Genomic DNA, 130,188 nt, shown 5'->3' with positions numbered 1-130,188 from the left:
GGGAAAGGAGTGAGGACTTTCGCTCAGAATTTCAGGAATAGCCATCTCCGGGCCCTCCCAACAGAGTTTTGATGGCACCGAATCCGCGCCACACGGCCCCGCTGCTCCCCACTTTACCTTAATTAACATTTGCCCTCCCCCAAATCCTTAAGCCTAACAAGGCATCCCTCCCCCTACTCCTTAAAGCTCTCCTCTGTCATCAGAATAAAATTTATTGAGCGTCTACTCAGTGCCCAGCGTGTGCTAGGCGCAGCGGGGAGCACGCCTGAAAAGGCCAAGACTGTATCCAATAGAATATTGTTTCATTTCAGTAACAATGGTCTGAGGTGGGGAACAATTATCCGGATAATTGAAGCAAATGCTCCACCTCCTCCCTCCCTCTCCAGTTTCTTTGGCGCTTGCTCTTTTTTCCCTACCTTTTTCAGAGATGGTGTTTTTTGTTTGGTCGGGAGGGGGGAGCTGGGAGTGTAAGGAGAGGGGCTGAACTATTCAATACACACATACCAATTCCCCACTTCTCTTGGCCTAAGTTTGCTGAAAGCATTGGGCCGAAATAGCTGCTTAGTAATAGGATTCAAGAAAGTTTTGTATTTTGTTACCAAAAAGAGAGTGAACCTTTATAATTTTTAGCAATCTGGCCTTTCTGGTGTTCAAACTTGGTCATCTACAAAAATCACCTGGAAAGTGTTTTAAAAATACCTATGCCCTAGAGATTTTGATTCAGTGGTGTGGGGCCAAAACATCAGAATTCAAAAACAGAAACAAAAACAAACTCTCCACATGGTTCTGATGCAGGTGAGGGTTGAGAAATAACGGATAATCCTACCTCCCAGTCCCGCTTATCCTGGATGCTGAAGAGACTAACTTAACCTGTCTGATCTTCATTCAGCAATTGATAGTTTGAAAATGCATATTGAGTGCCTACTATGTGCTAGGGACCTGTCCCCTGGGAGTTTCCAGTTTGTTAAACAAATCGACAAATGAACTCAGAGCTGGTGAATTACAAAAGGTTTTGAGAATACCAAAGAAAAGCCCACATGGCTCTGGGAGTGAATAAAACCGAAGCCTGAAGTGACCTGCAGGACGAGCCGGTGTTGGCCTGGGAAAGTGGGATGGGGAATGTGTGTGGGCCACCAAAGGGCCTGCACAAAAGCCGGGAAGAGTTAGTTTCTCTTGGCTTAATTGCAGAACTGAAAGGAGGTCAGGGAGATTGGTGGGAGAATCTCAGTTTCTGCATCTGTGAAACAGGAAAAATGCCGCCACCTTCGAGTCCTTGTGAGGAATTAAGGAATGCTTAGCACCAGTCTGGTGCCTGGTAAGAGCTCGAGGCATCTCTTGTTTTTATTATCTGGGACCTGCAGGTCCATGTGCCCTTGGGCTTGAGAATGAGGTATTAGAGCCCTAGGCGTCGCAGCAAGGAACCAAGAAGCTGGAGCCTGCTGCCCATCATCTCTCCGTCCCCATACATCTTTTCTGGGCTGAGTTTCGCCCTCCAAGGCTCCTCTGCAGCCTGGCGCCCACACCCTGAAGGCGCCCAATGCGAGGTTTCTCTAGTCCTCGGTTTCTGGGTGTATCTGTCTCGGTTCAGCAGGCCCATCAACCTGGGCCTGCCAGGGGAACTTCTGCCACTTCCACCTCCCTACCCCTGTCAAAGACCTCGAGTACTGGCAGTCCCCACTTGGGACTGTGCCCTAAATTTGAAGGCTTCTTTGAACTAGAGGAACCTTCCAGCTTTGCTGACCTGTTTTGCAGAGGAGGAAACAGATGTATGTCAATCATCATAGCCACCATTTCCTGGGCTCTCACTGGGTGCTGGCCCTGAATCAGGAGCGTTGCCTGCATGACCTCATTAATCTGCACAACTACCCTACCAGATAAAATGCCATTATTATGGCTGTTTCTTGGCTGAGGATCTTGAGTCTTATTGAAGTTCAAAGACTTACTCAAGGTCATACAGGTAGAGATGGCAGAGCCAGAATTCAGACCCTGACTGTCTAATGTAGGGGCCTGGAATTTTAGGCACTAGGCAATACTATGTCTTAATAATACTAGCAATTATTGAGCACTTACTATGTGACCAGCTATGAGTTAGGCCTTTAATGCATCATTTATTTCTCACAATGACACTGTGAGGTAGGTACTTTTATTATTTACTTGTTTATTGTCCACTTCTTGGTTAGTGTGGTTTTCCTATATATTGACGATTACAAAGGCCAGTCTAATATGGCCCATATGACAGAAAGGGCACAGATTGGAATTGGGGTGAGGATAGGGAATGTGATTGTTTTTATTCTCCTGCACCCAGAACATAAGTGCTGAAAGATATTTGAGTGGGTGAAAGCAACATCTTATTCTTTTATTTCAAAAGCCTTCATCATAATCAATACATAGCTCTGCTGGTTTATTTCATTGCTGGTTGGGTACCCCCCCCCAGTTGACTGCAAGCTGCACGTGGACAGAAACTGGGTCTGTTTTCTTTATTCAACAGTGTATGTCAAACGTCCAGCTGGAGCTGGCATAAATTAGCAGTGAGAAAAATATTATTGAATGACTGATTCCTCATTTGACAGATAGGCAAACTGAGGCTCGGAGAGGCTATGCAACTTGTCCAAGGCCACACAGCTTGGAAGTGGCAGACGAAGGATTCAAACCGAGGTCTTTCTAACGCTAAGACCCTGCTCCCCTTTTCTCCCTAGCCCACAGCCTCCTGCGCTGTGTCCCCCGGGCCACAGCGACTGAGCGCGGGAACCCGGGGCTGCGCCAGGCCGGTCCGAAGTCCGTCCTCACTCTCCCCCCACCCCACCCCTGGGTGGAGCCGAGGGAGGCAGAAGCTGTAAGAGGCCCGAGAGGCCGCTCCCTAGATGGGGGTAAACGCGCTCTGAGACCGTGCGCGGCGCTCCCGGCGCTCCCGCTCCCCCAGCGCGAGAACCGCAACCTCCTCCTGCCTGGTGTCCGTCGCCCTCCGGGTTTCCGTCTCCCTCTCCCTGGCTAACTTATTTCTCACTGGAAAGCGAAGCGCCTCTAAGTGATCGCGTTAATGCTACAGCCTGAAAACACCTCCACGAGCAACGGCCCCCAAACTCCCCACACACCCGCGGCCACGCTCGACACAGCGCCCTCGCTGCGACAGGTGCGCATGCGCGAGCGTGAGCGCCAGGAGGGAGAATTGAGCGGGATCCTCACACGCGCAAGCGCCTGTGAAGTGTGTGAGAGGGTGAGTGGGGGTGAACGTACGTGAGTGTGATACGGTGTGGGTGTGTGAGGAGGTGAAGTGTCAGTATGAGTAGTAGCGTGTGCGTGTATGTAAGTGTATAAGTGAAGAGCGTAGTTGAGAGCTTGAGTGGGGGGTTGTGAGCATAAGTGTGTGAATATATGAATGTGAGAATAAGACTGATGTGTGAGGATGTATTTGTGAACAAGGGTGTGTGTGAAGAGTGTGAGTGCGCGTGTCAATGTATGTGCGAAGGTGAGTGCCTATGTGTGAGAATGTGTGTGTGCGCGGGCCAGGTGTGTGTGAAGAGTGTAAGTAGGGGTGTGTGTGTATGAGTATGAGTGTGGATTTGGGAGACAGCGTGTGTGCGAAGTTTGAGTGAGAGAAGGCGCGCGCGTGGGGCGCGTCCCCTCGAGCCCCGCCTCTCCGCGGCTCACTCCTGCTGCCCTCGTGGGCGGCCACGGTAGAGCTCTGGCTCTTTCGGGGTGACCAGTTGTTTTCAGTGCAGAGTCAGCCTGGGGCCTTGGAAACAGCGACGTCACTGAAGGAGGGGACAGGAGTGTCTGCTCACGTCGAAACCTGGCGGCGCTGAGGGGAGGGGATCCGGGAGCATCGCCTGGGGTCCCCTCTTTCACCTGCTCCTGGTTTTCTTCACTCACCCTCTGGATCCTCTTTCCGTCCAGTTACTCAGTGAGCATGTATGAAGTGCCTTCAGTATGCCAGGCTCTGCTTTAGGTGTGCGGGAAACCGGGAGAGCAAGATGAGCTTCCACAGGGCTTTCCGTTCATGTGTAACTGCTTTGCAAAATGCTAGTGATATAAACATAAATCTTGGCCTCTGCCCTCAAGCAGAGGGGCATAGAGGGCTTATAAGACAATGATGGCAAAAGGACAATGCATTGAAATAAGTGCATATGCATCCTGTCTCCATCCCAACCTCAATGCTTTCACTGCACTGTTGAGCTTGGGCTAGGGGTTAGGAGGTCCTGGGTGTGAATCCTCCCTCCTTTGACAGTGGAAATAATAATGAACCTTCTCATAGGGTGGCTGTGAGCATTAAATGAGTTAAGTCATGACAACTCTTGGCACCATGCTTGGAACATGGTTAGCACTCAATATGTACAAGCTATGATGATGGTGATGATGATGTTTCCCAGGCCTGATGAAATGTTGTGGAGAAGGGGAGATGCTGCATTTGCGGGCTACAAAGTTTTAGAGTTTATCATGGATTTAAATTAAATTGTGTGTAATTATATTATATTCCTCTCTAGCATCAGGCTGTGTCAGATGGCTTGGTCTTCATTCTTCTTTAGCGACTTCCTTTCCTCCTGGACCAATGGTGTCAATAGTGCTGTTGTCAAGGGTAAATGAAGAAGTATTGAGAGAAGACAGCAAGAACCCACAGGAGCCCAATGTCCTTTCAGGCAACCTTGAAGCGTTTCTAGTCCACCCATGTACCATTAAAGTGAAAGGGAATATTTTCACAGTGACACAAAATGCGTGCTGTAGTTTAACCTTGGGAGCAAAACTTCCGATGAAATATGACATAGGAAATATGTTTCCTGATTAGCCATGTACCTCCCTGGAACAAAGTATTGTATAAACAATTGCAGGACATAACTTCTTTTTTTTTTTTTTTTAAAGAAGGCTGTCTTATTAAGATTCTTTTTTGATGTTCTAACTAGGATCACAAAATACTTTTATTTTAAACCAAAAAGAACATGTTTAAAAATTGAATTTCCTTACTGAGACTTTTTCAAGAAAAAATATATCAAAAAGAAACCTTGAAAAGTGTGAGAATTGGTTGTAGCATATAGGTTCTTCTTTAGCAGCTGAAAAAGAATTTTGCCATTATCCAGCTGACCCATCTCATGTTACAACCAGAGATACTGAGGTCCAGAGAGAAGAAGTGGTGTAAGTGGTCAGTCCCTCTAGCAGTCACCAAGTAGGACCATCTCATTTTGTTCTTCTATCCACAGTTTTACATTTGCAGGAAGATGCCCTGGCAAGTAGGAGGAAAAAAGGGGGAGGAGTTCCAACTCCCTTCCATATGGTCACATCTCCATTGCTGACAACTCTTATCTGCTGGTGGCTCCAGACCCAAACCCTTGGCATCTTCCTTGACTCATCTCTTTCTCTCTGTACATTTAATTCATTAAGAAATCCTTGGGCCGGCTCCGTGGCTTAGCGGTTAAGTGCCCGCGCTCCGCGCTGCTGGTGGCCCGGGTTCGGATCCCAGGCGTGCACCGATGCACCGCTTCTCCGGCCATGCTGAGGCTGTGTCCCACATACAGCAACTAGAAGGATGTGCAGCTATGACATACAACTATCTACTGGGGCTTTGGGGGAAAACTAAATAAATAAATAAAATTATAAAAAAAGAAAAAAGAAAGAAATCCTCATGGCTCTACCTTTAAACATATCCAGAAACTGACCACTGTCAACACTCCCACCACTATCACGGTGGTCCCCATCACAGTCTCGCCTCCTGACTGGGCTCCTTCTTCCTATGCTTGCCTCTTCAGTCTGTTCTCAACCCAGCAGCCAGAAGGACCCTCTAAAATGAGAAGTCAGATCAGGTCACAGCAAGAACCATGCTATGGGACAGAGATTGGATTGGTGGTTACCAGAGGGGAAGGGGGGAGGGAGGAGGGTGAAAGGGATAATTTTGTACATGTGTGTGGTGATGGGTTGTAATTAGTATTTTGGTGGTGAACATGATGTAATCTATGCAGAAATAGAAGTATAATGATGTACACCTGAAATTTTTACAATGTTATAAACCAATGTTACTGCAATAAACAAAAAAAAAAAAAGAACCATGCTATGGCCAAAAAGTCTCTCTGTGGTCTGGCCGTGGCTGTCTCCCTGACTTCTCCTCCTGTTGGCCTACTTGCTCTCTCTGCTTTCCTTGCTTGTCTGGCCCTCTCCTGCACTGGCTTCTCCTCTGCTGAGAACTCTTCCCTACAAGCCCACAAGTCTCACTTCCTCACTTTCAGGTCTTCCCTCCAATGGCGCTTTCTCACTCTTTTTAAAATACCAAAGCCCCTACTGTGCCTTCTACACTCCCAACCCCCTTACCATGCTCTATTTTGTTCTCCTATAGCACTTATCCCTTTCCAACATACTATATAATGTGCAGAGTTTGTGTGTTTATTGCCTGAATCTCCTGCTAGAATGAAAGCTCCTGGAGGATATTTATGTCCGTTGGGAGTCACTGAGAACAGTGCCTGGCACAGTAGGTGTTCAATCAATATCTGATGAAGGATTGAAAGAAGAAGGCCAGTGTTCTAGGCAGACGCCTAATCACAACTCTATCTTCCCTCTACATAGCACTTTGGGGTTTACAAATAGTCTTAAATGTGTTATGTCATTGCGGGCCGGCCCGGTGGTGTAGTGGTTGAGTTCGCACTCCGCTTCTGCAGCTTGGGGTTCATGGGTTTGGATCCTGGGCGCAGCCCTACATACCACTCATCAAGCCATGCTGTGGTGGCATCCTGCATACAGAATAGAGGAAGAGTGGCACAGATGTTAGCTCAGGGCCAATCTTACTCACCTAAAAAAAAAAATGTGTTATGTCATTGGATCTGCACAATTATGTAAGCTAGATAGTACTTTTATTCTCCTTTCCTTATTTTCTTCTAATTTTTTTATTGATGTCATAATAGTTTATAACATTGTGCGATTCTAGTTGTACATTATTATTTGTCATATAAATGCCCCCTTCACCCCTTCTGCCCACGTCCTGACTCCCTTCCCCCTGGTAACCACCAAACTGTTCTCTCTGTCCATGTGTTGGTTTATCTTCCATGTATGAGTGAAGGATAGGACTTTTTTTTAACCGTTATTTCCACAATGAGGTATTCAGAAGTTAAAGGACTTGCCCAAATCAGATGCAGAACTAGGATGTAAATCAGTGTCATTTTTGGTGGGAGACAAATTCTCTATTCTAAACCTCTTGGCTAAATGAGGAAAACTAGTAGGCTACTGGATTCACTGTAGATCCTTCTAAATCCTGGCCCTGAAATAAGGGCTGGGGTCCTCCCTCCTCTATCTGCCTTTGATATTATGTAGCTGCTCAAGCCCCAGCTAAATGAGTGGTGCTTGGGGGAACATAGCACAATGGCCACATCCTCTTGTTTTTATAATTTGCACAGGGTTAGAAACAAGAGATATTGTCTTGTTGTTAGCTCGAGCTCATTTGGAGTCTGGCCTGAATCTCTGGACTTGGCTGGGTGCCCTCCCTCATCTGACTGCTCTGGGCAAACCAACATACTGCCTTAGTCAGTGTATTACAGTTCCTTCCTCATGTTTGGGTTCTCTGTCAGTCCATCAGATTTAGCTGATGAGCTCATTGACTGCAAACTGATTGAGCAAGACAATGTCCCTCATTCTCTAGGCACACACAGCACCATTGTCTCCCACAGACACTGGTAATAATTGGCATCCCCTTCCAAGAGCATTGGTATCTCAACAGTCATTAATCAATAACTGTTAGAGCAAGAATTTATCATATTGAACTACAAAAGTAGTAAAAAAAAAAAAGTAATGTGATTCAGAAAATTGATGTAAATACAAAATTACCGATGCTGAACAAGTTTTTAAAGATAATACTTTTTCCTCAAGGATGTTCACATGTAGTAAAATAAATGACAGTTACTTCTTTGTTATCCCTCAAATGGCACAAATTGTTACTTTTTTATGTGAATGGGGAAAATTTAAACATTTTGAGACAAGAAAAGGAAAAGAACAATTTAATTGTTTATTGATATATTAATTCAATGTTTGGTTATTCACAGATTATCTCCATGCCATCTTCATTTAGAATTTAATACATGTCTCAGTTATACACTATTTTTCTGTTCCAGGTGCTGTAAAGCAACAGAGACGTTAATTATGAATGCAGAAGGCGTAGTTCAGAAAGGAGCAATGGCAGCCAAAGTTAACGGCATCATTGCCATTCCGAAGGGGGCTTTTTACCTGTGCTTTTTTTTTTTTTGAGATCAAGCGAGTTAATGGAGTTCTAAACAATGTACCTAATAATGATCACAATACCATTTATATTGGCCAGAGAATGACCTCTAACCACACAGGACTCTTAGTGTATTTAGATGTCAACAAAAGACAAAGCGTATCAGAATAATGGCTGCTTTTAAATATAAAGTCTGAGTTATATTGTTAGAGAAACTTCTGGAAATAGAGCTTTAGTTGCTATTGAAATTCAATTCAGTTTAATACCCCATTATTTACTGACTGCCTGCATGTGCTCGGTATAGAACCTAACCATAGCCCTCAACGAATTCTAATAGGTATGCGATAATGGAATGCAACAATCTGTGGAACTATGGAGGAGAGAGCCATTCTTTTTTTTTTTTTTTTAAAGATTTTATTTTATTTTTTTATTTATTTTTCCCCCCAAAGCCCCAGTAGATAGTTGTGTGTCATAGCTGCACATCCCTCCAGCTGCCGCATGTGGGACGCGGCCCCAGCATGGCTGGAGAAGCAGCGCGTCGGTGCGAGCCCGGGAGCCGAACCCGGGTCGCCAGCAGTGGAGCGCGCTCACTTAACCACCAAGCCACGGGGCCGGCCCGAGAGAGCCATTCTTTCTTCCCACTGGCATCAGGGACTCTGAGATTGGGCCTTGAACTATTTATAGGATATGCTCAGATTAAAAACAACATGACAACAACAACGACAGAAGAGACTTCTAGGCCAAAGGTTCGTTAGCACAGGCCTAGAATATGGATATGCATTATGTGGAGGTGGATAGCTGCGTGCAGGAGGGGGAAACAGCAAGGGTTGCTTAGCGGCAGAAAGCAGAGTCTGAGTGGCAGGTGAAGGAGTATGAGATCTCTCTCTATTAGGTCGATAGTCTTTGAAGGATGCTAAGCAGAAAATTGAAATGATTATACTATGATCATTGCAAAGGATGGATTGGAAGAGAGAGAAACCAGAAGCAGTTAAAGTCTTAAAGTCCAGTCTCAAGATGATGAGGGTCACATTAATCAATGATGGTGGGAACGGAGAGGAGAGGATAAATTCGAGAGTCAATTGGAAGGCAGCATCAACATTCCTTGGTCCTAATTAGATGGGATGTGGGTAGAGAAAGAGAAATGAGTCAGTGAGGAGCTGGATTTCTCACTCAGGTGTCTGTGTTAATGATGATGGTGTTCACGAATATAGTGGTGACAGATGGGAGGTAAGCAGTTTTTCATTGTTTCAGGTGGGCTGGTAGATAGAGTGAGTGGAAGAGAAAGAAGATAAAGAATTTGGTTTTAAGCGTTTTGAGTTGTAAGTACTGTCAGAACAGCCAAAGGGAAATTTTTGATGTATAGTAGCAGTTAGAAATATGGAACCGAACTTAAGAGAAATTGGGGTTGGAAATAAAAATGGCATCAGCCTGTAGTATTTAAACTATATATAATAGGTGCGGCATTAAGAGAAGATGAAATTACTAAAGGTTGAGGTGATGGTTAGGATGGTGGTCAGGAAAAGCCTTGTTTTCGTATAGGACCTATCAGAATAATTGGCACATCATATTTAATGTATTTGTTGAATGCTGACTCTGTTCCAGGGTCTCACTTCTCTGCTCTCAGGAATTGTAAAATCTCTTGGTCGGTCTATCTAGGGGTAATCAAGTACTTCCCATTTGACAGTGGGACTGGAATGCAGTGGATTTGGAAACCAAATCAAGGTTGTAAAGCAGCTTGGTGTGAATATGGGATTAGAGGTAAAAAAGGCCTCCTCTAGCCAATCAGATCCCTTAGAAAGTTGGCCTGAGCACTCTTTCCTCATCCCATCCCATTTAATAGAAATAAAGTGGTCAGGGAAATCCTGATGTAGTGTTCACATATCCTGTCTTGTTTTCTTTCCCAAAGACTTTCTTTTTTATGTAGAGCTTAGACGTTTTCTGATTGACTCAACTTTATCTCCATAGGGCCTGTTGACAATTTAACATGCCAAGGACCCAGCAAGTAGGGCAGGTAGGTGATTATGGCCCGGTCCTAGTCCTGGCATATTACCACAGCATTGCTCAGATTCCCAGTCTGAGTCAGAATCCTAAGTGACTGTTCCAGGTCACAAGATATTTGTGTGTGTTTCCTGAAGGACTTAAAGTGCTTGCAAAACAGTCTGTCATATATACCTCCCGAAAGAAGATTGCTCATCATTGAGATCCCATGTAGATGGAAAAAGGAGGTAGAAATGGTAAATCAATGCACAAAATCATATACAGTATCACCATTTATCATCAGCTGTAACTTTTTATTGGTCCTGTTAATTTTCCATCATTCACCTCAATACCTATCTAACTGCTCTCATCCTATTACATTCTGGATCATCCTCTCTGCTTCAACCAAACAGGCCTGTTGGTGACCCAGAGCACGCACAGCCCCATATCAGGGGTTTCCTGCTGACACCTTTCCCCACTTAAACTGCTTCTACCCTTTTCTCAATCATCCACCCAACGTTTAACCTTTAAAATGTTCCTCAAAACTGTAGCTTCTTCATAGAACTTTTTCTTCCTAATTGTGAAAACTCAAATCATCCCAAATTCCCCAGTGTTTACATATATGGTAACTATAAGTTTTATCTCTACATAATATATCCTGGAGCATAATTTCTCGGGACTTGTTTATGCATACACTCAATCTTTCCAGAGCAATATCTTCTAGACTAGCCCTCAGCATCACCTAGAGAGATGGTTGAGTTAAATGGACTATTCGACTAAGTCAATTTGAAGTTTCTTAGATGATGAGAATAATAAAGATAATAACTATCATTCAGTGAGTATCTGCTGTGCCAGGCACTGTACTAAGCATTTTGCCATGTTATTACATTTGATTGTCACCGTAGGGCGAGGAGGCTATCACCCTCCTTTTACAGACGAGTAAACTGAAGTTGAAAGAGGTTAAGTAATTTGCCTGAGGTCTCATGATTAGTAAAGAGCAGAACCTGGATTCAAACCCATGTCTTGGAGACTCTGCAGTTCATAATCTTGCCAGTGCACCATGTTTTCAGTGCTCATTTTTTTTTTTTTTTTTTTTTTTTTTTTTGTGAGGAGATCAGCCCTGTGCTAACATCCGCCAATCCTCCTCTTTTTTTGCCGAGGAAGACGGCCCGGGGCTAACATCCGTGCCCATCCTCCTCCACTTTATATGGGACGCCGCCACAGCATGGCCCACCAAAGCAGTGCATCGGTGCGCGCCCGGGATCCGAACCAGCGAACCCCAGGCCGCCGCAGCGGAGCGCGCGCACCCAACCGCTTGCGCCACCGGGCCGGCCCCAGTGCTCATTTTTTTAAAGGACAAAACCAGTTTCTGGTATTTTCTTGATGTCTTTCCATTCCTCCTTGTACAGGGCTGTGCACTGAGCGCTGTAATTTAATGGGCTCTTTTAGGTTGCAGGAACACATGGATGCTCAGTTTCTTTCAGCCGACTGAGTGGATAGACGGGGAAGTAAGGAAAGTGAGATCTGCCTTAGCAACCGGAAAGCCAGACTTCATGGAGAATAGGAAAAATCACTCCTCCTTATGTCCATTTCTCCAGAAGGGGCTTACTTAGAGTTTTATGGATCCTCACTCCCTTTGAGAACAAAGCTTGCTGATGTTCAGATGAAAGGCCCTTCATTAGAAACCAGTTATTTCATTAATTCAGCAAATATTTACTGAGTGCTTACTACATGCCAAGCACTCTTCAAGGTGCTAGGGAAAAGTGGTGAACGTAACAGGTAAAATTTTCGCCTAATGGGGCTCATGTTCTAATAATTCCTTGTACTAAGTTTTAGTGATAATAAATGTCATGGGGGGTGTCTCTTCTTCATGCTTATTCTCCAGATTTGAAGTTTTCCCCATTTTTAAGATTGTGCTTGAATTAAGAAGTAGGTATAACAACGAACCTGAAATCAGCAATCCAAAGAGGCTTATGCACCCCTATGTTCATCACAGCATTATTCACTATAGCCAAGACATGGAAGCAACCCAAGTGTCCCTCGACTGATGATTGGATAAAGAAGATGTGGTATATATACACCATGGAATACTACTCAGCCATAAAAAGAGATGAAATCGTCCCATTTGCAGCAACATGGATGGACCTGGAGGGTATTATGTTAAGCGAAATGAGCCAGAAAGAGAAAGACAAACAGGGCATGATTTCACTAATATGTGGAAGATAAACCAACACACGGACAGATAGAACTGTTTGGTGGTTACCACGGGCTAGGGGGGTGGGGGGCGGGCACAAGGGGTGGAGGGATGCCCTTATATGGTGACTGATAAACAATAATGTACAACAAAAATTTCACAATAAAAAAGAGGAAAAAAAAAAAAACAAGTGGGTATAAACCAGTATTTTCTAGATTTATTTATAGTGGACACTTGTTGGTTGCTTCTACAGCATTCATAGTGTTTGGTTTCAGCCTTTGAATTCTGGGGAAGGTGACACTATCTATTGCTCCAAAGAGGAGCACGTGATCTAGCCTAAGCCAGTTGGTATATATTATCCCTTCCATAATGATTGGCTTGGTAAACAGCATGTGACCTGAGAAGGTCCAATAAGAGCAGATCTCCGAACTTTGGGAGGTATTTCAAGACCACTGATCCTTTGTAATGCTCTGGAGACTGTGATGTGTAAATATGAGGTCTGGATCTGCTGCAGTCATTTTGCAGAGAAGAGGGAAGAATCTAATACACAGATATAAACAGAGTCCAGAGTCCAAACAGAGTCCATTTTTAAACGGAGCTGGATGTCTGATCAAATTGTGCTTTGCCTGCCCCACCTCTAGACTTGGACCATCAGTGAAGCCAATAAATGTCTTTATTTATTAAGACAGTTTGAATTTAATTGCAACTTAAAGGATAGCAATTGATACAAAAAGAGAAAAGAAAAAAACACTCTCTTCCTTTGTTTTTTCTAGAAGCATTTCACAGGACTAGGTTATCTCAGAATAAATTCACATTGGGAAATGCTCATTTTGACAGGTGGTAGCTGTTAGCCAAGGTCCCAGAGAGGATAAAATATGCATCCTTTGGTCAAGATCTTTCCTGTATTTAAAAAATATTTTTATAATTACTGTTATATAGTCTAAGTGCAAAGAAATCTTAAATGTTAATCTTCAAAAGTGGCATGTGCTTTACATTTTTAACATGGTTTTTCAGTGAGTGATTAAAACAACTTTGAGATATTAGTTAAGGAAAAGAAGGGGGAAAAAAAAGAGGTCACTATGATTACGGTCAAGGAAAAGAAAGAAAGTATCTCAGGAGAAAGAAAATATCGAAAATGTAGAAGAAAACAAAAGGGAGGGATAAAAGTCAATTTTCTGGAAAGGGAAGTTTTAACACTAACTTGAAAGAGAAAGTACACAGTAAAATTTCTAAGACTGCAATTTCATGTCATGTAGGAAAACGTAAAGATAATAGTTGATAAATCACAAGAAGATCTCTTAAGGTTGAGTGGGCAGAAAAATGAAAGGTAGGCTCAATACAGACAAACATAATTTGAACTATATTAGGTTGTTTCTATGCTGTTTTAATTACGATCCAGAAACAAAAGGGGGATTAAAAAGGATTGTGGAACTATTCGCTAATGGTATGAGCCTAATCTGACTCAATTACATCTGACCAAACTGCTCTGTTCAACATGACCATCAAAATGTTGTTTTTGATCACGTTAGGAATGAGAACAGAAAGTAATATCTGACCCTTTGGCAATGGCATTTATCAAAATGACGTTTGACGTGTGTGTAATAGTAGGGTCCTGAGCTACCAAAAGTTTGTAAAATTTCAGTAACCTGAAAAAAACCTCTATTAGTGCCTATTAGTAAGCACTAATTATAGAAGCAACATGTGAGGAACATTACATTCATGGGTTGATTGGCATCTCTCCTAGTTGATCTGAGATTATCATCTAAAGAGCTTTTGATTTTTGATTCGTTTGCCGAGTTACATCATCCCTAAAGTATCTTAAATCAGGCAGGACAGGATAGAACCACATGCTGATGCCACAGGGTGTAGATGAGTCCAAATGGACACTGATTTAGTCAACAGTCATGCTCTAATCATGAATGATCAGCTGCACTGTGATACTAACAAGAATGATCACCTGCTCATGTGACATGTCCTTAAACAACGGGTCCTCATGGTTGGCAGTGGGGTAGCAGGAGGGCTGCTGTGAGAATGAAGTTACAGGGACCTAACAGACCAAGTGGGATCTCTGGCCATGGTAGGATGACTTCTAAAGTGAGCAGCAGCCACAACAGCCTTGCAAGGACATTTGGAAGCAGCATGTCTTTGTGGACAAACCTCTCACGGGCTAATCATTATGCTAACCCATGGCAAAATAATCTGTCCATTCCTGAGATGATACATACATTGCTACCTCAACGAACCCCTCGTAGATAATGTGAGCTGTTCATTTTGAATCTCAGTAAACAATAACATCAAGCTGACTGTTCTTTCCAGTTCAGTCATTGAATTCTTAAGTTGTCCGGCAACTGTGTAGATCTGAATGGATGAACATTCATAAACCCTTTCCACTACCCCACAGGATGGCTTTGCTCAGAATGGCAAGGAGAGAGAAAGACTGGAAGAAAGAAATGGTTGCAGCATCTTCTTGTGTTTCTACAGGGCTTTGTAGGGGCTCAGAACATGATCCAGCATGGTGAATTGTTTCTGTGAAAGAGGCAGCTAGAAAGGAATATTGTTTTCATTCTCTAGATAAGAGAATTGAAGGAAGATAATTAAGAGTAGGTTGATTATGATGCAGCATGAAAATGTATATCTACTACTCTTTATTCTAGCATTCCATCTACGCTGAGTGAAATAACATCATCATCAATAATAACTAACATTTATTGAGTACATATCATTCTTTACTTATATAATCTCATTTAATCCTCCCAACAGCTCTATGCAGTGAGTACTATAATTAGCTCCACTGCACAGACGAAGATAACAAGTACTGAGTCAACCCAGTTTCCCATTTCTTCAATATCATCCTGGGATTGTTAAGTGTTTGGGGAGGTAAATGAGCATTTTTATAACCACTCAGCAATTCCTCATTATACTGCATAAAAACGGTTAGCCTCATTTTCTCATTAAGTTTATAATTTTTCCTTCTGATTTATCTTCCCTTCCTTGTAGTGGAAACTTACCCACAGAAACAAGAGGAGTCTTAGATCTTAGTTGTATCTCAGCCTTTTAAGAGCCATTTGAGCTCGAGTAAGTCATTTAACTTCAGTTTCCCCTGAAGTATGTAGAATAGGAGTAATATCTCTCTGTTTATTTCACTGGTGAGTTGTGAGGGTCAGATGAGACATTATAAATGCAATTGTTTTCTAATATGTTAAGCACTATGCAAACACTAATATAAATATTATCTCTACTTACAGATGGTCTTTTTTCTTTGCCTTATTTTTTCCTTATTTTTCTGAATAAAGACATTGCATTCTTTTACATATACATATCCAAATATCTGCCAAATGTTGTAACTAACTACAAGAAAAAGATAATAGAAAGATTTCTAAAGATGTGCACTTAGGACTATTTTGTTCCTCCAGGTCTGTTATTTTCATGGTAAGTAAGGTGCATTTAATTTTCTGAACCTCCAGATTACCTCACTGTGTGTTACATCTTCAAAGGACACATTGATATCTTTAAATATATCAAGTGCAGAGTTATTCAATGATGTCCAAAAGCCTGGAATTAGTCAGGCATTTCCCTAAGTGCTTAGCATCATTAGGAGCGACATAATACCTTGGATACTGGAGCCCTAAAGTTAACTTACTTGAGAGAATTTGTTCTTTAAAATTTTAGTTCTATATAAAAGTAACTCAGGTTTTAAGAAGAGGTTGAAATATACTAGTTAAATGAAAGTGGGGAAAAAAAGAAAGTTCAAAAGTATGAATGTAAAAAGCAGACATTTAGAAAGAAAAAAATATGAGAAAATATTATACGAAAAAATTAGATATGAGTAAAAACACACTGTGGCAAGGCCTGTGTGTATGTTTTGGTGGTGGGGGGAGAGCAGCGAGAGAGGGCACAGGGCAAGTTCTCTTCGAAGTTCCCATGTGAAGCTAGGTACTGCCTAAACTCAATCACGTGAGAAGTCCAGCATGATTATAACTATTAAATCCAACTCTTCCCTGCACCATGTTCAAAGAAATGTAGAAAAATCTTAACATTGGGAGTAAGAAGGCCACTGGCTCCCAGTGAGAGTTCCAAAGGGGTAGAGAATAAATTTTCACACCCATTTAGGAGGTGAAAATTTCACACCCATTTAAGAGCAAAAATTGGTTGTGCCCCTCAAACCTTAAAGATGAAGCCCAGGGACCGGCCCCATGGCTTAGCAGTTAAGTGTGGGGGCTCTGCTACTGGCGGCCTGGGTTCGGATCCCGGGCTCGCGCCAACGCACCACTTGTTGGGCCATGCTGAGGTGGCATCCCACATACAGCAACTAGAAGGATGTGCAACTATAACATACAACTATCTACTGGGGCTTTAGGGAGAAAAAGGTAAAAAAAGGTGGAGGATTGGCAATAGATGTTAGCTCAGGGAGGGTCTTCCTCAGCAAAAAGAGGAGGATTGGCATGGATGTTAGCTCAGGGCTGATCTTCCTCACCAAAAAAAAAAAAAAAAAAAAGATGAAGCCCAATATTTCAGAAGTCACGTATTGAGTGTCTATATAAGCTAAGAATGGCACTATGGCAATGCTACAGAGGCATAAATAAAATGACTTCGCTAAAAAAGATACCAAAGAAATGGGGTGGGGGGTGGGCACAAGGAGTGAAGGGAGACACATATATGGTGATTGACAAACAATAATGTACAACCAAAATTTCACAATATTGTAAACTATTAAGACATCAATTAAAAAAAAAGATACCAAAGAAACTTTTACACACACTCACATACACACAAATTCCTCCGAAACTTGAAAAATTAATAGTTTGATCAATATAGTCAATCTATTTTTCTTTGTCTTTCTACTCTTTCTTATAATATCTAGGGTCAAGAAGGAAGTGCTAGGATCTTTTTCTTTTTCTTCTGACTTGGTTATATTGCTATATAATTGATTATCCCAAAACTTGGTGGCCTAAAACAACAATGAACATTTGTTATTTCTGACAGCTTCTGTGGGTTAGGAATTGGTGAGGGGCTTAGCTGGGTGGTCTGGCACAAGGTCTCTCATAGTGTTGCAGTCAAGATGTTAGTTGGGGCTACAGTCATCTGAAGGCTTGGCTAGGGCTGGAGAAGCATTTTAGGATGGCTCACTCACATGAGTGGCAGGAGGCCTGATTTCCTCTCCGTGTGAGCCTCCCTCTAGGGCTGTTTGAGTGTCCTCATGATATGGGAACCAGCTTCCCCCAGAGCGAGTGATTTAAGAGAACAAGGTGGATACTGCCATGTCTTTTATAACCTAGCCTCAGAAGTCACAAGTGTCACTTTCACAAGTCCTATTGGTCACAAAGGTCAGCTCTATTCATTGTGGGAGGGGACTGCAGAAGGGCGTGAATACCAGCTGATGAAGCTCATTAGGGATCATCTTGAAGGCTGGGTATCACCCTTGTTAAATCACACTGTGTCTGGTTCTGAGCCCCGAATAACAAAAAGGCTATTGACCAAACAAAGCTGATAGCAGTCAGATACAGCCTCTGTAGAGTCAGGAACTTGAAACTACCTTCTTGGAGCAAAAATGACTGAAGTAAATGGGCTTACTTAGCTCAAAGAAAAAAGATTTTGGGTAGGGATATCTTCACCTATTTGAAGGACTGTCACATAGAAGAAAGAGTAAGCTTGTTTTGTGTTTCCCCAGAGAATTAACAGATGAAGATGTATTGAATGATTCTTGGATTATAGGCAATATTCAAGGGCTTGGAATAAAAAAAAATAGCCAAGACACAGTCCTAGACCTTAAAGAATCCAGTCTTTAAGAACTGTGGAAGAACATAATAAAGTATTTTTGTATATGCTCAATATGCTATAATATTTACTATAATTATTGGGGATGTTGAATAGAGAAGGAAGAACCACACGATTTAGACTGAAGCATGGTTTGGAGGCCACCATGGACAAGAAGACTTCCAGGCTCCATTCTGGTTTTGTGAGCCTATGATTTTAGGAGTAGTCTCCAGATATTTGTGAGTTTAAAAGATGGCATGAGGAAAACTCAGTATAACTTGTATGTCATATTTGCAGTGTTGGTTTAAATCAGGTAAGCAGCCATAGATATTCTAGGGTAATCTGAGAGAATCCACATGGATTTTACAGATATATTATAAAAATATTTGTAGACAGACATTGAGCTAAGTATGTATATACAGTGTGAGATGATCAAGGAAAAAATGAAAACAGGATGATTTCATACATGTAGCCATCTGTTGAATATTTATTTATTTTTTTTTTGTGAGGAAGATCAGCCCTGAGCTAACAACTGATGCCAATCCTCCTCTTTTTTTTTTTTTCTGAGGAAGACTGGCCCTGAGCTAACATCCGTGCCCATCTTCTTGTACTTTATGTGGGACTCCGCCATAGCATGGCTTGACAAGCCGTGCGTCGGTGCACGCCTGGGATCCGAACCCGGGTCACCAGCAGCAGAGTGCACGCACCTAACCGCTTGCCACCAGGCCGGCCCCTGTTGAATATTTATAATGCAATAACTATATGCCAGGCACTCTTGTAGGTATTGGGAAGATAAAAGGAAGTAATCTGAATATTTCTCTGCTGGTGTTTAAGACTATAGAACATAGTGGGAAGCAAACGTACTGTTTAGGCTCAACTCCTGGTTCTACCACTTCCTAGTTGTGTGGCCTTGGGCCAAGTTACCTAATTTCCTTTTGCCTCAGTTTGCATATATGTAAAATGGGGATGAAAATGGTGCCTACCATAGGGGTGTTTGCAAAGCTAAATGGTTTGATATGTGCAAAATGCTTAGAAAAGTGTCTGGAATACTATATATGCTGTATAAGCCTTTGTTTCTTTTCCCAAATAAAATAGATTTTGCCCTCAGGAAGCTCCCAGCCTAGTTCAGATCACCTTCTTTCCCTCTCCTTCATCACTACAGTTGTTGAGATGACTATGGAAGCAGGAGAGGATCTCTGTGGCTCCCCAAAGGCCTTTCACGTGGTTGTATTGGACACAACCTTTCCTTAATCCTAGGGCACCGGGGCAGCAGTACTATTTTTCATTACTTATACTCTGAGCACCATAAACTCTAAGATTGGGAGACACATAGTACAAATTTAGGTTCAAAAGAGTTTTTAAATAATCAATGTGGGTTGAGAGGATTACTTTCTTTTTTGGAATTATACCTATGAGTAAAGACTAAGTAAGACATTTTATTTGTTTTCCCAGAGGACCGAGAAGTTTGAGTTTCTCAAGACAATTTAAAACTCTGCTGATGCAATTTAAAATACTTCCTCACACCTAGGATGATAGTACTCATGGCTGGAGATGCTGCTCATGGCTGGAAGATGCTGCTCATGGCTAGAGATGCTTCTCATGGCTGGAAGATGGGGATCATGGCTGACACCAAGTATTTTTTCTCCTGAAGCCATGTTTCCTGATACTACATCTACCCTGTCCAAATAAATTAGGTTCAAAACGTCAAAAATCATATATTATTCTCGTTATTGTCTATATCACTCTTTTTAGATTTAATAAAGATAGAGTAATAAGAAGAAAAATAGCTAACATATTCTGTGTGATTACCAGGTTCCAGGCACTGTATTCTAGATTCCATCCTATTTGCCTTTTTCAGAAATCATGTGCTAGATATGATCCCTCCCTCAACTAATTTCTTAGGTTGGCCATTCCTGTAACACAAGTTTGGTGTAAATTTAGACATGGCAGTCAAGCAGGGCACAGGCCTGGGGCTTTTATTTTTCACTAGAGACTTGTATTTCTCCAACACAGAATTCCAAGAGAAATATTTTCCACATTGCTTCTTTGGGCCAATGGGCAGAGTTTTTCTGGTTTCTTTCTTGCAGCCCTTCCTGGTTGGATGCTGTGGTCCTGCCTTGAACCTACCCATAGCCAAGTCTCCTGTCACAGCATGGGTATTAAAACTCCTGCCTTTTTTAGCATTTGACAAGATCCAGCATCCATTTATGATAAAAACTCTGAATAAAATGGGTATAGAAGGAAAGTACCTCAACATAATAAAGACCATATATGAGAAACCCACAGCTAATATCATCCTCAATGGTGAAAAACTGAAAGCTATCCCTCTAAGAACAGGAACCAGACAAGGATGCCCACTCTCACCACTCCTATTTAACATAGTATTGGAAGTCCTAGCCAGAGCAATCAGGCAAGAGAAAGAAATAAAAGGGATCCAAATTGGAAAGGAAGAAGTGAAACTGTCACTATTTGCAGATGACATGATTTTATATATAGAAAACCCTAAAGAATCCACCAGAAAACTTTTAGAAGTAATAAACGAATATGGTAAAGTTGCAGGATACAAAATCAACATACAAAAATCAGTTGCATTTCTGTACACTAACAACGAAGTAGCAGAAAGAGAAATTAAGAATACCATCCCATTTACAATTGCAACAAAAAGAATAAAATACCTAGGAATAAACTTAACCAAAGAGGTGAAAGATCTGTACACCGAAAACTATAAAACATTTCTGAAAGAAATTGAAGAAGACACAAAGAAATGGAAAGATATTCCATGCTCTTGGATTGGAAGAATTAACATAGTTAAGATGTCCATACTTCCTAAAGCCATCTATAGATTCAATGCAATCCCTATCAAAGTTCCAACAACATTTTTCACAGAAATAGAACAAAGAATCCTAAAATTTATATGGAACAACAAAAGACCCCGAATAGCTAAAGGAATCCTGAGAAAAAAGAACAAAGCTGGAGGTATCACACTCCCTGATTTCAAAATATACTACAAAGCTATAGTAACCAAAACAGCATGGTACTGGCACAAAAACAGACACACAGATCAATGGAATAGAATCGAAAGCCCAGAAATAAACCCACACATCTATGGACAGCTAATCTTTGACAAAGGAGCCAAGAACATACAATGGGGAAAAGAAAGTCACTTCAACAAATGGTGTTGGGAAAACTGGATAGCCACATGCAAAAAAATGAAAGTAGACTCTTACCTTACACCATACACAAAAATTAACTCCAAATGGATTAAAGACTTGAATGTAAGACCTGAAACTGTGAAAGTTCTAGAAGAAAACATAGGCAGTACACTCTTCGACATCAGTCTTAGCAACATCTTTTCAAACACCACATCTGACCGGGCAAGAGAAACAATAGAAAAAATAAACAAATGGGACTACATCAAACTAAAAAGCTTCTGCACAGCAAAGGAAACCAACAACAAAAAGAAAAAGACAACCTAACAATTGGGAGAAGATATTTGCAAACCATACATCTGATAAGGGCTTAATCTCCAAAATATATAAAGAACTCATGCATCTCAACAACAAAAACTACCAACCCAATTAAAAAATGGGCAAAAGACCTGAACAGACATTTCTCCAAAGAAGATATACAGATGGCCAACAGACACATGAAAAGATGTTCAAAATCACTAACTATCAGGGAAATGCAAATCAAAACTACAATGAGATATCACCTCACGCCCGTCAGAATGGCTATAATTAACAAGACAGGAAACAACATGTGTTGGAGAGGTTGTGGAGAGAAGGGAACTCTCATACACTGCTGGTGGGAGTGCAAACTGGTGCAGCCACTATGGAAAACAGTATGGAGATTCCTCAAAAATCAACGATAGAACTACCATATGATCCAGCTATTCCACTGTTGGGTATTTATCCAAAGAACTTGAAAACACCAATTTGCAAAGGTACATGCACCCCTGTGTTCATTGCAGCCTTATTCACAATAGCCAAGACTTGGAAGCAACCTAAGTGCCCATCAAGGGACGAATGGATAAAAAAGCTGTGGTATATATACACAATGGAATACTACTCAGCCATAAGAAACGATGAAATCCAGCCATTTGTGACAACATGGATGGACATGGAGGGCATGATGCAAAGTGAAATAAGTCAGAGGGAGAAGGTCAAATACTGTATGATTTCCTTCAGTAAGTAGTAGATAATAACAACAATAAACAAACACATAGGGACAGAGATTGGATTGGTGGTTACCAGAGGGGAAGGGGGGAGGGAGGAGGGTGAAAGGGATAATTGGGTACATGTGTGTGGTGATGGGTTGTAATTAGTATTTTGGTGGTGAACATGATGTAATCTATGCAGAAATAGAGGTACAATGATGTACACCTGAAATTTTTACAATGTTATAAACCAATGTTACTGCAATAAACAAAAAATTAAAAAAAAAATAAAAATAAAAAATAAAACTCCTGCCTTTTTTATGGCTGAGTAGTATTCCATTATATATATAAGGGATATATATATCCCTTGGTCCTGCTTTCCTCAGTGTTGTCATCATTCTCAGGCAGTTTCTACAACTGCAAGAGCAGCATGGCTCCTAGCAGATTCATAGAAAAAGAGATTTTTCCCACCTTCCCAATAGTTCTATTAAAAGCCCTGGTATTGAATCTCATTGGCTCTGTGTGAATCATGTATCCATTCAAACCAATCCCTGGCCCCAGGGTACCCCATGCTCTCTGATTTGCCAGCCCTAGGTCACATGCCCACTCTTGGAATTGGGGATGTGGTCAGCTTAACCCAATCATATGTACTGATAGTGGGAGAGATATGACTTACCACAAGGAAGGAGGGGATATGTACTGTTTGCAGAGGAAGTGGGGGATACATGCTGGGTAGGTTGGACTCACCCATTTGGAGATTTTAAAATGCACCTGCCTGGCTTCACATCCTCAGTGTATCTCCTTTACTTTTAGGATGAACTTCAGATTCCTTACCAAGACCTTCATGTTTCTACCAACCTCTTTGCCCCCATCCCAGTTTGGCTCTGCCTTCTTTGCTGTGGTCCAGCCACACCGGCTCTAGTTTGTATCTGATTTGGGTTGTGCTCTTTTCTGCCTCAGGGTGTTTAAACATTACTATAGACTGAATGGTTGTGTTCTCCTAAAATTCATATGTTGAAATCTTAACCCCCAATGTGATGGTATTAGGAGATGGGGTGTTTAATAGATGATTGGGTCATGAGGGCAGAGAAATAAATTTCTGTTGTTTATAAGCCACCTAGTCTATGGCACTCTGTTATAGTGGCCCAAACTAAGGCAAACATGCTGTTTCTGCTGCCTAGAACTTTCTCCTCTCTTCTATTTCCCCACCCTCATACTTTTGCTTAGCTCAACTTAAATGTCATTTCTCCAGAGAAGAATTCTTGATTTCTCAGAGTGAGTTAGATCTGTTAACTAATCTCATGGTCTCCCCTGTTCTTTTTATTTATTTATTTTTTAAAATTTTACTTATTTATTTATTTTTCCCCCAAAGCCCCAGTAGGTAGTTGTATGTCATAGCTGCACATCCTTCTAATTACTGTATGTGGGACGCGGCCTTAGCCGGAGAAGCGGTGCGTCAGTGCACGCCCGGAATCCGAACCCGGGCCGCCAGCAGCGGAGCGCGAGCGCTCAACCGCTAAGCCACGGGGCCGGCCCATGGTCTCCCCTGTTCTTGTCCACAGGACTGATCACAATTCTAATAGTTACTGATTTTTATAATTATCTGTCAGCCCTCCCCAATGGACTTTATGCGCCATTAAGTCAGGGACTGTGTTTTGTTTACTACCTTATTGCTAAACCCTAGTTCCTGGCACAGAGTATGGCACATGGGAATAATTTGATGCATATTTGTTTAACGAATGAATGAGTAAACAAATCAGGGTTTAAATGCTGTCTTAGTCAGCTTGGGCTGCCATAATAAAATACCATAGACTGAGTAATTCAACAACAGAAATTTATTTCTCACAGTTCTGGAGACTGGAAGTTCCAGATCAAAGTGCGGGCTGATTGGGTTCCTGCTGAGGGCCGGCTTCCTGGCTTGCAGGCGGCAGTCTCCTTTCTGCCTCACACCTTTCTGGGGGCGGGCGGTAGGGAAAGCAAGCTCTCTGGTCTCCTGTTATAAAGGCACTAATCTCATCCTGAGGACTCTATCCTCCTGACCTCATCTAAACCTAATTACATCCCAAAGGCCTTATCTCCAAATACCATCACATTGTGAGTTAGGGCTTCCACATATGAATTTTGGGGGGACACAATTCAGTCCATAGCACGTGCATTACCTCATTTGATCCTTGATAACCCCTTGACATAGGTTCCACTTCAGGATGAAGAAAAGGAAGCTTAGCAAGTTGAATCTGTCCAAGGCCACTCAGCTAGGTAGTGACAGAACTTGAAATTTTCAAACCTAGGAATATTTGCCTTAAAATGCAACTAAAGATTTTTTTTGCCTCGTGAGGCCCCTGAGGCATTATCCTGTTTGGTTTTGAGCCATTTGGTCTGAAGGTAAATGTGCAAGTGTGTGAAGCAGGAACACAAAGGGGAACTGAGATGGAGAGGAGTCCGTACAGCAGATAGCAGGAGAGCACCTGGACACTGAGGGAAAAGATACTGAGAAGGGGCTTCATCCTCAGGAAGAGACCAGGGAAGTAGTCTGACAGGAAATTGGACCCTGAAGGGTTTGGAGTGAAGTTTGGGATTATGATGTCAACGATCATCAGGGAAAGGTTTGACTCATCTTCCTTCACCCTCTCGGCCTTGTTCCCAGGTCCCACACCCTTTTGCTGGCTCTGACAGGTTTTCCAGAGCAGGAAAAAGAAGAGCAAAATAGGAAGGGCAAAAACAAGGCAGCCCCTACCTTCCACTGAGGCAGTGGGAGTTACAAAGTTCTCTCTGTTGAATAGGTCTTAGAATAAGAACATTTCTCCCACACAGAACCAGTGTTAAGATAAGGGTGAGGTTCTCACAGTCCTGGGAAGTCTAATTAACTCATGATGATCTGGAAATAGCACTAGAAACAATATATCTCAATTCAGATAACATTTATTGAGCTCCTTCTCTGGAGCAGGAACTGTGGAAAGTGCTAGAGATTTAAGGAGCTGTGTGTGACTTCCTCTGCCCTTAGGAAGATGTCAGCTATGTGATGATTTAGGTACTTTGGGGCACCAGCCCCTTATCTTGGTGACTGCTTCTACAGAAAGGTGAATTCTCAGTCACAGCACACAGGGTGTTGGCCATGCCTGGAACACACTGACCTCCCTTCCCCTTGTTCCCTTTTCTCATCCTCCCATTTGCAGCCACGCCTTCAGAGTGAAGCCTCTGGCTGCCTGGTTCCTGCCAAGAAGGAAATTCAGGAGCTTGGCCTACCCAGTGCGCTGGAGTTGAAGCCCTGAATTTGACTATTAAATAGCCATTTGGCCATGAGAAAGTCATAGCATCCCTGAAACTAAGGAACAAATTACATCCTCCTTGGTTACTTCACAGGGTTCTTGGGGAATATTAAATGAAATGTTATGTATGTACTTCATAAACAGTAAAGTGTTACATAATGCAAAAAATTGTGCTGATCCTCATAGAGTTGATTAGCTGGAGGGGGCCTTAGAGATCCCCTATCGCCATCCCATATTTACTGCATGCCAGGCCTTCTTCTAAGCACTTCATATCTATTAATCCTTTAATCTCAGAGCAGCCCAGTGGGGTAGATACTATTATTATCTCATTTTACACATGAGGAACAGAGAGGTTAAGTGACTTGGCCAGGGTCACACAGTAAGTGGCAGAGCTGAGATTCAAAGGCAGGCAGTTAGGCTCCAGAGCCCATTGTTAACCACCAAACCAAGCCACCTTCTGTGTGCTTCCTTAGCATCCTCTGTATACTCCCTCTGGGAGCACTTGGCAGAATTACAATTGCTTGCCTTAGTGATAAAAAAGCTACTAGAAGGCAGGGATTGTATCTCATTCACACATACATACACATACACACACCCCCCCACACACCCTTGCACAGTGCCTGCCACACAGTTAGAGCTCAGTAAATATTTGTTGAATGAATAAATGTCCTCTGGAGAGATATACAGCAAAACACAGCAAAAACACAGCATCTACTGTGTTTTTCCTTCATCTTTTTCTTGGCTAACTATGCTCATTTCCCTCAACCATTTTCAATAGGAGATTGGCATTTCTCGTTGTCCTCATTGTCCTGCATTGCACTTTCTCAACTTCAACAATGACCCAGCTAAAGTCAACTGCCAGGATGTAAACACTGTACTCGGAGAATAGTCTGACCAGCGGTGGGGCCACTATGACTATCCTTTTCTGCCCTCACAGTGTATGCTCAATATTCAGGACTCTCTCAGGAGCCCACTCTTACCCCTGAACTATTTGAATGCCTGGACAGGTTCTTGACTATGAAACCAAGTACCCAAGGTGACCCTTAGGACTTTACTAGTGGTCTAGGCAGGTAAGGGGAATTCCTTCAACTCTTGCCGCCGCCCACGCCACAGCCCTCCCCTTCCCTTTCGTGGGAGGAGCTGTAAGAAAGCGAAAGGGATTCCTTAAGGTCTTAACGGAAGAAAACAGGTTATGGTCGATGAGAGAGTTGGGGCAGGAAACTGCATCTTCTGATGTGGAATCGAGAGAATTTGTCAATTTTGTTTCACGGTATGAATACAATTGAGTTTTCTTGTAAGAAAAAAGAAATCAGCGTCATTGGCCTCATATATTGGACTATATTTAATGAGATGATGGGACAAGATGTTTGAATTTGGACATGTTTTGAAAAGTCCTGTATTATAGTGGACAAAAATATTTGCGGTTTGCCTGTTGGGCTTCTCCAACTGGGAAAGTACAGACTCTCGTTCTCATCACAGACTGAAAAAACTGACGAAAAGCGAGATTCGGTTATTAGATAAACTGGCAATCACACGCACCATGAATTCTCCATTCCACCCAGGGTTTTTATTTTTAGTTGTTTGTTTTCGTTCGAAATTACTTTCGGGAACTAAGTGCCCCACCGGACAGTCCGAGCTCTGTTTTTGAGTCGGGGTCAACGCCTCCGGCCCGCAGAGCCACTCCCTTTGCGGGTAGGCGACCCATTTGCGGGAGGGCGGGGCCCGGCCGGCGGGAGCGCGCGCCCAAGGCGTCGTCGGGGGTGGGAGCGGAGGAAGGCAGGCGGCCTGGGAGCGCGCGAGGCCTCGCGTGCGCGCTCCCGCCCGCCAACCCGCGCGCCCACGCGCCCGCCTGCACTCCCGGGAAGTCTCGCGATGCCGTAGCCGGCTGCTCCCGCTGCGGGTAGCCCTGGCTGTTGCTGTGGTTGCCTGAGTTGCTGCTGCGGCGGCGACGGCGGCGGCGGCGGAGCTGGTGGAGGTGTCGGCGCTTTGGCGGATGTTGACATTGTGTTGTTGTTATTGCTGACGGTAATGGCGGCGGCGGCGGCGACGGCCGGGACCCCATCTCCTCTGTAGCCTGAGCCGAGACAGCCAAGAGCGAACTCCGCGGCCTCCGAGCCCGCGGCAGCGACTCCCCTCAGCCTCCGCCGCCTCGCCAGCCCGAATCCCTGCCCCGGCTCCTGGAGGCAGGCCCCTTCGGGCAGGGGGCCTCGGAGGCTCAGGATGGCGGATTTCGACGAGATCTATGAGGAGGAGGAGGACGAGGAGCGGGCCCTGGAGGAGCAGCTGCTCAAGTACTCCCCGGACCCGGTGGTGGTCCGCGGCTCCGGTCACGTCACCGTGTAAGGCCCGGAGGAGGGCGAGGGCGAGGACGGGAGGTGCGGGGCTGGGGTGGGCCCCTTTACTCCTCTGGAGCCCTCTTCCCCGGTGTCTGCCTTGTGTCGGGGGCCTTCGGGAAGAGGAGGCGACCAGGAAGTGAGAACTTGCCGTATTTTTGTTTGTTTAGGTCTCCGAAGTGGAGACAGACGCTGCCCTTCCTCCCCTACACACCCCTCTTAGCAGGCCCTACAGGCCTGGGATGGTGACGGATCCCAGAAGAGAAGGTTTTTCTCTGGAGTCTGCCCTTCGGGCCACCCCTTCAGCTTCGGGGTGAAAGTACACGTAATGAGGTGCCTCCCCCTTGTGTTCTCATCCAGTTGCCCTGTGGTTCTCTCGCCTCGTCTGTGCCTTTGAGCCTGGTGACATATGGCTCAGAGGCCAGATCTGGGCCGTAGAGACCCCAGTGACAATCGGTCATGGCTGGTTCATTGCCGTTCTGTCTGTTTCACACATACCCACAGGTCTTCCCAGTTTCCTGCAGAGTCAATTTCTGCGGAACTAATGCAAGTTCCTGTAATTGTGTATGATAAAAATGTGTAGATGAACATGTATTTAAGATATGCAGAACGATATATATTTTTAAAAAAATCTGGGTGATTGACACCCTCTGCTTGGGTTACTGAGGGTTGGGTTCTCTGTAATCTAAGTCCCTCCTTTGGGCATGAACTCTGGCGTGGCTTCTTCATTTGATAAGGGTTCCTGTAAGTCCGCTTAGCAACCTTTAAAAGTCGATATTATCCAAATAGGGAATGATAGCTTTCCGAAAGGTTATGACTAATAAAGGAATGTGAAGACTTGAACCAAATAATGAGCTGTCCGGAAGTAGGAAGTTTTGTAATGTTTCTCCGAGAAGTCGAGTTTTGTACAACTTGAAGTATTTATACTCTTTTTCATTTTAGAGCTCTTGTTCAAATCACAGGGTCAAACCTCCATGCTTGTCAGATATCTCCACACTTCACCTTTTGGGTAAAATAAAAGGGCCAGCAAGTCTGAGACTGGAACAGTTTTCGTTATATTTTTGGTATAGGGCGAGTGGGATGTGCGGTGAATAACTTTTAGTGAAACAGTAAGACTTCTCATATAAGATCCTATGTAAGATTGTCAGCAAAATCCTTGCATTGCCCAGTACATGATATGACCAGCCATATTGTTGTTTGGGTATCCTTATGTAATGCTTTGATTTTTCTTAGCATCTGTTAGTTTATATTCAGGTGACTTAGGGTAAAAACACTGCATAATCACTGTCATAGTGCCATGAGAAGACAATGGAATTTATCACCACAATAACAGTTACTTAGTGTTTTAACTGTCATCACCAGCAGAATTAAGAAATATAACCAAATATCATGGATATTAAATCTTTCTTTAACATATATCACAGAACTTTTTTACTCTCGTAGCCTGCCATTTAATTTTTAGTTTGGCTCTTAGGACGTTTTTACATTGTTTTAAACCTAAGGAGTATATGGGTGCTTAAAGAAGGGATTTTCAAAGTTTTTCATGTTATCTGCCCACCTTTCCCCCTACATTCCTCATGTCAAAGAAAGCTGGCGAAGTTTTATTGTTTAGAAAGGTGCAGCTGTAGTTGTAATGTTTCCTCTGTTGAAGGAAAAGAAAAGCTAAGCACTGTTGGGTAAATGGAAAATGTAGTAGGCGAAGTGCTCAGAACCAAATAGGTGATCAGTAAATTTGATTGTAGTTGGCTACTCAGAGAGGTTAACAGGATGGGTGAGAATTACAGGTTCTCAATCTTAGCTCCCTGTTAGAATCACCTGGGGAGCTTTAAAAAAAAAACAAAAAACAAAAACCCTGTCTTTGCCCCAGGCCAGGACAATTGAAGGCCAAGTATCTGAGTGAGTGTCCCTGGCATGGATGGTTTTTTAAAAAGTCCGACAAGTGATTCTGATGTGTAGCCAGGAGTGAAAACCACTATTCCAGAGTATAACGAGGAATGAGGAACTAGATGCTATCAGTAAATAGTATGCCTTTCTACATTGGGAGTTAATATTTCTGTGATCTCCTCAGCCACTTCCCTGTCTTCCATGTTACCTTGGTTCTAGGCTCTGGGTTCAAATCTATCCTCTGCCACTTTTTGGGTAAATTATCTATGTCTCTTTCAGTTAAGATGAAGATAGTATAGCACCTAACTTTTAAGGTTATTAAGGATTAAATGAGACAATACATGCAAAGAATTCATCACATTGTGTGGTACTGTGTTCAATAAATATTAGCCTTTATTAATTATCCTCCACACCTGTAGTGTTCCACTTTGAGAAACATACATGTAAAGCAAAGTACTAAGAAATCTGAACTGCTGTATTCAAACCTAACAGTGATTCACTTTGGTCTTATTTTTTCATTTCTAAGCAATTTATATGAGGTTAAATTACTATGTGAAGTATTTTGATGAGAATTAATAAGAATCTTTCTGCATTGAAAGCCTAAGCCTGTTTTGTGATGACATAGATAAGTATAGTAATCGTAATGCAAAACTTGACATGACTCGGTCATGCATAATTCACAGGCATACTATGCCAATGAGCAGTCCAGTTAGCACCTATAAAGGTTTTTGAAATTGGTGCTTATGGGTTACTGTAACTATTGAGCAGGTTCAGTTTTTCTTGCCTTTGAGTATAAATGAAGAGCTATTAAAACAGTTATAGTAAGACTGGTTAAGCTTATCACTGCTGCTGTCTGCATGCCTGCCACCCCCCCACCCCCCACTTTTTAAAACTAAGAGCTGTTCAGAGAAATCTTCTCTTACCAATTTGAAAGTAAATGATAGTGTAAACTGAATCATCTGTAATCCAGGTCAGTCTGAAAAGATGTAGATCTATCCATATGTGTTTTCCCAGATTTCACTTTTGAGTAGACCTTTATAGTTGAATATTTCTACTCTTTTTTGTCCTTACTTTAGTATATTGTATTACAGTATTACTCTTATTTTATTTTAGAAATCACTGTATTCTCGTATGGCGTGATTTGGCATGTCGTTATAGTGATGTGAGAAAGTAAGTTACCTTCCATTTTCTACTACACAGGCAGGTCTTGCTTAGTTTTGGGGCGTAATCAGATTTTGGGGACATAAGGATGCAAAATGTATAATTTGCATAAACAAAGTCTGCTTTAAGATGGTGTTTATTTTTTTTTATATATATATATATTTTTTGTGAGGAAGATCAGCCCTGAGCTAACATCCATGCCAATCCTCCTCTTTTTGCTGAGGAAGACGGGCCCTGAGCTAACATCTATTGCCATTCCTCCTCCTTTTTTTTTTTTTCCCCTTTTTCTCCCCAAAGCCCCAGTAGATAGTTGTATGTCATAGTTGCATGTCCTTCTAGTTGCTGCATGTGGGATGCGGCCTCAGCATGGCCAGACAAGCGGTGCATCGGTGCGCGCCCGGGATCCAAACCTGGGCCACCAGTAGCGGAGCGCACGCACTTAACTGCTAAGCCATGGGACCGGCCCCCTAAGATGGTGTTTAATACAAATGTTTTCATATTGACCCCAAGTCAGGCTTACACTTCGTACTTTGAACATATCAGTATTCTTTCTTGACTTTCTTCTGGATGAGTATAATAATTTCCTTCATTGTTAGATGAAGGAAATACATTATTTCTATATGTTGCATATAGAAAATGTGGAACAGGGTGGCAGCCCCAACAGGGAGAAATCTTGTGCAGAAGCATATTTTGAGGAAAAGTGGTATTTGAAGGAAGAGAGGGAAATGATAAGTTCCTATTTTTGCATAATATTATGTACATGTGATTGAAAATGCTTTAGCTCACACTTGAATTAAAAGTAGATTTCCTGTTTGTGTGTGATTTCTCATTTTATTATGTAATGAAGATGAGGAAAAAAGTGGTTAATTTATTAGATAGTATTGGCCAGATTGGTTAATATTTTAAAATTAGGAAGTTCTTTACCTCTCAGAATAAATTTGTGCAAAATATAATGATCATTTGTTGAAGACTGATTTTTCACAGTGATGATAGCACTAACTGATGTGTTAATCTAAAAATTAGAGTTTAAAACTAGTTTTAGGCCAGTACTTCCTAGCTAATCTATCATCATAACTGACATTATTTGCTCCTGTCTCTTACTTCATGCCTTTCTATATGAGAATCAAACTTGGGGCTTTCCTACGGCCTATAATCTTTGACTTCTAACTTAAGCTCTGTCATAGAGACAAGTTATTTTGTTGAGGTTTGTTTTTAATGTTATTCTCTTCTAATTTCACTAAATTATTGTGTCTTTGTGTACTCTCTTCTGAGGTATAATCTTCCTACTATCTCTTCAAATAATTCCTTATCCTTCAGCACCAGTTTTATCAGTGGCTGTGGAACATCACTCTCTTTGCTTGTCTTTGTCTCAGATATGCTGTGGACAATTGCAAGACTTGCAAATGTGACTTGAAATGAAAAAATTTGGAAACTACTTTGGGGTACAATAGGATCTTTCTATAGGAGACATCACGAGAACACCTTAGTATTTATTGATCTTTCAAATGGTAGAGTAAATAAAAAATTATCTGTCTTGAAATGTATCAGTATTTCAAGACTGCTACTAGATGCTGTTACTAATAACAAGAGACCTGAACATGATTTGCCCAAGTAACAGAAATACAATTAAACATTTTTTTTTAACTTCATAACTCCTACTACCTCCTCTCCCCTGACCAACATAATTTGTAAGGCATTTCCATTTTTAAAGATTAGCTTTTCTTTTGAGATTTTTGAAGACCTTATTGATATTTCTCCACAAGGCTGTAAAGTTCTTTGAGGACAGGGATTGTGCTTATTGGTCTTTATTTCTGCACTACTTAGTATAGTGTCTAGAATATTATAGGTCCTGAAATGTTCTCTAAATAAGTGAGGTAATTGCATATATCTATGGATCTTGTCAGAATTGCCAAAGGAATAACTGTTTTCTTCACTTTCTGTACCTCCTAATGAAGGCAAACAATATTTTACAATAAAACTCTTATAAAATCACATTCAAAAGATAAATGGCTCCTCTTATTTTTTAAACAAAATTTAATAATTATGAGGAATTGTTGAATTAAGGTAGACATTTTTTCCCCAGAGATTTTTCTTTTTATAATTTGAAGGGAAATTAGTTTGATTTAGAATACAGCGTTAAACATATCTTTGAAAATACGAATGAGAAAATGCTAAACATTTAATTGGGCCAACCACTAAAATTTCTCAATGGATAAACTTTCTTAAAGAAATGAGAAATATGCTAGTAAACTGAAGTGTCAAAATTTTGCTATATTTGTATTTCAAATTCATATGGTGTTTCAGTCCAAACAATTCAGTTTGGATTTCTGCCTGCCAACAGATGTGAAATTGACTAGTACTTAAAATTTTATGTGACTAGCTAAGTGGAATACAGGGACTAAATGGTGAAGAGTAAACTATATGAAATTGTTTATGATGGTAAATAGTCCCATACTATTCTTCTAAGTGACATTACTCTAAATAATAATATTATTCTAAGGAATAATATTTTTGAGAGCTGCTCTTGAATTCCAACTTGAGTTTATATTCCTAATAGATGAAAAGCCCAGGATATTAGACCAACTATATATATTCAGAAAGGAATCTTTTAAGTCTCTGTAGTATCTGTACCTGGCTTAGCTTTCTAATCTACTATAAAGCTACTTAAGATTTCATTCTCAATAAAATTAAGCTTTAAATATAACATATAGCAACAGACGCTTTTAGTATCTTACTCTTGGTACCTTACTCTGTGTAAAATTTTTTTGTGACTTTTCATAATTTGTTTCAGAATCCATTTATAAAATGAGATCTTATACCAGTGTCTCCGTGTTTATGCAGTCTAGCTTAATCCCAGTCAGAATCACTAAGGGCATTTTTTTAAAAATGCACATTTTAGGTTCTTACCCCAGACATCCCCAATCAGAATCTTTAGGGGAAGAGTCTAGGAATTTTTGTTTTTAATAAGAGCTTAGGTGGATTCTCATATCAGACACATTTGGAAAGCAGTGGATGGTACTGTGCAAAGAATGTGGTCTTGGATGTCAAGCAGATTGGTCTCAACTCGCAGATACTTCCTAACTATAACTTAACTGTAACCATTAACTTTTCTAAACTTTAGTTTTCTCATCTGCAGAAGGGATAATACCTATCTCAGAGATTAAGTGTGAGAGTCAGAATTAATTTATCTAATGACCTGGAACCATAGTAGGCATTTAGCAAATTATTACTTATCACATATTTTGATGTTTTATCCCTTCATGCACATTTTTTGGTTAATCTATACCATTTTCTTGGAAATCAATCTAAAAGGTGACATATGCTTTCCTGCTTTATCATAAGATCCTGAGATTGAATTATGTGATTGAAGTACAGGAAACATTTAATCGAAAGCAGATATTACCAGGTTGGTACACAGTGATATTCTTAGAGGCCATTGAAGTATTTTGGGGTTTGAGGATCTTCTCTAAATGGCACTGTCTTTTGAATTGCACATGTGTGGGCTTTTGCTTTCTGTTTACCTTCTTCCTTTCTTTCTATCTAACTGGTCAGCTGTAGGTTAGAAATGAGACAACCAACCTTATTAGAACTATATATAAAGTAAGATAAGTTGGTTCTGAGTGCTGGATTTAGATGCTTAAATTTTAATGTTTAGGTTTTAAGATATTTGTTTCCTTAGAGTATTTTTTGCTTAATCCTTCATTATCAAATGTTTTATTGAGGTTTCTTGATAAGTAATTTAAAAAGCATTTATTAAATTTTATGCTAGATATTATGTGAGGCTCTGAGTATATAGTTATGAGTGAAACACATGTAGTTCCTCTGCCCTCTTAGAGCTTACAGCTGATAGACAAATTATATCTGAGAAAATTGCTATGAAATAGACCAGTAGAGTGCAGTGATTAAAAATAATGTGATTAGAGAGAACGTCTCTGATAAGGTAACATTTAGGAAGGATGAGAGTCCTGTGAAGAGTGCCCCAGGTCTGGAGAACAGCAAAATAAGCTTGGTTTGCCTGAGGAACTGAGGATACTTCTGTATTATGGCTCGAGTGTAGTGAACAAAGGGGATTGTGCCTTGAAATGAGGTTAGCGAGCTCAGAAGGGGCCAGAAAGGATTGTAGAAGGGTTAGAGTGAAATGGGAGAGTAGTTAGGAGGCTATTGGAACAATCTAGATGAGACATGATAGTGGCCTAGGTCTAGGGTGATAGTCTTTAGATAAAGGAGGTGTTAGAATTCTGGCTATAAGCCATCAAATTTCACAACTTTTCTATGAGGTATGGAAAAACACGGCAATGGCCACTTTTGCCATCTCATTCCCCAGTTGTGGTTTTTTTTTGTTTTTGTTTTGGCTTTGTGGAGGGTGACATCACAGAAGTGTGGCTGCCCTTGCTGTTGACTGGAGACTATCTTGATGACATACCTGCATTTCCTGTTCTGCTGCCACAGGGCAGCTAGTATGCCAAGAGAGCAGGCATGTGCCGGAAGTGGAGAGGGACTTACCCACAAGATCATAGATTTTGAAGTGAGGACTTTTATAAAGTGGTACCTTTTAGCTACAAGATGTGTGGTGTTTTGATAATGATCTGTTCATTAGATTTGAGGAAAAGATTGTGCTTTTTACATCTTTACACTTAAAACTGAGTTGGATGCACAAGAGCTGAAATTTTCTCACAAAGACTTGGAAAAATGATTTTTTTCTTCTTAAAGGCTCTTTTCTGTCCTACCATCTAGTAAATGAAGTTTACTTAGGGTAGAGTTGGTTGGACTTTTCAGTAACCTAATTTTGTTTTCTTCACACATACATACTTACATACATACATACACACACACACATATATGCTTCCTGCAAGAGCTCCTTGTTTTATTCTCTTTGATCTTGCATTGTTGTTACAGTGGAGTTCTTGGTTAGTCCAGTGAAGGAGTTCCTATGTCCTCAGCCTTCTTTCTAAACTATTTTAAACTATTTCTAAGCTATTCAGTTGTAAATGTTACTTAAAATGGATATTTTTGGTAGTCTATACCATAAACCAATTCAACGATGTATTATTTCTTAAATGAACATAATTTATCCTCATCATGTTGCTCATGAGATTTATATAAGTATGAAGAATATTCTAAAATATGTATAAATTAGATATACGAAATCTTTTTTCCTTAGTCTGGTACAGATAATTCAAAGTAGTTGAGTTGGATTAGTTGAATCCCTATATTATCAGAAGTTAATACCATGAAGTTTAATCACTGTACATTTACATAACTGTCACTGTTTAACAACATATGTAATCTATTAATACTTGAAAATATAATCTTAATTATTGAAAATTAGTAAAATTCTAACGCTAGAATATTGTAGAACTGTGTATAGTAATGAGGTTTATAATAAAGTGAATGTAATACATGATTTAAATAATTAAGTCTTTGAGTTCTCTAGTTTATGAACATAGTCACAGGGCTGGATGAACCAAAACGTTCACAATTTGGTCACGTGGTTAAAATTTTTAGCCTTATTTTAAAACACATATATATGTCTCCAGCTCCAGGGATTCTGTATTTTCTGGGTAAACAGTACACTTTCAGTTCTATTCCTTCCTCCTTGAGCCACGTTTATATTCAGATGTATATTAAGGCAGCTAGATGAATTTAAAGTGTCATTTTTATGTATTAAAGTCTGTTAATTTCTTCTCTAGTTATGACTTCCTCTCCCAAAATAGCTAAAAATCTGATTCCATTGAGCTCCGAGTTCAGCATTAGGAAATAAGTACTATCTTCACTTGCCATCTGCATAACCCGTGTGTTCAGTTTGAATCTGAAAATTCTTGTTTATATGTTCATAGGTCTTGTCATATTTATAGGAAGGTAAAATTTTGTGAGTCTATAGATTTGTATAGGTTGAATGTGTCAGAATCCAAAATATCCAAAACTGAATTCATAATCTTCCCCCCAAATCAGTTTTAACCGCAGCCTTCCCATTCTCAGTTGATGGCAGATCTGGCATCCTATTTGCTTAGACTAAAAAATCTTTGATATACCTGCTTTCTCTTTTACCACATCCAGTCTGTCAAGAAATCAATCCATTGGCTTGTCTTTAAAATATTTTCAAAATCTGATCACTTTTTACCACCTCCACTGCTGGTGTGAGTTGTCATCGTCTCTCTTCTGCCTTATACTTAATGCTTTTCTTCTCCCTGCTTCCCCGTTTGCTCTCAACCTTTGCGGTCTTCTTGGTGCATTTGCCATAGTGATATTTTTAAAACGTAAATCAGATAATGTCTCTTTTTTGTATCAAGCCTCCCCAAGGCTCACCATCTTTAGAGTTTAAGTCCCTTTTAATGGCCTTCAAGACCCTGTCTCATCTGGCTCCTCATTACTTCTCTGACTTCTTTTCTACTATTCTTTCAATTGTTTACCCCACTCTAGTCACACTGGCCTCCTTTCCCTTCCCTGAATTATTCCAGGCACTCTCCTGGCTTGGGGCTTTTGCACAGGCTGGTTCCACTTTCTAGCATATTCCCCCCAGATATCCAAATGGCTAACTCCTTCACCTTCTTCAAATCTTTCACAGTTATCTTCTTAATGAGTCCTGCCCTCCTCTCTATTTAAAATTAAAACTCATCCACTTCCCCCTTACTCTATGCTACGTTTTTCTTTTTTCATATTGCTTCTTCTGTCAGAATGTGAGATGAGCCAGACTTGATAAAAAGCGTAAACTTTTGACAACTTTCTCTTGCAAAGAGAATAACTCTCGAACTTTTTTGACAAGAATGAAATTTTAAAATTTTCTTCCTGTTTTATAGCAGCTGTCCCAACCATAAAATGTGAACTCAGAAAACTTTGCTTTTTTTTTTTTCTTAAAAATTTTGGGACAGCATTTGACCTTTGGGCCATATATAACCCTGAGAGGCCAGTTGGCTTACCTGGGCAGATAAAACTACAAGGGAGGTTTGCTTTCCTAAGATAATATATCTAGTTTATATCTCAACCAGGATTAGAATCCAGGCATTCTGTCTCTCCATCGTGTTGCCCTTCCATCTTCACCACAGTAACTTTGTGCTTTTCAGCCGTTGTTTCACCTGCATGCATTCCTGGCCTAAGGCTTGCCCATATTAGCTACGAAGTCTTTAATATTGCCTGGCTTTCCTGAACCCAGCACGTCTCTGTGTACCCTGTTGCTTCCATACCACCCCTTGACCTTGAAGAAGCTTGGCAAAAAGTTGGAAAATCTTTGACAGTTAACATTAGCCAATTTGATCATTGACTATTCTATTTGCTAAGCTGTTTGAAGAGGATATTTGTGAAGTCATTGAGATCTGGACATCTTCTAAATTATCAGGTTATCTACAGTGGATATTAAATGATAATATTGCCCACTTTGTTAGAAGGATGATAGCCGTAAGAAAAACACAGCAGACATTTATGTTGTTTTATAATAATAAAAGCAGTTACAACATATAGAGTTTATGCCATGCACTGTTGGTGCTGTAGGTGTATGAACTCATTTAATGAGTTAGGCACTATTATTATCCCTGGTGTATAAATAGGGAAACTGAGGCCCAGAAAAGGTAACTAACTTGCTCAAAGTGACACATCTAGTAAATGGCAGTGTCAAGATTTCAATCCAGGCAGTCTGGCTCCAGAGTCTATTTGCTTAATTGCTACTTTTATTTTATTGAACCAAAGCAGCATTCTTATGTGTTCTGTATATTATTCATCCACACAAATATTTATAACAAAATCCTATATATTTTGGGATTTCAGGTATAAATGTGAAAAGCTCAAAAATAGACTCTTCTTTTTTTTTTTTATAATTTTATTTATTCATTTATTTTTCCCCCCACAGCCCCAGTAGATAGTTATATGTCACAGTTGCACATCCTTCTAGTTGCTGTATGTGGGACGCGGCCTCAGCATGGCCAGACAAGCGGTGTGTCGGTGCGCGCCTGGGATCCGAACCCCGGGCCACCAGCAGTGGAGTGCGCGCACTTAGCCGCTAAGCGACGGGGCCGGCCCAAAAATAGACTTTTTTTTAAAATCCATTTGAGGGCCGGCCCTGTGGCTTGGTGGTTAAGTGCGCGCGCTGCGATGCTGGTGGCCCGGGTTCGGATCCCGGGTGTGCATCGAGGCACCACTTCTCCGTTCATCCTGAGGCCGAGTCCCACATACAGCAACTAGAAGGATGTGCAGCTACGACATACAACTATCCACTGGGGCTTTGGGGGGAAAAATAAAATAAATAAAATCTAAAAAAAAAAAAAAAAAAAAAAAAAAAAAAAAAAAATCCATTTGAGAATGTTAACATTTTTTATGTATTAGTTTAATTTTATAATTTGATGGAAAAAGTTTTTTCCCTCCAATTCTCAAATATTTTCTCAGTTTAGAAGTTTCTAGTTCAAGGAGATAAACATTTTCTATGCTTACAGAGAAAATTATTAGAAGCATTGTTCTGTAGTAGAAATTGCCCTGGGCTTGGGTTCAAGAGGGTAAGGCTCTAGCCTAGATTCTACATTTTAATTAGCCGTGAGACCCAGGTTACTTGCCTCTTATGCATCAGTTTCTTCATCTGTAAAATGAAGTGTTTGCACTAAATGATAGTTGTGGTCCTTTCTAGCTCTCAAATTCTGGGATTCTACTGTTGTGGTATTAGGAAGTAATTTTTTCTCTTTAATTTCTGAATTCTTTACAATATACTTAATATATATTTAAACATACTTCAAAGATCTTCAAAAATATACTTTAAAATATACTTTAAAACTAGTAAAATTATCTTGAAATCTAGACATGTCATTTGCCCATATATTTCCTCAGTCTGACTTAAAAATAAAAACAAAACCCCTTTAATCATCTGTTTTTTCTTCAGATTTAATTTTTTCTATTGAAAAATATAAAGATTATTAAAAAATTGGGAAGTAGTACTTCCCAGTGAAGCAGAAAATAAACCATCTATAATCACCAAGAGGCAAAGGTCATTTAATATTTTGGTGTTTGCTCCATTCAGTTTATCATTACCATACATACCATTTAATATTTGGTATTTTGTTCCTAGTCCTTATTAAAAAATTTTTTTCTAGAAATCTTTTATTTAGTTTAAAATAGTAATACAATAGTCCCCCTTATCCTTGGGGGATACATTCCAAGACCCCAGTGGATGCCTGAAACTACAGATAGTACTGAACCCTATATGTACTATGTTTTTTCCTATACATACATACCTATGATCAAATTTAATTTATGAATTAGGCACAATAAGAGATTAACAGCAAAAACTAATAGTAAAATTGAACAGTTATAACAGTATACTGTAATAAAAGTTACTGTAGATCTTAGTAACCTCAGCATACAATTTTTCTTCCTTCCTTGAACTTAATATTGAGAACTTTTACCTTTTCACTCAAAGGAAGCGCTTTGCGGCTTCTCTTGGGTATATCCTAATTGCCAGCATCATTACTCTTGTGCTTTGGGGCCATTATTAAGTAAAATAAGGGTTACTTGAACACAAGCACTGTGATACCATGACAGAGGATCTGATAACCGAGTTGTCTACTAAGTGGCTAACAAGTGGGTAGCGTATGCAGCATGGATGCATTGGACAAAGATGATTCATGTCATGGGTGGGATAGAGTGGGATGGCACGAAACTTCATTATGCTACTCAGAATGGTGTGCAACTTAAAACTTAGGAATTGTTTATTTCTGAAATTTTCCACTTAATATTTTTGGACCACAGTTGACCACAAGTAACTGAAACCATGGAAAGCAGAACTGCGGATAAGGGGGGGCTACTATATATGTTATTATAGAAATTTTGGAAAATGTGAAAATATAAAAAATGAAATAGCACCCAAAATCTTCTTGCCTAGCATTAACCACTATTAATATTTTGATGGATTAACTTTTTCTATTTTTCTCTGTATGTAAATATTTTTATTAAAAGAATTGAGACTATACTTATATTTTGTATTTTACATATTTAATACATTGGGAACATTTGTCAATATCATTATGGATTCTTAAAAAGTATAGAATATTAGCTTCTATTGTATTTCAAAGAACAGAACCAGCCAGGGGTCTTTAAGCCAGTGGACGTTTATTGTAAGAATGCACCGAGACTAAGGAAGACAGGAAGCTTTCCCTTTGTACAGCCAGGCTTCAAAGAGACTGGAATGTTATTGTTTTGGATATAGTGGGGCTCAGGTGATGGAGTTGTCATTTTCCTCAGCAGCATGTGTCCTTTGCTCCCTGGTCTAGTGGTCTGTCACGGGGACTTACCTACTTTCAGTTCTAGTTTCTGCTGTTGCAACGTGAACTGGTAGACCACTTTTTTCCTCTGTCTCATAGTTTCTGCTTACTACTGGCTTCAGCTTGTTCTTGGCTTCTAGTTATTCATAGTTTCATTGTATCTTTGCTTCAGTTTAAGCTTCATGTTACCAACTATTGTCTCTTATTCAGATACCCGAAGAAAGAGGATCAGATTGAGTTAGTTAATGTTCAAGTTGGGTAGGACTGTTGGGCTCTGCCATCCCTTATGTTGCTAGCCAGCCTAGGGATTAGCTGTTCTTAAAACAGATGCCTGTTTGTGGTCTAATTTGCCAGAGCGTAAAGAGCTCCTAGTCAGGCACTCAGAGTAACAGGCTACTCTCTATCTAGTACTCATGGTTTTGAGCTGTGTAGTATCTTTTCAAATTGATGTATTATAATTAATATAATTGTAGGATGTTTGTATTGTTTTAAAATTTTCACTGTTAAAATAACACTGTAACTGAGAAGCAAGGAAAATAAACACAGAACAAAACAAATTGAAGCAGTCAGATTCTTGCAGTTCTGTATTTAAAAGGCAAAATTCACCATGAATTCAAAACATATTTTAATTCAAAGTAACAATGAATTAGTGAATTCTAAGAGACATTAATATGAGGAGATACAAGGAACATAGAAGAATTAAAAATGGAAGTATAAAGGACTGGGGATTAAATGGACTTGAACTAGAGAAAAGGTTGAAATGCATTCAGGAAAACTATTGATTAGTGAACCTAAAACTCCCTGTTTACTTATGATAAAATACCTAGTTAATACCAAATAAAAGATTCAAATAGGAAAAAAAAATTTATGGGGCCAGCCCGGTGGCGCAAGCAGTTAAGTGCGCGCGCTCCACTGCGGCAGCCCGGGGTTCGCTGGTTCGGATTCTGGGCGCGCACCGACACACGGCTTGGCAAGCCATGCTGTGGCGGCGTCCCATATAAAGTAGAGGAAGATGGCCACGGATGCTAGCCCAGGGCCGGTCTTCCTCAGCAAAGAAAAAAGAGGAGGATTGGCAGATGTTAGCACAGGGCTGATCTTTCTCACAAAAAAAAAAAAAGAAAAAGAAAAAAAATTTATGATGATGATATTATATATTATAAAATACTTTAAAGTATTTACTTAGCAACTACTATACATCTACTGAAAAATAGCTTGTATTTTAAGAAACAACAAATGAAACAAAATGTCTTTAATACTTCACCAAAATAACATTGCAGAATACTTGATTATTCATTACCATATCTGTACACTGTAACTCTTTTCTTCTCATACATTTCTAGAAGTGAAATTACTGGGTCAAAGGGTGTGAATATTTTTTTAAGACTCTTTACATACTATCGAATTGTACTCTTGAAGCTTCTGTCATTATTTAAGTTTTTCTTCACAGTTGAGATCATGGTATATGTATAGTTTTGTGTTTTCTTTTTTACTTAACCATATATTATATATTCTTTCCATGTTACTAGTTTGCAAACTTCATTTTTAATAGTTGTTTAATATTCTGTTATATTGAGATACTGTAATTTACTTAGCATTCCCATAATGCTATTTTGTTTTTCTTTATAGTGAATAAAGTTTCAGGGAACTTGTTTATGTGTATATTTTTATTCACATTTCAGATTTTTTTTTGTTTTTTTGGTGAGAAAGATTCACCCTGAGCTAACATCTGCCACCAATCTTCCTCTTTTTTTGCTTGAGGAAGATTTGCCCTAAGCTAACATCTGTGCCAGTCTTTCTCTATTTTGTATGTGGGTCGCTGCCTCAGCATGGCTGATGAGTGGTGTAGGTCTGTGCCTGGGATCTGAACCCGTGAACCCAGGCCACTGAAGCGGAGTGCACCAAACTCAACCACTACGCCATGGCACCGGCCCCCAGATTATTTTTTAGGCTAGATTCCTAAAAGAGAAGTTACTGTGATGAAAGTATAAATATTTTTAATGCCAAGTTGATTTCTGAAATGGTTATAATAATGTATAGTTCCACTGACAGTGCTTGATATTTTCCACCTTAAGACCTTCTTGCCAACATAAAATATTTTTTTAGTTTTATTTATTAGTCTTGTACATAACTGAATTAAGATGCCACCCACCTTGAATCATATCTTTTGAAATTATTAAGTGCTACTCCCAGCTTTTTGGGTTAATAGAATGTTAGGTTATTAGGTTTGAAGGGAGTCCAGCTTCCTACCCATTGCTCTTCTTTCAAGCATATCAAATTATCATTTTATAAGATGAAATGTAACCTTTCTGAAACTGTCCAAGGTCAACTGTACTTTGACTTAGAATAAATTATTTTTACCATATTTAAAAACTTGAAACTTGAAGCAGCATAATGGATAAAAGGAGTAATTTTTAGTGCTGTCAAGTGAAGCTGAAACATATATCTCCTTTTCATTGCTAACAAACTTCACCTCACGCCAAACTTAAAAAATAAAGCTGAAAACCAGAACTGAGGTAATATCAAAACCAACTTATGTCACATCAAAACCATTAACAGTGGTGGGCCGGCCCCGTGGCTTAGCGGTTAAGTGCGCACTCTCCGCTGCTGGTGGCCCGGGTTCGGATCCTGGGCGCGCACCAACGCACCGCTTCTCCGGCCATGCTGAGGCCGCGTCCCACATACAGCAACTAGAAGGATGTACAGCTGTGACATACAGCTATCTACTGGGGCTTTGGGGGGGGGCGGACAGAATGAGTGTCCTTAGTTTTCATTAAAAAAAAAAAAAAACCATTAACAGTGGTATTTTGCAGTTATATTAACAAACATGAAGTGCGACTTTTCTTATCCATTTAATAAAATAAGATGGTCTTGTTAAAACTTTATCTGACAGTCTTTGGTTGGCCTAGAATTTAAAAAAAAAAAAAAAGACTTTGGCAGAAATGAAAGGCATAGCAAAGGAGGTTTTTGCTGTAGACTATGCCAAAGAAGACATTCCTCATTCTGATACTCAAGCTCTTTGCTAGGAGTAAACATGCTATATGAAGGAGGACTTGCTGAAAGGAGTTTTCAACTACTCTGTTGAGAGCAGTCTCATCCATAGAGAAAGGTGGATTAAAACCTGGATTGTAGTAGTTTGAATAATGGATAGGAGGTGAGATAAAGATAGTGAATGTAGAGTACTCTTTCAAGACATTGGATGAGGAAGGAAAAGAGATGGATGCCATCATACATTAAAGGAGAAGAAAATAGGAGTTCAGATTCTCAGGCTGGGTAGACTTAAGATTTGTAGACTGTATGTAAAGAGCCAGAAGAGCAGGAGAAATACAGTGGATTGCAGAGGAGATTGGAGGAGATGCAACCAGGAGCAAATGGTTAGCTTTGGGAAGCTTGCCTCCATTGAGAAAGATGGTAAAGATACTGAAGACATAGGTGATATAAAAATGAAAGGGAGAGAAGGCAAAGCAGCTTATGTTCAATGGTCTTTTTTCTCTGGTTGGAGTTAAGGAATATGGTTATCTGCAAAAAATGTGGGTTGTGAGGAAAAGGTTGAGCAGAGAGAGAGGAGCAACAACTTTGAAGTATGGAAAAGGGAGCTGATTAGGAATGAATAAAATTTACTGTAATATTAATCTAATTGAAGTTAGAAATAATGTATTTATAATAGTTATGTGATTTTTCTGTTGTAACTCCAGGCAGTGGGAATTGAAGTGAAGAAGGTAAGTATTTCAATTGAATTGGATTGACAAGAGACACTCTAGAGATGCAAAAAATAAAAGGTGTTTGTTGGAGTATGGTCACAATGATTGACAGTGTAGATCTGGCACATAAGGAAGGAAGTGGAGTCATAGGGAGCTGATATGGAGTGGAAAAGCAAGGAGTGAGTGGTAAGCAGTAGGTAACAACCAGAGACGAAAAAACAAATTTGGTGAGAGTGGGAGAAATGAAATGATTGATGATAGTAGTAAGAGGAGAATTCTACAGTTCAAAATTTCAGAGGTGATACAATTCCAAGTGATAACACTATCCAGACTGTTTCACAGTGAGTGGGTTGCTGAATTAAATAGAGGTGAATTTCCTCAGAATAGATGAGGTCAGTTAACCAGTTAGGTTCTGGTGCTGAATATTGAACTAATTGGGACAAAGACAAGAGTCATGGTGGAGAGAAAAACTGTGACATGGATGTCTCTGCCCTTAGAGAGTGTGAAGGTGTGCTGACAAGAGTTAACATAGCAAGCTTGAGATTGCTATCCTTAGAAAGCCTTGCTTGCGGTGTTGGCTCTTGGCTGGTGTCTGGGAACTTGGACTTTGGAGGGTTCCCAGTATTCTCAGAATTGATAAGAATGGCTCACTGTGCCTAAACTGTTTGTGCAAACAATGTTGTTTATACTGAATACCTGCTTTCCCCCTGAGAGTCTGGTACATGCTACGTAGAGGGTGCCTGCATGATCAGTCCTTGATAAAAGCCTTGGGCACTGAATCTCTAATGAGCTTTCCTGGCAGACATTGTATACATGTTCTCAAAACTAGTTGTTGGAGGAATTAAGCACATCCTGTATGTCTTCACTGAGAAGAACTCTTGCAAGCTTGCTCCTGCTTTCTTCTTTCCTTCCCCTGTGTGCCTTTTCCCTTTGCTGATTCTACTTTGTATCCTTTTGCTGTCGTAAGTCTAGTGAGTACAACTATATGATGAGTGCTGAGAGTCCTCCCAGTCAATCATCGAACCTGAAGGTGGTCTTGTGGACCCCCAATATGGAAGGAGTGACCTGGAAGGCTGAAAATGATGGTTGGGAGTTGGAACAATGTGGTATAACCAGAAATCATGGGCATCAGGGGAAGAGAGAAGGATGGTATGGAAGTTTGCAATGAAGAGCTGGTGGAATGTAGACATTTCTTCTGGTTTGGAAATTGATTATTTATTCAGAAAATATTTATTGAGTATTTATTTATCAGACATTGGGCCAGACATTTGGGGTATAAACATAATTAAGATACCATACCTACCTATAAACAACTCATTATTTATCAGGTAGGGAGTTAGGTTTGTAGACATAATTATAATAAGATATGATAAGGATTGTACAAGAGAGAATGTAGTCGAGTATTATGGGAATATGGAAGATGAAGTCTAGAAGGTGGACTCCAGGTAATGAGCTATAATTGAGGCTTTCTATGCAAAGAGTGTCATTTCAACAGGATTTTTGGTTAAAGTGAAGAAAAAAAATTTTTTTAAAGAGAACACATAAGGAGGTATCCAGGTAGCACATCCACAGATTAGGGGTTCCAAAGTTAAATATTAAAAGGAGTTTGGAAGAGGAAGAATCTCTGAGGAAAGGGAGATTCTGAATTGGAAGAGGAGAGGGCAGGGTAACAGATTGGAGTAGTTACACTTTGAGTTATGGCTATAGATTGTAGGAACGAGGTGACAGTGAAATGGAAGTATGTGAGAGATGAGTAAAACAAGCCTGTTTCAAGATTCCGTTTAGATTTAGGTGTAAAGTTGTAGTTCCTCTGCAAAGCTTTACCAGGTATATTACATGAACTTTCAAAATTATCTCAATTGTATAAAAGTAAACATTGGCCTTGTACATGCTTTCTTCAAAAAAAATTTTTTTTAAAGCTGTGTAAGCCTTCTATTGTAGGACCTTGTGATCATGAAGTCTTATATATAAGATGCTTAATAGTTGTGATTTGAATGAATTCTATTTTCTCCAAGTACTAGTAGACTTGTAACCTTGTAATAGGTAAAATAGGTTAAGTTTAATGGGTTTTATCTTGTTATATTGGCCATTCTTTGAAAATAGTTTAAATGTTTTATTAATTCTAAAGCCATGAGTATTTTAATCATTATTCAAGAAAAGGTCCCTTTGGTAATAGGAATAGATATAGATAAAGCACATGTCTACATTTTCTTTCTTTAATGGACTGACAATTAATAAGCATTCAATGGCAAATAAGACAGTTGTTGGTAGCACTCTGCCAATCCCCATTTTCTTTTTTATTTCTTCTCTCTCCCTTTTCTTCTACTTTCCCTTCCCCACCCTTCACTACATTTTCCCTTCTCCTGTTTTTATTGCCTTTGTATACCAAGGACACCTATTAAGATTCACAGCCATTGCTTATCTCCACCAGTAACATTCAAAGCTAGAAAAAAAGCCATCTACGAAAATAATGTGCTTTGCAGTTAGTTAAGATGTAGCTCAAATTAAATAAACCATTTTTTCTTTTGTTTATATAGTGCTGGTTAGTTAAATTCAGCCTCTTGTTATTTTTTAAAAATAAAGCAAGACTGTCACTTCAAGGAAAACAACTGATAGCGTCTGTTGTCAATAATAAAATTCCAGTTTTCATATGAAAATCAGAATTTGGAAAACTTGTATCTGCCACTGTGAGCTTGAAAGCTCTCCCATACTTAGGCCTTTTTGATGAGATTGGTGGGCATATTAATGAATGTGATGATTCTGATATCATACAATGAAGTGTGTCAACATTTGGGAGAGCTGCATAACTCAATCTAGCAATATTTTGCAAGGGACAAATGTATGAAGTTACAAAATCAGGTATGGGTAAAAAAAAACTCCATTCGAAATGCAGGATATACCAGTGGATTTTAATTTAACAGAGTATTAAAAGTTCATTGATATAGTTTCAGTTTCCTACTTTGTAAAAAACTCTTAAGACACTACCACTTGTTCAAGTTTTGGAAAAGTATCAAAGAAGAGTATACACAATTTTCCAACTACATATCTGGGGAGGCCCAATGTTTTTCATAAACATCAACCAGAAGAGCATATCACAACAGATTGAATGCAAAAAGAGATGTGAGGATCCAGCTGTCTTCCACTGTCAGACATGAGATGTGAAAATGTAAAACAATACTTTCCTCACTAAAGTTTTTTGTTTTGAAAAATAGTTATTTCTCATAAAAATGTTATTTTTGTTAGCATATAATGAATAAAATTTTATTCATAAAATAAAGTTTATGAATAAAGTTTTAAAATGTTTTAGATGTCTCAGTTCTAATGTCTAATCCAAAATATTGATAAATATAAGCCACATAAACTTAAGCTCATTGAGGCCCTCAAGAATTTAATAGAGCAAAGAGGTCCTGACACAAAACGTTTGAACACCCCTGTAGTGGAGTAATATATTCCAAATGGAGATGAAGAAGGGGTGCCTGATTATCAAGGCTCATTCTGTCTGAATATTAAATTCAAGACATTGAATATTAAATGTCTTGTTTAAAGATTTTTAAAGGGAAAGCAAATTGCAGTTGGGGTTTTCTTTTGTGGGCTGGGAGACTCCAAGGCCTTCAAGAGCAGCATCTTCTTGACACTCCTTCCAGGTATTCCTGTTCAGTGGGAGGGAAACACAAGCAAGGGGGAATGGAAAAATCATCAGCACCAAGTTAATGGCTGGTGGAAAAGCTAAGCACTCGGCATCTAGTGTGAATCATGTCACTGGGTAATCTTTCTTGGGACATTCTTTTAGGGGTGAGATAAAGAAAGAGAAAGGATTACTATCTGTTCCTAAGATACAACTTAACAAAAAGTATGACTGAAGAGGAACTGAGTGCATAAAGAATATCCTTGGAACTACCAGTTCTTACTCAGAAGAATAACTGACTACTAGCGTGACGTAAAAGGAGCCCTGACCTGCAGGAATAGCAGGGCAATTAGCTCGTGGTGCTCCCTGGTCAAAGCATCAGCACTCAGCTACTCAGTCAATGAGGAACTATCCAGGCTCTGGAAAGAGAGGAAATTCGGGTTGAAACTCAGACTGGACTGTTCACTCCAACTTAGCTTATTACCTGGCAAGCTATAGGTATTTGACAAAATAATTTAATCCGTTTTAAAAGTTTAGTGGCTGGGGATGGAAGGGAAAGACATTTCTCTTTAGGAGACTTGGGAATATCTGGTTGTTGCTTTTCTAACATATCTCAAAGACCAGTTGGAAGGAGATGGTTAATTGCAACAATAAACATGGTTGAAATGGAAACTATTGATTGAAGGAGAAAACCTTCAGACCAAGGGAGATAACACAAGAGATGGAAATTTATAATTTAGAAGATCGAATACTCAATAAACCGTTGTTGCATGGCATGCATCTTCCCTAAGGGAAGTAGATGAAAAGGAAGTACTTTGTCTAGAGACCTCACTGAGAGCTATCAGCAAGCATTTCACACCCTCTTCCTCTGCAAGGACCTTTAAGGTTGGAGGTGAGTTATCTGTAGGGGTTTTTTCAAGTAGAACTGCATTGCTCTGAGGCCCTCACATAGACAGAAAATAGGTTTAGCTCAGAGTCTTCCAATCTTAAAAAGAGAATGGCATTAATGCCAGAATTATATTAAACAGTAATGGTTGCTATATTGTGTTTAGTGTGAAAAGAACTTGGGCTTGGAGCTAGGTAGTTGTAATTTTTTTGTGTGTGTGAGGAAGATCAGCCCTGAGCTAACGTCCATGCCAATCCTCCTCTTTTTGCTGAGGAGGACTGGCTCTGAGCTAACATCTATTGCCAATTCTCCTCCTTTTTTTTTCCCCAAAGCCCCAGTAGATAGTTGTATGTCATAGTTGCACATTCTTCTAGTTGCCGTATGCAGGTTGAGGCCTCAGTATGGCTGGAGAAGCGGTGCCTGGGTGCACGCTTGGGATCCGAACGCGGGCCGCCAACAGCGGAGCGCACGCACATAACTGCTAAGCCACAGGGCCGGCCCTGGTAGTTGTAATCTTTTTCATAAATAGTATCTATTGTTATAAAGACAGATTAATGTTATTTCAGTGCTGTTATTAAATAATGTATGAAAGTACTTAAGATGATGATACAGTGGTCTCAGATGCCACTATCCACATGTAGGGAAGTCTAGAGTCATGATGCAAACCACAATCTGACCTACAGAAGCGTTTTGTTTGACAGATACAGTATTTTAAAGGTGGGAAATTTTGCATAGATATCTGATTTTCCAGCTCCTCTTAGAAAATCATACCATCTGTTGAACGTGGGTCTGCATTCTAGTGTGACAGTAATCAACTGGATCTGACCCGTGACAACACACACACACACACACACACACTCCCTCCCTCCCTCTCTCCCTCCCTCCCTTCCTCTCTCCCTCCCTCTTTCCACTTAGCCAGTCTCCACCACTACTTATTGCCTTCACACCGCCCACCTTATTTGATTTCCCTGTCTAGCTCTACTGATGGTTGAGTTAGAAACACCTGACCTGGCCAGGTGTTTCATACAGAATATCTCAGGGGATCCCTCTTAGCAGTGCCAGCTACCTCAAGTGCAGTATTGTGTATTTAAGGGTTGCTAAGAGAGTGAATCTTAAGGGTTCTCACTACAGGAAAAAAATTTTAGTGAGGTGATGGATGTTAATGAAACTTACTGTGGTAATCGTTTTGCAATATATACATGTATCAAATCATGTGGTACCCCTTAAATTAATACAATGTTATATGTCAATTATATCTTAATAAAACTAGAAAAAAATTTTTGGCTCCAGGATCCAACAAAAGTCATGTTTAAGTAGCTCAATTTTTATTTCCAGGGTGCAATCTGCCATTACCAATGTGTCTTGGGGTGTTTTATTCTTTCCTAATAACTTGTGCGGAGAAATAGTCAAGTATGCAATCAATCCTCATGATCTTTGCAAACATTTAAAAGCTTAAAGATACTAAAATGCACTACCTTGGTTCCATTTCTTTGGAGGTATGTATACCAAATATCTTTTAGTACCTGAAAGTTTAAGTAGCCAGGCCAGCTGTCACATTGTTCCTGGTGTTGTTAGTGTTCTCTGGCTGTAATAGCAGTGTAGATATGCTGATTTCAGAAAATGCTAAGAAATCAATTTGCATTCTTAGACATGTTACTGCTTTGAGTGTTAATAAATGCTCTTGACCTAAATAGTAATCAATAGCAGAGATTTTAGTTTTCTGTTACTTAGTTGAAAGAATCTTAGTACTTTTTGGACAATGTGTCCAAAATTGGACATTAATATTTGGCTGACAAAGATAGCCCCAAAGAAGTCATTTCTTTCTGTGTTCTCAGCCTCTTATACAAAAGTTTTGATTCAGCTGCTCAAGTTTCTTGTTACATTTCTTAAATTGCTGATTACAATGTTTTTGTGTCTCAAGCTTCCATTGTTACTCTGTATGTTAAGTTGTACTCTCTTTACTTGACCTTTGGTTAAGGTAAATGGTCTATTTTTTGCAACAGTGACATGTAATAACATATTTTTCTTCTTTTTTTAAAAACAGATTTGGATTGAGCAACAAATTTGAATCAGAATTCCCTTCTTCATTAACTGGAAAAGTGAGTGTCTGTCAATTTGTTAGGTACTATATATGCCTCAAAACTAAAATCTTCCTAACAAATTAGAAAAAAATGTATGCTAATGAGACATGTTTATTGACATTAATATTGCAGTATTGTTATTTCTTAAAATTTTTCTTTAGGTAGCTCCTGAAGAATTTAAAGCCAGCATCAACAGAGTTAACAGTTGTCTTAAGAAGAACCTTCCTGTTAATGTCCGTTGGCTACTTTGTGGCTGCCTTTGTTGCTGCTGCACTTTAGGTTGCAGTATGTGGCCAGTTATTTGCCTCAGTAAAAGAGTAAGTTGAATTATATATTTTAATTTAAATTTAGAAGTAGACAAGCAAGTCTTGCATTTATCTAGTTTTTATTTTTTGTATTGATTGAGTCACACCATTCTGAATAGTATACAAAAATAATCTGATCCAGTAGAGGAGTAATTAAGTAAATTTTGGTATGTCCACATGCTGTTATATTAAATAGTCATCTAAAAATTATATTTATAATTTTTATGACAGGAAATTACTTAAGAGAATAGTGGAATATAGTAGCATTCTCTATATATACATCGATGGTGGTATAGTATAGTGATCGAAAATGCTGGTTTTGGGTCTACCATTTATCTCTGACCTTAGGCACATTTCCTCACCTCTTTACACTCTAGTTGACATATCTGTAAAACAGCAATATTAGCCTACTTACTGGAATAGGATTGTTGTAAGGATAATATGACACAGTGTTTGTAAAGCTGTTAGCTAACTAGCTCAAACTAATAAATTTTTTTTTTAATTTTTTGTTTATTGCAGTAACATTAGTTTATAACATTGTAAAAATTTCAGGTGTACATCATTATACTTCTATTTCTGCATAGATTACATCATGTTCACCACCAAAATACTAATTACAACCCATCACCACACGCATGTGCCGAATTATCCCTTTCACCCTCCTCCCTCCCCCCTTCCCCTCTGGTAACCACCAATCCAATCTCTGTCCCTATGTGTTTGTTTATTGTTGTTATTATCTACTACTTAATGAAGGAAATCATACGGTATTTGGCCTTCTCCCTCTGACTTATTTCACTTTGCATTATACCCTCAATGACCACCCACGTTGTCACAAATGGCTGGATTTCATCGTTTCTTATGGCTGAGTAGTATTCCATTGTGCATATATACCACATCTTCTTTATCCATTCGTCCCTTGATGGGCACTTAGGTTGCTTCCAAGTCTTGGCTATTGTGAATAATGCTGCAATGAACACAGGGGTGCATGTACCTTTACAAATTGGTGTTTTCAAGTTCTTTGGATAAATACCCAGCAGTGGAATAGCTGGATCATATGGTAGTTCTATCCTTGATTTTTTGAGGAATCTCCATACTGTTTTCCATAGTGGCTGCACCAGTTTGCACTCCCACCAGCAGTGTATGAGAGTTCCCTTCCCTCCACATCCTCTCCAACACATGTTGTTTCCTTTCTTGTTAATTATAGCCATTCTGATGGGCGTGAGGTGATATCTCATTGTAGTTTTGATTTGCATTTCCCTGATAGTTAGTGATTTTGAACATCTTTTCATGTGTCTGTTGGCCATCTGTATATCTTCTTTGGAGAAATGTCTGTTCAGGTCTTTTGCCCATTTTTTAATTGGGTTGTTAGTTTTTTTGTTGTTGAAATGCATGAGTTCTTTATATATTTTGGAGATTAAGCCCTTATCAGATGTATGGTTTGCAAATATCTTCTCCCAATTGTTAGGTTGTCTTTTCGTTTTGTTGATGGTTTCCTTTGCTGTGCAGAAGCTTTTCAGTTTGATGTAGTCCCATTTGTTTATTTTTTCTATTGTTTCTCTTGCCCGGGCAGACATGGTGTTTGAAAAGATGTTGCTAAGACCGATGTCAAAGAGCGTACTGCCTATGTTTTCTTCTAGAAGTTTCACAGTTTCAGGTCTTACATTCAAGTCTTTAATCCATTTGGAGTTAATTTTTGTGTATGGTGTAAGGTGAGGGTCTACTTTCATTTTTTTGCATGTGGCTATCCAGTTTTCCCAACACCATTTGTTGAAGAGACTTTCTTTTCCCCATTGTATGTTCTTGGCTCCTTTGTCAAAGATTAGCTGTCCGTAGATGTGTGGGTTTATTTCTGGGCTTTCGATTCTATTCCATTGATGTGTGTGTCTGTTTTTGTGCAAGTACCATGCTGTTTTGGTTACTATAGCTTTGTAGTATATTTTGAAATCAGGGAGTGTGATACCTCCAACTTTGTTCTTTTTTCTCAGGATTCCTTTAGCTATTCGGGGTCTTTTGTTGTTCCATATAAATTTTAGGATTCTTTGTTCTATTTCTGTGAAAAATGTTGTTGGAACGTTGATAGGGATTGCATTGAATCTATAGATGGCTTTAGGAAGTATGGACATCTTAACTATGTTAATTCTTCCAATCCAGGAGCACGGAATATCTTTCCATTTCTTTGTGTCTTCTTCAATTTCTTTCAGAAATGTTTTATAGTTTTCGGTGTACAGATCTTTCACCTCTTTGGTTAAGTTTATTCCTAGGTATTTTATTCTTTTTGTTGCAATTGTAAATGGGATGGTATTCTTAATTTCTCTTTCTGCTACTTCGTTGTTAGTGTACAGAAATGCAACTGATTTTTGTATGTTGATTTTGTATCCTGCAACTTTACCATATTCGTTTATTACTTCTAAAAGTTTTCTGGTGGATTCTTTAGGGTTTTCTATCTATAAAATCATGTCATCTGCAAATAGTGACAGTTTCACTTCTTCCTTTCCAATTTGGATCCCTTTTATTTCTTTCTCTTGTCTGATTGCTCTGGCTAGGACTTCCAGTACTATGTTAAATAGGAGTGGTGACAGTGGGCATCCTTGTCTGGTTCCTGTTCTTAGAGGGATAGCTTTCAGTTTTTCACCATTGAGGATGATATTAGCTGTGGGTTTCTCATATATGGTCTTTATTATGTTGAGGTACTTTCCTTCTGTACCCATTTTATTCAGAGCTTTTATCATAAATGGATGCTGTATCTTGTCAAATGCTTTCTCTGCATCTATTGAGATGATCGTGTGATTTTTATTCTTCATTTTATTAATGTGGTGTATCACGTTGATTGATTTGCAAATGTTAAACCATCCCTGCATACCTGGAATAAATCCCACTTGATCATGGTGTATAATCTTTTTAACATATTGTTGTATGCGATTTGCTAGTATTTTGTTGAGGATTTTCGCATCGATGTTCATCAGTGATATTGGCCTGTAATTTTCTTTTTTTGTGTTGTCCTTGTCTGGTTTTGGTATCAGGGTAATGTCAGCTTCGTAGAATGAGTTGGGAGCTTCCCCCCCTCCTCAAGTTTTTGGAAGGGTTTGAGAAGGACAGGTATTAAGTCTTCTTTGAATGTTTGGTAGAATTCACCAGGGAAGCCGTCTGGTCCTGGACTTTTATTTTTGGGGAGGTTTGTAATTACTGTTTCGATCTCCTTACTGGTGATTGGTCTATTCAAATTCTCTACTTCTTCTTGATCCAGTTTTGGATTGTTGTATGATTTTAAGAATTTATCCCTTTCTTCCAGATTGTCGAATTGGTTGGCATATAGCTTTTCATAGTATTCTCTTATAATCTTTTGTATTTCTGAGGTGTCTGTTGTAACCTCTCCTCTTTCATTTCTGATTTTACTTATTTGTGCTTTCTCTCTTTTTTTCTTGGTGAGTCTAGCTAAAGGTTTGTCTATTTTGTTGATCTTTTCAAAGAACCAGCTCTTGGTTTTATTAATTTTTTCTATTGTTTTTTTGGTCTCTATTTCATTTATTTCTGCTCTGATTTTTATTATTTCCCTTCTTCTACTGATTTTGGGCCTTGTTTGTTCTTCTTTTTCCAGTTCCTTTAGGTGCATTGTTAGATTGTTTATTTGAGATTTTTCTTGTTTGTTGAGATAGGCCTGTATTGCTATCAACTTCCCTCTTAGAACCGCTTTTGCTGTATCCCATAAATTCTGGCATGTCGTATTTTCATTTTCATTTGTCTCCAGGTATTTTTTGATTTCTACTTTGATTTCTTCATTAACCCAGTCATTGTTCAGTAGCATTTTGTTTAATCTCCACGTATTTGTGGCTTTTCTGATTTTCTTCCTATAGTTGATTTCTAGTTTCATACCGTTGTGGTCAGAAAAGATGCTTGGTATTATTTCAATCTTCTTAAATTTATGGAGACTTGTTTTGTGGCCTAATATGTGATCAATCCTGGAGAATGTTCCATGTGCATTTGAAAAGAAAGTGTATTCTTCGGTTTTTGGATGGAATGCTCTGTATATATCTACTAGGTCCATCTGTTCTAAGGTGTCGTTTAAGGCCAATGTTTCCTTATTGATCTTCTGTTTGGATGATCTATCCGTTGGTGTAAGTGGAGTGTTAAAGTCCCCTACTATTATTGTGTTACTGTCTATTTCTGTTTTTATGTCTGTTAATAATTGCTTTATATATTTAGGTGCACCTACATTGGGTGCATAGACATTTACAAGTGTTATATCCTCTTGTTGGATTGTTCCCTTGATCATTATGTAATGGCCTTCTTTGTCTCTTTTTACAGTTTTTGTTTTAAAGTCTATTTTGTCTGATATGAGTACTGCTACCCCAGCTTTCTTTTCATTGCCATTTACGTGGAGTATCTTTTTCCATCCCTTCACTTTCAGTTTGTGAGTGTCTTTAGGTCTGAAGTGTGTCTCTTGTATGCAGCATATATATGGGTCTTGTTTTTTTATCCAGTCAGCCACCCTGTGCCTTTTAATTGGAGCATTTAGTCCATTGACGTTTAAAGTAGCTATTGATAAGTATGTACTTACTGCCATTTTTTAACTTTTTTTTTTCTCAGTGTTTTAGTAGTCCTTCTCTGTTCCTTTCTTCTTCTATACAGAATTGATGGTCACTTTAGTTTGACCTCTGTCTGAAAGCTGTACTCTTTAACTCCCCTCCTCCCTCCTTTTATGTTTTTGATATCATATCTAACCTCTTTTTTGTGCATTTGTATCCATTACGTTCTTATGGAAATAGATAATTTTTCCTATTTGTGGTCTTCTCTTTTCCCCTTAAATCAGTCCCTTTAACATTTCTTGTAGCACTGGTTTCTTGGTGACAAACTCCTTTAATTTTGTCTTGTCTGGAAAAATTTTGATCTCTCCTTCCATTTTGAATGATAACCTTGCTCGGTAGAGTATTCTTGGCTGTAAGTTTTTTCCTTTTAGCACTTTAAATATATCCTGCCATTCTCTTCTAGCCTGTAAGGTTTCTGCTGAGAAGTCAGCTGATAGCCTTATGGGGTTTCCTTTGTATGTAACTTGACATTCTCTTGTGGCTTTTAGGATTCTCTCTTTAATTCTGGACCTTTTGATTATGATGTGTCTTGGTGTGGGCCTCTTTGGGTTTATCTTGTTTGGGGCTCTCTGTGCCTCCTGTACCTGGATGTCTGTTTCCTTCCTTAGGTTAGGGAAGTTTTCATCTATTATTTCTTGAAATAGATTCTCTGCCCCCTTGTCTCACTCTTCTCCTTCCAGGACACCTATAACACGGATGTTAGTACGCTTGATGTTGTCCCAGAGGTCCCTTAGACTGTCCTCACTCTTTTTAATTCTTTTCTCTTTTACCTGTTCACCTTGGGTAATTTCTTCTAGTCTTTCCTCCAGCTCACAGATCCGTTCTTCTGTATCCTCTACTCTGCTTTTGAGTCCCTCTAATGAATTTTTCATTTCCAGTATTGTATTCTTCATTTCTGATTGGTTTTTTGTTATATCTTCCATTTCTTTGTTGACATTCTCACTGAGTTCATCTATTCTTCTCCCCAGATCAGTGAGCATCCTTAACACTCTTTGTTTGAACTCTCTGTCAGGTAGGTTGCTCATTTCTGTTTCACTTAGTTCCTTTTCTGGGGTTTTGTCCTATTCTGTTACTTGGAGTGTATTCTTTTGCCTCCTCATTTTGCCTCTTTCCCTGTGCTTGTGTCTATGTATTAGGTAGGTCAGCTGTGTCTCCTGCTCTTGGATAGGTGACCTTATGTAAGTGATGCCTTAGGAGGCTTCCAGTGTGCTTCCCTCAGTTCTCAATGTTCCAGGGGTCACCTCTATGTGGGCTACATGTGTCCTTCTGTTGTGGCCTGTTTGCTCTCCCTGTAGGCACCCAGGGAGGCCGACTTATGCTCCTGGCCAGCTGTTTAATGCTCAGCTGCTTGTAGTTGTTGTAGGCCCTTCAGTCTCTTTATCAGGTGTGGGGAGCCCCAGCACAGTTGGCTGCAAGTTCTAATACCACATTTGTGTTGCAGTATTTCTCCTAAGTGAATAGGCCCCCAGTGTGGCAGGTTGTTAGGCTCAGGGCCTTACAATTGCTGTAAGCCTCTAGCCTATTAGGTCTCTTGTCAGCTCTCTGAGGATTGCAGCTGGGTGGGGCTGGCCTCAGGCACAGGGGCACCCAATTGTTTCAGGCTTTGGAAGGTGGGGCAAACCCCCTATGTGGGTCTTTGAGAAGCACAAGTCTTCTGCAGCTGACAAGCCCTGCCTCCCACAGGTCCACACACACAGTCAACACAGTCCTGCCCTGTGTGCACGCCCCGACCTCCCCAAGACCTCCCCAAGCGGACCCAGTGTCTCCACGGCGGGAGCCCCACACACTCCACCACCGCCCCATACTCTCCACCCGCTCCTTGTGCACGCCCTGCCCTGCTAAAGTCATGCTCACTTGCCAGGCTGCCAGTCACCAATCTATGCAGGCCCACAAGTTGCCTGAGGGCTTGTTGTTGGGTGGGGCCAGTCTCTAGGGTGGGCTGCCTGCCCTGGCTGAGCTGGATTAATTGGGTGCTCTAGCGGCTGGGGCTGGCCCTGGGCTAGCAGGCCTCAGGGAGAACTCCAATGGCTTCTGTGTCAGCACGCCCACACCAGGCCACAATAATGGCCTCCGCCAATGTCCCAGTCCCTGGAGAGGTCTCACCCCTCACCGAGATGCACTCAGGGCCTATTAGGTGAGTCTCTTTTGAGCACAGCACTGTGCACCTTTCTGGTGATTTTAGGATGCTTTCTGAAACGGGTGAGTTTGCCCATGGGCCCTTTAAGAGCCGGTTTTAGTTTCTTTGTGAACCGGGTTTTCTGGGGGTGCTGCCCAATGTTTTAGTAGCAGGCAAAGTCAGATATTATGCCACTCGCTTCGATTTTGCTGGGTCCACAAAATGCCCACAGTGGGGGCGCTCCCCGGCTCAGGGCCCCCCACCTCCAGGGAGGCTGCGTACCTGTGGGCTGCTCCCTGCGGCCGTGAAGCTGGCGGCTTGTGAAGGCGGCGTTTTTCCTCTCCTGAAGGGAGTCTCTGCCTCTTCCACCTCAGTTAGGATTGTCGGTTGTTACAGGAGTTCCTCTTATCCAGTTTTCAGTTCTGTCTCAGGGGTAATTTTTCCACCAGTAGCTGTAAATTGGCTGTGTCTGCGGGAGGAGGTGAGTTCAGAGTCTGCCTACGCCGCCATCTTGACTTCCCCTTGTCTAATAAATATTGATTAATAGCATTATTACTAATATGTAAGTTAGTACCCACAGAAAAAATAAAATAGTTACAATGCTTATTTCTAATTGATAAGATTATGAGGAATTTTTTTTTTTGTATTTTTCGTTTCCTATGATGAATACATAGTGATTCTGAAATCAGAAAAAATGATCTAAAGAGTCATAATTTTGACTGCTTATAATAAAAAATTTCCAAGACGTGGATGGAGATATGGCAAATTAGTATATATTGAATGCATTACATTTTTGTTAAAGTTTTTAAAAATTATGGTAATTATGTATATAAAAATGAATTACTGTTAAGGTGAAATTGAATGAATGGTTTTGTGTGGCTGCATTTCTTTTTGTCATCAGATAATGAAAGGAAATATGGAAAAGCAAATTCTTTTTGTTCCTTGATTTCTATTATAAAATAAGTATATTCAAAAATATACTTATATAGCAAAAATTTTTTAGCTAGTACATTTTATTGATAGGAAGGAGACAATAAGTAATAGCATTACTTCTGTAATATTTACTGTACTACTTGTAATATTTACTTTTCTCCAAGAATATTTTTTTCCATAGTTCTTACCAGATCATCCTCAGACCACAGAATTTTTTTTTTTTTTTTTTTTAATCTCTGGTTGTTCCTGGATCCACAGTTGAATTGTAGTTTAGATCCCCTCACTCCGCATTTCCGTTGTTTAGAAGACTGCAATGTCTCACTTGGTTTGCAGTTTGCTGTTATTTAACCCAAGGAATCATACGAGTTTATTACTGTAGAAACCTTTGTGATCTGATTTATTTTGTTTGTCTTTTGTTTTTTGAGGTTTTGGGATTCTCTGCTTTTTACTTTTTGAGTGAGTAAGCAAGATATTGCAATGCATGCACAATGTAAGATTTAGAAAACAAAAGTAAATTTCCTACCCTTCTCCTCAACTTAAGATCATTTTTCGGATGCTTTCATTAAATTCCTTTTTATTTGAGACATAAAGGAGATTAATGTTTTTTAGGCTATTCCCATCTGTAGTTTCAGAAAGTACAAGTTCATTTAAATTAACATTGTAGTATTCAGTCTAAAGTCTCTCTTTGGATATATATTTTTTAAGTTTACATGGACTCTATTATCTAGGGAGCATAAACAGACATGATTACTGCTTTGAAAAAAAGCTGTACATTTCCCTGTCTTGGGTATAAACTATTATATAATCATGGAGAGAGTGACACTTCACGCATGTGTGAAGGGTATTAGAGGCACTGAAAAAGGGGTACTTTGTAAGATGGGGGCAGGATAATTTAAAGCTGGGATTTTTAAACTTTTATTTGTCATGGACCCCTTTGATAGTCTAGGGATGCCTATGAATCCTTTCTTAGAATAATGTTTTATTTGTATTTTAAAAGATTTAATGTATTTTAAATGTATACAATAAAATACATAGGATTATAAAGTAAACCAATTATGTAAAATATAGTTTTCACAATACTAAAACTCCTCAAATATATGATTTATAAATGTTTATTAATACATACAAAATAAGATAGCAGACGATCCATGGTAATATAATGTGATAAGAAAAATCTGTGATTTCTATGCGTGATAAAGATACAGGTCCTGGGGCCGGCCCTGTGGCATAGTGGTTAAGTTTGTGTGCTCAGCTTGGGTGGCCGGGGGTTCGCAGATTCAGATCCCGGGTGTGGACCTGCGCATTGCTTATGAAGCCATGCTGTGGCATGGGTCCCACATACAAAGTAGAGGAAGACTGGCACGGATGTTAGCCCAGGGCCTATCTTCCTCAGCAAAAAGAGAAGGATTGGCAACAGATGTTAGCTCAGGGCTAATCTTCCTTTTCGCCCTCCCCCCCCAAAAAAAATACAGGTCCTGTTTAGTCTGCCACAGTTAGTTGCATACATTCATAGCCTAAGGAAATATTCTACATTTCAGTTAGAGGTTAGTGAAAATAAAGATGAATTTTTGTTCCATCCACTTTTATAGACTTCTGGAATTCTATCTAGATATTCTATGTTAAGAAGCCTTGATTTAGAGGTACTAGTATAAGTAAAGGCTAAAACCCTGCCTAATTGCCAGCCTCTGAACCTCTCTTTTGTCCTCATTTGTGATGTGGAGTTCTCAGTTAGAATTGTCCCAGACTCTAAGACAAATCAGGACCAAAGGCATACTCTATGTGCTCAGTGTTTTCACCTTTCTGACATTATTCAATGGTTTAGTTTGGTTAACTGTATTTCTGCCTTGCTTTTGAAACCCATCCACAACTGAGTGCCTCTTTTTATGACCTGGTCTTGTTCTGGAGACCTATTTTTTAATCTGTCCTATTATTGTTATTATTATTAGACCTTCCAAATTGCCTTTTCATTTTTTAAAAAAAATTGCCTTAGCCCATTTTTGAAAATTATTTAATATGCAGTAAAATTCACTCTTTTTGGTGTACAGTTCTGATTTTTGACAAATGCATAGAGTTGCATCACCACTGCCATAATCAAGATACATTACAGTTCTCTCACTCCAAGAAGCTTCTTTGTGCATACCCTCTTCAACTCTTAAACCCTGGCAACCACTGATCTGTTCTCTATCCATACAGTTTTGCCTTTTCTAGAATGTTATATAAACAGAATTACGCAGCGTATGTAGCCTTTTGAGTCTGGCTTCTTTCATTTAGCTAGTGCATTTGACATTCATCTGTTGTGTTTGGTGTGTCAATAGTTTATTCTTTTTTATTGCTGAGTAGAATTCCATTGTATGGATGTATCACAATTTGTTTATCCATTCACCAATTGAAGGACATTGAGTTGTTTCTAGTTTTTGGTGATTTTGAATAAAGCTGCTATAAACACTCACATGCATGTTTTTCTGTGAACAGAAGTTTTTATTTTTATGAATGGGATTGCTGTGTCCTATGGTAAGTGTATGCTTAATTTTATAAGAAACTTCCAAACTTTTCCAAAGTGGCTATACCTTTCTACGTTTCAACTAGCAATATATGAGAGTTCCAGTTGCTCAGCATCCTTGCCAGAACTTGGTGTTGCAGTTTTAGAAATTTTAGTCATTCTAATAAATGTGGCATCTAACTGTGGTTTTAATTTGCATTACTCTCATGACTAATGGTATTGAGTACCTTTTAATGTGGTTATTTTCCATTTATACATCTTTATTAAAGTGTTGATTCAAATATTTTACTCATTTTTAAATAGTTTTTTCTTATTGTTAAGTTTTGAGAGTTCTTTGTGTGTTCTGAATATAAGTCCCTTGTTGGATATGTAACTTGCAGATATGTTTTCCAGTCTCTAGCTTGTCTTTTCATTCTCTTAATGGCTTTCGCGGAGCAAAAGTTTTTGATTTTGATGAAGTCCAATTTATCACTTTCTAAAAAATGGATTGTGTGTTTGGTATCATATCTAAGAATTCTTTGCTTACACCAAGGTCACCAAGTTTTTCTCCTATCTTGTCTATGTTTTACTGTTAGATCTGTGACCCATTTAGAGTCAGTTTTTGGATAGGTGTGAGATACAGGTCAAAGTTCATTTTTTTGCATGTGACTCCAAGTTCTCCAGCACCATTTGTTGAAAAAGGCTATCCTTTCTCCATTAAATTGCCATTGTACATTGTCAAAAATCGATTGACCATATTTATGTGGATCTATTTCTGGACTCTGTTCTGTTCTCTTGATCTCTGTGTGTCCATCTTGATTTTAATACCACATGGTCTTGTTTACTACAGCTTTATAGTAAGTCTTAAAATTAAGTAGAGCGAATCTTCCAAACTGGTTCTTATATGTAATTATTTTGGCTATTCTAATTTGTTTGCTTTTCTGTATAAATTCTAGAATCAGCTTGTCAATATCTAAAAAAAAAAAAAATGCTGAAATTTTGATTGGGATTGAATCTATAGATCAAGTTGGGGAAAACTGACATCTTAACAAGTCTTCCAAACCATGAACGTGGCATACCTCCCCATTTATTTGGGTCTTATTTGGTTTTTTTCCATCAGTTGTAGTTTTTTGCATAGCATACAGATTATGCACGTATTTTGTTGGCTTTATATGTATATATTTCTTTGTGTTTGGTGCTATTGTTAATGGTATTGTTTTTAAAATTTTGATTTCCAATTGTCAATTGCTAGTGCATAAGAAATGCAGTTGATATTCGTATATTGACATTATATCCTGCAGCCTTGCCAAACTCACTTATTAAATTTCAGGAATGTTTTTATAGATTCCATTGGATTTTCTATGTAGATAGCCATGTTGTCTGAGAATGGTGACAAATTTTATTTCTTGGTTTCCAATCTGCATACCTTTTATTTCTTTTTCTCTTTTTTCACTGGGTAGGACTTCAGTAAAATGTTGAACAGAAGTGATGAGAGTGGACTCCTTGCTTTAGTCCTGATTTTCTCTGCTGTTTTCTTGTTTTCAATTTCATTGATTTTTGCTCTTATTTTTATTATTTCTTCTCCTTGCTTTGGATTTAATTTACTATTTTTTTAGTTTCTTAACGTAGAAGCAAGAGGTCATTGATTTGAGAGCTTTCTTTTTTTCTGACATAAGCATAGAAAGCTAAACATTTCCCTCTAAAGCACTGCTTTGACTGCATCATACAAATTTTTATATGCTGACTTTTTACTTTCATTCAGTTGAAAAAATTTTCTAATTTTCCCTGAGACTTCCTCTTTGACTTATGTAGTATCAAGAAATGTGTTGTTTAATCTCCAAATATTTGGGAATTTTCCAGACACCTTTCTGTTACTGATTTCTATTTTAATTCTGTTGTCAGAGAACATACTTCATGTGATTTCAATTTTTTTAAGTGTGTTAAGTTTTAGTTTATGGCCTTGAATATAGTGTATCTTGTTAATGACGTCTTTAAAATTTTTATTTGTATTTTAGCAGCTTTATTGAGATGTAATTGACATACAATAAAATGCACATATTTATTTTATTTTTTTATTTTATTTTTTATTTTTATTTTTTGGTGAGGAAAATCAGCCCTGAGCTAACATCCATACTAATCCTCCTCTTTTTGCTGAGGAAGACCGGCTCTGAGCTAACATCTATTGCCAATCCTCCTCCTTTTTTTTTCCCCCCAAAGCCCCAGTAGATAGTTGTATGTCATAGTTGCACATCCTTCTAGTTGCTGCATGTGGGACGCAGCCTCAGCATGGCCAGAGAAGCTGTGCATCGGTGCGCGCCCGGGATCCGAACCCCGGGCCGCCAGTAGCGGAGCGCGCACACTTAACCGCTAAACCACAGGGCTGGCCCTAAAATGCACATATTTAAAGTGTATCATTTGATGAGTGTGGTTTTTTGTTTTTTTGGTTTTTTTTGGTGAGGAAGATTGGCCCTGAACTAACATCTGCTGCCAATCTTCCTGTTTTTTGCTTGAGAAAGATTGTCCCTGAGCTAACATCTGTCCCAGTCTTCCTCTATTTTGTATGTGGGACGCTGCCACAGCGTGGCTTGATGAGTGTTGTATAGGTCTGTGCCCAGGATCCGAACCTGCGAACCCTGGGCCGCCAAAGTGGAGCCCATGCACTTCGCCACTATGCCATCAGGCTGGCCCCTCATTTGATGAGTTTTGTCACATGTGACTTGTATAGACATGTAAACATCAAGATAGTGCACATATTCATCACCCCCAAAAGTTTCCTTGTGTCTCTTTGTGGTCTCCCTATCTCTTCCAGACAACTGCCAATCTGCTTTCTGATGCTGTAGATTAGTTTGCATTTTCTAGAGTTTGTATAAATAGAACCATACAGTGTGTATTCTTTTTTGTCTTCTTTCACTCATAATTATTTTTCGAGATTCATCTACGTTGTTGGATCAATAGTTCCTCCTTTTAATGCTGAATGATGTTCTGTTTTATAGATATACCACATTTGTTTATCCATTCACCTATTGATGGACATTTGTTTTGTTTCCAGTTGTGTCTATATAAATAAATCTACAATGAATATTCTTGTTCAAGTCTTTTTAAAGACATATACATTCTCTTGAGTAAAAATTCCTAAGATTGGAGTGGCTTGATCATATGGTACATATATGTTTAACTTTTTAAGGAACCGAGAAACTGTTTGCCAAAATAGTGCTATTATTTTTATTCCCACCAGCAGTGTATGAAACAGTCTGTTCTGCAACATCCTTGTCAACATTTAGTATGGTTAATCTTTTTAATTTTAGTCATTCTAATAGGTGTGTAGAGTTACCATTATAGTTTTAATTTGCATTTTCCTAATGATTAATGATGTTGAGCATCTTTTTATGCTTGTTTGCCATTTCTATGTCTTCTTTGGTGAAGTATCTGTTCCAACATTTTTGCCCATTTTTTTTTTTAAATATTATTTATTTATTTATTTTTTTCCCCCAAAGCCCCAGAACATAGTTGTATGTCATGGTTGCACATCCTCCTAGTTGCTGTATGTGGGACACGGCCTCAGCATGGCCGGAGAAGCGGTGCGTCAGTGCGCGCCCGGGATCCGAACCCGGGTCGCCAGCAGCAGAGCGCACGCACTTAACCGCTAAGCCACAGGGCCGGCCCACCATTTTTTAATTGTTTTCTTATTGTTGAGTTTTGAGAATTTTTTATATATTCTGGATACAAGTATATACCTTGCAAAGATTTATCCCAATCAGTAGTTTATCTTTTCATCCTCTAACAGTCTTTACAAGAGGGGAAGTTTTTAATTTAAAAAAAGCCCAATTTACCCATTTATTTATTTATGGATTGTGCTGTTAGTGTTATACCTAGTAACTCTTCCTAAGCCTAGGTACAAAGATTTTTTTTCTTTTTTCTTTTTTCTTTTTTTTTTTTTGCTGAGGAAGACTGGCTCTGAGCTAACATCTATTGCCAATACTCTTCCTTTTTTTTTTCCCCCCAAAGCCCCAGTAGATAGTTGTATGTCATAGTTGCACATCCTTCTCGTTGCTGTATGTGGGATGCGGCCTCAGCATGGCCAGACAAGCGGTGCGTCGGTGCGCGCCCAGGATCCAAACCCGGGCCACCAGTAGCGGAGCGCGCGCACTTAACTGCTAAGCCACAGGGCTGGCCCCAAAGATTTTTTTTCTATGTCTCTTCTAAAAGTTTTGTAGGTTTAGGTTTTACATTTAGGTCTATGATTCGTTTGAGTTTAATTTTTTATGTGGTGCAGTGTATGGATTGAAGCTCTTTTTATTTTTTTTTTGCATACAGATATCCAGTTGTTCCAATAGCATTTGTTAAGACTGTTCTCTCTTCACTGAGTTGCTTTGTACCTTTGTTGGAAATCAGTTATAGTTATGTGTGTGCATTTATTTCTTGGCTCTGTTCCATTCTATTGATTTATTTGTCTGTCTCGATGCCAATACCACACTGTTTTGAGTATTGTAGCTTTATAATTATGTCTTAAAATTGGGTAGTGTTAGTTCTCCAACTTTGTACTCCTTTTTCCAAAGTTGTTTTGCTTTTCTAGGTCATTTGTATTCCATATGAATTTTAGAATCAGGTTGTCGATTTATAGAAGAGAAATCCTGTTGGGCTTTTAGTTTGAATTGCATTGAATCTATGGATCAATTTGGAGAAATTAGCATCTTAAAAATGTTTAATCTTCTGACCCATGAAATAGTATCTCCATTTACTTAAGTCTTTAAAACTTTTTCTGCTCAGTGTTTTGTAGTTTTAGTGTACATGTCTTGTATATCTTTTGTTAGATTTATCTGTAAGTATTTATTCACTTCTATGCTATTTTAAATAGTATATATTTCTAAAATTTCAATTATTTATTTTTCCTCGCTAGGGTATAGCTTTGCTAAACTCACCTATTTCTTCCATTAACTTTTTTGTAGAGTATTGAAATTCTTCGTAGACAATCATGTTGTCTGCAGTGAAGACAGTATTACTTCTTTCTTTCCAATTTGGATGCTTTTTGTTGCTTTTTTGTGCCTCACTGCACTGACTAGAATCTCTAGAGAAAACATTGATTAGAAGTGGTGAGAACAGCATTATTCACAATAGCCAAGACTTGGAAGCAACCTAAGTGCCCATCAAGGGACAAATGGTTAAGGAAGATGTGGTATATGTACTCAATGGACTGCTACTCAGCCATAAGAAATGATGAAATCCAGCCATTTGTGACAACATGGATGGACATTGAAGTATTATGCAAAGTGAAATAAGTCGGAGGGAGAAGGTCAAATACCGTATGATCTCACTCATAAGTAGATGATAAAAACAATAACAAACAAACACATAGAGACAGACGTTGGATTGGTGGTTACTAGAGGGGAAGGGGGGAGGGAGAAGGGCGCAAGGCATGATTAGACACGTGTTTGGTGATGGGTTGTAATTAGTCTTTGGGTGGTGAACATGATGTAATCTATGCAGAAATAGAAGTATAATGATGTACACCTGAAATTTATATAATGTTATAAACCAGTGTTACTGCAATAAAAAAAAGATCCAGTATAAAAAAAAAGAAAAGAGAAGTAGTAAGAACAGATATTCTTGTCTTGCTCCTGGTCCTGGGGGGAATGCATTCAAACTTGCATTATTCCATATCACATTAATCATAGGGTTTTTGAAGATGTGCTTTATCAGCTTGAGGAAGTTTTATTATACTAGTTTTCAGAGAATTTTTATCAGGAATAGATATTGGATTTTGTCACAAGCCTTTTCTGCTTCCTTAGAGATGGTTGTATGGTTTTCCTTTTTAGTTTAGAAATATGTTGAATTACATTGATTGAATTTTTAGATGTTAAACCAACCTTGCATTCCTGGGATGAGCCCCTACTTGGTCATGTCTGTTTCTCTTTTTATATTTTTGTTGGATTTGATAGGCTAAAAGTTTGTTTAGAAGTTTTACATCTATGTTCATGAGGGATATTTTTCTGGAGTCTTCTTTTCTCATAATGTCTGATTTTGGCATCAGAGTAATGATAGTCTCATAAAATGAGTTGGGAAGTACTGTTTCCTTTTCAGTTTTCTGGAAGAGTTTGTGCAGAATATGTGTTATTTCTTTCTTAAATTTTGGAAGATTCACCAATGAAGCCATCTGGGTTTGGAGTTTTCTTTGTTGGAAGTTTTTTAACTACAAATTCAATTTCTTTTATAGATATGGGACTTTTCAGGTTATCTATTTTATCTTGGTTGAGCTTCATAGTTTCTTTTTTTCAAGGAATTTGTCCATTTTATCTAAGTTGTTGACTACAGTTCATAATATTCACTAATTATTCTTTTACTATCTGTAAAATCTCTAGTGATATCACCTCTCTCATTCCAAAATGGTTAATTTATCTGTTGTCTCTCTCTTTTTTGTGTTCTCAGAGACCAGCTTTTGGTTTCATTGATTATTTCTATTGATTTTATGTTTTATATTTCACTGTTTTCAGTCTGATTTTTATTATTTCCTTTCTTCTTCTTACTTCGGGTTTAATTTGCTCTTCTTTTTCTAATTTCTTAAGGCGGAAACAAAGGGCATTGATTTGAGACTTTACTTATGTTGTTTTGTGTTATAAATATCCTTCTTGAGTATTGCTTTAGTTGTATTGCCCAAATTTTGATAGGTTGTATTTTAATTTTCATTTGAATCATTTTACTTTTATATTTCTCTTTTGATTTCTCCTATGACCAATGCATTATTTAGAAATATTTTATTTACCTTCCAAATATTTGGGGGATTTTATCTGTTACTGATCTTTCTGTTACTGATTTGTATTTTCTGTTACTGATTTTTATTTTAATTTCATTGTGGTTAGATAATATTTTATATGTCTTGAATCCTTTTAAATTTATTAAGACCTGTTTTATTGCCCAGAATATGAACTATCTTGGTAAATGATCTTTGTGCACTTGAAAAGAATGTGTATTCATCTGTTATTGGGTGGAGTGTTTTTAAATGTCATTTAGGTCAAGTTGGTTGATAATGTTGTTCAGATCTTCTATATTCTTGCTGATTTTCTGTCTACTAGTTCTATCAGTTATTAAGAGAGGGCTATTAAAATCTCTGACTGTAATTATGTAATTGTGGGTTTGTCTATTTTTACAGTTTTCGTTTCATGTGTTTTGACACTTTAGTAATTAGGTGCGTAAACTTTCAGGTTTTGTGTCTACTCTGTAGATTGATGTCTTTATCATTATGAAATTGACCTTTATCGCCAATACTATTTTTTCTCTGAAATCTACTTTGTCTAATATTAATATAGTCATTGCAGTGTTCTTTTGATTAATGTTAGCATGGCATATCTTTTTCCATTTTTTTATTTTTAACTTATTTGCACCTTTATTTAAAGTTCATTTCTTTCTTTTTTTTTTTTTTTTTGCTGAGGAAGATTCACCCTGAGCTAATGTCTGTTGCCAGTCTTCCTCATTTTGCTTAAGGAAGGTTGTCCCTGAGCTAACATCTGTGCCAGTCTTCCTCCATTTTGTGTGTGGGTCACCACCACAGCATGGCCACTGATGAGTGGTGTAGGTCTGTGCCTGGGAACCGAACCCAGGTCACCGAAGTGGAGCATGCTAAACTTAACCACTAGGCCACGGGCTTTCCCCTAAAGTTCATTTCTTATAGGTAGTGTGGGGTCTTGCTTTTTTATTCAAATCTCTGCCTTCTAGTTAGAGATTTTGGACTATTTACATTTATTGTGATTATTGATATGGCTAAATTTAAGTCATTCATTTTCTGCCTTTTTTTTAAATAATAATTGAGGTGAAATTCACATAATAGAAATTAGCTGTTATAAAGTGAACAATTCATTGGCATTTAGTACATTCACAATGTTGTGCAACTATCACTTCTTTCTAATTCCAAAGTATTTCCATCACTCCAAAGTAAAACCCCTAACCCATTAAGCAGTTTCTCCCCATTACCCTCTCCCTCCAGCTCCTGGCAACTGACAATCTGTGTTCTGTCTCTATGGATTTATCTGTTGTAGATATTTCTTGTAAATGGAATCATACAATATATGACCTTTTGTATCTGCCTTCTTTCACTTAACATAACGTTTTTGAGGTTCATCCATGTTATAGCGTGTATCAATACTTCATTCTTTTTTATGGCTGAATAATATTCCATTGTGTGTGTGTGTGTGTGTGTGTGTGTGTGTGTGTGTGTATATATATATATATATATATATACCACAGTTGGTTTATCCATTCATCCACTGATGGACATTTAGGCTGTTTCCACCCAAAAGGTGACTAGTACTGCTATGAACATGGGTGTACATGTATTTGTTTGATACTTATTTTCAGTTCTTTTTGGTATATACTTAGGAATATGGGATTGTAAGTCAATTCTGTGTTTAACTTCTTGAGGAACCAGAGCAGTGTTTAGTCTAGGACTAGTTATTTCCCACTAGTGAAGCAAGACCCTCCTAGATACTCTACTCAATGGCTTGTGAATTATGATGTTTTCTAAGTCTGGCTGTTGGAAAGAGACACTGTGCTGGATCTTTGTAAGCTTTGGGCACTGTTACTTCTAATTCTTTCTAGTAGTTCTTTGCTCCACCTCTGGTAGTTTCCTTACCTACATGTGTTGCTCAGTACTCACCTTAATACTCTGTTGGGTCTGTTTGCAGATCTTTGGAGTTTATTCTCTGAACAGCATTCTCCTCTCTAGTACTCTGTTCTGCAGCTTCTAGCTACCCTGATCTCCCTCAGACTCTGTCTTATTAACTCAGGGAGTCTTCAGGCTTTGTTTGGGAAATCGTAGGGCCTGGCTCTTTTGTTTCTGGTCTCTCAGGAATCACTGCCTTTCATTGTCTTTTGTCCATTTTCTTTTTTTTTTTTTTTTTTTTTGGTGGCACTGGAGTTTATTGAGCTCTGCCTTAGTACAGGCACTGGGGCTTGCCCATGGTGCTCTTGATGTATAAAGCCCTGACATTCTGCCAATTCTTTTTGAGCAATGATACCAGAAAATTGACAGCCAAGTGGATGTTGTATTCTTTTGTCCATTTTCTTGAAAACAGTTTCATATGTTTATGTCTCTTTTTTTTTTTGGTTGTTTCAGGCCAGAGGGTAAATCTGTTCTCTATTGCTGTGTCTCTGCTGAAAATGAAAGTCTGAATGTCCTCTTTTTATAGAAGCATTTTTGACATAAGTACCATGCTAGGTGCTAGGAATAGAAAAATGTATATTAATGCTCTGCTCAAAGAGCATATAGTCTATTTGGAGAATTGGCTAGGTGAATGCAGAGATAGTTTAAGTTTGTAAGTACTTGTCATATTTTTCATGAAGTAGCTCTAATAACAAAAGACAATAAATATGTGTCCTTAGGGTCTAGAAATATGAATTGGCTTCATGCAATCACAACATATATTTGAAGCCTTGTGTTCTATCTCAAATACTGATTTGAATTTTTCATTCTATTACATAACATATATTTGTTTTAATAGAAAATGTTTAAAATGACTTATTGAGTAAAGTTGATACTCTTGGAAGATAAGCATATTTGTCTTATGAAATTGCTGGTTTTAGCTGCCATTTTTTTGTGCTGCTAGGGGGCTATTCTCTGGAAGTTACTTACTCTTTAGTTCAATTAATATTTCTGAAGCCACGCTGTGGGCTTGGTAATGTTTTAGATGCCATTTAGAGGTGATGTGGTTCCTCTTGAGGACTTAGAAGACGAAAAGCAATGAGATAACTACAGATACTGATAAGTGCTGGGAAGACAATAAAACAGGAAGCCTCAGCTTGTTAGTAGGTTCTTTGTAAGAGCCTGAGGAGCTTACAAGCAAATAAAATATTGTAGGTTTATTAAAAACATTTTATGACATTTGCTTTGCAAAAGCTTACTTTTGTTTTTACTTTTGTTTATACTTTGTTTCTCGATTGTCCCTTAGTTGTAATATTAGAGTTTAGGAAATTGATGTCCAAGTAAGTGAACTCTCTATGACTTGTATGTCCTTTCAGTCTGGCTCATTTTTTGAGGAAACAAGTTTCATAATTTTACTGTATGTTGTGTTATAGTATTATTTTGGGTTGTTTTCCATCCTAAAGTAACTATTACTTTCAGTCTTCTGAGATTGTACATATATATCACATCTCAACTTTTGTGACTTTATAGACTTTTTTTATATATGTTTTCAGCCATTATACTTTCTGACCGAAGAACCCTAAGTTTTAGACTGTTTATATACCAACTTCTTAATCTTGTTAGTTGTCTTATCTCCTTTTTTTAGTGCTTTAATCTCTCTCTTACATGTGATGCCCAGAATTGTGTGGCTTTCTAAAAGTGCTCTTTGTATGCATTTGTTGTAAATAGTGTATATTTCCATTCCCTTTATACTCTTATTCGTATTTAGTTCTATATCAAAGAATCATTCACTTAGGAGTAGGGAAGTGGGCTGTAGCATGTGGTAGCTGGGACCTGCACTTTGGTCCTAGAAAGAACTGGTTTGGAAAGTGGCACTTAATCTGAGTCATCAGTTCACTCTAAACCTCAGTTTTTACCTCTCTAAAATGGGGTTAATCTCATCCTCACAGTGTTGTTTTAAGAATTAGAGCAAGCGCATGTGGAGTACTTAGAATAGTATTTTGTCTGTAGTAGGTGCTTAGTTAATGGCAGTTGCTATTATTATCATTTTATTGTTATTCTTCCCAGTATCTGTCTTGCTGACTACTGTATCCCCAGTGCCTCTCACAGTGCCTTGCATCTACTTTGTATTCAATAAATATTTGTTGAATGAATATGCTTTCTGTAAATTTAACAAACATTTATAAGCTTTCATATGGTCAATAATGTTCTTAATCATCAATATCCTTTTTTTCTTGACTTTCATATGCTCTTATTACAGAGGTTTCAGGAATCTGATTTTTGTTGTGGGGGATGGTTTATGCTGTTTTAATGTACAGTGATAATAGTTAGCAATATAAAATATAATTTACAGAAATTTCTATCATGTAAACCTGGAGAAACAAACTTGAATTATACATTTGTGTATTTAAATTAGAAACATCTTAATTTTATATTTAAGAAAACCTTTCACATCATGTTAGATGTTTGAGTTGTACACCTACTTTAATGTAATTTAAGATACTAACATTTGGTTTATAATACAAGTCACTCCAATTTGCTAAATTCCTGATATGTACATAGCTTAAAATATTTTGCTGTAAAATGTAAAATCTGTAGTGATATGCAATGGAGTAATTGACTCCAAGGAGCACATGAAGAGAAGGATAATAATTATTGTATAACTGCTATTAGCAAGGCATATTATATGCATTCTCTTTTTGGAATTTTTTTGTCTTTTTTTAAATTGAGGTATGATTGACATACAAAAAAGCTGTACATATTAAATGTATACACCTTGATGAATTGGAAGATAAGTATACATCCGTGAAACCACCACAATAAACAGTGCCATAAACATAACCATCACCTCTAATAATTTCCTCTTTCCCTCCCTCTTTTTTAAAGATTTTATTTATTTTTATTTTTTACCCCCAAAACCCCAGTAGATAGTTGTATGTCATAGCTGCACATCCTTCTAGTTGCTGTATGTGGGACGCGGCCTCAGCATGGCCGGAGAAACGGTGCGTCGTTGCGCGCCCGGGATCCAAACCCTGGTCGCCGGCAGCGGAGTGCGAGCACTTAACCGCTAAGCCACGGGGCCGGCCCTCCCTCCCTCTTTTTTAGTGTGTGTCTAGTAAAAACATTTAACATAAGATTTATTCCATGCATTCTCTCTTTTTTTCCCAGCTTTACTGAGATATAATTAACATATAACATTGTATAAGTTTAAGGTGTACAACATGATGATTTGATACATGTATATATTGCAAAATCTACACATTCTCTCTTTTTTATTTTTTTTTTGTGAGGAAGATCAGCCCTGTGCTAACCTCTGTTGCCAATCCTCCTCTTTTTTGCCAAGGACTATTGGCCCTGGGCTGACATCCGTGCCCATCTTCGTCTACTTTATATGGGACACCGCCACAGCATGGTCTGACAAGCGGTGTGTTGGTGTGCGCCCGGGATCTGAACCTGTGAACCCTGGGCCGCCTAAGCGGAGTGCACACACTTAACCGCTACACCACCAGGCCAGCCCCTACACATTATCTTTTAAATTAATCTTTATAACAGTCCCATGTGGTAAATATCATGAGAACATCTAATATTGAGTGCTTACTATATGCCAGGGATTGTGTTAGTCAGTTTACTTGTACTGTGTCATTTAATCTTCCTCAGATTCTAAGAGTAGACATTTATATTACTCCTATTTTAAGGATGAGAAAAATGAGGCTCAGAAGTTAAGTAATCTGTTTGAGGTCCTACAGTCTACAAAGCTAAGCCATGACTAGAATCCCAGGCTTATAACTCCAGATCTCATGCTTTTTTTTCACTCTCTGATAAAGATACAAAATCAAGCTGTTTTACTACCTACCACAATTTGATTTTATACCTAGAAACAGGAGGATTTTAGAGGTTTAGAAGGTACTTAAAAGATCATTATTTTACAAGTTAGGAAATTCAGGCCCATAGGATGTTGCGATTTACCTAAGTTTATCCAGTTGGTTTAGCAATGTCCAAGCATTTTATATCAGCTTTTGCAGTATATTTAGTTTTTCAGCAGATTTATCTTTCCAATTATTTTTTTCTAATATTTAAATAAATTTGTATTTATTGAAGCTACAAACTCAAAATAAAGGAAGGAGGCCATAAAGAAGGTAAAGTAGATGCAGGAGAAAAGTACATTTTAATCAGATTTTATACAAAGTTCCTATTGGACAACTAATAGTTGATATATTACTTTTGCTTCTATTTTACTTTCATAAGAACAAGTAAATATCAGCATACCTGTCTTTGAAAAATTATTTATCAGCTTCTCACTCCCTAGCAAATAAGTGAATAATTTCTGGTAAAATATTTTTTTCTAATATTACGTCCTTCCTTGAAACTTGTGTATTTACTGTTGAATTGTGAATGCGATGTAATGAGTTAATGCAATGTAGGAGGGACAGGGACTCTCACTTAAGGTAGCGTTGGGTTTTCTGTCTAACCCTAGTTGTTTACTATGTGGTTTCTTGCTCCTTCCTCAGTATTTCCCATATTATAAAATGCAGGATAAAGAAATAGGTTTAACCTCTTTGAAATCTTATTTCAATTGCTTCGGAAAAGGGATCTCGTAAAAGATTTCTCATAGCCAGAGGAATATTTTTATTGCTATTTCAGTTTAAAGAATACTTTAGTCTTGGAATTTAGAAAATTGATTCTTATATAAACAAAATAAATTACAGCCATTAGTATGAATGGCACTGACAATTTTTTTTTTTTTTGGTGAGGAAGATTGGCCCTGAGCTAATATCTGTTGCCAATCCTCTTTTTTTTTGCTTGAGGAAGATTGACCCTGAGCTAACATCTGTGCTAATCTTTCTCTGTTTTTTTGTATGTGGGACGCTGCCACAGGATGGCTTGATGAGCAGTGTGTAGATCCATGCCCGGGATCCAAACCCTGCGAACCTGGGCTGCCGAAGCAGAGCATGCTAGCTTAACCACCATGCTACCAGGCTGGCCTGATAATTTGTTTTTTTTTATAATTTTATTTATTTATTTATTTTTCCCCAAAGCCCCAGTAGATAGTTGTATGTCATAGTTGCACATCCTTCTAGTTGCTGTATGTGGGACGCGGCCTCAGCATGGCCGGAGAAGCGGTGCGTCGGTGCACGCCTGGATCCGAACCCGGTCCGCCAGTAGCAGAGCGCACGCACTTAACTGCTAAGCCACGGGGCTGGCCCTGATAATTTGTTTTTAATTGGAATAAAAACACGTTACTAAGTTCTCATCATAAAAGAGGATAGTCAAAAAATTGTAAACTTTGAGCATTAAAAGTACAGAGGTGGCACTGGGACTTTAAGGATGGATTAGACTCTAAAATGTGTTTCGCCAAGAGCTGGCTGACATTCAGTTCTTTCTAAATATTTAGAACATAGTATTGGTGTGGTGGTTTGTAGAAAGATTTAGCTGTCTTCTTCAGTGTCTAGTATGCTGTTAATCTATTCAATGAGTTCTTAATTTCAGGTATTGTATTTTTCAGTTGTAGAATGTCCATTTGATGTTTTTATAGAGCCCAGTTCTCTTTTAAAATTCATCTTTTCACCCATTTTGTCCTTTTTTTCCCTCGTTTTTATTGAACATATTTATCATAGTTAAAGTCCTGTCAGCTAACACCAATACCTGGATTATCAGTGGGTCTGTTTCTGTGGGTTTTTTCCTTTTGATTATTGGTCACATTTTCCTTCTTCTTACAGTTTATTTGATGCTAGATAAACACAAAATGAAATAGAAGCTCCAGGTGAAATCTTCCACAATCAAGGGTTCCTTCTTTCCTCTATTACGCAGATGGGGTGAGGGGAACGATCACTTTGGTCTAATCAGAGATTGAGTTGGGTTGGGCTGGGTTGCAAATTCAGTAAGATTCAGCCCACCTCTGGTTTTCCGTTTCTCAAGAATGGCCATTCTAGACTTTTGATTGAGGTCTGACAGGTCTTTTTGTCCTCTCCCTAAGAGTTGTACCCTTAGGATATTTTGAGTTTGGCTTTTCAGGCTTCCATCTCATGCTTGTTCAAGTGTCTTTAGGGGGAGACCAATCATGTTTGTTGCAGGTTCTCCTCCCTCTGGCAGAATTTTGTCTCCTAAGCACTGGGAAACTGTGAGTAATTTTTTCTGCCTTTTTGGCTTGGTCCCCCAACCCTTCCATACTGCCGCAGAACTCAGTAAGGTCTCTAGGGAAAACTGGCTTAGCGTTTTAGGGCACATCTAATTTCCAATCCATTGAGCCAGCCTGCACAACCTGCAAAAGTTCTATTGATTTTCTTTTCCTTCAGTAGAGTTCCTCTGGTTGTGCCAGACCTAATCCTCAGCTCACCCCTAAAACCAACAAAGAAAGAAAATGGCCAGTAATCATCAAATGATTTAGGAAGGGCTCTTTCCTTCTCTGGATTTTATGTCATGTAGTCCTTGTTGCTTTCAGAATTTTCTGATGTTTTACAAATAATCTGTGTTTTTTTCTTTTTCTTCAATTTATCCATTTCTGTTTGTGGTGGGAGTGTTGGCTTGACACTAGCTACATCATCCTACCCAGAAGTATGTCTCCAAGTTGCCTTTACTTTATGTGAGGAATTATGCTGTTCTTTGCACATTTGGAGGGAAAGAGTGATGTGATCGTTTGTATCTTGTTTTTTAACGTTTTGTTTGAAATTTCTTCACATTTGAAGTTGTATTACCAATACCTTTTGTAAGGACATTATATTCATTTTATGTTTGTGCCTTGAATGGAAGGATTTATAAATTGATGTCACTCAATTCAGATGGTCGTAAAAACAGTTATACTTGCTGATCCAAAGTGGAAAGAGCATTGGGTTTAAAGTTTGGAGATCTGAGTTTGAATCCTATCATTACTCTTACTGGTTGTGCGATCTTGGGCAAACCATTTGACTTCTGTAAGCCTACGTACTTAATCTATAAAAGAGAAATACAGTCATACACTGCATAATGATGTTTCGATCAACGATGGACTGCATATACAATGGTGGTCCCATAAGATTAGTACCCTATAGTTTAGGTGTGTAGTAGGCTATACCATCTAGGTTTGAGTAACTACACTCTATGACGTTCACACAGCAGTGAAATTGTCTAACGAAACGTATCTCTGTTGTTAAACGACACGTGACTGTATACCTCAAGTCATGTTTTATTGCACAAGGCAAGTTATAAACAAAAATACAAATGCATTTTGGACAAATCTCATTGAGACTGCAGAAAAGAGTAGAAGGGGTATTTCCCAGACCTTAGAACCACAGAATATTAGAGCTGGAAAAAAATTGGTTTTAGAGTAAGTTGGTTGTTCAAGGCTGACTGCCTAGTTAGGTGGCTTACATACTTGCGTGTCATAGACATGTTATTTGACAAGTTACAAATTCTTTACAAATTTATAGCTCTGTAGTGTAATGGAAAGAGCATGATGTTGAAGGCCATACAATCCTGGTTTCAAATCTTAGCTCCACCATTTCCTAGGGTAGCTTTAAGTTTCTTAACCACTCTAAGCCATAGTTTTCATATATAAAATGAAAGTAATACAAGCTGTCTCATAGGTTTGTTATGAAGATTAAATAAGGTAACAAAGAGAAGACACCTAGCATGGGGTCTGACCCAAAGTGAGGATTGACAGATACTATTCCTTACCCCTTTTTGTTTCTCCAGTTGTCCATTATAATAAATGAGCAGATGACTTTTCCCCCATCTGTTGGTCCTAACCAGTTGTTTTTCCTCGTGTAATTATGTAGTTTTTTTAAAATCACTGATAGTAATATTTTTGATTATATTAGCTTAGTGAAATTCATTTCTCTTATGAACAATATTTCTAATTTTCTGCTGTCAAATGAAACTCAGTTAAATTCTTTGAAATGCTATCAGTATTTTCTGATATGTTATCAGAGGTTAGTGGATAACCCCCTTAAAATTGTGTACAACGTTTTATATATTTGTGCATTTGTGCCTTTTTCATCGTTCACAAAGTAGTCAGAGTAACCCAAAAACATTAAGAACCACTAGCCTAGGTCACAAACTCTTGATGAAATTGTATTTAAGCCTATCTTATTTAAGATTACTACCTGTAAGTCACTGCTCAGTACTAAGTTAAGAGGATATTTTTGATACACAAATGTTTGTCTTCATCTAAAAATATTACTTTTAACAAACAGTACTAAAAGTATTGTTCTAATGATACTTTGGTCGATGCTTTAGTTTATCTAGATTATTTAAAGATTTTATTTATTCAGTTTTTCCCCCCAAAGCCCCAGTAGATAGTTGTATGTCATAGGTTCACATCCTTCTAGTTGCTGTATGTGGGACTCGGCCTCACGTTGGACGGAGAAGTGGTGCCTCGGGGCGCGCCCGGGATCCGAACCCGGGCCGCCAGCATCAGAGCGCGCGCACTTAACCGCTAAGCCACGGAGCCGGCCCTATCTAGATTATTTAAAAGTTAATGTTCACATAAAATTTTTAAAAGGACCCTTTAAGTCCAGGAAGGGAATTTCCTTAAAAATTCTTTTGAGAAATTGAATTATATTCTAGTTTGTCTTTTTGGTGAATCCATATTTTTTATGTGTCATAATACTGAGATATGCCATTTAATTTTCTGCACATCACTGCAATATAATATTTATATTAATCCAGAACGAACAGGTGAATCAAGTAATTTTCTCTGAAGTTAAAATAATTTATTTAAACTTCTATATAGTTTCCTTATAATGATTATAACTAAGAACAGTTTTGTTTCGCTTATTTTTGCAATTTGAATTTGCACAGATGTCAAAAGATAAGTATAGTCCATATTTGAAAAATACTTAAAAGTTAAAAAAAATAAGGTTATGAATGTAGTCAAAGCATTATTCTAATTAAAGCTTAATTCATTATAAACTTAGGAGTTTAAAATTAAAACTTATTTTAAATAAGAAATTGAACATTTACAATTATACTTTCACTTCTGTGATGTTATGAATAAATCCTGTTCAAATAAATTTTAAGTTTAAATAGCTGAACTTTTATAAACAATTATTAGTGAGATATTCTATTTATACATTTTGTTAGCATATCTTAGCATCTTTATGTTCTAAAGACTGATAAGAGTGCTCTCTCTTTTGGAAAAATTCAGAGAAATTTTGTTACAGCTTCCACATTTAACATTTTTTCTTTGGCTTTAAGCACTTTAAAATCCATGAGATTTCCATTGATTTTATTAACAACATCTGGAAAACCACTTCTTTGAAAAACTACCTTTTCAAACAATTGGTTGTGAATAAATGAATCATTGGTAATGAGTATACTGTTAAGTAATAGTGGTAACTAAGTAATACAGTGGAGATTTTCTAAATGATTCTTCACTGCCCTGAAAGACATATCTAGTGGTACATAATTTGTTTGTAGAGAATAATAATTTTTTTCTTAGAAAATTATTATATTTAGAAAAAATTTCAAAAATACTTCTTCATAATAAATCAAGAATTTTCAAGAAACCCTAATTTTCAATTGAGGTAGCTTACTATTTCTATGTGTTTCATATGTATTTTACTGTTGTAAGCTTACTTTAGATGCTTCTTTGGAAGGTGGATAGTGATATGTCATACCTAATATTAATTGTTGATTAATCATTATTTAATTAGCCATTTTGTGAATTATCCAGGCCATTTTACTTCTCTTGTGGTTTTCATGTTTTGACTTATTTCCACAGTTCTACCAAAAATTTAAAAGGAACCAAAGGCAATAGAAATAGAAGCCAAAATTTCTATCCTTCTGTTACTACTACTTGTTACTCAAGTTTAATAAATAAGTCTATTTAGTAACTGAAATGATGTTTTTGAATCTCTGTTATTTTTTACTTTAACATTGCTAAATGTTTATATTAGAACTAGTTCACCAGTCAGAAAAATATAACTAGCAAGGTGTTGAAATGAAGAAATGTGTAGGGAAAAAAGTTAAAGTGAGCTCTGTGATGAGAGGAATGGGTGGGAGCCCAGATGCTTGGAGCTGTCCTCTTACAGACCAGGTTAGTGGCATGATGTCATTCTCATAAAAAACTTGGTCTGCTTCCATGGTGTGAGTTGAAGGTCTTGGTCCTTTTGATTAAGGATAAAAATCCATGATAAAATTAGATTTCTTGTTGATCATCTTATACAGAATGACTGAGGATTCACTGGTAAAGAACCACTAACCTGTCCTCTCACCCCCAGGGTGTGAGCACTGAAAAGGATTAAGACCCACTGTAGGGAAGCTTGCACTGAAGCCTGCACTGCCCTTTCCCCTGTTCTTTCAGTTAAATGGAAGATTTTTAGTTCCCATGACTATCAATCTGGTGCTTTTCACAAGCACCAGATTCTTTTAAAACATTAAGGTGACTTATTTTTAGAAGTCCACGGCTTAGAATACTGAAAGATGATTTTTTTTTTGGTGTTTCATGTTGACAGACCCTATACATACTATTTTTTTTCTGATGCATATTAGTTTTCTTTAATTTATGTTGAATTTGGTGATCGATATTAGCTTTTAAAAATCAAGGACAGATTTTTGTATGGTTAGGTTTGCTTGTCCAGCAGAAATTATAGAGTTTGGCAGTGTTGAATCTTACCTTAGAAATGGCTATCTGACAACCTTGTGGACATAAACTCTCAACTTTTATTTCTAGATGACTGCAATTATTAGGTGCTTTCTTTTCATGTTTAAAGGCTTTTAAATAGCTTTTATAAATACTGAAGTGTCATATATTTTTTCAGTATCTGCCAAATTGGTATTGTATTTAATCTTGAAAATATATTTTGATTTTGTTAACTAAAAATAATTGCAGAGTATTAAACGTTCTCAGTAGTTAAAGCTTTTTTCTTTTTCCATTTAATTTGAGCTTTTGTTGTTACTAACAAATAATTCGTGGCACAGTTTCTTTTCTTTTCTTTCTTTTTTTTTTTTAATGACTGCTAGAATCTATATACTTGTCACCTTAGTGTGCTAGAAATGTTCCACTCAGATCAAGGGTTCCTTTCTGGTTTTGTATGTTCTCACCTGCTCCTCACTGTAAATCATTGAGATGTCAAGTGCAATGATTAATTAAGCTGCACGTGCAAGTGCTTTTTTTTTTTCACCTGTCAAGTGGGAAAGACGTCTTATAGCAAGATTAGATGGTGTTAATTCACAGCTTTTACTCCAGGCTGTCAAGTTTATAGAAATATTTTATATTTAGATGCTTATTGAGAATATGGCATACCAGGGTTTGTTTGCTTTAGAATTTTTAAATATTGTAAGATATAATTATTACACCAAGCCCTATCATTAAACTCCCAATTAGAAGCAAAGAGTAAATTCAGAATTCCTACATAAATATTTTGGAATTTAATAAAGGTTTATACTATATAATTATCTTTTATTCAAATACTGGTAGTTAACTTATTTAAAGTAAATATTTTTAATTTTCTAAATTGATTGTGTTTATATATATCATATACACCCTAAGATCCATTCATAATGAGACCCATTCTTGTTATAATATAGCATGGGTTTAAATTTGTGATGAAATGATGATGGTGGTAACTATACTTTTCTTTGAGTAATGAATATTTGCCAAACGTAATATTAAGCTTTTAATTTTTATACATTAATATAAGACAACAGACTTGGAAAGCTTGTTCCTCCTACCCTAGTTCTTTCACCCCCGCCCCTTTTAAACCATCAGTGAAAGTAAAACTTCAAATTGTATAGTAATCTTAATCTATTAAAGGTCCTAGAAAGGAAGATTACAAGGTAGATTCAGATTTTGAATCGGTTTTGCCATTGGTTTATCAGCGGGTGGGCAGGCAGATGCCTGCTCAGAGTAGAACCTATTGCCATTTTTCACCATTGATAGAGTAGCCTTTCAGAGTCAATGAGCTCTGTCAATGTGAGCTTGTCAAGGCTACAACTTCATAGACCTGAGAGGCGGTTTGAGAGGTCAGCCCTTTTCAGGTTCGCTGTGATGCAAATGAACTTTAATGCTTAAACAACTATTGGAATTTTTATGTCTGCTCCTTGTTCTTTTTTCTTCACAAAGTCATTGACGAGACATTCAGTGCTTTTTAAATTGGAAGTTGCATTGTGCTAAAGACCTAGTACAGATTTACGGAGGGCTGAAAGCAGTTAGATCATGTTCTTTTCATGGTGCGATTAGAATCAAATCGATTTCCCTACAGCCTTCAGCATTCAGATGGCAATTTTAACAAAGCTTGGGGGCTAGACAAGGGACAAAACGACTGAACTGAATGTTAATTACACTCTGCAGCCTTATTTTCTTTTGATTTGGGGCTGACTGGCAACTAAATTAACAAAAAGTGTGACCATAACTGCTGCCCTATTTTCATTTAAAAGGAGAGCTGCCTCTAAAAGGCTATCTTTACAAAGAAACAAGTGAGGTCTGCTGATCATTGTTAACAAGGGCACTTTTTTTCTTTAAAATTCTTGCCAAAAACCCTGTTCAAAATAAGTAATGTAATAAATGTCATTGGCGTATTTATTACCCAGAGAGTTAATTGATTTTCTGATTTTTTATGACAGAAGCTTGGAAAATGTAAGGCAGTAGTGGTAATTCATTGGTAGTTATGAATTATAATTGGCACCTACGTGACTGTGGTGTGTCTTTAGTATGTTGAACATACTAAAAGGTAATATGGTAACTAGATTACAGTAAATACTTTAAATAAATATTAAACATTTTATTATGTAACATTAAACTATTCAAAACCAGCTTAATCCTAACTCACCTAGCTCATCCTTGGTTGACATGCAAATTTTCATATTTGATTATTAGTACTTTATTTAGAGTTGTGCCACATTAATAGCGCTAGATGCTTTTTGCTTCCCTTGCAAGGAAGCTGCAGCTGCACCATGTTGCAGTTGATTCTTGTGGCAACACTGTCCTTTTTGCACCTGCAGCTGTGTTAGTCTCATCCTAACACCTGGCACCATGAATTATCCTCTCTTCTATTCATACTCCCAAGCAAGAAACATTTCATGCTGCATAGTATAATATTGCAAAAATCAAGTGATCTTAAATGTAAGTATCTCAGTTGAGTACTTTAACAGTAGCATGAGTTGATTTTACTATCATTTTTGTTGGTTTAAATACAGTTTTACCTCTGAAAATCTTGATCTGTAGAATAATAAACTAGCTTTTAAATTTGGACATTATTTTTAAGTGTGATGTGAAAATTAGTTTGATTTGGTAGCTAATTGATTGTTTCCATTTATTAACTTTTAATTATTTCTTTTTTGAATTTACCCTAAATGCCATTTGCATTTTGTTAACTAATATCTAAATAACCTTTGTTTTAAAATATATATTAAGGAACTTTTATTACTATTTAAGTATTACAAAAATGTTTTAGAGAGAAATGAGAATTTAAATTTATGTATTTGGTAGATAAGATTGGCTTTTTAGACTTTGATAGTTTTAAACCAGAGGCTAGTAAGTTTGAAACAGTTAAAAGAAGATACAGTGCTAAAAAAACAAAGCCATGACTTTATTAAAATAGAGTACTGTTTCTGTTCACTTGACTATTTAGTGCTAGAACGCTGATAGTGTTATAGACCACCCTATTCTCAGTCGTCTTATACCTCTCTCCTTCTCAGACAAAAAGCAGCTGCAAAACAAAGTTTTTCTAAAACCAGTCAAGAGTAAACTTTTTTCTCATTTGTCTTCCAGACACGAAGATCGATTGAGAAGTTATTAGAATGGGAAAACAATAGGTTATACCACAAGGTGAGTACCACAGGGAGCAGCTTCGTACTGTTGGGGTCTGAATTGCACAGTATGGAAACAGATGCTTTTGTTGAACTAAAAATATGAAAGGTGGACAAATGGGGTAGTCTGTGTGCTGCAATAAAATAGAGCTCATTTTTCTTCTTTTACTTTCCTACTTGTCTAGCTGTGCTTGCACTGGAGACTGAGCAAAAGGAAATGTGAAACGAATAACATGATGGAATATGTAAGTTAAAGGGCTGTTTTGTGAGTTTCTCTATTAAATGATCATTTATTTTGCTTCTGATCTTATTCTTTCCATGATTATTAATCAGCAAAGGTGTCAGGAGCTTAATCTCCTGAGCGCAAGGATTTTCTACGGTTCACAGATGCATGGTTTCATGTGCAAGACTGATTTATAAAGTTATGAATGACTTGAAAACAAGGCTTCACTGTGTTCTGAAAAATAATAAATTAATTGCCAAGATAAAATAGCCTGAACATGTGTTGATGGAGTGTGAAATTTTAGATGCTGTATAAAGAATAACCACAACTTTGGTTACGCAGCAAGTCAGATATGGCTTTTTTATATAATGCTAATCAAGTTTCCAAGTATGGAAGAAAACCTTTCAGCCAAGCAGTTGGAGCTTGAGAAACATTTAGCCTTTATAGATTTTAACTGCCCATACCTCAGTGGCCTTTAAAGAATCTTTCAAAGTGTTACTAGAATATTGTTTTTTAAAAATTATATTAAAAGTAAGCTGGAGATGAGTTTATTCTTTTAAAGTTATCTAATTGGCACGTCTACGTACGTATACAATGAATTTTAGAACTTATTTGGTATGAGATTTAATTTGCTGACTCCTTGATTAACTTGAACCGTTTTTCTCCTTTTCAGAAGTTCAGACTACTATAGAAAATTATGAATTTTTATTTATTCTACCTTGAGCTTGGGTGTTTTATTTTAGATATGGAAAGGTTATTATATTAAAAGAAAAAGATCTAAGGAAGTTCAGTTAATTGTTGAAAATTAAAGTCATAGCCTTTGTGAAGTACCTGGCACATCATTTCTGACAAATTTTGTCTATTCTTTGAAACAATATAGCCATCATAGATAGTATATATGTGTGTGAGTGAGTGTGTGTGTGTGTGTATAAAAGATTGATTAAAACAGTGCTTAAATAGTTGGAAATTATCATAAAATCATTTTTCTCTGTAGCATTTTCCCTTTCTTTCATTATCATACAGTCAAATCCCATTTCTAGCCTTGAATATAAAAGACATCTTTAAAATGTCTCTTTTTTCATAGACTAGCTCTATTCAGTGAACCAAATAATGTAGATTTTATCATTATCTATTATATCAAACATGTTAATTTATGATGATGAGAAAGACACTTGATACTTCTTGATGATAATAAAGTACATTCAAATAACTTGTTTTGAGATTGACCTATGAAAATGCTAGTCTTGTATTTTCATCACAGATGGTAAGAGAGTTTATGTATTTTGGGGGGATGGAGGGATATGTAGGAGATTTAAAGGATTTTGTGAAAAGATATTTGCTATATTTATAACCCAAATACTAAGCTTAAAGCCGATGCTTTTATTTATTTATTTTTGCACATTTCTAAATTTACTTGGAAAGGAAAACATAAAAGTTATTCCCAATGCTATTATTTCCAGATAGAACTATATGAATAGCATTCATTCATAAAATATACTTGTTATATTCATGTTTATTTTTATGACATTCTTTTATTAACTAAAAATAAAATAATTTAATTTACTAACCTTCCAAAACATTCTATGTGCTTTGTTTGTAAAGTAGTTTAATTTATTATGAATTTTTTTTTTTTTTGGTGAGGAGATCAGCCCTGTGCTAACATCTGCCAATCCTCTTCTTTTTTTTTGCTGAGGAAGACTGGCCCTGGGCTGACATCCGTGCCCATCTTCCTCCACTTTATATGGGACGCTGCCACAGCATGCCTTGCCAAGCAGTGCGTTGGTGCGCGCCTGGGATCCGAACTGGCGAACCCCGGGCCGCCACAGCCGAGCGCACGCACTTAACTGCTTGTGCCACCAGGCCAGCCCCTATTATGAATTTTTAAACATGTGTACCAAAACCATTAGATTGTTTTTCACACCGTCATAGAAGATATCCAGAAGAGTACTAAAAAATATATATCTATCATATATATTGTTAAACTATAATATATATAAATATATATATTGCTAAAAAATGTATTTTTCCTAAATTTTCTCAGAGTGTGTGTGTTTGTGATAGTTGAATGGGGGAATAACATAATTTCAAAAACTCCCTAAAAAATAATTTTAAAAAGTTAAGATAGCAAATGATATAGTATGAAGAGAGTACTTCCTTATCTAATGAATTGGGGTCTTTTTACCATGTTCTTTCTTTTTGACCTCAGATTTTTTTTAACTTATAGAAATTTCCTTTGTTAGTTAAAGGAAAATAATCCTCCTTGACTATATTTTGAATATTGAAGACAATCTAGAAAAAATACCAACTTGATACCAATTTTGCTTTTATCAGATGTAGTAGAGCAGTATGATTTAGAAGAAATGAGACAAGTGACCAGTTTCTGTGTGTGGCTTCTGAAGGAAAAGAGTTTATATGATATAGTCTTTAAAAATTAATAATAATTCAAATATGGTCAAAGATAGCCTTTATTTTGCATTATGTAGTATACACCGTAAAATATAATGTCTATACCCAAGGACTGAAATTGTAAAGGTTGCTTGATTGAGGACATGTTTGACATATAAAAGTATTTATTGAATGTTGACTCATAAGTAGTTTAAACATTTAATCATCAAATTTTAGAACTGCAAAGAATCTTGTTATCTAGTCCAATCCCTTTATTCTGCAGCTGAGGAAACTGAGAAAGAGGGAATCTACCTCAAATAAAGGAGCTAGACAGGGAGCTAGTGAACATTTTATAGGCAAAAAACAGGTCAAGAGAGTGGCAAAGGTGACACCTAAGGCTTAGTGCAAGATAACTAATCTAGGAGAGGAATATTTTTGAGCCACATATAGAAGTACCTTCTTTATTGAGGCAGATCAAAAGCCAGGAGAACTAAAGAGTGAAAATGAAGGTTTCTGGTCCAGATAGAGTGTCCAAACCTAGAAGTCATATCAAGATACAGTTTCTGAAAAAGAATGAGTTCACCAAACTTGGAAACTGTTAAAAATCAAATAATTATTTGTTTAGCATCTATTCCATACAGAGTTGGAACAAGGGAAAGAATTGATTGTAATTTAAGGCATTTTAAGTTTGGAATAAAAATGAGCTCTGGTCAACTTGCATCTTTCTGTGTTACTATGTTTTGTTTTTGTTGGTTTTCCTAGTAAAAAGTCCTTTGGAACAAATTTTAACCTTTAATTTTGCTAAGCTAAGAAGAAAAGGGCTTTTAAAAAATTACGAAATAAAGGGCCAGTACTGTTTATCTAGAGATCACATATCCTGGTGTAGTAAAATGAGAGCAATTCTAGAACCTAAAGACCCATGGAATTGAGTTAGATAAAAGGGAGAAAGCCTGAAGACATAACTAGTGGGTAAGCTGCAGCCACATAGTGCAGTAGAAAGGGCAAGGCTTTGGAGATAAGACGACAGACCTTTGCTCAAATACTGACTCCATAATCTGTGGTGTTACACTTCTCAGATCATCAGTTTCCTCATCTGTAAAAAGAGGATGATAATACTTGCCTCATAGAAAAGTTGTTGTGATTAAATAGATCTATATAGTATGAAACACTTGGTATATAGTTAGTTCCCAGGAAATACTAGCCCCATTTTCTCATTCATTCATGCATGCATTCTCCTGTGTGTCAGAGGCACTATCAAAATTGTTTTAAGTGATGGAATATAAGTGAAATTTTTTTAAGGTAAAAATCTATTTAAATCTTTTTAAAACTTTTTTTTTCTCCTTCTACAGGTCATCCTCATAGAATTTTTACCAAAGACACCGATTTTTCGACCAGATTAGCATTTACTTTATTTATAGAGACTTTCCAAGTATGTTGTCTTTCCAATGGTGCCTTGCTTGGTGCTCTCCTGGTGGTGACATAACATTGGTTCTACAGAATCGTGTGGTGTTTTTTTCTGTTGTTTTTTTTTTTTAGTAACCGCATGTTCTAAGTGTGCATTTTTGTCAAACTTTGCAACAGTTATTTCATACAGATGTTTAATACTTAAGTTATTGTGCTCTTTTCTGTTATGTATTCTGATTTTCAAGGATTACTTTTTTGTATTATCAAAAAAATACATTTGAACTTAGCATAAAAAGTGGCCAGCCTTTTTTATTTTATCACCAAGGTACACACAATCCTTTATTTATTAATTCCTTAATATAGAAAAACACCTTTGTAAGGCTCTTGTTATCTATTCTAGGAAGCACACTCTTTGTATTATTCTTCTTCCTTTTAAAATTTAACGTAGTCATTATTTTAAAATAGTAAGTTTTCTTTAATAGCTTTTTGGAACCTAACATATCCTTTCTCATACAATTCCTAATGCTCTTTTTACAGCAGAAATATCTGTAACATTATGAAGACCTATCAAAAAGTTTTGAAAGTCTTCCTGTCTTCAAAGGTAGTAAGGCAGGATTAAATTATTTTTATTAGAATAGACAAATTGATGAATGATATGCATGCATCTAATGGTTACTAGAGCTCAGGATCACAAAATATAGTAGCATTACAATCTGTGTATATTTTTGATCAAGATGATGTTAATAATGGCCTTACTTGGGTTATTTTTTATTGTTTATCAAATCTTATATACAAAAGTATGGAAATATTCCTTTTGAAAATTTCTAAGGAAAATATTTCTCCCAATGTAACACAATTGTAAAATGGATATATGTTTCTGAAAAGTTTTTGAAAGAAAGCAAAAGTCCTAGAATTAAAAGTAAGCAGGTGTTTAATACCCCCATTGATATTTAGAACAGATCATTACTAAGAATTGGAGGACATATTTAGTACTGTTTTTATCCACTAGTTTTCTTTCAGTTCAGTTATGTATACTTTTTTGATTGAGAGTTTGACATATAAGTTCGAATCTGATCAGCTTATTTCTTTTAAATGTATACAAGCATACATTTCTTTTTTCTCCTTTTGGTTGTACATATCTCCATGCATTTTAAAACTTTCTAAATTTCTGAATGGCCTATGTGTAAATTTTTGTTTTTATAAACCTGAAATTATACAAGTTTTAATGTGTGTCAAGAACTTGTTCCATACAACTGTGGTATCGAGCAATAATGTGAATAACTTTTGAAATTATATGAACTATGCTTAATAATTTGTATTAAGAATTGGTACCACTATATAATACCTTTTTTTCCTTGTATTAAATCTTTTAAATACCAGTTTCATTAATTTATATACCTGTATTTTTTAAAAAGTATTTCTTTGTACTTCTCCAAAGTACTGTAATTCTATATAAATTTGAATAGTTGAATGCCAGTATCTTATATCATATATCCTATATTGGACATTAGGAAGTGTCTTTAGGATTTTTTTTTTTTTTTTTTTTTGGTCTGAGAATTATTTGTTTCCATTGCCCTCCAAAAACACTTACCAACTTGAATTTATAAAACACTTTTCCTATGAGGAGCTCAAAGTACAAAAAATTCAAATACTTCTCACTTTATTTACCTTGTAACTAGGGTGTGTCTGACCCCTATGAAGTAGTACAATTAAAAGGTAATGTTATTCAAAAACTCTAGAATTTCTCTGTGGTTTCAATGTGAAAAATTATTTTATGGAGAATGCTAAATCTGCCTCAGGATTCAGAAAGAGCAGAAAAGTGTGATAACTGTGTAGACTATGCAACACAGTGTTCCATATCTAAAATTTTGTAAGTTTATAGAGCACTGTATTGATCAGCTTTATAGGAAGAACTGTACCTATTTAGACATAATAATTTTTCCTCTTGTTATTAGTCTTCTGTAAATTATAATTTTAAAATTATTTTATTCCCATATTTTAACAGTAAGATAATTTTCATAGTTGATAATATTAAGTATAGAATTTTTAAAAGCTTTTCTAATTTTGAGAAATGTGTCAGTTGCTTTAGGATTCCCTGAAATGCGCACTCTTGTATTTCTAATGTATATATAGAAAAGAACTGTGAATGCTTAATATGTGGCATTACCATAAGCCAGTTATGCCTAGAGTGATTAGATTTCCAGTCTTGGGTTTTCATTAGTAGCCCCCAGTATAAGCCCCCTGGGGGCTTTTACTTTCATGAATCATGGATCTAAGTGCCCATGTTACTAGGAATTGGAAATGTCGGAGATGCGATGTGAACATTAGTGCAAAGGAAATATTTCTTCAGTTCCTGTTTTATGACTTAAAGTTTGTGAGACATGAACCATAGGTACTTTTAAAACTGTCCAAGAAAAGATACAATTGGCAGAAAATCTAATGTATAGATTTTTATATAGGTTAAGTGAATAATTTATGATCTTTGTTTATACATTACTGGCATTTTACAATCAGTCCACTATTCCTGTGTAGAAACATTCTTTTATCAAATAATGTATTTTGCAAACCCTATTATATTTTAATACATGACTTTTGTGTATCTAGGTTAAAATATATACTCCAAAACCTAATAACTGTAGTAGAACTGGAGTAACACATTTAGCTTCTAAGGTAGATATTGCCTCTCTCTCGCAAGTGGGTCACTTTACTTATGTAAAATGGTCATCAGATGCTTTATTAAACCTCTTTGATGACTAGGTTTCAGTCATTTAAAATACAAACATAATTTTGGCCTAAAATCAAGAAGTGTTCAAACCTTGAATAATAGTAAACAATGATTTCTTTTTCTTACTAGAAAGACTAGTTTTGTAATTGAATAATTTTAAACCAGGAAGAACCACAACTTTCTCCATGGTTGTGTTTTCAGTGTTATTTGTAGAGCGCTTCTGATTGCTTCTTTATATTAGTAGACACAGGCCAACCATATGAAACTGACAACATTCTGTATTAATCTTTGGTTATAAAAGAATGATACTGAATAGTAACATGTATAGTTGGACCCACAGTTGCATGAGTTCCAACTACGCTAGTTTTGTATGACATTATGTACATAGACTGTTTCAACTTTTATGGTATTCTGCTTCACAATTAAAACCTGTAGCTGCATGCCTGATTTTTCACTGTTAATATTTGCTTTGGCTCAACTGTTGGTTAGTAGTACTAAATCAAAAGTGCAATGTGTTTAAAACTGTCTTTGACTGAATTCCAACATCTAGTCCTGGACTCCTCTTTCCTTTTCCTATCCTACAGAAGAAGGACTGTGGATCCTTTTGCTGCCCTCTTGGTTTCCAGAGTCTTCACCCAGGCGTGGACGTATTTCAGAATTGCCTTTCTATCTTCTCCAAAGCTCCCAGTAACAATGTTATTCCTTTGCATTCTTGGTTAGGTGTTTAGAAGGCCAGTTAAAGTGAGTTAGTCACATTAAGGGGTGAATGACTGACTCTCAATTCTGCTAAGGTGGTATTTGCTTTTTTAAGAGGGAGTTGCTTAACTTAAATTTCCAACTGGTACAGTGGTACAATTGATATTTTCCTTTTCAACAGACCCTATCAGTCCAGACTTTCCAAGGAGGGAGTAATAGGATGGTTGCATCTGAGGCTTCTCAAACCACCATTTCTGAAGAGACCTGATTTATATCTAGTGTTAGGGCAGAAAGAATAGGCTCAAGGCCAGTCCTAAACCAAACTGTTAATTATCCCGTAATAGTTTGTGTTTAAATACTCTTTTAAAAATGAAATAAAGTAACTCTCAATTTTCCATAGATATAATAGCCAACTTTATTTTTACGAATATACCTTTTATATATGTTGAGATTTGAAGGAAATTGCCTTTAAATCTTGAGTTATCTTGTTCTGTACATTTATAAAGTTTTTTAGATAGTATTGTAAGAGAAGCCTAAATATTGTTTATATTGTTAGTCATAGTTCTGTACGTTTGTTTCTGTAGTCAGTGCAGTGTGGGGGTGTTCTCCCCACCCTCCCAGCCCCCGCCCATGGTAAATTGAAACAACAGAGATTGTTTCGTAGCCTTAATAGAGAATACTGAAAACAGAAATTTAGAATGCTGATCCTGATTTTGAATTCATTTCTGATACTCTGCAAGATCATCACGTTTTTTGGCCTGTTTTTATTTTCATTTCCACAAAAGGAAGATACTATGACTACCTCATATTTTTTAATCATTTATTTTGCTCTTATTTATTAACTCCTCTATGAAAGTAAGTAGCTAGATGTTGAATAGTAATGATTGAGTAGCTTTTTGACTTATTTACAATGTCAGCAGAAACTTGTGTTATTATCAAATTTTGCATTTAATATTAGAGTACTCCCTGTATGTACTTATGGTAATGCTTTGCATGTTAAAAGTCAGGTAAACATTAAATAGAATACTTGAGAAAAATTTCTTTCCAATAAGACCTTTTAAAATATAGTTACATCTTGGATACTTAAGCTAAATCATGCCTTTTTGTTTTTTTTTTTTTAACATTTCCTCTACTTCGTAAACATGGTGCTTTGAATTTGAGAGTTGACTGCTTTTTTTCTCTTATGAAAAATAGGTAATATATTGCTTTCCTAGCTCTTTATCTCGGAAATAGTTCAATGAACTAACCACACCAGACATTCTTAATTTTGGCAGATAAGCTATCTGCCTTTTTTTTTTTTTTTTTTTTTTTAAAGAAACATAATGTCAGCCAGCCTCCAAGAGAAATAACAGATCAGTGTTTTGGCTACTCTTCTTTATTGGACCATAATGTACCCTCAAACTGCAGATTTTTCTCTCCTATTATCTCTCCTACTAGTTCTTAATTTAGTAAAACTGGTTCCAATTCTTTCTTGACAAATACTATATGCATTTAAAATGTTCTAGAAGGAAAGAGTATCCTATTCCCTCAAGAAACTTTTTGTACTAAATAAAAGACCACTTCCTTCTCTTCTTTCTCTTCTAGTAGCAGCTTATTTAATTAGGTAATTACAACAATCTCATTGCATTGCCATGAAGTCTTCATAAAAAGAAATTTGTTTTAACTGAAGTTATCAAAGCCCTTTTAAAGTCTCTATTTCTGGGGCCTGCCCCATGGCTTAGTGGTTGGGTGCACGTGCTCTGCTACTGGCGGCCCAGGTTCGGATCCGAGCGCACACCAACGTACCGCTTGTCCGGCCATGCTGAGGCAGCGTCCCACATACAGCAACTAGAGGGATGTGCAGCTATGACGTACAACTATCTATTGGGGCTTTGGGGAGAAAAGGAGAAAAAAAAAGGAGGAGGATTGGCAATAGATGTTAGCTCAGGGCCGGTCTTCCTCAGCAAAAAGAGGAGCATTGGCATGGATGTTAGCTCAGGGCTGATCTTCCTAAATAAATAAATAAATAAAATAAATAAAGTCTGTATTTCTTTTTGGAGCTAATGACATTTTGTCCCCTCGGAAAAGTTAAGCATTGTGAAACTGGCAGTGGAAGCAAGGTAGACATGATTGGAAAGCAATATGCTAAAATCTGCTAGCTGAGAGAAATAACTGCATTGTTAGCCTACACTTTGTTTTACAAGGGGGAAAGTTATACAATGGGCAGGAACTGCATACAGCTTTATGCTTCCTTTTATGCATTCTTTATGTATTACAATGGAAATTATTTAAAAAAAATATTGTTCTAGATAGAGTTTTCCTCTGCTATCCTTTGAATAAGTATTCTTCTATTTATCTTTTATAATTTGTGTGACAAACAATTAAAAAAAAGGATTTTAGGAATTTGTTCCTATGTCCTTAATGAGCATGGAATAGTTTTCAAATAAAATAACTCATCAGAAACTTCTGATGGGTGACACCGCAATTATGCAGACCCAAGATCAGGGTCCCTATTATGTTTTCAGGTAATTTTAGTTACATTCAGGTAGTCTAGTGACATTTTAAAAATGAAAATAACTTTGGTAAAATATTCAGTTGAATTTTAAAGGTATGTCTTATATTTTTCTTTCATTATTAAGAAAGTAAAGCCATTGTCGAACAAACATGATCTGTTTTTGTTAAAATGAGATTTTTTTTTTTTTTGGTTAGATAAAAATTTGTTGGCCTTCATATTCTCCATAATTGTGAAGAAAGATATAGATGGGTTATATTTAAGGTTGCTTAGTTTTTGGTCCCATGTTGGTTGTAGTGTATTTAGTCTTGTAAAATTAAATCTTCATTGACAAGGTTTTTCTAGTAAACAGTTGGAGACCTGATTTGAACAAGGGGATTTTTTTGACTTGTTCTTTGCTTGCTTGCTTTGGCTAGTTGATTTTTTGTTGTTTTTAAGTGAGTCTGTTGTAACATGTGACTTCAACACATGATTCCATGCTCAAAACTAAAATATGGGCTAGTTCACAGCATTTGGTCTTTAAAGACTATAATATATTAAATTTTAATTCAATTAGGTGAAGTTGAAAATTGGAGTCTGGAACTTAGTGATCAAATCACTTTAAAAGAAATTGACCAAACTAATGTCTGTTGAAATCACCATGTGAATGAATATGCACACACATATTTCTTCTGTAGACATGACCTGTACAAATATCTCGGAATAAAATAATTGACATTATGATTATGAGTTTAGGAACTATGTGCAGTAAACCTATAGTTTTATGTGTTCGTGAACTTGCATTATAGTTGGAAAAAAGAATAAGAAAAAAATACAACTTCTCCAAAGATCTTGTTTAAGTTGTCCCTAAATTTTAAAAGCCAATACAGCTTTTAAATAGGATTCTTGATTATCCTATTTAGGTTTAGCATTGGTTTTTAAGTTTTCAAGAGGAGGCAGAAATAAATCTAATCACTACTTCTGTAAATACACATATTTAGCAATATTTAACTGAAGTTGATCTGTTGCATTGTATCAAGTTACTATTTGTCATACAAACTTTTATTTTTTCATTTTAATTGACCCAAATTCTAGTGCAAACCTTTAAAAAATATTTTCATATACATGGAAAAAAATATATGCATGTGCATATACACACACACAGTTGTAAGATAAAGTAATTATAACAATTCACTAAGACATGTCTTTGCAGTGGGCAGTAAAGATGCTTTTACATCCATCACCTGGATTGTTACAGTTAAAATACAGACTGACAATTGATTCTATTTGAAACATGTAAAAACTAAGGGAAATTTTGTGTTTGTGGATTATTTCTATGTTTCCTTGAATCATCTCAATATTGTAGTTTTAAAAGAATTGATTCCTTATTTTCTGAATTACTAGTCTTTCATTTACTTTCTTTTATCCTGAAAAGAAAAATGTGCGAGTTCTCAGAAGTATATTAAGTTTTCTTTTTCACAAATGGAAACCTAAGCAAAAATGCTATTACTGCTATTACTATTATTGTCTTAAAAATCCATCACAGAAAGCCTAAAAGATAGCCCAACCTTTTGTACCTACAGTCTTAGATATTGTTAGATAGCCATTCAATTCTCTTTGCATTGTGTGTGAGATGAATATTTCTTGAGACTTTTTTGTTTGCTTTACTAAAGAAATCAACGAAGGAAAAAAAAAAAACCTCAAAAAACAAAACAAACAAAAAACACCCTGTAACTCATGTGAAGCATGCAGGGTGTTGTAATTTCAGTTTGCAAAGCGGTGTGATACAATGTTGCTGAGCCAAAAGCACACGATAGATTTAATGTAGCCAATTGTGTACTTTTGAAAAAAAGAGTAACTGTTCCCTGTGAGTTAATTTTGGATTTTTTCAAAATCTCCCTTTTAGGCTTTGTGCTGGATTCTTCCAGACAAATGCGTATTCCATGTGGGCCACTGTTCTGCTAAATGCTCTCAGTTCTCCTTTTGCAATCAAGATTATGTTGCTAAGGAGATTTTGCTTTTATTGGTGCCATTGATTTGTGTTAATACGTTTTGAATACCTCTCCGTATTCTTCCGCAGACAAGGCCAAAAGAAAAACTTCCCCGAGTTTCCCAATTTACATTACAAATGGAGCGGTGGTGTAATGAAGCTGATATAAAGTGGGCAGTTGAAAGGGAACTAAAGAAGGGCACTCAAGTGAGAAATGAAGAAATGTGCCGAGTGTAGTCCATGGGCTGCCTTCGGTCCAGCTGCAGGAACTGGCTCCAGCCAGAGGTAGAGTGTGTGAGCACCTCCCTCTGCAAAGACCACCCACTTTTTTGGAGCCCAGCATACCATAGATTACCTCATTGACTAATATAGGGCCATTTCTGAGGTGGAAAAGAGATGGTTCTCTCTCACTCCTAAATCTCTTTTTGAGTCCTTCTTAGAGCGTGACTGAGGCTAGACTTTCTGTGCCTTATGACTTCCTTTAAAGGAAGCCCTATGAGTGAACCAGTTCTTTTGGTTGTAAGGACTAGCATATTCAAATGCTGTTGTTGGTATGTCTCTAGATGAGAAGGATGTTAACTAGATTAAATTGAAAGTTTTAGTTATAGGTTTCTTACTTTGTGTCATACTCTAAATTCCAAAGACTCTCTTCTTACTATAAAATATTCTGTGAGTGGAAGGAGAATCCAACTAGACATGTCTTGAACCAATGAGGTGATTTGCTTAGGTTGCAGTACCTGAAGGTGCCAAGGATTCCCTTTGTGGAGCAATCGTACCATTTTAGTGGTTTACATTGTTCAAACAGCTTGATGTTTTGTTTATTAATCAGAACACAAAACTGCACTGATATAACTTGAAATTCTAGACATCTTAAATTAGAAATGTCAAAAATAATATAGAAAATATGAAGAAAAATTGCTACACAAGTCTGAGGAAATTAAAAATTGATCACAGGGGAAGCATCTTAAGTGTTAAAAGAACAAGCCTGCATTATTTAGAGATGAAAAATGACTGTTTCTGTCAAAACAGTTTATTAATTACCCCAGCAAAATAAAAGTCTAAATTATCAGTCCTTCAGTGTTGAATGATCTGGGTAAGAAGCTTAAATTGCAGAGGCATTCTACCAGTGGCAAATATGAAATTTATAAAAACATCTGAAAAGGAAATCCTTAATTCTTATATTTATAGTATCTTTTCAGTAGATATTTTTTCCCAAAAGATGCTTGTCAACTTCTGTGCTTCATGGGTAAAATCCCAGTTTCCAGGCTAAATGTAACAATTTTTGTCTTATATCCCCAAATCTTGGTTTACATGTACTTCTGAGCAGTTTTTTTTTTTTCCTGTAATATTTTTAAAGCTTTTAAAATTAACTACAGCTTAGAGACTAGAATTGAAAAATATAGGGATGAATTTATATTTTCAACTGGTATTTCTGGCTATATTTGTCAATGGTTTCTCTATTAATGATACCATTCTTCCATGATATAATCCTAAAGTTAAGAATTATAAGAATGAGTAAAATAGCTAAGAATTAATTATAGATGAAAGGTAGTGAGAAACAAATATTTTTATACTACATATTGAGAGCTTTATTTTTTTTTCAAATTAGAATTAGTCTATTGAAACTGACTTTTAAATTACTCTAAAGTTTAAAATTCTTATGCTTGGAAAGCCTGACCTGAAGAGGTAGGGAAATCTGTTCTGTTGGTATACATAAAATATAAGCAGTATAGTTTTACTCTGAGTATCAAACATGTAACAAAAATTCTCATGAAATTATTTTTCAATGATAGGTAAAATTTACCAGAAGTATTCTAAGATTTATGAACTCTGAAAAGCAGGCTCTTCATAGTCTTCTGTTTGTATCATGCTACTTCCTGCTGGAAGATAATTTGTAAAAGTGTGAGAAATCAACCACTCTGCCCTGATTTTCTGACCAATATTTCTTCTATATACTGCTTAGAGCAAAGTTGTATTAGGTCATTTGTAAATGCATGGCATGTTTTTAAATACTGCCAGAACCGTCAACAATTAGGCTGCACTAGGAATGAGAGCTTTGAAGAAAGTATGTGTGTAGGAAAGCACAATCTTTTCCAATTCTGTCAGCACTGGGTCTTGCTCTTTAGCCATAGCCCACATCCATTTTAAAAAAGGTGGAATCTCAGAGCTGGAAGAAACCCCAGAGGTGTCCAGTGGGGATGTGTGTTAGAATCAACTGGGAAGTTTTTTATTATTGTTTTTTCAAATACATGTGGCTGTACCCTCCCTCATTAGAATTGGGAGGAGTGGGGAGGAGAGCATGTATATTTTGAAAAATTTTCTCAATTATGATAAGATATCTTCCCTTTCCATTCTAACCTTATAATGACCTAGGGAGTTTGTCACTTGTCTCATAGATTGTTAGTGACAGTGCCAGGACTAAAACCCCAGGCATATGACCTCTAGTTCACAAATATGAGGTCTTTCCTGCAATAAATACTATGAATAGAATCTCCCTTTTTGCAAACTTAGGGATTAGAAAAAAAGTTCTAAAAGTGATCATTTGAAATCCAGAAAGTATTACCAAAGTTGATTCTCTGTAATTGAAGAGTGTCACCTATGTCTAGAGCACCTAAAGGCAAATTGTTGAACCGCAAAACCCAAAATTGCTTATCTCCGTTAAGTGATGACATTTTAGCTCTGTCTACTGCCTAACCTGAGAACTGTGACTTAGACATTTAATTATTTATTGCTAGTCCATGTGAAAACATTTAGAATGGCTGGCAGCCTACCAGACCTCGAGTTAAACATTCTACAGCCTGACTAGACTGCTCTGTAGCCAACTTCACATCAGATTAAACACATTCTCTTCATGATAAATAGCTTGGAACCCAAAAACTTGATTTCGTTGCAAAAAATACAAGGGGTGTGTTGTTTTCTAAGTTAAAATTATTTTATGTTTTACTGCCACCATTCCAATTGTGATTGTCAAATGTGTTTTCTTTGGTGGTGGTGAGATGGAAGAGAAATGGACAATAGGGACTTTTGGTACTAATAAAATTTAAAAAGGACTCCAACAAGGCCAAACACAATGCAGCCTAGAGATGAACATTCATGAATTTTGTACTGAAAAAATTTACATTTCATTAACATTTTGAATTACAAAAGCAGGTCTACAAATACTGATTTGTGTGTGTGTGTTCTCACTGCATTTTCCAAGCAAACGATGATGTGATGCTAACTGTATCCTGTTTCCTTACCATTAATTTACCGTTTTATTTTAAAGTGTAAGCTAACAGTGATATGTAGCAACATTAATTTCAGTGAACCCTACTTTACGTTATCTATATAGATCTATGCACATAAACTCCATGTAGTGTTTGTTCTCTTATGTCATAAATGCTTTGGGATAATGAAAGTTACTGTAAACATCATTGCTCAGCTATGTAGTAAACCACAAACTTGCCATTGTAATTCTGCATCAACATGGATAGAAATCAACCGTCTAGATAATGACAATATAAAAATGTAATATTTGATGATCAACATTCACTAGAGTTTAGGATAGAATTATTCAACTCCAGTTTGCCATTCTTTCAAACATGTTATACTTTGGGAAGGTCTGTGAAGTTACAAGAAGTTTGAAAGAGTTGTGGGGGAAATAGTGGCTGACTAGTGAATTGAAATGTTGGAACTAAGAACTCTATGGTCAAGGGAGCTGGCTGTCCAGCAGGCTGCCAGTTGAGGGTAATTGACAAGCAGGTGCCTGAGAAATGACAGGAAAGGCCCTATTTTTAATTATTGGCATCAGTAATAATGACATTATGTCTTTAGGCCATGATTGAAGAAGATATTTTCTGGGAGTAAAATTGTGTATCCTATGAATTGAAGATGTGTTAATTATTCAACTGCAGAAACTTACAACATCTAAAATTGTTGTTTTATTGACTGAAAGCCTTTTGACCAGAATCTCTCATTTAAGAACTTATTCTTGTGCAGTTTGAAAATTTAGCAGCTTCAAAAAAATTAGCAGCTTCAGATATATTTTTGATAAAAGAAAACTGTAGAATATACTTTAAAAATCACAGGAGTTTTTAATACTTTTATGAACGTGCTTTTTCTTTTATGGAATGCCTGGAGCACTCTCAGAAACTTACATAGTTTGAAGTTCTCTTCTTGAAGAAGCAGCCATCAGTGAAGAATATAGCCTTTTGATGTGCAGGATGAATGAACTCTGACAGTTGTCTCTCTTACACTGTCTTCTTCCAACAGTTTGGAGTCCCTATAACTATGCTTCCAATGTGCTATGATTCTTGAATGCCAGATTTTCAAACGTGAATGGGTAAACATAAACAATTTCTTGGTTATCTCCTTTGTTTCCCCATTGAACTACTCTGATTTACTTATCAAAATTGCATTCTTGGGATGAGTTTGTATCAAGATCACAAATGAAATTCATTAAATCATTCAAAATCAACTGAAGAATGTTTTTAATTAAATAGGAAGATGAAATGGAGTACAGGAGCTGGCAATGTTGAAACCAAGATACTTACATAATATGTTAAAATTTGTTCAAAGTATGTTTTGGGTTGATGTTTAAAATCACTTGAGATAATTTAAGCTTAAAACAGGAGGCATAAAAGAAAAACAATTTTTGTTTTTAAAGAATTCAAAGTGTTGGCCAGAGATAGAAAGTCATTAGTAGTCCTGCCTTGGAATAACATTTTGAGTTCAGAATTTGAATTTTATTTTATTTTATTTTAGTTTTTTGGTGAGGAAGATTAGCCCCGAGCTAACATCTGTTGCCAATCCTCCTCTTTTAACTGAGGACGATTGGCCCTGCACTAACATCTGTGCCCATCTTCGTCTATTTTGTATGTGGGATGCCTGCTATGGCATGGCTTGGTAGGCGGTGTGTAGGTCCGTGCCCAAGATCCGAACCTGCGAAACTTAGGCCACCAAAGTGGAGCACGTGAACTTAGCCACTACGCCACCAGGCCAGCCCCAAGAATTTGATATTTAGTTTTATATTTGTTTTGACAAAATGGATATTTTGCTCTCTTCAACAAGAGAGAGTTTAAGGCTTTGAACTTTTTGAAACTGCTGGATATAATTGTTGAAGTTTTTAATACAAATCTATAGAAATAACGAGAATGTCAAATATAATTCAAACAAGATAGAATTTAGTGTTAATAGCAAATCTATTTACTCACACAACTGCCTTTCCAAGATATCTCTTTCTCAAAAACAAGGGAAAACAAATGTGTAAAAAACTTATTATTGTCATTTTAATGCTACTTTCACTATGTGTTTCCTTTCACCCCAATTTTATTCTTAACATTTTAAAAATAAACAGTTAATCCTTTTCCCTGAAACAAAAAGGAATTCAGCTCAATTTCTTAAATTTACTTTTAAAAGCTACCTTGTCAATATACTCTTCATAGGATTGTCCATTACATTTAAGTAGATAAAATAAATTGCCTCTTAATTATCTCACACTACCTTTATGACTTTCTGTTAGTTCCAGAGCTACGTTTTTAGCTTTAAGGAATACTTTCATTGATTTCTTTTTGCCTCAATTCAAAATTCAGAAGGTATAAAAGAGAGTAGTTGCTAGTTTCCATTCTCTTCAGTTTGATTCCACAAAGTCATCATTATATTGTGAGGTTCTTTTGTTTTTGTTCTTAGTATTTATTTTCCTATTGGTTGTCAAGGAGATTTTTTTTATTATACTGTGTCCCCAAGTCATGTAAATAGCTACCTGGAATAGCAGATGAAGACTTCCTGAAAAAATGTCATAGTTTACTTACAAGAAATGATGCTGCTATAACCTAAACACCTGTTGAACTTCTGTTCCTAGGTGAGGGAAAAATCCAGTTAATTATTTTTCAATCCACAATAGATCTTAGGAAAATAGCCTGAAAACCAGTTGTCCACCATCATGGCTAATGCACAGTTTACTAAATGATTAGTGTAGATTTGAGTGCCAGGTAGCAGAACTAGAAATATGTTACTAATGAAATTGGAGACATTTGAATTGTTCTCCTTATTAGATAATAGTTATACTTTAAATTGGTTTGATGAAGGAAGGGTTCAAAGATGGTGCTAAGCTTGGCCCATTCCCAGGCGTTGTGCCAAGTACAAAGGATATCAAAGGAAATAATATCTCTCTGCTTCTGAAGAGTTGAGGCTGGAGGAATGAGCATGTAATGCAGTATGATAAGTGCTGGTAATCAAGGGAATTACATGGTGTGGTGGGGCTACAAAAGAGCAATAATTTTGTTTTCATGGAAAAGTCGATGTCTTCAAAAGAGATAAAGTGATTTTGAAGGATCAGTTGAAACTTAATGGATGTGTGCAGAGGCAGAGACATATGTTGCATTCAAAAACTGAGGGGTTCTGCAAGACTGGAAAATAGGGAAAGATTGTCTGCTACATAGTAATTATCTGTTAAATTAATGAATTATGGGGAAGCATCAAGAGATAAGGCCAGAAAAGGGAGAAAGGACATGTTGTATCATGCTGCAATTTTAACTCTAAACTGAAGCTGTTTGAAGAATTTTTAGAATATGAGTGGACCTGATCAGATCTGTAATTGATAAAGCTCATTCTGACCCTGAAATAAGCCAAAGTAGATAAGCCCCAATGTTAATCTGTTTTAACCTGTAAAGCTAAGTCAAAATTCCTTAATTAAAGAACTCACTGTTTTAGCAATAAGACCAAATAATGGGTAAGATGAAAGGAATGGAGGTGTTGAAAATGGTTTTACGCTTTATTTAACTGAAAGACTATCCTTCTAAGAATTCTGTATAATTGTCTGGGACATTATCAAGGAATCTCGGGGGTCAAAGCTGGAATCTAATTCTGGCTGTGCCGCTTTCTAGCTGTGTGACCTTGGAAATGTTACTTAAAAGCCTGTGCCTCTGTTTCCTCACTTGTAAAATAGATTTAAAATAGAACCTGTTTCAAGAAATAGCTGTAAGGATTAAATAACATAATACGTATATTCCACTGGCAATGCCACCCAACTTAAACCCACCAGAAACACATGAGGAGTTGAACAAAATTGGGTTTGTTACTTGTTGAAACTAGAGCCCACACAATGGGGAATCAGTGGGGGTGTTTCAATCAGAGAGCACTGAAAAGGCTTTATTGTAGGATTTGGGCTCCTGTTAGGTGATTTGGAAGATTTCAAAGAAGAGTTTGCTCTGGATGTAGATGCTCTCAGGAAGTGAGGTAACTCTATGGGTATCTTAATGGCTCTTGTTTAGAAGGTGGGAAGACGAAGCGGAGTTAAAGCTGTAATTGGTGAAGAAGTAGCAGTCGCTGGTAGTAGGTGGGAGAGGGGGAGGTTGCGTATTTTGTGCTTTGCAGTGTGACTTGGTGTTGTCTATACGTAGACAAAATTATGAAGCGGTCTTACCTATTTGTCTCATTTCAGCAGGGTCACAGAGTAACCTTGCCTGATATTGGTGCTCTGTGAGATTATGTCCAACAGGAGAACTGAGGCCTAGCTAATAGTAACAAGCCAGCTCCCCGATGCCAGGGGCTGCTTTTCTCTTTTTCATCACTTAGCACAAGGCCTGGGATAAAATTAAAGCTTAAAAAATATGAGGAATTGTAATTTTGAGCCCAACTCTCAAATGCATTCTGACCCCAGCGTAGTGGACAGTTTGGTCTATTTTTGAGATTAATGTAACAGTGTTGGTCCAACCCTAAGGGCCAGCACCTTCTTACTCCTTTTCTATGTGAATAGATTTTTCTTATGTTTTAGATTTTTACTTTGAGTTAGTATTTTTCATACTCAGAAAGAATAAATCAGAATGTTAAGTTTCTAACAACAGATTTTTTGAACATTTTTACAAAAGTTGAACTGAAAGTTTAAAATCTAATCATTCCAACATCTCCATTTTATGTAAGTGTAACACTATTGACCTTTATAGTGTTTATCATGACTGACCTTAACTATTTATTGAGTGTAGTTGTTCGTATAGTATCTGTGTTCCCTGGTACACCACGAAAGCAGGTCCCTGTTAGCCTTGTGATGTTATCCCCAGCACTTAGCGCTGTGCCTGGCACAGATGAAATGTTGAAGAAATGGTTGTTGAATAACTGAGGAAGGAAGAGAAAAGAAATTGTGCTTGGAAAGCAGAACTTAAATTTAACATATATTGAATGGTTACTCAGTGCCAAATACTATTTTAAGCACCATACAAAAGTTATAATGAAATTCTGGGCTTAGAGGATAGTACCTCTGTTCTGCAAAGGAAGTGTTGACTTAAGCTGGAGTTAAATAACTTGCCCTTTTAGGAAGTGATAAAAACTCCATTCCAGATCTGTGTTATTCAGCAAACATCGTCTTGTATTGCACTAGGAATTCAACTTATCAAAGCCTATCATTAGCAATTGCTGCTTTGTACTTACATCGTCTCCTTCATTTCTCCTTTCCCTCCTCCATCATAGCGCCTAGGAGTCTGTGCTTGTTTTAAACACAACTGTCCTCTACTCTGTGCTTGCACCTATCAGCTGAATGGGGCTAGAGAAAAACCTGTAACCAGTGCTGACAATTTCATTTTCAGTTCATTACAAGTGTCAAATAGTCACTACCCAAAGATCTTACTATGCTTCACAAATATGTTTATTCTCTTACTCTCTGAAGTTACTTTGTCATACCTTCACTTCCCTCTTCAAATGTCCAGCACCAACCTTTCTCTTACTACTAGATCTGTCCACCAGCATGCAAACATTCTCTTTTGCCTCCCATCTTTAAGCAAAATGAAACTCTCCCTGGACCTCACGTCGCGTCTGCCATGTCTCTCACACTTCGCCAAAAGCTTCTCAGAAGCTTCCTCACATTCCAGCTTACTTCTACTCACCCTAACTAGGTTTTGGTTACCCTCTCCCTTGGAAATGCTCTTGTCAAGATTACCAAACACTTCCACTTTGCCAAATCAGTAGTCACTTCTCTGTGTTACTCTGAAGCATTTACTCAGTTGGCCATTCCATCTTCTTCCTACACTGTCTTTTCTTGGCTTCTCTGACAGCGTGCTCTCCCAGGTTCTTGCTCCTTGCTGCACCCATTGGCTCCGGCTCCCCTTCGTAACACTCACATTTTGGAGTGCTCCAGGGCTCAGGTCTAGGACTGGACTTCTGCTCTTCTCTTTTTATACCCTATCTCATCATCTCATCTTGTTCCATGGTTTCGATACTATCTATATGCAGATTTATTACATTGCCAGCTCTGACCTTTCCACTAAGCTACAAATTTGGATTTCCAGATGCCAACTTAACACTTCTCCACTTGAATAACAAATAGACATTTCACTTAAAGTGGCCAAAGCAGAACTCTTGGTTTTTTCTCTGTGAAAACTGTTCTTTCTTCATTCTTCTTCACATCAGTGTATGGCACTTCCTTTCACTCAGGTGTTCAAGACAAGAACCCAGGAGTTGTCATTTCCCCTCATTTGCCATACTTCCTGTCCTCTGCCTCAGAAATACATCCTCAGGACATTAATTTCTCTCCATATCATTGCTTTCACTTTGTCTAAGCTTCCATTATCTTCAGTCAGTTCTTACCTGAATTATTGCAATAGCCTCCTAACTTCTTCCACCTTCCTGCATAATCTGGCCCTTGCCTACCCTTTGACGTTATTTCCTACCTCACAGCATGCAGTCTCACCCACTCCTGTCTGGCTGCACGGTTTTTTTGGTCACTCAAAAAGGAAAAGTTGGGGGCCGGCCCCGTGGTGCAAGCGGTTAAGTGCACGCGCTCCGCTGGGTTGGGATTCTGGGCGCGCACGGACGTACCGCTTGTCAAGCCATGCTGTGGCGGCATCCCATATAAAGTGGAGGAAGATGGGCATGGATGTTAGCCCAGGGCCAGTCTTCCTCAGCAAAAAAAGAGGAGGATTGGCAGATGTTAGCTCAGGGCCGATCTTCCTCACAAAAAAAAAAAAAGGCAAAGTGTAGTCCTCCTTTGGGGCCTCTTATCCATTGTTGCGCCTGTCTAGAATGACCAACTCCTCTTGTCATTCAGATCTCAGCACAAGTGTCCCTTCATGAGTGAAACCTTTCCCAACCACACAGCCCCTCTACCCAGTCAGTTTCCTACCTTATTTTCTTGATTATACTTTTTACAATCTGCATTTATCTTATTCATATTTTTTCATTTGGTATGTCTTCTATTAGAATATCAGCCCCATGAAATTGAGGACCTTGTCTGGCCATTTCAATTCCCAGCACCAAGAACATTATCTGACACATAAGTGCTCAATAAATATTATTTAATAAATAAATTTTGTAGCCATATTTGTTTTAATATAAAAGTGGTGTTACTCCACAGCTTTGACCCTAGGAAAATGTGCCTGGTTTTTCCTGTGCTCTGTGTGTCCATGGCTTCATTGCCTCATTCCTTACTTTGAGAAGCTTTGTCACTCCTTTCACCTACACCAGCCACTGTTAAAAAATAATAGTCTCCAAACCCCTTCAGAATGAAAAGAAGGACAATAGTGTCTTTGAATAAACATCAGTGAGGAAGCTTATCAGTAAATTATCAATATAGGCCAAAACAAAAAATAGAGATACTGTCATAAAAATCTCCCACACACTTGAGTATTTGGTTTGACCCTTGATTTAAATAAACAAGTGTACCTCCCTGATGTAGCTGGTAAAAGGTAAAACACAGTATTATGTGATGTGAAGAGAGATGAGACAAAGGCTTGAGTCTACTTTGAAAATATGTAAATCTCTGATAGGTCATGATTTTAGACCACACACAGACTGTCCTATGAGGAAAAACACAGGAAAGAGAAGCAGCATAAACATTTCTAGCCTTTTGTGTTTGTCCAAAGTAGAGTTTAGAAGATAGTCCTGAGAGTACAGTACTCTTTTTTCCAACCACAGAATATTCTTTCTCGAAATTGCACAAGGTTGTTTTTGTTTTTAATTTTTCAAGTGAGTGAAATAGTGAAACTTACTCTCAATTAATCCAAATATATTTCCAAATGTAAGAATGTGTGTGTGCTGAGTAGACTTTACTAAGCTTTTAAAAGTGCAAAGCAGAGTGTGATTACTACTCTTATTTAACTCACCTTGTTTCTCTCATTCAAAATTTGTTTTCAAATTTGGAAACTCTTCTGCATCCTAAGATAGTTGATTTTAGGAAATGAGTAGCTCTTGGGCTAAATTGAAGTTTAGCAGTTCATGAATTAAGGGTTGTCTCAGTCTAATCTGTTACCACATTCACTTTTGCTCTTAATTTTTACTAGGTCTCTGCTTCCTTACCTGTGGAAGGGGATAGTATTCTAGTCATTATTGTTAGGGTACAAAACCAGTTGTACCAAGGCAGATTAGAAAAAGTTTAAAAGTTGGTCATTTGCGCTTGGTCTACCACTTGATTGTTATCTGGAAACAAATGATGGTGAAAAGATTTAGAATTTTATTATGTTGAAAACAACGGAACAGTTCTTGCCAAATAGGTTGGAAAGGGGTCATTCCAGAAAAAAAAAGAAAACATTAACAATTATGAGATTTTAATTACAACAAGACTACTTTTTTATTGCTGTTAAATAATTGTAAGATAAAATAAACCTGTTTTCCTTCTTTTCTCTATTGCCCATTATTAATAAATTTGAATATACCAAAAGTAAATTTAAAATTATCCTGACAGTCCTTGTGACTTATCGCTTTTGTTCAAGAATAGTGGAGTTACCACTTATACTACAGACCAAGTCCTACTTGCTAAATAATAAGTAGATAGTCAGAGCTGGACGGGACCTGTGTAGCCTGTGGCCTGGGCTTTAGCCATCTCTTCCAACACCACTTGCACACTATTATTATGTGAAGCTAATTTGACAAGCTCTGGTCCTTATTTTGCACTCATTCCAGCACACCAGCCCCTAGGGCACTTAATAGTGCCGTTGTCCATCAGTCTGCCATAGTGACTGCCTTCAGGGCTCTCTGCTGTGTGCGATGTCCACTGGGCACTGGGAGCCACCAAAGAATAGAGGCCATTTAAGGCTCTGCTGAGTGTAAATCAAATTCAGAGGGAAGGCTCAGGGAGGAGGGCTTAGTACAGCACAGAAAGGCTTTAAACATTCTCCCTTTCAATTGTAATGAAAAAAAAAATGCCCGCAGTATCAAGGCTTTCTCACAAAGAAGTGATGCACCCTGAAAGATAATACACAGCTCTGAAGAGTGACTCTGAAGGTAAAGGGAGCCCCCCACCCCCGCACTCCCTTTTCTAGTCACAATGTTGTGAGGCATGGCTGGCTCTGAGGAGCAGGGGATGAGTTTGAGGCGGGGGAGGTGTTGACTTACTTTACTTCCTTGCACTGCAATTTTAAAAAGAACAGGTAGACTAGAACAAATGGGCCAGATCAAATCTTTTGCAATGAGGCAGGTATACATTATCTAAAAAAAGAATCAACCTGGAGTTCTTGCAAACAAGGAAACACTAGGAGGAAATGGAGCAGGCGAGAACATAATAGAGAAGTGGTGACACCTATTCCTTTAGGGTAACAACAAGGGCCACTAAGTGGGATCCTTTTTCATGGAAATGCAGACCATATAGAGCAAGGCAGTGTGACTCAGGGTCCACAACTAGAATGCAGGACCTGGAGTTAGGAAAGGCAGTAAAGCAGTGGAGCGCATCTATGTAGATTCTTTACATTTACGTTTACATCTTGCAGGCTCTGCACCCTTCTTCTCTGAAAGCCCCTTCACTATGTGTGAAGAGATAGCAAAAGAGAAGGAGGAGAGGGAGCAAGAGGGGAGGGCCTTCCTTAAATATCTGGTGGTGTATTGTCCTCAGCTCACCAAGAGAATGCTACACAATGCGACTCCTATTAGAAATGAGAACAAGTACCTATTGTTGAGGCTTAAGCAGCTCTAAGTGTTTCTTCTAGAGATAATTAATTTAATTAAAATGGTCCCTGAAGCCAAACTGAGCTTCATATTGAGCACTATACACATTCCTTCCAAATTCCAGCACAAGGCTATTCAGAACTAGCAAGCTATCAGCCATTAACTCAGCAGATACCGGGTCTGGCCCCTGTAGGCTTGCCTTTTACTTCCCTTGGAAGGGAGGCCCTAGGACAGGGGCTAGGACAGGAGGCTCTTCATAGGCTGAGAGGAGTGCCATTAGTTCTGATGAAGTTAAAGAAAAGATCATCTTTCATTTGTGGATTTAGTTCCAAAAATGATGGGGCATTTTTTCCTCCCTGGTGGTTTAAGGGAAAGATTTGGCTGGGGAGATTCCCTGGCGAGGGAGTAAGCCATGTGGATAGGCAAAGTGAACAGCCAGTACAAAGGGCAGAAGTCAGGCATGTGCCAGGCATGTTTGAGAGTGAAGAGCAAAGAAGCTAGTGTGGCCTGGAGGGGGAGAAATAACTGCAGATTTGGTTGTAAAGCACCTTGAGGCTGTGGTCAGAAGCTGGAGTGCAATGGCGAGCCTGTCTGGCCAATATTTTATTTTATATGAAAAATTTTTTTATTAAAACTGTCCAACATTTTCAAAGATCACTGGTGCTGGTGGGAGGAAGGGGTGGCTATGAAAGAAAGACTAGCAAGTTTGTGTGCTGATGATCCAGTTGAGTGAATGATCCAGTTGTGTGATTATTGATGATGCAGGAAAGAGAAAAAGTTGCTGGAGGGATGTGCTTGAGTGGGTGAGAGGGATCAGCTCTAGGTGGACACACAGGGAGTTTTGTATGGTGACAAGCAAGAAGGCAGAGGATGTGGGTGCAGTTGCTGGTAGGTGGGTAGATGAGGTTGTAGGAGTCTGTGGAAGTTTTCTTCTGGTTCTCTCAAATTTCTTAGAGAAGTAGGAAGCAAAGTAATCAGCTGAGAGTAAGGAGGAGAAGAAAGTATGAACTTGTTCTCTAGGAGAAGAGGAGAGTGAATGGACTGAGGGAACGTAATATGAATGCCAGGCAGCATTAAGGGCCCACTGAAGGGTTAATGATCTTGAACTCAAAATGAGGCCAGTCAGCACAGTTGAGTTTTTCACCAGATATATTCACTCGTTCTGGTACAGGCAAAGAGTTGGGTTTTGCTAGGGTTGTGGTTTTGCTAAGTAAGTGTGACAAAGTGAGAGTGGCAAGGGATTTCAGGGCTTCTGATGTGAGTAATGACAACACGATAATTGACCAAGAATTTAAGCCAGGTAAGGAGAGAAGACAGGACCTCAAGTGAAAAGGAGGAAAGGATATTTCAGAATATTCCATTAATTGGAGATCCCCATGGTTTAGAAGGATTGGAGGAACTGGGGTACTAGAAAGAGTGAACTGGAAAGAGAGTAGGTGGGGTCAGAGTGGAATGTGTCAAATTAAGCGTATGAAAATGGGGGCCGGCCCAGTGGCACAAGTGGTTAAGTGTGCACGCTCCGCTGTGACAGCCTGGGTTTGCCAGTTTGGAACCCCGGGTGCACAGCAACGCACCGCTTGTTAAGCCATGCTGTGGCGGCATCCCATATAAAGTAGAGGAAGATGGGCACAGATGTTAGCCCAGGGCCAGTCTTCCTCACTAAAAAAGAGGAGGATTGGTATTGGATGTTAGCTCAGGGCTGGTCTTCCTCACACACACAAAAAAATGATAATAAAAATGCATCTAAAATTTTAGGACAGTATCTGGTGCAAAGCAAATGCTCAATAATTAATAGCTATTGTTAGGAGTTCATAATACCTTATCCAAAACATTTAAGACCAGATATGTTCTATAATACAGAATTCTTCAGATGGTAGAAACGCTATATGGCGCATTTGCATCTCCATTGAAAGCTTGGAATGGTTTCCATAATCAAACACATTAGTATTTCTTCAGTGAAATGTATGATTATTGATGAATGAATGTATTCATGTATGAATATTCATATTAAGCAGGATACATAGCCTCATGTAGGCTTAGGCCAAGTTTTGCTATTTAATAAGTTTCGGCACTAAGCTTAAAAAACAAACAACTTTTTGGGGCCGGCCCGGTGGCGCAAGCGGTTAAGTGCGCATGCTCTGCTGTGGCGGCCCGGGGTTCACTGGTTCGGATCCAGGGCGCGCACCGACGCACTGCTTGGCAAGCCATGGTGTGGCAGCGTCCCATATAAAGTGGAGGAAGATGGGCACGGATGTTAGCCCAGGGCCAGTCTTCCTCAGCAAAAAAAGAGGAGGATTGGCAGATGTTAGCACAGGGCTGATCTCCTCACACACACACACACACACAGACACACACACACACACAAAACACAACTTTTAGGGGCCGGCCCAGTGGCGTAGTGGTTAGGTTTGCTGCTTGGCTTCGGCGGCCCGGGGTCTGCTGGTTAAGATCCCAGGCATGGATCTATGCACTGCTCATCAAGCCATGGTGTGGCAGCATCCCACATTAAAATGGAGAAAAATTGGCACAGATGTTATCTCAGCGAGAATCTTTCTCAAGCAAAAAGAGGAAGATTGTCAACAGATGTTAGCTCAGAGCCCATCTTCCTCACCAAAAAAAAAAAAAACAACTTTCATTTTTAAGAGCCTTTGATATTTCAGAATTGCAGACAGGAGAAGGTGAACCTAATACCTATATTTTGACTAAGAGTTGTGAATTTAGGGGAAATCACTTCATTTCTCTAGACATTAGTTATTTCAGTGTAAAAAAGAGCTTTAAGTTTGAAAAATTTCTGAACTACTTTCAAGCTCAACATTTTATGATTTCTTGATACCTTTTGCTGAACATTTAAAAAAATTGTTTTACTAATAAATTCTCCATGAGACAACTAGAAAAAGAGGCTGGGCCTAAATTTTGTATTAATAAATAAACCTATTTTGGTTGACTATTATAGTCCTGCTTAAACTGATAATATCAGAAAAATTAGAAACTTTCCATATGTATGGCTAAGAAAAATATAAGTCACTCACAGGCAATTCAGTGTCTATCAAATTTGGTGAAAGTCACAAGTCAGGTAAGTTAGAAGGGGGTAGGCTGAATTCATACAAAGTTTTAGTAAAAGTGCTTAGGAAAAGCTGCATTGTGTAATGAAATTCAAGTTTATTTTTATAATGGCTGTTTCCCAGCAGATGTTAAGCCTCAACTTGCTCTGATGACTAGATGAGGCTGATTTTGAATTTAATGCATAACATTATTTGCGTATAGTGTACTTAGAAAATGCTGAAAAAAAGGTGTCCTTGAAGTAAATTACATCTATGCCCTCCTTTCAGTTGTTCTATTCATTGTCTTAGCAAATCCTATCTTTGTAGGTGAAGCAAAGGTAAATGTCAGCCCAGCTTTGTCCAATTATCCCATATTCCCCAGGGAAGCTTTCCAATATGGAATTTACTTTCTGGAAGTGAGTGCAGTTATAAAGAATGGAGCACTCTCCAAATACTAAGAAACGGAATGTTTTGCATTCTATTTCTTTTCTATAAATAATAATGAGGTATACCTACTTTAAACTAAAAAGGCCCCAGGGACTTCCTCAAATCCATCTTCAGCCCAGATCATGCTACTGAGCTTCTATCCACATATCCAATTGCATTGCCACTTGGATTTGAGTTTGATTCAACGATTTGTTCAAGCTTCTTTTGTGGTCAAGAACACCTTCAAGATGTTCTTACCTCCCTTTCCTTCCTTTTTTTTTTGTGAGGAGATCAGCCCTGTGCTAACATCTGCCAATCCTCCTCTTTTTTTTGCTGAGGAAGACTGGCCCTGGGCTAACATCTGTGCCCATCTTCCTCCACTTTACGCGGGACGCCACCACAACATGGCTTGACAAGCGGCACGTGGGTGTGCACCCAGGATCCGAACTGGCGAACCCTGGGCCACCAGAGCGGAGCACGCACACTTAACTGCTTGCGCCACCAGGCGGGCCCGCTTCCCTTCCTTTTTGCTTAGCTCAATTCTACTCATTCTTTCATACCCAGCTTAGGTGACAACTTCCTGGAAAGCCTTTCCTGTCCCTACCACCACCTCCATTGCCAAGACTAGGGTGGCTGTCCTTCCTAACTGCTCCTATAGTAACACCATATGTGCCCCATTGTGGTATGTATATCTTTAGTGCCCAAATACTTGTGTCCATCTCTCACTAGGTCGTCGAGAAGGGAGGGAGTGTGTCTGTCTCCACCATTGCTTCTTCAGGGCCTACCTATGTTAGGCTAACTAAAGGTTAAGTTTATAGTTCCAGAGGTAGGCCTTTGCACTGCAAACCCAGGAATGGGTAAAATAAGGCAAGCTCTAATCTCACTGTGCTCTTCTTGAGGCGTAGGGGAAAAGAAAGGAGGTAGATCCCTGGAGAGAGAAGTAAGAATTACATTTCATCACCATTCCAGGCAGGGGCAGTCACGTTGATGTCAGAGGAGACTGGGGTTGTTCTTGCATCTGATTGGTCCCCAGGGAAACTAGGTTCTTCATCTAGTCAGAGGAGAGACAGCACTTGTCATAGGAGGCCTTAGCAGGTAAAAGAGGAAAAGGGATAAAAGATAAAGATTCTGTTTTCAAGGCATGCATTCAATAATACAACAAATATTTTCCAAGTAACTATGCCAAGGAGTATGTGGTAGTATCTATCTAGGGAGCCCCAGGGCATTCTCTTTTGGGGTCTATACTCCCTAAGCAAAGACTGCAGGGCTCAGATCAAATAAGACAAATATCTGGCCTTATTTACGGGTTACCTGTGTGCCTCCCTGATCTTATTAAGAAAGGGTTGGTCTGCCCAGGCACACACTTTTAAAGACATGTCATCCCTCTACATACAGACAGCTAAATGCTAACCACACTCTTAACATTTCAAACACAACATTGGCTCCTAAGCTCAAATTGCTGTATTATAATCAAATTGGCATCAGCTAGCATTATATTTAAAACCCACAGGCTTCAACTAATTCAGAGGACTCTCTGGTGACTAGAGAAAGAAAGTTTCCTTATAACATGGTATTTGCTTAGGGGGTCCAGGCCCCCAAAAGAGGATATCCTGGGGTTCCCTACCTGGATAATATCACATAGTGTTTGGCATAAGTGTTTGGTAAACATTTATTGTATTACAGAATGAATGCCTTGAAAATGGAAGCTTTATCTTTTATCCTTTCCTCTCTTTTACGTTGTTTCCTGGGTTAAGCATGATGAGTTCATAGCAGCGCATGACTTCAGATTGCCCTGTGTGCAGGAACGAAGGTCATTGATAAGTGCACAGCTGAGGCTCCCTATTTGGCTGAAGAGTCCAGCCACGACCCCCATCAGCTATGGTCATTATTTATGTGAGTGGGGGAGCAGGGGGATTGTTGCTTCCCAGAGTAGCCTAGAGCCTTGCTACTCAAAATGTGATCCTGGGCCAGCAGCAGCAGCAGCATCTGGGGGCTTATTTGAAATGCAGAATCTCAGAGCCTACCCCAGACCACCTGGACCAGAATCTGCATTTTAACAAAATCCTGAAGATTTTAAACACAAAAAAACGTAAGAACCACTGGCCTAGAGAGTCAAAGGAGGACCAGAACTTGAACCCCATAAAGATTACCGGGAAGAGAGCTCAAAGAAGAGTGGAAAGGGCAGTCTTGAAAGGGAACTAGAACCCAAAGAGGAAGAAGGTAGAGCAGACAGCTCGAGGGTGGGGGTGGGGGACACAGGGAAATCAGAAGGGACATGTGGGTTATGCCAGGCCTAGAGCTGGGACTCAGAGAGAAGCAAGCAGGACCAAACCCGGTTATAGAGCATCAAGTTAGGGCTTGGTGGGTCACGGCTTGGGGCTCAGAAGAGGTTCAGAGTCAGACATCCTTGGATTTCAAATCTTGGCTCAGTTGTCTATTGTTGCATAACCACCCCATGTTTTAGTGGCTTAAAACAGCAACTATTTATTCACTCATGAGTCTTTGTATTGGCAATTTAGGCAGGGCTCATTTGGGCAGCCTCATCTCTGCCCCACGTGGTGTTGGCTGGGCTCACTCATGTGTCCACAGTCAGCTGGCAGGTCAGCTGGGAGGTGGCAGGTCCCAGAAAGCCTCCCTGGCCTCGTATGTCTGGTTTGGCTGGAATAACTGGGATAACTGGGGCACTCCACGAAGTCTCTCATCCTCCAGGAGACGAACCTGATTTTGTTCACAAGGCAGCGGTGTTCTAAAAAGGCTAGAGCAGAAGCTGCAAGCCCTCCGAGGTCAAAACTTGGAAGTCACTTCTGCTACGTTCTCTCCATCAAAGTTAGTCACACGTCCAGCCTGGTGGGATGAGCTTCAAAGAATGTCTGAGCAGCTGCCACACCCTGTCCTGTACTAGCTCTTTGACCTAGAGCAAGATACTTAACCTTTCTGAGCCCCAATTTCCTCTTCCTTGAAAATGGAAATAATGATAGCTTTTTCATAGGATCATATTACATGAGACAAATAGCTCTTGTGACTAGCATGTGATTAGCACACAATAAATGGTAACTATTATTATTAATACATAGCTGAAATTTGTGTCCTTTCTCTAGATAGCCTTCTTTACAGCTCCACACAGAGAGGAGTTTTAAAGTGACTAAAGTATTAGATTCTCACTGGCAGGTTTGAAAAGGGGCAGAAAAAAGACATGGTGTGTGTGTGTGTATGTGAGTGAGAGAGAGACAGAAAATGAGCTGAGGACCAATGAGTTATAAAAGAGACAGAAGGACTTTAACAAGGGAAAACTAGGTGTTTGCTGTACATAATTTATAGAAATTGGGGGCCAGATTGACCATACAGCTCAAATACCATCAACTATCAAATTCTTTCTATGCAACACGTGATCTGAAGACCGGCAGCATCAGCATCACCAGAGATTGTTAGAAATGAAGAATCTTGGGCCTTAGCCCAGGCTTACTGCATCAGAACCTCCACTTGAATGAAATCTTGAGTGATTCGTATGCACTGTAAAGTTTTTTTTTTTTTTTTTTTGTGAGGAAGATCAGCCCTGAGCTAACATCCATGCCAATCTTCCTCTTTCTGCCGAGGAAGACTGGCCCTGAGCTAACATCCGCGCCCATCTTCCTCCACTTTATGTGGGATGCTGCCACAACATGGCCCGACAAGCGGTGCATCAGTGCGTGCCCAGGATCCAAACCCGGGCCGCCAGGAGTGGAACGCGCGCGCTTAACCGCTGCACCACGGGGTGGGCCCCGCAGTGTAAAAATTTGAGAGGCAGTGTTATTAAAGAGAGCCACTTTCCACCTCACTTGGTCTGCTGTGTCTGAACTTGGGTGGAACCCTTAGGGAACAAACAAAACTATTTATATCTGGCGGCCAGCCCAGTGGCCTAGCGGTAAAGTGGGTGCGTTCCACTGCTGGCGGCCCTGGTTTGGTGCCGGTCGTGCACCAATGCACCGCTTGTCGGGCCATGCTGTGGCGGCATCCCACATAAAGTGGAGGAAGATGGGCATGGATGTTATCCCAGGGCCAGTTTTCCTCAGCAAAAAGAGGAGGATTGGCATGGATGTTAGCTCAGGGCTGATCTTCCTCACAAAAAAACAAAAAAACTATTTATATCTGAGTTGGACCTAATGGGAAAAGGAAGAGAGCACATGTCAGCCTTCCCTCATCCTGTGAGATGAGGTGAGTCATTTGAAGGGGAACAGTTGGTTTGGGGCCATCACTTTGATCAAGTGATAGACAGAGCCAGACAAAGGAAAGATATGCAGAATTTGATAGGACAGCGTTTAGATATTTATAAGGGTCATGGCCTGGTCAGATTGGAAGAATAAGAAAAACATTCGAAATACAATCAGGCATAGATGAATAATTCTAGCCAATAAAGTAGGAAGCAAATGAGCAGGATCTGGGTGTAGATATACCTAATAATGATGTATCTTGAAACTGGAAGAGACCAACGCTCTCTGCAGGGCATGGACTTGGAGTTGCTTTTGCTATGGTGACTGTAAAAAGAGCGCACTGTGTTGTTGGTCATTGTCAAGGGGAGAATAAAATCTTATACCTCAGCCCAAACTCTCCTGCCAATATGAACGCTCATTCCACTAAAGTGGTGACCTCTGCTTGTTTGGGATGGTGTGACTGTTTTCTTAACGGAATTTTGCTTTTTTTTTTGTGAGGAAGATCAGCCCTGAGCTAACACCCATGTTAATCCTCCTCTTTTTGCTGAGGAAGACCGGCTCTGAGCTAACATCTACCGCCAATCCTCCTCATTTTTTTTCCCCAAAGCCCCAGTAGATAGTTGTATGTCATAGTTGCACATCCTTCTAGTTGCTGTATGTGGGACGCTGCCTCAGCATGGCTGGAGAAGCAGTGCGGCGGTGCGCCCCTGGGATCCGAACCCCGGGCCGCCAGTAGCGGGGCATGCGCACTTAACCGCTAAGCCACTGGGCCGGCCCTCTTAATGGAATTTTTAATGCTGTTAAGATTTAGAGTTAAATAGAGAGGTGGTAAAGTAAATCAAATCCATCGGGTTAGCATGTTTGTGTAAATTCAGGAAGAGATTTTTATAATCTTGAGGATGATGTGTGGTGTTTGGTATTTCAAATATTTGTAAGGGAGTATTTGATCTATTAAAGAATTGCCATCCCAATTTAAAGAGTGTAATTTGTAATTTTTAGTTGAAACATATAAAGAGATCTTTAAAAAGCTTTTGACTAAGGTTCTAAACCCTTTTGGTTTAAGAGAACTTGAAATTTACTATTGTTACATTTTGCTAGAGTCATGTTAAGTTTTGAGAACATTTTGCTTGTGAGAAGCATTTTAAGTGCTAAAAAAGATCCAATATATTAAATATATAACGCAGCTTGAAATTTTTAATGGAATTTAATTAATTGAGTATGTAAATAAGACTGTTTAGGAGAATTTACTTCCTGCAGCTTTAGTTGACAGAGCTTTAATCTCTTTGAAACTGATGGTTAAAATTTACTTGATTTATTGATAGAATAATAAGTTTTCTACACTGAACTTTAGGTTTAAGGAAAACTAGTCTTAGACTTAGTAGTTAAAATTTGTTCCTCTAATGAATTTCATATTAATTAAAAAATCCAAGGTATCTGCAAATAGTTTTCATTGTGTTCTAAAGCTTCCACTCATGTTGACATAAGTAATTCAAATCGTTGCCAGTATCTGGTCAGTTTAGACATTTTAAAGCCAAGGACATTTTTTTTTTACTAAGTGTGAGACACTCCTCTTGCACTAAGACTTTCAAAGGCCTAACCTTCAGGTTCACTGGTGAAATACTCCTGTATACCATCTGTAGATAGCTGGCCAACGGACTACCCAGGGGCCTCTAGGGTGGTTCCCCTGCAACCACTGCCACCACCAAGCATTTGTCTAAAGTCTCCTCTGCTTCATGTCCAGAAACCCGTGATTTTTGCTGGGCATTCTGAAGAGTATATTTTCTTTGTGGCATGAGGCCACCTCCCTGCTCTTGGTGATGTTAGGGATATCCCCAGCTAGGTAGCTGAATTGAAGGAAGATTTGGGCTTCCACAGACTGCCCCCAAAATACTTCTCTTTCAGACTTTGATTCTGTTGGCTCTTCTGAGGACTTAAAAAAAAGAAGAAAAAAAGATTCACCACTAACCTTTCCTATAGAAATCTCTCTGCCTCCGAGGACTTGATAAATCCAACTGGCTTGATAATGGAAGTCACTTGGAAACTGGTCAACTGAAGCCCCTTGGGGGGCTTGATGTTGACAAGTCTGTCCCTTTCCCCACCTTTGTGAAGAGTTCGAGCTAAGGAGAGAAGGAAGCCATAAGAACAGCATGTTTTTCTTAATCCAAAACGGTGAAAGGCAAGCTCTTAAGGCTTTTCTTTTTTTTTTTTTTAATTTTTTGTTTATTGCAGTAACATTGGTTTATAACATTGCAAAAATTTCAGGTGTACATCATTGTACTTCTATTTCTGCATGGACTACATCATGTTCACCACCAAAATACTAATTACAACCCATCACCACACACATGTACCCAATTATCCCTTTCACCCTCCTCCCTCCCCCCTTCCCCTCTGGTAACCACCAATCCAATCTCTGTCCCTATGTGTTTGTTTATTGTTGTTATTATCTACTACTTAATGAAGGAAATCATACGGTATTTGGCCTTCTCCCTCTGACTTATTTCACTTTGCATTATACCCTCAATGTCCATCCATGTTGTCACAAATGGCTGGATTTCATCGTTTCTTATGGCTGAGTAGTATTCCATTGTGTATATATACCACAGCTTCTTTATCCATTCGTCCCTTGATGGGCACTTAGGTTGCTTCAAGTCTTGGCTATTGTGAATAAGGCTGCAATGAACACAGGGGTGCATGTACCTTTGCAAATTGGTGTTTTCAAGTTCTTTGGATAAATACCCAACAGTGGAATAGCTGGATCATATGGTAGTTCTATCCTTGATTTTTTGAGGAATCTCCATACTGTTTTCCATAGTGGCTGCACCAGTTTTCACTCCCACCAGCAGTGTATGAGAGTTCCCTTCTCTCCACATCCTCTCCAACACATGTTGTTTCCTGTCTTGTTAATTATAGCCACTCTGACGGGCGTGAGGTGATATCTCATTGTAGTTTTGATTTGCATTTCCCTGATAGTTAGTGATTTTGAACATCTTTTCATGTGTCTGTTGGCCATCTGTATATCTTCTTTGGAGAAATGTCTGTTCAGGTCTTTTGCCCATTTTTTAATTGGGTTGGTAGTTTTGTTGTTGTTGAGATGCATGAGTTCTTTATATATTTTGGAGATTAAGCCCTTATCAGATGTATGGTTTGCAAATATCTTCTCCCAATTGTTAGGTTGTCTTTTCGTTTTGTTGATGGTTTCCTTTGCTGTGCAGAAGCTTTTTAGTTTGATGTAGTCCCATTTGTTTATTTTTTCTATTGTTTCTCTTGCCCGGTCAGATGTGGTGTTTGAAAAGATGCTGCTAAGACCGATGTCGAAGAGCGTACTGCCTATGTTTTCTTCTAGAACTTTCACAGTTTCAGGTCTTACATTCAAGTCTTTAATCCATTTGGAGTTAATTTTTGTGTATGGTGTAAGGTAAGGATCTACTTTCATTTTTTTGCATATGGCTATCCAGTTTTCCCAACACCATTTGTTGAAGAGACTTTCTTTTCCCCATTGTATGTTCTTGGCTCCTTTGTCAAAGATTAGCTGTCCATAGATGTGTGGGTTTATTTCCGGGCTTTCGATTCTATTCCATTGATCTGTGTGTCTGTTTTTGTGCCAGTACCATGCTGTTTTGGTTACTATAGCTTTGTAGTATATTTTGAAATCAGGGAGTGTGATACCTCCAGCTTTGTTCTTTTTTCTCAGGATTCCTCTAGCTATTCGGGGTCTTTTGTTGTTCCATATGAATTTTAGGATTCTTTGTTCTATTTCTGTGAAAAATGTTGTTGGAACTTTGATAGGGATTGCATTGAATCTATAGATGGCTTTAGGAAGTATGGACATCTTAACTATGTTAATTCTTCCAATCCAAGAGCACGGAATATCTTTCCATTTCTTTGTGTCTTCTTCAATTTCTTTCAGAAATGTTTTATAGTTTTCGGTGTACAGATCTTTCACCTCTTTGGTTAAGTTTATTCCTAGGTATTTTATTCTTTTTGTTGCAATTGTAAATGGGATGGTATTCTTAATTTCTCTTTCTGCTACTTCGTTGTTAGTATACAGAAATGCAACTGATTTTTGTATGTTGATTTTGTATCCTGCAACTTTACCATATTCGTTTATTACTTCTAAAAGTTTTCTGGTGGATTCTTTAGGGTTTTCTATCTATAAAATCATGTCATCTGCAAATAGTGACAGTTTCACTTCTTCCTTTCCAATTTGGATCCCTTTTATTTCTTTCTCTTGCCTGATTGCTCTGGCTAGGACTTCCAATACTATGTTAAATAGGAGTGGTGACAGTGGGCATCCTTGTCTTGTTCCTGTTCTTAGAGGGATAGCTTTCAGTTTTTCACCATTGAGGATGATATTAGCTGTGGGTTTCTCATATATGGTCTTTATTATGTTGAGGTACTTTCCTTCTATACCCATTTTATTCAGAGTTTTTATCATAAATGGATGCTGGATCTTGTCAAATGCTTTCTCTGCATCTATTGAGATGATCATGTGATTTTTGTTCTTCATTTTATTAATGTGGTGTATTACGTTGATTGATTTGCGAATGTTAAACCATCCCTGCATACCTGGAATAAATCCCACTTGATCATGGTGTATAATCTTTTAACGTATTGTTGTATGCGATTTGCTAGTATTTTGTTGAGGATTTTTGCATCGATGTTCATTAGTGATATTGGCTTGTAAGTTTCTTTTTTGTGTTGTCCTTGTCTGGTTTTGGTATCAGGGTAATGTCAACTTCGTAGAATGAGTTAGGGAGCTTCCCCCCCTCCTCAATTTTTTGGAAGAGTTTGAGAAGGATAGGTATTAAGTCTTCTTTGAATGTTTGGTAGAATTCACCAGGGAAGCCGTCTGGTCCTGGACTTTTATTTTTGGGGAGGTTTTTGATTACTGTTTCGATCTCCTTACTGGTGATTGGTCTATTCAAATTCTCTACTTCTTCTTGATCCAGTTTTGGAAGGTTGTATGATTCTAAGAATTTATCCATTGCTTCCAGATTGTCGAATTGGTTGGCATAAAGCTTTTCATAGTATTCTCTTATAATCTTTTGTATTTCTGAGGTGTCTGTTGTAACCTCTCCTCTTTCATTTCTGATTTTACTTATTTGTGCCTTCTCTCTTTTTTTCTTGGTGAGTCTAGCTAAAGGTTTGTCTATTTTGTTGATCTTTTCAAAGAACCAGCTCTTGGTTTTATTAATTTTTTCTATTGTTTTTTTGGTCTCCATTTCATTTATTTCTGCTCTGATTTTTATTATTTCCCTTCTTCTACTGACTTTGGGCTTTGTTTGTTCTTCTTTTTCCAGTTCCTTTAGGTGCATTTTTAGATTGTTTATTTGATATTTTTCTTGTTTGTTGAGATAGGCCTGTATCGCTATAAACTTCCCTCTTAGAACCGCTTTTGCTGTATCCCATAAATTCTGGCATGTCGTATTTTCATTTTCATTTGTCTCCAGGTATTTTTTGATTTCTTCTTTGATTTCTTCATTAACCCAGTCGTTGTTCAGTAGCATTTTGTTTAATCTCCACGTATTTGTGGCTTTTCTGATTTTCTTCCTATAGTTGATTTCTAGTTTCATACCGTTGTGGTCAGAAAAGATGCTTGGTATTATTTCAATCTTCTTAAATTTATGGAGACTTGTTTTGTGGCCTAATATGTGATCAATCCTGGAGAATGTTCCATGTGCATTTGAAAAGAAAGTGTATTCTTCGGTTTTTGGATGGAATGCTCTGTATATATCTACTAGGTCCATCTGTTCTAAGGTGTCGTTTAAGGCCAATGTTTCCTTATTGATCTTCTGTTTGGATGATCTATCCGTTGGTGTAAGTGGAGTGTTAAAGTCCCCTACTATTATTGTGTTACTGTCTATTTCTGTTTTTATGTCTGTTAATAATTGCTTTATATATTTAGGTGCACCTACATTGGGTGCATAGACATTTACAAGTGTTATATCCTCTTGTTGGATTGTTCCCTTGATCATTATGTAATGGCCTTCTTTGTCTCTTTTTACAGTTTTTGTTTTAAAGTCTATTTTGTCTGATATGAGTACTGCTACCCCAGCTTTCTTTTCATTGCCATTTGCGTGGAGTATCTTTTTCCATCCCTTCACTTTCAGTTTGTGAGTGTCTTTAGGTCTGAAGTGTGTCTCTTGTATGCAGCATATATATGGGTCTTGTTTTTTTATCCAGTCAGCCCCCCTATGCCTTTTAATTGGGGCATTTAGTCCATTGACGTTTAAAGTAGCTATTGATAAGTATGTACTTACTGCCATTTTTTAACTTTTTTTTTTTCTCAGTGTTTTAGTAGTCCTTCTCTGTTCCTTACTTCTTCTATACAGAATTGATGGTCACTTTAGTTTGACCTTTGTCTGAAAGCTGTACTCTTTAACTACCCTCCTCCCTCCTTTTATGTTTTTGATATCATATCTAACCTCTTTTTTGTGCATTTGTATCCCTTACGTTCTAATCGTGGAAATAGATAATTTTTCCTATTTGTGGTCTTCTCTTTTCCCCTTAAATCAGTCCCTTTAACATTTCTTGTAACACTGGTTTCTTGGTGACAAACTCCTTTAATTTTTGCTTATCTGGGAAAATTTTGATCTCTCCTTCCATTTTGAATGATAACCTTGCTGGGTAGAGTATTCTTGGCTGTAAGTTTTTTCCTTTTAGCACTTTAAATATATCGTGCCATTCTCTTCTAGCCTGTAAGGTTTCTGCTGAGAAGTCAGCTGATAGCCTTATGGGGTTTCCTTTGTATGTAACTTGACATTCTCTTGTGGCTTTTAGGATTCTCTCTTTATCTTTAATTCTGGACCTTTTGATTATGATGTGTCTTGGTGTGGGCCTCTTTGGGTTTATCTTGTTTGGGGCTCTCTGTGCCTCCTGTACCTGGATGTCTGTTTCCTTCCTTAGGTTAGGGAAGTTTTCATCTATTATTTCTTGAAATAGATTCTCTGCCCCCTTGTCTCGCTCTTCTCCTTCCGGGACACCTATAACACGGATGTTAGTGCGCTTGATGTTGTCCCAGAGGTCCCTTAGACTGTCCTCACTCTTTTTAATTCTTTTCTCTTTTACCTGTTCACCTTGGGTAATTTCTTCTAGTCTTTCTTCCAGCTCACTGATCCGTTCTTCTGTATCCTCTACTCTGCTTTTGAGTCCCTCTAATGAGTTTTTCATTTCCAGTATTGTATTCTTCATTTCTGATTGGTTCTTTTTATATCTTCCATTTCTTTGTTGACATTCTCACTGAGTTCATCTATTCTTCTCCCCAGATCAGTGAGCATCCTTAACACTCTTAGTTTGAACTCTCTGTCAGGTAGGTTGCTCATTTCTGTTTCACTTAGTTCCTTTTCTGGGGTTTTGTCCTGTTCCCTTACTTAGAATGTATTCTTTTGCCTCCTCATTTTGCCTCTTTCCCTGTGCTTGTGTCTATGTATTAGGTAGGTCAGCTACGTCTCCTGCTCTTGGATAGGTGACCTTATGTAAGTGATGCCTTAGGAGGCTTCCAGTGTGCTTCCCTCAGTTCTCAATGTTCCAGGGGTGGCCCCTATGTGGGCTACGTGTGTCCTTCTATTGTGGCCTGTTAGCTCTCCCTATAGGCGCCCAGGGAGGCTGAGTTATGCTCCTGCTGTTGTAATGCTCAGCTGCTTGTAGTTGTTGTGGGCCCTTCAGTCTCTTTATCAGGTGTGGGGAGCCCCAGCACAGTTGGCTGTAAGTTCTAATACCACATTTGTGTTGCAGTATTTCTTTTAAGTGAGTAGGCCCCCAGTGTGGCAGGTTGTTAGGCTCAGGGCCTTAGAATTGCTGTAAACCTCTAGCCTATTAGGTCTCTTGTCAGCTCTCTGAGGATTGCAGCTGGGTGGGGCTGGCCTCAGGCACAGGAGCACCCAATTGTTTCAGGCTTTGGAAGGTGGGGCAAACCCCCTATGTGGGTCTTTGAGAAGCACAAGTCTTCTGCAGCTGACAAGCCCTGCCGCCCAGAGGTCCACACACACAGTCAACACAGTCCTGGCCCGTGTGAGCGCCCTGACCTCCCCAAGCGAACCCAGTCTCTCCACGGCGGGATCCCCACACACTCCGCCACCACCCCACACTCTCCACCCGCTCCTTGTGCACACCCTGCCCTGCTCAAGTCAGCTCAGTTGCCAGGCTGCAGAGAATCCAGTCACCAATCTATGCAGGCCCACAAGTTGCCTGAGGGCTTGTTGTTGGGTGGGTCCAGTCTCTAGGGTGGGCTGCCTGCCCTGGCTGAGCTGGATTAAATCGGTGCTCTAGCGGGTGGAGCCGACCCTGGGCTAGCAGGTCTCAGGGAAAACTCCAATGGCGTCTGTGTCAGCACGCTCACACCAGGCCACAACAATGGCCGCCGCCAATGTCCCAGTCCCTGGAGAGGTCTCACCCCTCACCGAGATGCACTCAGGGCCTATTAGGTGAGTCTCTTGTCACCGAAGCACTGTGTACCTTTCTTTCTGGTGATTTTAAGATGCTTTCTGGAAGGGGTGAGTTTGCGCATGGGCCCTTTAAGAGCCAGTTTTAGTTTCTTTGTGAACTGGGTTTTCTGGGGGTGCTCCCCAATGCTTTAGTAGCAGGCAAAGTCAGATATTATGCCACTGGTGTCGATTGTGCTGGGTCCACAAAATGCCCACAGCGGGAGCGCTCCCCGGCTCAGGGCCCCGCGCCTCCAGGGAGGGTGTGTACCTGTGAGCTGCTCCCGGCGGCCGTGACGCTGGCGGCTTGTGAAGGCGGCGTTTTCCTCTCCGGAAGGGAGTCTCTGCCTCTTCCACCTCAGTTAGGATTGTCGGTTGTTGCAGGAGTTCCTCTTATCCAGTTTTCAATTCTGTCTCAGGGGTAATTTTTCCATGAGTAGCTGTAAAATGTCTGTGTCCACGGGAGGAGGTGAGTTCCGAGTCTGCCTACACCGCCATCTTGACTCCGCCTCCACGGCTTTTGTTTCTAAATCCATGTGCCTGGTGCAGAATTCTTTGTTATTGCTGTTGTCCCCTCTGCCCCCTTCTTCTTGAAGCCTTTCCTAGTTTCTCCTTCAGAATCTTCTGGTCTCACATAGTACCGTAATTTGTGCATACTGTACTTGCTTATTTACCCCACCCCAGAATACCTCAGAGCTAAGTTTGTCTTTTATTCATCCTGTATTCCCCTGAGGCTGCTTCCAGAGCAGTTTGCACATTCTAAGTGCTCAAAAACTATCTGTGTAGTGCACAAATGAGTGAGCTAGAATAGCCACTAATGACATTAGAAATGTTTACAGAGAGGAATATCGAAGGGTTGTTTTCTCAGTTTGCTTCATGTTCTTTTTTTTTTCTACTTTAAATTTTAAGTGTAAAATTAACCCTGACTTCATGGGTTTAGTGTATTATCAAATATGTGCATATTTTCTAGGTAAGGTCTACTCTTAGTTACCTGCACTAGAGGAGAAAGACTCATAGAACTTAACTGGAATAGGTCTCAGAGATTATCTAGTTGGTTAATAACAATAATATCTATTATTTGTTAAGCATTTACTATATGCAAGGCATTATGCTAAGCGCTGTATATGCATTATTTCATTTAATGATTGAAACAACCCTAAAAAGCAGGTATTATTATTATTCCCACTTTACTGATCTAGAAAACATACTCTAAGAGGTTACATAACTTGTTCTGGATGGCAAAGATCATTCAAGTATTTTTATATCTCACTTTGATCACAGCAGATTTATCTTTCCAATGCATTTCATTCAAACTAAAATGAAAATCATTTTATATTTTTAGAAAATAGAAATTGATGATGGCAGGAAGTGAATAAGAAGTCATTGAAGCTCGCAGGAGATTAAAATTAGTTTCAGGTTATGCATTTGTTCTTTTAAAGAATATCATTGCATGCCTAGGGTGTGCAACACACTGTTCTGAGTATGTTGGTGGATGTGGAAGGCACAAAAATGGTTCCGGATATGATTCTTTCCCAGAGAACTAAACATCTAATGGTGGGGACATATCCTGATTCCAAATAACAAGAAGACAAGGTAGAAGATGCTGGCCCACGAGAAGAGCAGAGGAAATGCTGAGGTTCCAGTAAGGGAGACCTCGCTCGCAGCTGGACGAGTCAGGGGCACTTTGGGGAAACCTTGAAGGATACCGATTCTGGTTTGGAGGCCATGGGGGCAGAGGGACAAAAGGACGCCCTTCCGGTAGAGAGAAGAGCATAAGCAAATGCAAATGCAACTGGAAACAATACACCAAGTACTTTAGCTGCTCTCTTCCCAGTCCCACCACTTCTTACCGCAGAGAAAAGTAGTTTGTTCCAGGAGTCCAAGGCCAACAGCTTCCCCTGTGCCTCTGATTCATCACCCTTTCTTTCTTCTCTCCACTGCTTCCCTCCTGGCACCTCACACACAGGTTCAGATTTTCTCCATCTTAAAACACAAAAATCCTCCCTTAAACCTGTATCTCCTTTTGGGTTGTTTCTTTCCTTCCTATCAGTCTTTTATAAAGTCTCTATTTATAGTCTTCACACTCTCAACTGCTCTCCTCTCCTCGTCCCAGTACAATTTGGCACTTCTACTCAATGCCCCGACTCTTCTGTACCAGCGCCCACCTCCACCCCCCAAAAGAGAAAACTCTTGCTGGAATGATCAATGACCTCCTCATTGTCAACTCCTGTGAACACTTGGCCTGTCTGCCAGGTGACATTGTTGCTAACATCCTTTTTCTTGAAAACCCTATTTTCCTCTGGCTTCTGGATGGCTGATCTCCTTTGCTGTCTCTTCTTTCTATGTCTACATTTAAAGAGTGATGTCCTAGCCCATTTGGGTTGGTATAAAAAAAATACCATACCCTGGGTGGCTTCAATAACAAACACTTATTTCTCACAGTTCTAAAGGCTGGGAAATCCAAGATCAAGGCATTGGCAGATTTGGTGTCTCGTGAGAGCCTGCTTCCTGGTTCATAGACGGCTGTCTGCTCACTGTGCCCTCACATGGGGGAAGGAGACAGTGGGACACTCTGGGGTCTCTTTTCTAAGGGCACTAATCCTACTCATGAGGGCTTCACCCTCATGACCTATTTACTTCCCAAAGACCCCCCTTCTAAATACCATCACATTGGGGGTTAGGATTTCAATATATGAATTTTGGGGGACACAAATATTCAGTCCATAACAAGAGGTGTTCTTTTACCCTGTTTTTAGTCTGCATTTACTCTCACTACACATCGTTCCTGAGTGATTTTATTGAATCCAGTGTATTCAACCGCTATCTCTATTCAGACAAGTACAAAATAGCTCTAAGGATAAGTACCAAATCTGTCCTTCCTGAACTCCCTTTGAGCACCAAGTCACTGGTGCCTGAATGCTCATACTCTCTACTGACAGACATCTCCACATGGATATCCCATAGTACCTTGAACTTGGCATGCCCCAATGGTGCAAATCAACTCCTCCCTCATTACCTAATCCTTTCTTCTATTGAATTCCCCATCTTTTTAATGGTACCATTCTTCACCCATGTGCCCAAGGAGGCAATCTAGCCCCTCTTTCCTATATCCAATTGGTGTCTTGTCAAAGCTATGCCCTAAAGCTCTATGGAATCTGTTTCTTCTCCATGCTCACTGCTATGCACCCTCAGCATCTCATACTTGGACTATCCTAAGAGTATCCTAAGTCTTCCCCTCTTCAGCTTCTTCAAATTCATGTTGTAGGAGTAAATTTCACAAACATCACCAACGCTGTATTACTCTTCTCCATCATGTGGAGGACAAAGACCATGCCCCTTAAAAGGGCATTCAAGGCCCTCTATCCTCTGGCTCCAGCCTCCTCTCCCTTCCCTCTTCTGTAACCACCCCAAGTTCTAGTCCTATCCAACTTCTTGCAGATCCCTTCTCAGTTCTTTTGTGTACCTTTTTTTGTGGTTCCCTCTGTCTGGAATGCCTCTGACTCCTGCCCCCCTGGAGAACTAATACACCCTTAAAAACCTAAACATTCCTGAGGCCTCCAGGCAGAGTTGGTGCTCTCAGACTGTGAGGAGCTCCTACAGGGTCTGACTTGGTCTCATTCTTCTTCATATTGAGAGCTGGCACAGAGAGGCCCTAGGAGATACTAAAAGAGGAATGAAGAGTTAACAGTCTCAAGTTTCTACCCTAATGCTTTAAGCAACAAGCCTCCACGAGGAGGTCACTTTTTTATTAATTCAGAGATTCATACTAAAGGGTAGTTTTCACAGGATATAAGACTCACTTTTTCCTCCTGCTAGATTCCTCCCTGGGGCTTGGCACGAGGGAAGTGAATTCACTCTTGGTGCGAACAAGGACATCATTTAGGGCCTCCTGCCGTCCATCAGCAGTCTTCCGGCTCTGGGCTCAGGATCTCCACTACGCTGTTGACTCAGTGTCAATGCTGTATACCCCTCCAGCCCCCCACATTAGAAGATGAAGCTGAGAAGCAAATTATTGACTTTCTTTGAAATGTCACTTCTGTAGGTGATCTGCCACCTTGCAAAGAGATTGCTATTGTTACACAACACCATTAACGATAGCAGCCTTCTGGAGGATTAAACTGTTATCGATCTTTCATTTTTAAGTACACTTTTGATTTGCAACATGAAATAGTAAATTCACAACATTACAGAAACCAAATAAAAGATTAGTGAGATTAAGTGAAAACCACCACCAATTAATTTAATCTAGACTAGAAACTGCAAAATGGTTCCTAATACTTATCATAATTACAATGACATTAAGGCGCCTTTTTGGGTTGTTTTTGTTTCTTTGTAAATGGGATTTAAGTAACATACCCTGCAAAGATGATAAATCTAACTACATGACGACCAGGTGCAAGAATTCTATTTGTGTGGCATGAACAGGGCTGCTAATCCCTCACTCGTTCTTTTCTGTTTGGCAGCTAAACATTTCCTGGTGTGCCCTGTAATAACAGGCAGCTGTCCTGTCAGCTCCACTGAAAAATGAGATAATAAGGCAGGCAAATGATGTCCTTTATGTCCCGAATCTACCACTTCCTGCAGTTTTCTTCTCGAATGCTTTAAGGAAAAAGGATCTATGCAATTTTCACACTGTTTCTTCTTCTACAAAAGTTTGTCCAAATTCTTGGTGAATGTCATTTCCCTTTTGGATATTTGGCGGAAAAAGAGGAAGCCTGCTTCATTGCACCAGGACAGAAGGCTTCCAAAATCCTCTGAAAGGGGTTTGTGAATGGAAATCCCCCCTCAAAAGCTGCAGAGGTGATGCGAGCTATAACTAGTGTCTGGAAGGATGGGGTTGGCTCCCCTAGAAGACAACAGCCTTGGACCTTTCTGTTGTGCCGCTGGGATAACCAGGCTTTTAGAAGCTGCAGCAAGAGCAGCAATATCCTGCCACTCTTGAAAAAGTCCGGCCGGTGGCCTCCTGGCTGGGAAAATGCCTGACCTCTCACCCCAGAAAGCCCAGAGAGTGTACAATGTGTGAACCTCCTACCTGGGGTCAGCTGTATCTCTTTCATGTTTTGCCAAAAAGGAGGTCGAGGCTCTTGGCCAGATGGCAGAGTTAGAACTTGAACCCAGGCATCCTGGTGTCCAGTCTGGTGGTGGTGCCTTTTTGTAACACAAGGGCATGTTT

At 38.4% G+C, this 130,188-nt stretch overlaps 1 protein-coding gene across 1 annotated transcript; it reads left to right on the top strand.

Moving 5' to 3' along the window:
• Positions 1 to 27,434: 27,434 nt before the first annotated feature.
• CHIC2 (cysteine rich hydrophobic domain 2) lies at positions 27,435 to 89,599 on the top strand. Its single transcript, XM_004419068.3, has 6 exons — positions 27,435 to 27,868; positions 51,396 to 51,450; positions 51,594 to 51,749; positions 84,165 to 84,221; positions 84,388 to 84,447; positions 88,160 to 89,599. Exons 1-6 carry the CDS (start codon positions 27,750 to 27,752, stop codon positions 88,208 to 88,210), a joined length of 498 nt encoding a protein of 165 aa, XP_004419125.1. The 5' UTR covers positions 27,435 to 27,749; the 3' UTR covers positions 88,211 to 89,599.
• The last annotated feature ends 40,589 nt before the right edge of the window (positions 89,600 to 130,188 follow it).

This window comes from Ceratotherium simum, chromosome 8 (genome assembly GCF_057802395.1).
Source record: "Ceratotherium simum simum isolate JZ-2026a chromosome 8, ASM5780239v1, whole genome shotgun sequence".
Lineage (NCBI taxonomy): Eukaryota > Metazoa > Chordata > Mammalia > Perissodactyla > Rhinocerotidae > Ceratotherium > Ceratotherium simum.
This window is presented reverse-complemented; position numbering and strand designations above follow the sequence as displayed.

Coding starts and splice junctions, on each gene's coding strand:
- CHIC2 (XM_004419068.3), top strand. CDS start 27,750: ATGGCGGATTTCGACGAGATCTATGAGGAGGAGGAGGACGAGGAGCGG. Junction 51,451..51,593: donor CTTCTTCATTAACTGGAAAA/GTGAGTGTCTGT, acceptor ATTTTTCTTTAG/GTAGCTCCTGAAGAATTTAA. Junction 84,448..88,159: donor CGAATAACATGATGGAATAT/GTAAGTTAAAGG, acceptor CTCCTTCTACAG/GTCATCCTCATAGAATTTTT.